Source organism: Cryptomeria japonica, chromosome 3 (assembly GCF_030272615.1).
Source record: "Cryptomeria japonica chromosome 3, Sugi_1.0, whole genome shotgun sequence".
Classification (NCBI taxonomy): domain Eukaryota; kingdom Viridiplantae; phylum Streptophyta; class Pinopsida; order Cupressales; family Cupressaceae; genus Cryptomeria; species Cryptomeria japonica.
In genome coordinates this window covers 526,385,348-526,529,526 of record NC_081407.1, presented here as the reverse complement: position 1 = coordinate 526,529,526, position 144,179 = coordinate 526,385,348, and positions in this window count along the sequence as shown.

The following is a 144,179-nucleotide window of genomic DNA, read 5'->3' as shown; positions in this document are numbered from 1 at the left end:
TTAAAACTTGCTTTGGTGTTATCCGGTCTGCCCACAATGCGCTCCTTAGATGGTGATGCCAATCCATTTTGTGTTCTGAGCCAGTCCGCTTGATAAGCCTGATGAGATTCTTATTGGTAGACTCTACAAGACCGTTTCCTTGTGGATAGTAGTTTGAGGAGGTCTTTAGGTAAATACCTTTGCTAAGGGAGAACTGAGTGAGTCGTGAGCCCATGAACGCACACACATTATTTGAAATTATGGTCTTCGGGGGACCATAACGACATACTAGATCTTCCAGGAAAGCCAAGATTTCAGACTTGAACGAATTTTTCAAAGGGACGACTTCAAACCATCGGGTGAAATAATCCGTAGTGGTCAAGATCCATTTGTGCCTAGCTAAGCTTGGGGGATTGATCATCCCTATGAAGTCGAGCCCCCATTGTGCAAAAGGTTCCTCCACCACTATGGGCTGAAGTGGCATTGCTGCTTTCCTGCACCTGCCAGTATAATACTGACATTCCTTGCATGTTCTCACCATGGTGTGCGCCTCCTTAAACATGGATGGCCAAAAATATCCGGCATGTGTGATTTTGATAATGGTGGTTGGCACCGAGAAGTGACCTCCGGATGAATCGTGATGAAATTCATGAAGAATCTTGTCAGCTTGGGTTCGATTCACACAGTGGAGCAGGACTCCATCAAAATTTCTTTTGAAAAGGACATCAGCTATTAGTCGGAAACCACTATTTTGTAACCTATAGAACCTCCTCATTCTCAGGGGAAGACCCTCAAGAAAAATTCTTGTCTTCATAAAATGTTTGCGCTCTTCCACCCAGCATGCTTTCGCTGGCTCTGAAATGGCCCAAACAGATTCGTTTGCGGCTACCTCGATGTTTCGGGGTGCGAGATATTGTGCTAAGTATTCACACAAACCTCTGCCATGGACTGTCTTGGTGGGTCTGACATCAATGTCATATTCCAATATTTTGGTGATCCAATTATCTCTCTTCTCAGTGATGTCGCGCTCCATGATATATTCTCCGACTGAAGGGTGAGCGACATGCACTATGATCTTGTTGCAGGCGATGAAATGCCTAAACTTATTGAGGCCCTTGACAATTTCCAGAGCTTGTTTTTCGATGAAGTTGTACTTTGCCTCATATTACTTAAGAGTCTTGGAGTGGAAAGCTATGGGGTGCACTCAATTTGTTTCTGCCTCCTTCTGGGTTAAGAACATGACAATTCTATAAGGGCCAAAGAAAACATACATAATGAAATCCTTGTCCATATCGGGATTGGACAGCACATGAGCTAAACAAATAGCTTCTTTGATTTTCTCGAAGGCATCCTTCTCATTAGAAATCCATTTAAAATGCATTTCTTTTTTAAGCATTAGGGTGATGGGCCTCACCATCCCTGCAAAATCTGCAATAAAGCAGCTAACAAAGTTAACCTTGCCTAGGAAGGATTGCACTCCTTTGTTATTTATAGGAAGGGGGAGCTATTTTATCGCTTTGACCCGATCAGGGTTGATGGAGACTCCTTCCTTAATACAATGTGCCCAAGCAATTTGCCTTATGGGATGCTAAAAATGCACTTCTTTCAGTTCGAAGAGATTTCAAATTCTAGACATTTTTGGAAAACCAGCTCGAAATGATCCTACTTGTTTTTTGAAAACACAGTGAGATAATCCAGATAAATTAGGATGATTTTGTTAATAATCTCTTTGAAAGCTAGATCCATGGCCCTCTGGAAATTTGCGTCGACATTTGACAACCCGAATGGCATTTTTTGATAGGCGAATGTTCCCCATTTAGTTGTGAAGGTCATCTTATTGTGGTCTTGTCCTTTCACTAGAACTTGGTTGTAACCTGAGAAGCCATCCAACATTGAGAACATTTCTAACCCTACCAATGTGCTTAACAACTATTCCATTGATGGCAGAGGGTAGTGGTCTTTTAGGGATGCTTGGTTTAAGTCCCAAAAATCTACACATAGTCAGATATCTCCATTCTTTTTCCTCACAGGCACCAAATTGGACACCCATGTGCTATGTTTGATGGGATAGATGATTTTTGACTCTATCATCTTTCTTAGCTCCTAGGCCATGAGTAACTCAACCTTAGATTAACAGGTCTCTTCTTCTGCCAGATTGATTTGGCTCCATCGGTAAGTTTGATAGTATGCTGAATGATATTGGGGTTGTATCCTTTCAAATCTTCATAGGACCATGCTAGCACACCCACGTATTGAATGCAATATCAGGCCAATTTCTCTCGGTCTTGGAGTAAAATCTCCTTCCCGACTTTGAGGATTTTACCATAACCTTCCAACACTCCGGTATAGTCTCCTTTATTAGTCGTGAGCTTCCGCTTATCACTTTTGGCGTCGTCCTTGTCGAAAAGGTTCTCTAATGTGATTAGCCCATTACAAATCTTATTTGACCAACTGTATGATTTGATCCCCGTACACGTCCTTAACCTTGGGTTGTAACTGATTTGTAAACTCTCCCAAATTTTGATTGAACAGAGCGATTTGGAGACGTATTTCCTATTATTTCTTCATCCTCAATGAATTCTACCATCCTTATTTCTTTGCCACAGATTGAGGTGTGGGTTGGCTCGAAATTGAGCATAGCTTTATCTGCAACATGCTCAGCATGAAGAGGTTCTGAGAGGATTTTGAGCTTGGCACCTCACTTGGTATGGAGGATAAGGTGGGACCAGTCCAAGGATAGGTAACCTCCTATTTTGGCAGTAAAATCTCTAGAGAGGCAAAGACCAAAAATAGGGGGAGTATCAATAACCACTACTTCTTGAGACACTGTGACACTAGGACATGCAAACAATGTTAGTGAGAGGCTTTTAATGAGGCCCATGGTTTGTACCTTCTTCCCGTCTAACTGCATGACGCCATGATTTAATGGCTCATACTTAATATTCAAAACCTTAGCAATTTGCTTAGGCATGACGGTAGTGCTGGTGCCGGAGTCTATCATAGAGTTATGTAGCAGCTTATCCCCTACTATGAGGGTCAAATAAAAAGGTTTGGGCTTAGGCTTACATTCTGATTGAGAGTTTGGCGGGACGTCTTGATTTGTCAATGCCGCTGCTAAATATGATTTGTCTGCGGGACGCTGAAAAGCTTGCCCGCTAGTTGGCAGAGGAGTATCAGCCTTCCTACTGGGGGGGAACCCCCTCTGATAAGGCTTCCTTGAAATGACTCCTTTTCTCTGGGATGACGAGAAGATCCCATAAAGATATGTTAGCTAGGGCTTTCCTTAACTACTCCACTACGTCCAATTCTGATGGCAGCAATGCCTTTGTTTCTCTGGGCTTGTAAGGAATGAAATCTTTCCTTGGATAAGTAACAGTGGCCATGGGTTGTTCAGGAGTGATGTTGATAGAGGACTTCCCTAGAACGTTTACATTTTCTCCCGTTAAACGCCTCTTCGACCTGAGATTATAATCTGATTGCACTTGAGGAGCCCTTATGCTCGACGATGCTGCATCATTTGTCATCACAATATCTTCTCCTTCCATCCAAGAGAAAAGTGCATGATCTAGAGCTATTTCTACTTCCTGCTCCATCGACATGATCTGCATTTGTGCAATGAAGGAAGCATTATCCATACCGGGGGCCGCGTAGGCCGAGTCGTCAGTCGTCGTGCCTTGGCAACGTTGTTCTGCAAGCTTTTGTTGTAGATTGTCTCTCAGAAAATTTCTCGGAGTGTGTGCATTGTTACATGGAAAACACCAAGAGTTGGTATCATTTGCCAGATTATTTTGTCTTGTTGTTAACTCTTTACCAGTGCTAGGGTAGACCGTTTGCAATGGATTGGGCATGGGAACTCTCTGACTAGTTGATTGATTCGGAGCAACTCGACTATTCAAGTACCGGTTTTGTTGATAAGCAGACCTATTAGATTGTTAGTTTTGCTGGAAAGGGGGTTTGGTTTGTGGTATTTGAGATCTCTTTAGATTGACTATTTCGTTAGAAAAATACCTTAGTAAATTTTTCATATCACTAACCTTTGCAGCTAAAGACGAGGGAGGAGGCAGATTCACTTGTTGGGGTCTGGGATAAGCATACATAGATTGGGGAGCAAATGAACTGGCAACAACCATTTCTAGGATATTTAGGCCATTTGGCTGATTGGGTAGATCTAGAAAGACAAGCGTAAGCAACCGCGATGATAGTTTCCCTGCATCAATTAGGTTATTTTCTGCAGAGATGACTAAGTCTAAAGCTTGAGGGAGAGTGTTACCACCTAAAGATTAAATCATTACTGATATGTCAGAGTTGAAAGCTTTTAGATAGAAAACAAATGCCATATCGGTGGGAGGACGAGCAGATAAAGGTATTCTCTCCCAAGTCCTCTGAAAGCGCAGATTGAACTTTGTTAAAGCTTCTTGTGGGGCTCTCTTTATTGTAATCAACTGATGCATCAAAGATGACCTATCTACTTTGTTAGAGAATCTTTGTAAAAAACGGCCACCTAGCTGGTCCCAGCTGCTAAAAGAATTTGGAGCAAGAGATTTGTACCAGTCCAAATCTCTTCCTTTGAATGACGCCACTAGCAGTCTCAAAGCTACGTTCTGCTCGGTTATACTATGGACCGTGTAGATGTTGGCTATGTCTTGCAAGTTTTCTCTAGGAGTCTTAGAACATTCTTCGGTAAACTTAGGAACCGCTTTCAGTGCAATAGAGGGTATTTGGGCCCATATGGTGGGTAAAACCGGAGGAATGAGAAGACTTCCATTATCTCATGTTACAAAATTTCTAGGCGGTATTTGAGCCATTACTATGATAGGAGTAACTGCAGAAGCACTAGGGAGGCTTTGGGATGAAGAGGTAGCAAATTGATAAACACTAACAAGGGGTGGAAGGAGCAAACTAGGATTCAAAGCTGTCTGGCTACTAGTAACAGGTTTGCGGCTTATATATTGGCCTAAAACTTGAGAAGTAAGGTCCCACTAGGCGTGCCAGAAAAAGAACTACTGACTCTGAATTTTACTTTGAAAATGAACAACCTTATGGAAAATTTAGTGATGGGGGACCGATTGCGCAAGGTTCACTGAATGACCTCTGGGATTGAGAAGCCGACTCTTCCTTGGTGTTTCGAGGAAAGGGGAAGAAAGAAACATTTTAAAACAGTAAAAACTAAGTCACTGAGGCGATGCACCAGAGCATATTTTAAGAAGACATGAGTACATAAAACCCAATTACATATGATTTTTTTGAGCCCATTCAACAATCTACAAGTTCAGATCAGAAACACAACCAAGATTCAATCAAATCTTTTTGAAACATAAAGAAATACCTATCATGTATTTACCAGATAACAAGTGCAACACATAGTTTAATCGAAAAAATGTTAGATATATATATTCCTGAAGTCTTTTAAAATTCTAACAGAAGAGCACATAAAAGACCATTAATGCATACTGAGAGAAAAGTCTCACAAAGGCCATAGGCACAGTTTGATTGAACTTCTCCAAAAAATAATAAAAATAGTTTTTAAGGCTGAAAATACTACTTCGAAAACTCAATTGTCCTTTTCCAAAAAGTCCTCCCTTAACAGGGAAAAAACTAAACTAAATAGAGCGTCCGGCTCCTGACAAACTCGGACTCCACCTCCCTTTCTTTTCACATGTCATGGTCCACCTGTCTGATTTACCATACAAATCGCCCTTGAAGTTATTAGCCCCTGAAGTTGTTAGCCCCACGATGCTTTGCTCGGCAGGTGCATGACAAAAGGTTGCGATAAAAAATTGGCGGGCGAAGGGACCCAAAAAGATGCCGCCATGTGAACAACCCACGCCACGTGGAAGCTCGGTGCTACTGTAAATACAAAAAGGGAAAAAAAGTGCACAAAACCCCCGCCGAGCTGACAACTGTCATGCCTGATGCATGCGAGCAGGAGGAACAAAAAAGAGGAGGGGTCACCAAAAATAGCAAAAGGCTGCCTGCGGACCAATCCCAAAATAATGTTAACATTACTGATGAAGACTATAGAATAGCTAGATTGCAAGAACCCAAATTGCTAGATGAACGTCAACAAATGGTGTTTGATCATCTAAGAGCATATCAAAAGAGAATGTCTAGAGGTTATAACAAAAATATTCGACAATGAGAATTTTAGGTTGGTGACCTTGTTCTGAGAGAAAATCCTAAGAATCAACAGTTTCGAGACAACAAAGGAAAGTTTGAAGCCAATTGGCTGGGTCCCTACATCGTTACTGCAACCTTTGGCTCTGGTGCCTATCAACTCTCAACATCAGAAGGAGAATAGCTCCAAGAACCGATCAACACCATCCACTTGAAGAAATTCTTCACCTAAATATTCTTTGCTCCAATAGCCGATATAGCTAAAAAGTCTTGAAGAAATCCTAAAAAATAAAAAAAGGCCTGAAATAAAAAAAAAGAAAAAAAAAAGGAAAAAGAGAGAAAAGGCCTTGGTGAAAACCTGGTAAATAGGCACCCTGGTAAAAAAAATGAATCTCTGCCAAGCAGGTGAAAACCTGGCAAATAGGCGCCTCTTGTACTTAAGCGCTCCATCTATCAACACAACATTGGCATTCCTGCTTTCATGCATCTTTGCTTTCACTTGTACATATTTCAGTCACTTTTGTGACATCCTGGTTCGTTGGAACCCTCATGGCCTAAAACTGATCAATGTTCTAGTCTTAGGATAATCGACAGAGCAACTTACATGTCCTAAGAAGTATCAACCAAGCCATCTTTATGTCAGTGAAACCTTATTGTCCACTCCGAGTCAGTCACCTGTCTCCTGTCTATTGAAGAGTTTTATCACTAAGTACACAAGCAAACAACATTATTGAAAACAATCACTAAATAGTTTGAGATATGCATGAAATTTTCTTTGTGTGTTGTCTTTTATATTGGTTTTCAATTATTATCCCTCTGAGTAACTCGAGGAAGTCTATCTTGACTAAGAGGAGCAATGATTGGGCGCATGATATTTTCTTTGTTTTTTGCTTGTAGGAATGATTCCGATGATCTGGAAACATCTAAATTAGCTGGGTGTCTATGATAAGAGCCTTCACATCATGGTGAAATCACCACACATACCTTGACTCCGCTTATTTGAATGCTACAAGGAGGTTCTTGTCATTTCTTTGTCTATTTTGAGGGAATTTCTTTATCATGCAATCCAGGTCCCTATGAAATCTATCCAAGGATATGAACAAAAAAAAGGGTCATTGCGGATGAGATAATTAATATTGCACATGAAAAACAAGGAACTCTAATCTTCTTGCTATGGTAGTAAAACGCTTAGTGATAAAAATTAAGCATTTTAAATCCAGTGTCTAGGTTTAGGTTGCATTTCATTTTACATCTCATTTTGCATTTCATGCTGCACTTTGTGAATTAAGAGTGATTTCGGTATGGTAACAATGATCTCTTTATCTTCTGAATGAGAATTTGAAGCTTCATCATTTCTTAGCTAAGTGGTCTCTTCTTCATCGTTTCTTCGATCGAGTACTTGTGTATTTAGATGTTTAGCTCCATACATAAGGATTTTTTATCGATTTGTACATTCATTATCACTCATTTACATTTATCTTATTGCATTGAAAAATAAACAAAATTCGCACTACTCATTACTCATTTTCATCCATTTTATTTATTTATGAAAAGAAAAACAAACAAACATCCATATTCATTTGCATTACATACATCCATACTGAATAGATATTCATACATATAGAATAAAACATATAGAACAACATCTCATAATCATTCAACACAAGTACGATGAAATAAAATCAAGAGCTTGTAAATCGGCTGTCTTAAGTCCATTTTTGGGATCGAAATCAAAATCTGACGTCAATTCTCTCATCAAAATTTTACGACATTGACCACTTAGCACTTTCATCCTCAATTCAATTTTTTGAATCAATTTCGCGCTCAATTTCTCATCAATCAACACCAAATTTTTAAAAATTCCTCTAAATCATTTTTTGTGCTCAAATCATTATCATCACCAAAAATTGCCTACAATCACTGCACAACCCTCGGTATCTTTTGATTTTGCTCCCGAGGGGGCATACTCACCTCAAAGTCGAGAATTTCTTTTAAAAATATTCATTACAAGTCGAGCAACTAAGCTTCATCAAATCAATCTCTAGGGGCATATCAGTTTCATCGCTTCAAATCAAGCTGATATTGTCTTTGTCTGAATCGGTCTCTTAACGTTAATCAATTTTATTGCTTTTTCATCAAGCTAATTATTTGTTTAAACTCAATCAAGGGTTTAAAGAGTATCTTTTATCATACACCCAATCTAAGTAGGTGTTCAGTTTCATCACATCAAATTAAGCTGGACAGTTTATCTTCACTCATCGTGTCTTGATCCATCAAGTTCAAGATTGATTTTATCTTCGCTCATTGTGTCTAGTTCAATCAAGTTCTAGATCAATAATATCCGCTTCTTGATCAATCAAGTTCAAGTTCGGTATCTTTGCTCTTCATCGGTCCTAGTTCAATCAAGTTTGGGATTGGTTTTGCTTTAATCAACTCTGTTCAGCTTCATCGCTTCAAAACAAGCTGAGTACCTCGCTCTTCATCTGGTTCGTGATCAATCAAGTTCATAACTAGTATCTCCTAGACATCAACTATTCTTTGAACCAACACACTTCTCGCACATTAATTCAAAGAGGGGCAAATGTAATACCCTAAAAATGGTCATCTAAACCATGAGCCTCTAATCTTGGCAACGTCACCAAGGTCCTAACCAAAGACAATTAAATAAATCTTGAGCACACAATTAATTTCTAAAATCATCAATGTCACATGGAAAATTAATCAACCAATATTAATTAAATATTTATTTAATTAATTGATCATTGCAAGTAAATCATTTTTAAACAATTATCCTATTTATTTTATTGAATATCCTAGCATATTTAATTAAATAAATCAATTTTCCATTAAATCATAAAAAAGAGGAATTAATTTGAAAAAAAGAATTTAAAATTGAGAAAAGAAATCAATCAGAGATAATCTTGAAAAACAAATTAAAAATTCATAAATAATCTCAAAGAAAGCAATTAAATCAATTAAATATTAAAATTGAATGAAATAGAGAATAAATCAGTTTTTTTTTCTGATTTTATCTTAATTTTTTTAGTTCAATTTCCTTTAAAGCTGAGAAAAGCATCCAATCACATCAATTCACCTAGATTGTGATTCCTCTTGGAAAATATTGACCGCTTATCATCATTCGATCTCGGCCTTTGGTTTCTTTCTAAATTTTCTAGAAATTCAGGCCTTCATCTCTCATTCAAAGATGCTAGAAAATATATTGTTATTATGCTGTTTTTGCTCTAGGTTCATTGAGAATTTGCATTGAGATATTGAATATTAGTTATTTCATATTGTTTAAATCATTTAGCTTAAATATTCATATATTGCTTAAATCATGTTAGATTAATCTTACATATCTAGCATAAATCTTGCATCCATTTAGCTCATATTCATGCTCATATAGATTTAAAAATCCTTCGTTTAGGTGTTGTCTAGTCACTGGATAACTTATCAATCTGAGAGCAATCTAAACTCACATCTACTAGAAAGCGATGGGTCACTTTGTAATGGTTCATTATTCATTGATTATTGATTTACTAACCATGCATCTAATGACTTAATTGAAGTGTTGTGTATTTCAGATACAGATACAGGTTCACTTTTCACACACACGCCTATGATATGGTACAAGATTATTCTGATCAAACGATGTAGTTTCGTGATAAAGGATGATATATCTTGATGAGAAACTATGTTTTGAGTGATCATTTATCAAAGAAGGTGATGATGCACTTTGAGATTTTAGATATTGAGCTTGTTGAAGATGAATACTTGAAAATATTGGGGTGTCTAGTTCTAGAATTCATTTTGATAGAAGATTACTTAATCAACCAGACCAAGAAGACAACCTATGCACATGATGACAGATATCAGATGCATACACTCACTATAAATTGACCAAGTAAACATGACAGATCTGGAAAAGACATGCAAGAAGATAGATCTAGATTGATAGAGACATAACCTCATACGATAGTTTAATAAGCTCCACACGACAATTTAGACAGTCCTATATGATAAAGATAGAACCTCGTACGACAATTTAGAAGAAACCATACGACAAACCAATAACAAAGAACCTCTACTGATCTGACTTGTAGGACAATTTAGATAGAACAAAATGATGAACTAGCTTTCTCGTACGAAAAACTAGGAAACTCGTACGATTTATGATAGAGCAGAGACAAATTTTTGACCAATGATGTTTAATGTTTTGATTATGTTTTCCAGTTTTAGATGTTTCAGTTTTAGTGCCAAGGATGAAAACACAACAAACACACAATATGATAAGTGACCTCAAGCACAACATGCTAAATCCTAAGGAAGTTGGCTGAGAGAGAAAAACTTTGCTTGAAAAACTAGGTACTCACCCAATAGCTAATCAGAATACGACCGTGGAGTCTCACACAATGGATTCTCAACACTGTATTATCCGACTTTGAATGCTAATGGTGGCACGATATGACAAGTGTCTTGGGAGAGTTACTATCTCTCTTGCACAAAGATTATCCCCCTTTCAAAGGTGAACCAGGTAGCTTCTATCTTAGGGTTTGTAGTAAGGTTTTCCATTTGGAATTGCCCCTTGCACTCATGAAACAAGGTACCAAAACAAGAAGTAGTCACGCAAGAGGGATTGAGACCGCGAGGCCCTACAAAATGTTCAATATGAGAGATCTCAAAAGAGAAAACTCAAATAATCCTATCCTTTGAGACTTTAATCTAGAGAGGCCTATTTTTTAGAGTGAGTCAGAAAGCTTAGGTTTAGCTATACTCACTTGGGTCGTTCTCACAGGGTGATTAATTTTTCCCACTGTGACAGGCCCGCTAAAGGTATTCAAATCTGAAACATAGAAGCACTTCAAGGGTCAGGATTTCTGATTGTCCATATGGAAAAGAGCACACTCTCCTACCTTTTAGACAACTTCTCAAGCATAGAAAACAAGATTGTTCATTTACCAATAGAAAACTAAGTGTGCCTAGAAAACTTTAAGAAGACATAAAGTTTGGTTGATTTTCCTTAGGCAACCTGCAAAACCAATACATTAGTAATCACCTTTGTTTTGAGTAATTGATTCTTTGGCCTGCGTAATCTTGGACAAACATTATGAAGAAAACCAGTTAGGCTACTAGAAAACTCAAACAAACCAGGGTTAGCATTAGTAATAACCAACTTTAAGCATAAAAACCCTAAAATGAACTCTATTTATGAAAATACAGAAACAAAAACTCATACTAGTTTTATCACCTAGCAGTACGAGTATTCCCACATACCCATATGAGTGCACAAAGAAACTCATACAATACTACAAAGGTACTCATACATGATTATGAAGATAGTACAGACAAAGATCCGTGAGATTGAAGATTTGAAGATGTAAGAGGCCAAGAAATGAGATTTCCTGCCCCACGGTGGGCGCCAAAATGTTGTGAGTGTGAAGTAGGGTACCTGCAACTACAACAAAAACACTCAATAGATCATTACAAGCATTATTAGCAAATAGAAATCAAATGAAAGATAAACCATGACAAAGAGACCTATCACCTCCTAAGAGACGCAAGTGTGGATTTTCTCTCAGATCTGGATGAGCAATCCGAGTGACTTGACTACACCAAGATGGAGGATTTAAAATGATATGATGTGCAAAGTAGATGAATGCATGATTAAGCTAGATTGATCCAAAAAGCTAATTATGCTAATGATATGCATTGATTATGCTATACGATTAAGCAATTATACTAGAAGATGATCAAATTAAGCTAGATCTAAGATGCAATTTCCTATAAAAACAATGCTTAAATGACATGCAAGAAGGGATATGCCTATAATAACAATGATTGAGATGGGATCCTTTGTGGTTCATTGTTACCCTCTTCATTTTCCTAAGGCATTTTTGTTCTCATGTTATTTAAGATAAGGAGTGTTTATTTAGTCTTGGTTTGTGTAATTCTTGGTTTTGGTCTTATTAAATTTTGCCTTGAAATGAACCTCTCAGTTGAAGCTTTTCAAAAGTTCAAGGTTCAAGTTCAAGCAAAGCATGTGTATCATGACTTTGTTCTAATTAAAAAAGTTAATGGTCTTAGTGTCAATTGTCATTGAACTTGAACTACTGAACCTTTTCAAAAGTTCAAGGTTCAAGTTCAAAGTTGAGAAAGTCGAGTCTTGTCTAAGTCCTGTGTTTGTAACACGTAAGCCGTGGCCTTGTGGTGTCTTTTTCTTGGTTTATCCTTGTTCTATTATTTTGAACTTGAACTTTTGAACTACTTCACGGAGGGTTCAAAGTTTAAAGTTAAAGGATTGATTTGCCTTGGACATAAAAGTGGTAGACATGAAAATGACAAAGCATCAACATGGAGGGAATATTCCAGATTTAAAGCTGAACTTTGAGGGAATGATTCATGATGAAGAGCCATCCTTGAGAATAATTATTTCAGGAAAGGATTGGTGGGAAAAGACTTGTAATTAATGAATTGTCAGAATTAAGTCTTTTCAGAATGATTTGACATGGATAAGCATGCAGTTATGATTATATCAAATCATGTGACTAATTTTTAAGCCTGTTCTCAAGATTTGCTTTATTTAAAAAACAAAAAACAAAATAATTGCCTTCATTTTCCTAATTTGGTAAGGGATTTGCACAGGCGATAGTTTCTGTTCTTGTCTCTTTGGATTCCAAGCTCTGCATGAAAGTTGAGTTCAAAATCTTCTTCTCATCCCTATGATTTCTTAAATTGGAAGCTTTGCTTGGTTGTTCAGTTGGTTCATTTTGTCTCCCTTGCTATGTTTTATTTTTGTTGATAAATTTAAAATGAGACCTAAATCTCCCAAGATAGACCAAAAGTCTTGGTTAGTTTGTACCTTGCCAGAGTTAGGGGACACTTTTTTGCCATCAGTAGACCTAGATGAATTCCATGAAAGGGTACAAAATCCTACTGGCTCTCCCTTAATGCAGAGGATTCTAGATAGTGGGTTAGTGGAAGCGACAAATTTCCCTCCAGCGGTGTCATGTCCTGAGCTGGTTCTAGAATGCATGAATATATATGACCCTATTGAGAGATGTGTAAGAAGTGTAGATGGTGAGGTTCTGCTTAGGGTTAGTGAGGAGGTTATTGCTACCATTATGAAAATACCCAAGAAGGAGCAATATGAGGATTGGATGGTGTTGTTAGGTCCAACAATGAAAGCTAATGTACTGAGAGGGGAGGGGTGAATTAGTACTTCAAAACTTTTCTTTAAAAATAATCTTACTAATAAACATAAACTGTATATAGTTGATCTCATAAAATATAAAGCCAAAACACAATTATAGAAATTACATCCATACACATTTTACTCCATAACACAAAGATATTGGTTACGCAGAAACTCTTGGTTAGAGAGAAAAACTGCGGTGGGGATCGCACCCACAACTTCACTAATGCAATAATAAAGGTTGCTCAGTTAGAGCTACATGTTTAGCTATTTCTGATAGCTTACCCTATTAGGAGTATCAAGATCTTTAGATCTACCTTGCTAAAGAATTTTACAAACACTTTTACAAAATGCTGTACCTGGTTAAAGGATTTACACTTTATAGACCTTGTTAGAGTCTTTTACCCTGTTAAAGGTTTCTAATACAAGTCAAAATAATTCAATCAAAATATTTTACAAAATATTTGCAACTTTACATCTGAAATCTTATAGCAGACTCTATGTGCTCAATATGAAATTACCATGCTCATAGCATACCTCGATAATTGATAGATCAACTCGGTGACCTCTTCTGTATTCTCTGTCCCTTAAACTGTTTTATGAAAATCTTCTCGGTGACCTCTGAATACCTCTGTTCAATCAACACATCTTATCTTTTCACAAGATTTTTATCTTTAAATCACCATCCTTTTTTTTCCTCTCTAGTTAGATACTCAAATCACTCTTTATATAGATATCTAAGGTGGTGATCTTGTTCATGCATCGATTATACAAACATTTTTTATCGAATGAATAAACATAGAAATTATTTCATTGGATAAACTTCCTCAAAATCATACAAAATCTTTAAGTGCAATTCCCTATGAAATAACGGTTCCCTGTTCTCGAATCTTGTAACATGTTTCCACATATGTGTCCAGGTTTATTGAATCTGGTAACACATTTCCACTTAGTTTAGATTAACTCAGTGTACCTTGTTTGCTACTCGATGGACATAGGAAATTTACTCGGTGGATAGCTCAGTATATATCATCTTGGTGACTAGCCTTTCTTCTGTAACCGACACCCTTAGAGCTTATCGACTGAATATTTCTGTAGTATTAATTGACTAGGGTATATAGGATGACTTTGAACATAAAACTAATGACAACTTAGTAAATAGTAACAGGTGTGTAAGTCACAAGGTATTTTATCAAAAAATAAATCATTCTATAGGAATGTCATTGCAAAGAACTGGCTGTTAAAGTTTCAAAGGGGAGGTTCCCGAATGCCAAGTCCATTGACCTGGGAACATCTAATCAAAGAAGTCAGGGATATAGTCATTCTATTACAGAGTAAGAGGGAACCAAATTTCTTTTTATTGGGAAGATTGGATGTGCTTCTTCATACAAGTTATTTTTGGTGAGAAAAGATATATTGACTGGGCAGAATTAATTGCAGACAGGTTGCATGAAGGTATGAGTTGCTTCTGTAGCAATTTTTTTTATATGTCATCATATCTTCTGTATTGCCTGGCATGTGTTAGACCATGGCCTGGTTTGTACCATGGAGTGTGGGTGGATAATCTGAGAATATTTAAATATCACCCACATCTTCAACAACAAAGATCTTGTGAAAATTATCGTAAACTACATGACATATTCCTAGGCAAGATGTTGTATGAACTGAAGGGAAACATTCATTAAAGATTGTCAGATGAAGCTATGCAATTGATTGGTACTTATGGCAGCTTCTTCATACAGTTTCCCAAGTTTACTTACCTAAGGGTAGGGGGTTTTGAAGGAGAACCGTACAAGTTGCCCAGATATGTAATTGACAGACATATTTTAATGGAGATATGCATGCAACTGGCCTTTATTGATACAAAGTACAGAGCTAGACATCAGTCAGGTGTCTCATTTCTAATTGAATTAAATTATTTTATTTGTAGTAGTGTCTCTGATGACTTGAATTCAGAACTAGAATTTAAGAAATTGAATTTTCAATGATATGGTCCGCGTGCAAATTTTGATGCCAAAGGGTTTGCCACCACCCATCTGACATTGAGAAAGGATTTTATCCATGTGCCAAATATAGAGGATTTTTGGGCTGATTGTTGCGATGAGTTTGAAGTTAGGAAGAGGACACATTAGAGGTTCACCCTATAGTAGGTCATGACCTTTGAGTTCAAAATGAATATTGCTAATGTCAAGGATGATGAGAGTGAATTAATGGATCCTCAGTTTGTGGATGATAGGAAGAAGGGAGTCATTCCAGAAGTGGACTGGGAAAAAGATGAGGAGGACTAGATCCAAACAAAGACATTCCTAGTTATCAAAAGAACTAAAATATTGCTAAGAGAGAGAAGAATGGGAAAGGGCTCTAAGAAAGGTTCAACCTCATCCTTTGAAGTCCCATTGGCTAACTCCCATGTTACATCTTGTGTTGCAGGATCATCCATGACATAGACTAAAGTTAGTTAGAGTGCTAGACCGGTGGAAATAAAAAGGGAATCCGCTCCTACTAGGATCACCAGGGCCAGAGCCAGAAGCAGAGCTAAGAAATCTCATGTGTATTCCGTGGTAGTTGATTTAGAAGCCTCTCCTGATATGGAAGATCCTTCAACTCATCCAAACTTGGAGGTGTTAAATATTGATGATACAAATTACACTCAACAAGTGGATATTTTGGCAAACACTACTACCACACTGATGGTAAGGAATGAAAAAGAGACTTCAGATGGCTTTGATGAAACTTTTGTGCGCACCAAGCCCCTATGGTTAGAAAATACCTTGAATAGCAAGAAAAGGAATGCGGTTTCAGTTTTGGTCCCTTTGGAAGATATGGCGAACAAGTGCTTGGGGAAGACTCCTAAAGTGAAGAAACTAAAAAACCATTTCAAGACTTGATTTTGATGCCGACAGTGGAAATTGGATTGCAGAGATAGCACATCCATTGACATATGTGAAAATAGAGGACCCTACAGTCTAGGATTTTACTGTTGAAAAGGTGAATATTGGTATTGCTTCTCGGGCCACAAATGTTCTTCATCTTGAAGCTTCCACCTAAAAGATCATAACCTGGACTTGGAAGGATGCAAAACATAAAAAGGAACTAGAAGGAAAACTTAAGACAAATGGCAGAATACATTGATGTAATCCATGGGACAAATCCTCAACCATTGTCTACACAACCAACACTCTGTGATCCTAAATCCCCTAGCAATCAAAAGTTGCTCATAGAAGTACAAAGGAATAAAATGGTGCATGGGGTGTTCCTTGAATGGTTAGATATGATCGGGAAAGAGGGAAAATAATACATTGACCATTTGAGCAAGGTGTATGTTGATGCTGCTAAAGTTATCCAAGAGTTAGGAAAGGAAAACATAGTTTGGAAGAACAAAGAAGCCAAATGGGCTTGAGCAATAGCTCACATGGAAGAGTTCAAAAGCATGGCATAATGAAGTTCCTTGCAAAAAAGTGTTTACAGGGATTCGATGACAATGTTTTGTATATTTGCAAAAAGAACATTGAATGGAGAAATTCAGTAATAAAACATGGCTATGAGGAATTTGTTAAACTTGGGTGAGAATTGTCTGAATTGGTACAAAACATTCTTAATGATCTGAAGTGTATTGGAGTGAAATATTTGAAGGAGGATGGAAAAACCATTGACACCACTGATGCCATAGGCAAATCTTTTGAAGTGCAAATTGATATGGTCAGGAGTGCAATGATGGTCACCAAGAAAGATTTCTTCACCATTGCTAAAATCAAATTCTTACTATTTTTATGCATAGATCATTTGAACAACCATGTGGATAAAGTAAAAGAGGTGCGTAGTGATAAAGAGGTTTGGCAACAACAAATTTTACATGTAGGCATTCCAAATAAACCTATTATCCAACAGTTCATGGAGGCATTCACATAGTGGAAGAAGGATCAAATTGGTCACTCATTGTCATGAATTGGATAATTGTTCCTGTGTTTTCTTTACTTTTTGCTATTTTTAGTCAAAAAATGGTTTTATAAATTAGTTTTAAAAACAAACTGTTTAACTTACCCTCAGATAGAGCAGTGTAACTCTGTGGTTACCGAGTGGTTACGGTAGAAAGTTTAGCTATATATTTCTGGAAAAAGACTTAAAAAAGGTCTGATAAATTTTGTAAAGATTGGCAGAATTAGTTTTAGATACTTGTGGATTTTAAATGAAGGCATTTTATCAGTGAATAAAATTAGAATGTGATCCAATATTGTAATATGATTCATTTGATATTTATAATAGTAGGATAGGAAATTAGATATCATTAGAAAGTTGTGTTTGAACATTGTGAACTATGTATCTTGATGTAAGATGATCCAATGAAGGACATCCTTGCCTTGCAACCTATAATAAAAAACACCATGCACTATACCAGCAACAGATAACACAACACAAGATATAATCAGTAAACAGATAAAGAGCAACCTAACCAGTAGAAGGAACACACGATATAACCATTAACCTGATAGATCAATCATTATAAGCATTTAGTGAATTACATATGTCTTCAGTGGCTACACAAGCTGGACTGCAACCTAGGATTATAAAAAAATACATAAAACACAAAAATAAGATCCACAGATCTTCTACTCGACCAATAAGCCTCCAGTAACAGTCTACACTATTTTGTACTGATCCGGATTTTAGTCCCCTGAGACCAAAATCTCTTTGAAAATTACATCTTTGCTCGATCTCTTCTCCTCTGATCTCTGTCCTGCAAAATGAATCTCTAAACTTTCCCTTTATACCATCCACAAGCAATAACAACTCGATCAAGTCAGCCAAAGACCAATTGGTTCATGATGAAATGTGTAAATGATAACATGTCGGCCCAAATATTTGACAACATCTTAAAATGCATAAAACTTCACGCGGTCCTCTGGAAACATCAAACAAGGCCTGAAACAACATCGCTCAATGATCTGCAAGTTACATAAACCACTTGCAACCCGATTCATCTTTGATCCATACACTACAAAACAAACCAGTAAGAACATACCAATATTGGGCCAATACCAAGATCATTGTCTCACCGGGATCAAATGCAAATGTCGGTTTGAACTACTCTGGTGCTCCTACATCAGACTCTTGAGGTTAAGTGAAAAGTGAGTCCCATCACTTGATCTAGATCAACAATCTGTCAGTAGGTACTTTCAATTGCCTCACGGGTTCGACGGTCTAACTACAGGTTTTGGTTGCCTCTCCTCGGCAATCTATCAGTCCACCCTATAGTCTGCCTCAGTTCGGCAATCTTTTCAAGTCTCCACCCACTAACTACGTCAAGCTCAAGCTCTAGGTTTGGCGGTCTTCTTGCAAGCCTTGCACTGCCTCACGTTCGACGATTTGAACAAGTCTACAAGCTACCTCAACTTCCTTTCCAACCAACTAGTACATAACCGTCTCTTCTTTGATCAACAGGTTCATAAACCATCTTTGATACCAATTGACGCAACCAAGGTAGGGAGATCTAATGAAGAACATCCCCACCTTGTAGTCTATAACACAAAACACCATGCATAATACCAACAACCGATAACACAACACAAGATATAACTGGTAAATAGATAAAGGGCAACCTAACCAGTAGAAGGAACACACAATATAAATAGTAACCTGATAGATCAATCATTATAAGAATTTAGTGAATTACATATGCCTTCAGTGGTTACACCTGCTGGACCGCAGCCTAGGATTACAAAATAATCCATACAACACAAAATAAGATCTGCAAATCTTCTGCTCGGCAAATAAGCCTTCGGTAATAGTCTGCACTATTATGCACTGATCCAAACTTCAGCTCCCCTGGACAAGTTTTTTCTAGAAACTACATCTTTGCTTGATTTCTTCTTCCTCTGATCTCTATCCTACAAAATTAATCTCTAAAATTTCCCTTTATACCATCCACAAGAAATAACAACTCAATCAAGTCGGCCAAAGACCAACTGGTTCATGATGAAACGTGTAAACGATAACATGTTGGCCCAAATCATCAAGAACATCTTCAAATGCATAAAAGTTCACACGGCCCTCCAAAAACATCAGACAAGGCCCAAAACAACATCGCTCAATGATCTACAAGTTACTGAAACCACTTGCAATCCGATTCATCTTCACTCCAAACACTGCAAAACCAACCGGTAAGAACATACCAATACCAAGCCAATGCTAGGATCGATGTCTCACTGGGATCAAATCCAAATGCCGATTTGAACTACTCCAGTACTCCTACATCATATCCAATAGCTTGGACCTTATGTCCATCTACTTGGTCCTAAGGATGTAAACTATTGTTGAACCAGGTGATTAGAAGATGAAATCCATTTAGTTTCTAGATGAGTAGAGGATAAATATCCTATTCTATAGAGGTGATTCCATTTGGAGAACACATTGTTTTTGAATGTTTCAAGTTCCTTTAGTGTTTAAAATTTAGTGTGATGATTCTATATTTTATTGTGGATTTTGATTGTTGAACAAAGTTTCAATTTAGGAGTTTGTATTATTATTCTAGATTTTTGTGGGTTACGAATTTTATAAGGTAACATTTTATTAGTTCAATATTATATTGAAGTCCTCAAGAAGGGTTTCTTGTTGTTGCCAAACTGTTGTGCAAGTTATGAAATTTGATTATTATTATTTATAGCCATATATAATAATTATACTACTAATTTCAAGCCAAATATCTTTTTTGTACAACAATAGTAGGGGAAAATTCTTTAAAGAGAATTAAAGAAAAATTATCTTTATGGTGTCGAAAGAAAATTAACAAGATTTTTTAAGAGGAGAAAAGTTATTGTAGTGCTGGATTCCAACAAATCAATCTTATAAACATTATAAACTTATGCCATACTTTAGGTATGATCATAAATTCATTCTTTAATAATAATAATCACAAATTTAAAGTGATTTTACTATAATGCCCCTCCCTAATTCATCCTTCGTGAAAGGATGTGATAAGTACTTTTGTATTTGTTTGTGTTCTTGATGTCTATTATTATATTCTCTATATCAATATCTCCTTTGACATTAGTATGCTTACTATAAAGATGTTGATTCTATACTCTGGTTTGATTACTGAAATTAGGACTATGAAGAGCCTTGCGATTCATGTTTATCTCTTATGATGAATTATCTTAGAAATTTCATAATCACATTTGATATATTACAATTTATGTAGATGTCATTATATCCTGGACTAATACGATGATCAGATTCATATTTGATGATATATATGTACTCATTTTATATGTGAGGTTCATATTTTCTTGTGATGATTTGATGGTATCTTACTATGTGCTAACCTCACTTCATGGTTGTAATTGATATAATGATTATTATAGCGTTTGGTTGTTGTTTTTCTCAAAATCTGATTCACTTTAAAATCCTTATAGTGATATGATAACTCTGTATGTAGAAGAGAGATTAAAGAGAAGGAAACTTTCAGGACAACATATGACAAGGTTTGATTAACCTTCTACACTTCAAACTTATCCAAAGTTCAGGCGAGTATACCTTTGTGAACTAAATTCACACTTTTAAAAGATAAATCCACAACAAACTAGTCCAAAAACTAGTGGATCTTATCACTTTAAAACTAACTGAAACAAAGGAATGAAACTTATACTCATGTTTAGTATTGATCTACAAGATGTATAGAAGATAACCTTAATAGATATCATTGCCTTATCCAAGGTCACAAAGTCATCTAAGTTCAAACAATACTTCCACAATCAAACATCTCTACATATTCCATCAGTTTGGCTTCTGCAGATCCCTATATATGCCTAACACACATAAGAATTTATTCATACTGAACTAAACTGTGTTCATCAAAATTCAAAATATCCCACAAAGAATTTACTAGTAGAAATGATTCCTGCGTATTTAATTCCCCTCCTGAAGAGAAAAGCTAAGAAGCATATCTACTGAAAGTTGCCTTACAACCCATATTCAAACGGAATAACCCTAGATTACTCAGAATGAAATAGTAAACATTTGCAAACATATTTGAAGACAACACAAAGTTTAAACTCAAAACCAATGGTCTATGTATTAATATTTCTTTTGAAAGTATTACAAAAACATTCGAATATTCTCCATCAAAACTTGAAAAAAACCTCAGATAAATTTCTGCAGCGTTTTCTTACAATTCCTTGCAATCTGTTTTTTACTAGTCCTGGTATCCATTTATAACAATATGGATGCACACATAGCTTCAGAATTTCCTGGGAGAGTTTGTTACAATCATTACTTCTTAATAAGAAGTTACAAAACCTTTTACAAATGCGGTTACAAGTCTCTTTCAATATCCGCGGCTTCTTCCTCTTGTTGTTCTGTTGCAACATTTTCTAACTGCTCCACATCAAGCACTGCATATTTTCTTGTCCTTTCCTGATACACCTCATCAACAGGGCATGAGAAGTTAATTACTTTTGCTTTTGTCTTGGCTAATCTTTTCCAAGAATTCCTCATTTTATTGACCTCTGAATTCAGGAAACCATAATGAGATCTGATTTTCTCAATCTCCTCAATTGTTTTGACAAATAAGGAGGCATCCTCTGATTTAACAATTCCTTTTATTCTCAGTGACAATTTGGCTTCCAATTCCTTAAGCCATATTTGTTTGTCCTTTAATTGGGTTCAGTTGACAAAACCTCCTGGGAGTAATTCAAAAACTTGATCAGTGTACTCTTTCTTGTACAAGTTGATCTTTCTATCTACATTATCTACTCCTTCTGCCAACTTTACTAAATCCTTTGTCATATCATTGGTGGATTTAATAATGGGGTCATCCACTGCCTCATCATAGGATACACAAATCAGTTCTATATCCTGCTCTCTAGGTCTCCATTTATCAAAAATAGGCATTAATACAGTCTTGTCCCCATTTGACTCATTCCACATTTCCAAAATCTTTCTCATGTTTTTATACATTAGTGAAGACCCTATAGTGTCAACAAAACTTAAAATTGTAGCCTTTACTCTCTCTTCATATTTCTTTGCATATAGGGCCTGAGCCTGTTTTAAATTCTCCAACTCATGGGGAGTGATCTCAATCAACTGAGAACTAGAAGGTGCTAGAGATGGTGTGAACTCAATAATGGGGCTGGTAGGTGGAGGTCTTGCAAGAGAAGAGGAGATCATCAATGTTGAGGACTCACCTTGATGGTATTGTCCTGCCAACTGGCTTTGTAGCTTGGTGATGATGCTATCTTTACCCCTTACCTCTTCCTTGGCACTGTTGTAAGCTTTCAGAATTGTCTCCAACTTAACTTGGAGATCTGCCTTTTCCTTAGCCTCTCTTTCTGCTACTGCAACACTAAACTTTGCAGTCTCTAGCACAATGCTAGTAGCTTCCACTACCCCAGTTCTCTGCACTCTTTTCACTATCATTCCTCCAAGGTAACTTGACCCTGGGGTGTCCTTATTCCTCTTATTTTCATCTCTTTTAAGAGACCACATGACCAGTGCAACATTATCTTTGTTGAAAGTGACTCCCTCCATAGGTTTGGTCTCTTTTCTTACTGCCTCTAAAACCAAGGAATCTGCCATGTCCCATTCAGGGAGAATGAGTACCCCGGCCTGTGCTACCATGTCTCTTCCCTACTTAGGGGTGATAGTCTTAAACTCATCAACCATTTCTTGCTTTATGTCTTCCTCCACCACAATTGGATCCTTGTGGGGCTGCTCACCTTTCCTCTTTTCGCACCTAGCATTAAATTTATCAATGTTCTGCTTCCACACAAATTGCATGAAAGCTCCTGATGTGACAAAGTTATTATCAGCCAAGAAATCTTCACTGGCTTGTTTGATCTTAGGATCCCACTCCTAGCCTTTGAACTCATTAGTAGTGATGTTCATCTCAACAGTAAGGGGCTCTTCTGGCATTCCCTCTTCCACTTCATCATATGTGTATGCTATCTCTCCAAGACTGCCTAACTATAACAGTTGCTCAGCTGCTTCCTATTCATCTCCTATATGAATAGGGGATTGAGATGGGGAATACAAGGGTTCATTAGATTGTACTTCCTTTCCCACTCTTTGTTTCTTTGGGCTATCTTGAATGTCAATGACATCCTATATATTCCTCTTCCCTTTTGAGGTATAAGGCTCCCCTGTTGTTGGCATCAACACACTATAGTTGGACTTCTTATGCAACATGTAATCACCAGGAGGGATTTCTCTAGTAGATGCAAACCTATTTAGAACTAGTCTTGCTTTCTCAGGGTTGTTCTTAATTACAATCTCCCTCTTTTCTTTCAATGTTTGCATCACATCCTCAAAACAAAGAATTAAAATTTTTATCTTCTCTTCAAAGGGGTGAAATCTAGACAAAGGGTCATAGCTAGTGTCAAATTAGTGCACGAAGTCTAAAGCCTTCTTGTAAGCCACCCACTTTTCCTTCCTTAGCTCTTGCTCATCTAAATCAAACTCATTCCTAATGAGGTCTTCAGGAAACTGGAATTGGTGGGGTCTACCTCTGCATATTGCCCTCTTTATGAACATGCTGTTGAAGAAATCTTCAGGGTCAGCACACCGGGATACTGCAGTTGATAAGTGGTACGGTTGAAGGAAATCTTCAAAATACTTCCACCCTCCTTTAATTATCACAAATTGATGTGTTATGGTGACTGTGGGGAAAATGGTCCCTTTACCTCTGCCTATTAGCTCTGCCTCTTGCACACTACCAATCTGCCTGAGGATCTTTGCAATTCCCACTTTAAGAGGGACCTGATAGGGTAACAAAAATGGAGTGCCTTTGAAACCATATACTCTGAAAACTATGGAGACAGGGTATAAGTAGATATCACCCCAATTATGGACAATTTTAATATTCTCAGCAAACTTTTTTGGCCTAATGAATTCCAAAAGAACCTTAGGGACTCTTGGATTCTCTAAACAGATAAGAGTCCTAATCTTAGATGCAAAACATTTATCAAACTTTAAGAAGCTTGCATCTTCTCTGTCCCATGACAACACTGTACTCCATAATTGCACTGGCATCTTCTCTCCATCTTTCTCTTTCACAATATCCATTCCACTTGCAAAATAGTCTCCACCCTTGAACAAAAATAAATGCATGAGGAGGGAGTACCATCCAAAAGGCCTATCCACTTTCCCATCTTTATTCCTATCAATCCTTCATGGATAGCATCAGTGATAAAGGAAGCATAATCAAAGGTCACTGCCAAAGAAGGATTCAAAATTTGAGCAATCATTAACATGTAATGAGTTGGCATATTTGCCTCTGCATCTCCTAAAATTTGGCAGAGTGACCAGTATAATCCTTTGGCCCTAAGGGTAAACAGATTTAAAGAAAAAGGCTCCTCAGTGTTAGGTCCTACAACTGTTAACCTTCCTATCTTCACAAAGAATTCTTTAAGAGGCCCATTTCTAAGGTGATTCCTCTGCACACTGTAAACTTGAGGTAGTGATTTAAAGTTAGTAGGCTCTAAAAAATTGGTAAACTCACTAAGCTCAAAAGCATTTTTGAACTCCTCATTATTTATTTCAATGAGGGTTTTCCCACTTATATCCTTAACACTTCTTGTGATTGGGTCATAGTTGTGTGCAATCTGAGTTAGGAGATCCACATCCATGAATACTCCAGGGACCACCAATTTTCCTACGTCTAACTCCCAGATACTGTTCATTGGGGCTGGGGAGTTTCTCATACCAAATCCAACTTTAAATAATCCCAACCCAGACAACCCAATTTGAGGGTCTCTTAGCCAGTTTCCCTTATCATACAATCCTTCTCCTATTTTAGGCGAGGAGTTCTTGGCACTAATTCCTTTACCTTTGCAGCCACATTAGTTAACATTGTCAATTGTTCTAGGAAATCGTCACAGATAGCCCTCTCTTGGTAATTAACCTTTCCTAAGAATTCTCTTTTAGGTGCCATCTTAAACAACTATGCAAGCAATTTAATTACTACCCCCAACTATTCTGTAATAAATCAAAACCTCAATTAAAACACATTGTCAAGCAATTGCCAAGCAGGAGTACAAGAGAACCTATTTTTGGCTTGAAGAAATCCGCTCTGCAACTGAAGAAATTTGCTCTGCAACTGCTTCTCTGCAACAACTTTTCAAAATGATGCCTTCATTCAATTGATCTGAGATCATATACGGTAGTCGGGCTCTTAACTGTTACATTGATACCGCATGCTTCGGCCCTCCTTTTAGATTTGAATTCATAGAATAATTCAAATTTTTTGCTCCAACGGGTCATAACATGCCTGTATATTTTCTTTTCACTCTTTCGCCATTTCAGAGAGCATAACATCCTAGCAATTTCGCCAAATGAAATCATGCTAGCAGTCTGATCAGATGAGACTTGATCGGTCTTTACACTATTTTAACCTCTTTGCCTTTGCATCGGGCCCTACCTCTTTTTCACTATTTCGCAAGCTTTATCCCGCGAGCACTTTCCTTTCGCGAAGCTACGCCTAGCGTTAGATGGAACTCTAACTGCCCGGCCTTTAACTCCTACATGGACCGTCAACTCTTTCACTATCTACGCCTCATCTTGATGGCTAATGGTTTTTTGCTATTTCGCAGAGGTTAATTTGCTTACATCTTTGGGCCATGAAACAACGAGAAGTGTTGGATCAATCTTGAGATGACCATCTTTTAAGTGAGACCTTTATCCAGACATTGCTTACCCCACTTATTCACCGGTTAACAAATGCCACATGGCACTTGGCCATTAGCCCTGGAAAACTCTTTGGGTTTAGTTCAGAGTCAACCACGTGTCTAGCTTCCTGCATAACCACCGGTTACACCTTGGTGGGCCCTTAATCACCTTTTAAAACTACGTGTCAATCGACACATCACTATCAAGCTTTACAAGAAGTAACAATTGTCATTCCACGTCATGCTGGGAAGAACCTCTCTTTCTCTTTTGCCATTTTGCATGCCTTAATCCTCGGTTGATTTGCAGCCATGAAGTGACGAGAACCCTTGGATCAAAACAGAGTTGATCCTCTTTTACCTCTATGCTTTATCTGTTCTTCGGGCCCACTAGCTCTTTCGCCATTTCACAGACCTTAAAACACTAGCATCTTACCTTTATGAACACACGCGAACCGTTAGATTATATCAAACTTGCTTGATGCTTAAAAACCTACTTGAATCTGACAGATGTGGGTTGTCTGACTTAGCTTTATCCACCTAGTGTCTAGTCATTCCTGAACTGACATGTCAACTTTTTATTCGTTGAGAGAAAACATCGGGATCCACCTCATCCTTACCACCTGTATCTGCCAGGTCACTTCTTATCCCATAGCATGACTCATCTTCTTGGACCCACCCTTTAGTCCTTAGATCCAATTCACTGACCACTTTGATTTTCGACTATGTGTCATTATCTTACTTGCCATCTCAACCAGCTGGACTGCTTGCTTGGAACACCATGTCATTTCGTTGTTTCACAAAAGCTATCTTTTGAGCATTTTTCTCTTGTGAAACTACGCTAGCTGTTAAATCTTTAAGGACCTATGCATTTGTTATGCTTATTATGAACCTCTTTTGCCCGGGCCAAAAACCTTTCACTGTTTCACAGAGCATAACATGTGAGCATCTATCAGCCACGAAACAATGTGAGTCATCGATTTCTTTTGAAATTGATCACCTTTTAGCTGTGGAAAAGTCTTCACCGCTGGGTCTCGCCAAACCTTTTCGCCATTTGACGAAAGGTAATTTACTTGCTCGTTTCGGCTGCGAATCAACGCCAACCGTTAGATCTTGAGTGAGATGGAGTCTCGTTAAACCAGATCCAATGCACATAGTCGAACATGATTTTTCCTTTTGCTATTTCATGTAGCTTAATACACCCGCAACTTCACCTAACGAAATAGAGAAAGTTGTAGATTCATCTGAAAGTTGCGCGACACTTACTGGACCCGACAACATTAGAAGGAAAAAGACATAAGGCATAGATTTTTACAATTATTTAATGATTGCCTAGGCAAATAACAAGGGGGGACACTTCACACGACCCCAAGACCCATTACTTAAGTGAATAAAGTAACACAGGAATAGAAACCAGAGGGTTTTGATCAGACATTTGAGTGATTAAAACTAAAAACGGTTAACCCTTAAAGACCTAACACAGATTTGAAGCAGTTAATAGCATACCTGACTCAAAATTTCAAAAACCTAGCCAATCATGGGAAAAGAAAACCCATTTCTTAAACATTGATAATAGTTGTCATGACTGTCTTCTTGTGGTTGTGTAGGGACGATGCCATACCACTCATTCATGAGCATGATATGACGTTGCAATTTACTTTCACTTCTCTGAGTATTTATGATATATGTATTGTATATGTTGTCTTGTGGTTATTGGTGGTTGCAGTGTTGTAGGTACTGGACATTGACTCCACCTGGTCTCACAATTCTGAGTGTGTCTTAATCCCAATGGAAAGTTGATCGACATGAGTTCCTTCTACACACTCTAGGCTTAAGTTGATACCCTTGTCAGTTAGTGTCTAGGCTCGAGTCATTGGTTTAGTGTCATGTGGTATGTTGTTCAACCCTATGTCGGGTTGCCTTGTGAGTTGTGATTATTTATTAAAATTAGTAATTAATTGATTCACATAGTTTATTAAGCATTGAAATAAATTGATGGATGACATTAATATTTTATATTAATGTGTGATTATTATTATTTATTAATGTTATTTTATGGATTCATATTTTATTGGTGCCTTTTATTATTATTATTCAAGGGTTTAATGTTTATTTGAATATTTAGTATTTGAGCCTTTGATTTATTGGATTTAATATTTATTTATTTATTATTTATTTATTTGCTTTATTGTTTATTTATTTATTGATGGTTTATTTATTTGTTATTATTTACCCCTTGTTATGAATGGCTCTCCTAGGAGTTGTGATTGTGAGGATATTATTATTTAATTGTTTCTTTCTTTATTTATACTATTTTGTAGTTTAACATTTATTGGACATCTGATCTATTTATTTTATTTATTAGCCCTTTCTATTTTATTTATTGATTAATGGGCTTATTTATTATTGTTTATATTTTTTACCCATTTGTTTTTTTATTATTTACCTTACTTACCCTCTTTTATTATTGGTTGTGAGATTTGGGTAAGCTAAATAATATTATTTTATATTTTTCTTACCTCATTTTAGGGTATGGTAGGTAGGAAATATTATATTTTAGATTAATTTTGATTGGCTGGAGTATTTTATAGTTTTAAATGGAATTATATTTATAGGGCTTTTTGAGTATTGTTGGGGGTTGGCTTGCTGGAGATTATTTTCATTATTGTGAAATTCTTGATTTTGGCTTGGATTTGAATTTGGAATTGGAGCTTGGATTTAGGATTGCGCTTCATCAAATTTCATTGTCTATTTTCTAATGTTACCAGGTTGGAGGTTTTATCCTTCTTTGTATTTATTTTCGAAAAAGTTTGTTTGGAAAAGATTGTTTGCGGGAAATTTTGGGTTGGTGAGAAATTTAAATAAATCAATTATAAATGTGTTGATTGGGATTATTGTATTCTTTGGTTTAAATTTTTAGAAATGTTGGCTATGAATTTTTGGGCGTTTGGAGTTGCCAGTGTCGCTTTGGTTTTGCAATTTTTGTTGTATGCATGGTAGAACTAAGTGTAAGTGTTGCAGTGTTGCGAATGCGATGTTTTGTCTATTATTTGTTCTGCAGTAACTCTTGTATGCATGACAGAATTCCATGTAAGTGTCACATTATTGCGAACACGTTATTTAGTCTATTATTTGTTTTGCAGTAATTGTTGTATGCACAATAGAATTCTGTGTAAGTGTCATAATGACATGGATGCACTGTTTAGTTTGTTGTTTATTCTACAGTAATTGTAGTGTGCATGAGAGTACCTTGTGTGAGTGTCGTAGTGTCGTGATTGCGCTCTTTAACTGGCTAGATTATTTTTTAGTAACTGTTATATGCATGACAAAACCTTGTGAATGCATTGCAGAGTGTTGTAAATGTACTGTTGATTCTATACTGTTGTTTTGACCTTTTGAGTCATATTTTTGTGTTTGTGTTTTGTACAAGAGGCTATTTCTGTTATTATTGTGATTTCCAACATTGCATATTGATTAGTCATGGTTATTTTATTATGTTTCTTTCTCCAACGAGAGGTTTTTTTGCCTCGCTGTTGAGGATGTTTGGTTTGAGTCCAGCAAGAAGGTTCATTCCTTGTTGTAGAGGATTATTTTATGGTTAGCTCCAGCAAGAGGAATGTGCCTCGTTGTCAAGGATATTATTATTGCAGCAAGATTTTAATACCTTTCTCTTGTTTATTGATTTGATCTAGCTTATTGTTGAGGCTCTTGTTTTTATATGTTGGCTTTATGGCATCTTGGCTATCATTTATTGCTTATGTGAATGTGGATATTTTATGGTTATTATTTGTTGAGGTTCCTTGTTGATATTATCATTTGTGTTACCCTAAGGTCTTGGTCCTTGGATAGGGAGAGTGATCTCTTTCATGTGTAGGACCGAGGTCATGAGCAATAGACTCTAAGAGGTTCCTAGAGAGGATGCTTAGGGTCTAGACCTTCCATGGGACCACATGGAGGGTTTATATTTAAATTTCAAGTGGTAACCATAATAATTTGATTAGTGGGTTGGGTAATTAGGATTCACTTAATCAAGATAATGAATAATTGTTGTGGCACCACCTCATAGCCCTTGAGGAGAGACACGAGATGAGCTTGGGAAGACCGTTGCAACAATGCACCAAAATCTCTTGATTTCTCATAGGTTGAGAAGGATCCACATGTCTATCATGGTGTGGCTTGGCCCCTTCTTTGTGAGGATAGCATGTGATGACACTCTTTCCTTACATGTGTCCTTTCTCCTTATGCCTTGATTGTTCATTAGCCTCTAAGAGTTTTATGTTTTCGATTTAGCCTTGTGTGGTGACTTGGATTGTTGTATATGTGGTTGTTATTATGTGTATGTCCTTTGGTTGTTAGGTGTTATCCTAGATCTAGAGTGTGTGTGGGACCTTGTATTATCTCATAGCATGAGGGGTGGTTCCTTAATGGTTCCACATGGTCAGGTGGTTTGATGCCTTCTTCCATTGGGATGTTCTTCATGGATTCTCTCGTGCGTGGATGTGGATTATTTATCTCTTCATTATATGGATGGATTCATGGAGCATATTGCTGTATACGTTAATAGAATGTAATCCAATGTTGTAATATGATTCATGTGATATTTATAATAGTAGGATAGGAAATTAGATATCATTAGAAAGTTGTGTTTGAAGATTGGTAACTATGTATCTTGATGTAAGAGGATCTTGTACTTTTATGTAATGAAAATGATGTAGTAGGTTGTGATCATGATTCTTGTAATAGAATATATTGTTGTAATCCTTGCTAAACCTAAGTGGTGTATTTATTATCTATGTATATGAGGATTAAGGTTCATGGATGAATAACGATGCTATTTGGATTAGAAATATGTGTACCTTATGTGATTGAATTGGAAATTATTCCTTAGACTTGAGTGGGATCTTATATTAGGAAATGGAAAATGACTATACGTTAGATTTCATGTTTAGATATGTATGAATAATTGATTACATTGCAACCTTGTAAGAATTGGTGAATAATTAAAAAGGTAATTTGTATGTTTAATGATTATAGTCTGTGATGGTAAATGAAGTTATTTATGATCTTGTCTTAATGGATGTAATCATGTAAGTGTTTATGTGGGATTGTAAGGTTAATTTTATTGGAAATGGTGTAGACATATTGTAAGTGTAGTTTGTAATGGATTAACAATGAGATGATAATGGTGTGAATGTTTTTGATTAAGTAAAAATAGGTTTTAAGGGACCCGAAACCCGATTACATTATGAAAGATGAGCAAGAAAGAGACAAAAAAAAATAGCTGCAAAAGACCAACACAAAAACTAGTAGCTAAGAAAAAGACAACAAGAAGCCAACAAGAAGTTGGCCCCAAACCTAACATTACAAATCAATTGAAAACTTTAATAGACTCCTCAGCATTCTGAACCAAGAGCATCATCACCTTGGCCACTTCCCTCAGATCATTGCTATCCTATCTCAGCTGGCTATCTTTCATTTTGGTCTCCATCCCAATAGTGTTCTGCCTTGTTCTACGCCTGGGAATCTGGTGGGTGGAGCTAGAAGTTGGTACATATTCAATGATTACCAGATTCTTCTCCTGATTTTTCTTTTCCAAATGATCCACCAAAGCATTTATGTTCTGGGATGAAACTTTTAGGACCTGGAGACTATGGTTCATGAAGCTTTTCAGAGCCTTCTTGGTGCGAGCGACCTGGGTGTTGATGTTGTCTTTATCCTCCTTAGTCTGTTCTTTCAGAATTCTGATAACATCCTCTAGGTGTTTCAAATCCCCTTTAATCAGGTCTTTTTCCTGCCAATCCTCCATCTCGATTTCCTCCTTAGCTTCATTGGTTTTCATCTCATCATTCTTTTTCCCAGAGTTTGTATCCCTAACCAGCTTATTTATCTTGTTTTCCAGATCCCTCTGTTTTCTTTGCATACTAGTGATGTTGTCGACAACCCATTTCTAGAAGTTGAAGGACTCCAGAGTACAGTTACGGGGGGTATTCAAGATAGTGTTCGCAGAATCCCTACCCTGTTCAGTGCCTACAGAGTTAGGATTGTCATCCTCCTTAGAATTTAGAGCAATATTCCTACTGTCCGAGCCATAGGGTTAGAGTAAGGGTTTTCAAAGTTACCCCCTTCATCCTCTTCATCAACATTCTCATCCTTTTCATACTCCATTTCTGTTTCAATATCCTTTTCCTTTTCCTCCTCCACATCACAGTGCACCTCCGCTTCCACATTATCTGTATCAGCTCTCCTTTTTTTGTGGGTAGGGGCATTAGGCTGATCCTCTTCCGAATCAGAATCTTTGCAACTCTCAGAGATATGAGCATTAGTGATCAGGGGATCATCTTTGGTTGCCCTAGCCTTGTCCTTCAGATGTTCATAAATAAGCAATATGAGCCCTTGATGGGCTATAGGGTAAGAGTTAGGCTTTTTAGTGTGATCAACAAGACTCTCATTTAGAGAGGATGCTAAATAAAAAGGCAGGAATATTTTAGCCCCATGATGGAAGTGGTTCAAAATTGCAAAGTGATAGTTATAGATTTTAGTGAATCTACCGTCAACAATGAGATAATCCATTAAAACCCTTAAATTTTTTTTTTCCAAAAGGTCTTTACCTGCTGGGGAATGTAGTAGGAGATGTTGTCTTTCTTCACAAGCTTGCCCTTCTCATCCTCTAGTTTTGAGAAGTTTTTGAATGCTTTAGCTGCATACTTCTGGTCTCTATAGAATTTAGTACCCTCCTTCTGAAGGCCCATGACCTCTGCAACCAGGTTCTCATCAATTTGCCATATCTCCCTGAACAAGGTGACTCTGTTATTACTCCAGCCTCTGGCAAAACCATGTGACACAAAATTTCTGCTTCCATGAAGCTTTTCCATATAGTCAGTAAAGCCATATCTGTGAAGCCTTCTCCAGAATTTTCGTTCACTCTTCCAGTTTTCGCATCCTGGGGGCTCGTTCTTGTTTAAGTTACCACCCATTTTTAATTCCAAGTAGAAATACCCACACCTATAATTCTCAGTCCGTAGATGAAACCCCAAATGCTTGTAATTTCTAGAGTTACACAACAGAGACTCTTTCATTGTTTTGAAACTTATGTTTATGGCCGCACAAACCCAACATTTATTTTTATAATCTTCCTCATGCATATGATGATGGAAATGATGCCAAAAGTCACTCATTAACTGATAGTTAATCCGCCCCCAAAATCTATCTTTGGAATTCATTCCCCAAAATATAATCATGACTTTAACTTGCCCCATTGATACGATCAAAATATAATTGCTCTTTAACCTCCCTTTTACAATGAGTTTCTCCAATATATTTAACATCATTCTCTAAATTGACTCCTTCATTTCCTAAGAGATCTGCTACCTTATTGCCTTCTCTTTGAGTATGAGTTATGCTAATACAAACATAGTTATTTAACAAATTTTTAGCACTTTTAACTAAGTTAGTAATATTCCAAGACACAAAGCTTGTACCTTTGAGGGCTTGGATGATATTTAAGGAGTCCCCTTCGAGCCAGATTTTTTTAAATTTGAATCCCTGAACTAGCTGGAGGCTTTTTAACATGGCCATAGCTTTGGCCATGTGATTATTTTGGACCCCAAAAGGAGAAGCAAAAGCTGCAATGCAGACTCCTTGAGCATTTCTAATAACTCCTCCACCACCTGACTTCCCAGGGTTGCCCTTAGCCACCCCATAGAAATTCACCTTTATCCAATCATGATCAGGAAAGCACCAAACAATATTATCTCTCCTATTCTTATTGTCAGATCTACAGAATTTATGTATTAGGTTCCATTCAATGAGGATATCTTGTTCCATTCAATGAGGATATCTTTTTCCATATCATTCATATCAGTAACAAACCATTGCTTATTATTCTTGTGAGGAATATTGATGTTCTCTTTTATAGCCCTGCATAATTTTTCAAACACCACCTGAGAGTTACACTTAGCTTCCCTAAATATTCTATTATTTCTTTCTTTCCAAATGCCCTAGCAAATCATGGGGAGGGTCAAAGACCAAAGGTTCTTGATAAGCTGACATTTGGTGGGGAAATTCCATTGTCTGATAATATCCTTGATTCTCTTGTTCATAACCCAATTAATTTTCCATTTCTCCCACATCTTACACCAAATTTCCCAAGTAAAGGAGCAGTGAAAAAAGAGATGATCAACTGATTCTTCCTCTTTCTTGCATAGCTCGCATCTATTAGGGAATTTGAAACCTCTTCGGATCAAATTATCAAGAGTAAGGGTACTATTATGAGAAGCAAGCCAAAAAAAAATATTGACTTTAGGGATCATAATCTTGTTCCAAACTTTACTCCAAATGGGATTACTGGTCTGAGAAAAAGTGTTTTTATAGGCTGAAGCAACTGTAAATTCACCTCTAGGATTACTTTTCCAGAGAAAAACATCATCATAGTCTTTGTTAGGGGAAAAGGACAGTAGCTCCTTCTGGAGTAAGGAAAATCCAGAATGTATAACATCAAGCCTCACCCATTTGTCCTTCTTCCAGTAGTCACACACCATAAGCCCAAACCTCCTTTTACATTCCTCAATAACTTGATTATTTCCTTGATCATAAAGAGCTTCATTCTTCATCCAAGGGTCCTCCCAAAACCTTATTTTGTCCCCATTTCCTAGGACCCATCCAACTCCAACTTTGGCCACTTTTATAGATTTGATAATACTATTCCAAATGAAGGATCCAACAGGAATGTCTTCAGAATTAAGGACCCCCTGGATTGGCTGATTCTGAATATATTTATCAAACCATATTTGATTCCAATCTTTCTTGGTACCATAAGCTCTCCATAATTGTTTTGCTAGAAGAGCTTTGTTAAAGGTTTTTAGAGTTTTAATCCCCAACCCTCCTTTGTTCTTTGGTCTACAAACTTTGTCCCAAGCAACCAAGGATATCCTCTTTTTTTCTTCCACTCCTGGCCATAGAAATCTCTTCTGGATTCTTTCCAATGCTTCAACAAAATTAGCCGGGATAACAAATAAGCTGAGGGCATAAATAGGGAGGTTCTGGAGTGTAGCTTGAAGGAGTTGCAATTTCCCAGCCTGAGATAAAATGAAACCTTTCCACCTAGCTAGTTTTTTGTTGAGTTTATCAATAAGCATGTTCCAAAAGGAATTTGGGGGAGTTAAACCAAAGGGAAGACCTAGATAGGTGGAAGGGAGAATGTCCACCTTGCACCCAATAATTTTAGCAATTTTTTGTTGTCTTATGACCGGAGTATTCATGAAATATATAGCCGATTTGTCCCAATTGACTTGCTAACCGGTAGCCAAAGCATAGGAATTAAGAGTAGTTTTGAAGGCCTCAGCCTCCCTAACAGAAGAATATCCCATGAGGATAGTATCATCAACAAATTGTTGATGAGAACAAAAAACATTAGTAGAGGAAGGTTGAAGACCTTTGATGGTTTTACTCAATTTCAGATTGTGAATCAATCTGCTCATGCTCTCAGCCAAAATGGTGAAAAGAATAGGAGATATTGGATCTCCTTGTCTGAGCCCCTTGATGATTTAAAGAATTTTGTAGGAGATCCATTAATCAGAATAGAAAACATAGGAGTGGTGATTAGCTCTCTTATAATTTTGGTTATCTTTTCATCAAATCCAAAAGCCTCCATGATTCTGAAAAGAACATGCCAATCCACTCTATCATAAGCCTTCGCCAGATCCAACTTTATCAAGAAGCCTTCTTTTTTAGTAGAATTGAGGGAATGAATGTTCTCATGCACAAGAATGATAGAGTCCAATATCTACCTGCCAGGCACAAAACCTTTTTGCTCCTCAGAGATGATGAAGGGGAGAACAACCAAAATTCTAGTGGGGAAAACTTTGGATATGATCTTATAGATTGAGTTACATAGACTTATTGGCCTAAATTTTCCCATAGAATCCACCCCAACAAATTTAGGGATAAGGGCAATAAACATGGAGTTGAGTTCCTTAAGGATTCTTCTAGATCCAAAAAATTCTTTGACCGCATTAACCGTGTCTTCTCCCACAATATGCGAGAAGTCCTGGAAGAAAAACATAGGGAAGCCATCAGGACCCGAAGCTTTATCCCCTTGAAACAAAAATACATCTTTTTTAATTTCTCCAGCAGATGAGATAGCAGATAGGGCCTTATTCTGAGTTGGATTAATGATCTTAGGAATAATATTAACCAAGTTGTGTTGATGGGTATGATCAATGTCCTTGTTACTAGTAAGGAGCTGATTGAAGAAACTGACAGCTTCATCCCTGATTTCATCCTTATTAAGAAGAGTTTTGTCCTCTACAATAAGTCTTGAAATTCTATTCATAGCTTTGTGTTTTAAATAGGTCATGTGGAAAAATTTAGTGTTTCTGTCCCCAGCCTCCAGCCATATCGCCCTGGATCTCTGCCTCCAATAGATTTCTTCCCTACAAATGATGTTGTGGAGTTTGACTAGAACATCATCTTCCATGGCTTTGGAATACTTTTTATAGCCATCTTTCTGTATTGAATTTTGGATCTAATCAAGATCCTCCTTTATCTTTTTCTTTGCTTCAAAAGTATCACTGAAGACGTTCTTGTTCCATGTCTTAATGTTGAATTTGATATTTTTAAGTTTTTTGGCAACTTTATACATGGCAGTTCCATTCACATCAATATTCCACCAGTTGGCAATAGATTTTTCAATATTAGGGTGGGAAATCCACATCTTTTCAAACCAAAAAGGGAAGCTCTGATTATTCTTAAAATTATCAGCAACAAAAGAAATGGGATAATGGTCCAACCCAATTCTATTAATAACAGAAAGGGAGCATCTATGAGAAAGAATCCAATCATTAGTGACAAGGGACCTATCAAGTCTCACCTGAATGCGATCTTCACCATCCCTTCAGTTAGACCATGTGTAGGATGCCCCATTGAGATCCATACCAATGAGAGCATTGAGATTGATAAGGTCCATCAAGTCAGATCTGCTGTCCAGTTGGGCTTGAGTACCCCCGTATTTATCAATGTCTTGTAGAGGAGTATTGAAATCTCCCATCACAACCCAGCTGTTCGAAAGGAAAGAATTTATTTTTTGCTAAATTTTATCCCATAATTTGCTTCTAGTAGATTTGGAGTTAGGGGCATAGGTATTAGTAATAACACATTCCTTTCCATCATAGATGTTTTTAACTTTCAGGGATAAAATATTTCCATCTTCATCAATCATTTCTCCTGAGATGGTTTTCTTGTTCCAGAAAATTGCTACCCCTCCAGATGCTCCATTTGAGCTGCTGCCACAAACTCCTCCATTTTTAAAGAAGTTTAATTTCTCCACTTTCTCTTTACTCATTTTGGTTTCCTGAACCAGGATAATGTCTGAATTTTGATCTCGAGTGAGGTTCTGTAATATATCCTATCTATTGAGACCATTTAGGCCTCTGATATTCCAAGATATTACCTTCATTTGGAATCCTGAGGGTAGGATTCCTTTATAGTTCACTGCCTTCCATCAGCTATGTTTTGCTTTCTCTCCTGGTCCCTGTGCCATTTCATAGTTTTACGTCCCAGTGGGGATTTTGAAGCACCAAAATCAGCCTTGGACTTGGTTCTGGTTTTCACCCCATTAACGCCTCCTACCTTCTTAGTTTTTATTTTCTTTCCATTTCCTATTATGTTTTCTTCGTGTTCCTCTTTAGGCTCAACTTGCATATTACTCCATAGTTCTCCTCTTTTTTGGGATGATGTGGGCATATCAACTCCAATATTTTGGAATAACGCATTTAAATTTACCTGAGGCGATCCAAACTTGTTGTTCCTTCCAAGTTTAATTTCATGTTCTTCAAATTCATCTAGGCACTATTCATCTATTTTTGATATAGAATCTTGAAAGATCTCATGATGAGAATCAGTGATATTCTCAATCTCACCATCTTCAAGTGTCTTTGCACTGATTTCATTCCCCTTCTCCTATGTCTGTAGAGCCTCAAAGGTATTGACTGTTTTGATCTCAAACTCCCTGATTTCATTCTTTTTGTTCTCCTTCAAAGGGGGATTCCTAGGAAGGTCATTTCTATCTTCTTCTGATGGTTTTGATATATTGGTAGAGCTTCCACTTTTTCCTTCCAACTTGTTACCTTCTTTGTTATTATTCTTTTCTTTCCAAACCTGTTTGTGGATGTTTATCATCATAGGTTTTTTAGGGTTGCTAGGGCAAGCCTTAGCCCAGTGACCAACTTTTTTGCAAGAGAAGCACACAAAAGGAAGTGATTCAAACTCTATTGATTGTTCCCATAATTCAAGTTTGGAGCTTATATCAATAGTGCTAGGAAGGTCCATATTCTGCGAAATGTTGACACAGATACGCGCATAAATGAATCTCTTGTGAGCTGCTGTCATTGGATCTATCGCAATAAGCTCCCAAAGGAGTTTGCAATTCTTGAGAAAACATCCTCCACCCAGTATTCCAACAACAACCTTGGCAACCTTACCCAAACCGGAGTAGATTCAAAGAAAGTGTCATTGAGTTCCATGTTAGGAGACCATTTTCTAATAGATAAAGAAGATTTACCAAACATCTAGGGGCCACCACTTAATGCAGCTTCCATATCTTCCTCACAAGAGAATGAGAATACAAAAAAGCCTCTGGACAGGGTAGAGACATCAACCTAACCTTTCATTCTCCATTTTCTCTTAACAAAAGACCTAACATCCTCAATATTAGGTTGAGGTCCAACAAACTTCCCCACCAGAGAAAAAGCCATTAAAGAGATACTGTGGTCGATAATGAAATCAGGAATCTCAATAGCAAGTTTACCCATTTTATTATCTGATATATCTTTCACAAAGGGGAAAGATGATTTACCAGTCGGTTTTCCAGATGCTTTCCTTGCAAAAAGACTACTCCAGGGTTTGGAAACTTGCCCCTCCTTGATATTTTCTGAGTTAACTTTCACCACCTCGGGGCTCGATTCTTGAGAATCTTTAATCTTTTTGTGGTTAGGAGGAGGCACCCGTAGCCGTGGGTCCCCATCCTGTCTCCCATCCTCATCATCCATTGCTTGTCCTTGAGCTGCAGTGGATTCAGAACTAAAATTGTATGGTTTTAAAAATTGTATGGTTTGAACCAAGGATGTAGGCTCTACAAGCAAGAAGCCCCACCATTTCTCCAAGGTTCTCCCCATGGACAAACATGCTCCATTTTCAACATGGTAGAGACAAACCCACGGGCATAATGAGATTAGGAAAATTTGGAATTGGTTCTTTTAAAATGAATCTTAAAGGATAAATGGTAGTTGAATTATAATGTAATATGTTCATGTCAACTTATTTAAGTAAATGAATCCTTATGTTATAGGAAAGGGTAAATGCCAGGAATGAATGTTAGAGTTAATTAAGATATTAGGATGTGATGGTATTCTATGATGATATTTATGTGCATGTGCTTAGAGTTGTTAACTAATGACATTGAGATACCCTAGGGATTGTTAGATGATGAGATTCTATTTATTTCTACTTGCGTGATATATTCTTATGTTCATGCTTTAAGTATGTTATGTGCATGGTTGGTGGATGTTAAGTAAATGTATATGATTATTGAGTTATGCATGTTGTATTGGTTAATATTCAATAAAGTTGGAACAAATGTTTATGTTTATTTGAGATGCATATGTGATGTAATTGAGTATTTTAATTTTTTTTTTCTCTAGTTGTTAGTTAGCTAGTTAATTTATCTAGGGTATTTTGGCAGGCATTACATTTACAACATAATATTATTAGGATTTTAGTAAATAGCTTTTGCTATATGTTGCATGAATATTTGTTGATTTTAGACATTTGCAAAACAATCTTTCATATAAATTGTATACAATTTCAGGTTGTTCTTTATGGTTTATTATTTATTGAATGGTTGAATAGACCAAAATACTGAGGGGGGGGGGGGGGGGTGAATCAGTATTCCCCTACTTATAAAACTTTTACCGATATATTAACCTTATCAATTAATCTCATCAACATGAATCAACAAATACAAAATAAAAGAGAAACACAACCACAAAAATGAACACCGAATTTTATACGTGGAAAACCCAAATGGGAAAAACCACGGAGAGGGTTATCTCTCAAGATAATATAACTAGTTATATGGTGTTTACAAAAGGGGTGGCTTACTGCCAAATGGCTCACTACCAAAATATAAAAATAGCTCACTGCCAGAATGCTCACTGTAATACAAATAAATGAACTAAGGAAAGTTTCATCTCCAAATGCATGAAGTTAGTTCCAATATAAGCTCAAGAAAAACTCACAACAACTCACAATAGATCCAATAAGGGGTCTCTCCAAACTATCCACAAGTACTTGCAGTAGATTCGGTAAGGGATTGTTGCAACACTGTGACTAAATTCTGCTAATCTAAGTACTTGCAACTGATCAGGTAAGGGATTACTGCAACATTGTATTCACTCTGAATTTCCTACATACACCTTCGATCATACATCATATTCCACTGCTCACACTATATACTGCTTGCACACTACTATTGCTATTTTGTCCACAACTTTGTTACTCACACACTTCTTACTTTGATATTTGTCATACACAACATTGCATTTCCACATATCTTCTATATATACATACTGGTAAGCACATACACTGAGATAATATGTTGGCCAAGCACAACTGATTTATACAATAATACATTTGTTAGATCAACATGTTACCAAAATATGTTTTAATCAAAACAGGTAACCAAGTTGTCCTTCATAGATCTTCTACATGCTTCATTTACCAAAACACATGCCTCAATTAACAGAATGAAACAAGGGTCTACCGGATCCATAGATACAAATCCTTAAGCACAAATTCCAAGCACAAATCCTATCTTCAAGATACAGATGTCACAGATTTCAGAGCATAAATCATAATGTAATACAAACATTTAGTCAATACAATAGACACAACTGATATAAGGAACTTGACATAAACCAACACAATATTCAGAAACAAAGAATCTTCTGGAAAATATTCCTATAAACCATTTATGCCTTAATATCACATACACACCTATCTTACATTGTTGCTCAAGATCACATATATAACTATCTTCCACTGTTTCTCAACATGCCACATCCTATCCTAACCGATACCATATCCGGTCCTAACCAGATCACTGTGTTTGACATCAATGACAAAATTCACACAAATATAACAATGTACCCCTTTGTCATTGATGGAAAAACATCTCAAAAAGAAAAATCTCAAAAACATTTTGGCATGCATACAACTCCCCCTTACTCATTTCTCTCCGTAAAGTGAAAAATTTGGAGCTTAGCAAATTCACCACTTCGAAAGGCGAATTTACTAAGCCACTTTTCACTTGGGGGAATTTACATTCAAAAGAGGGGGATGAATCTATTAGATCAAATCCTAAATAATATAAGGACTGAATACTAAGTAGATTGATTGTGTTTTAAATGTGTTTGACCCTCTTTTGTAAGTTGAATAAGTAAAGTGTTGAGATTGAATACAAAGTAAGTAGAAACAATGAGCTATAGATTCGAGATTCCATTGTACACTTAGACTTAAGAAGTTTGAGATGATTTAGAGCTGCTCTACAAAATGTGCCAAAATTAGTAGGGGCTGTGTGTCTGGACCAACTCGCCCTCTTATCAGTCCTTCAAATTTTCTGTGCGTTGAAAAGGGTTTTTCTGTCTCTACTAATAAAGCTTAATTCTAGAAGTACAGTTGTGCACCTACTTCGTGCGCACAGAAAGAAGAAGAAAGGGATTGGGAATAGGGGTTTGCCTAAGTCAAACCCGGTTTGGAATCAACCTTGAATGAAATACTGTAAATGCTTGAAATAAATGATGGAAAGGTATACCTTCAGATCTGCAATAGATGATGATGATGCCTTTACTTCTTGAATGTAATCACATATGTTGTATGAAATGGCATGAACATGAAAAAAACCTAACACACACATGCTTGCAAATGAATGATGTAAAGTTTCTCCATAATGGATATATGAAGAAATGCTTGAATTCTTGATGTAGTCCTGAGATTACTTTAGTGGTGAATATTCACCAATGGCAAATTTTTCATGTTAGCGACCTGGGAAATGGTGAATATTTTGTACCAACTGGGGGTAGCCATGTCGCCAAAACATTATCAATTTCCATCAAATTCATGGCCCAATCGCCATATGTTCTATGTAATTAAATGTTTCTATGCAAGGATTTCACCAATACAATATATAGTGGACACACGGTAAATTTAATTTTTTCGTCTACACTCTCCTAGGTTGCCTTAATAGATGACCATAATTCGCCTATAGGAATGTGAAGATTTGTTAGCCAGGAGGACCCAATTTGCCTGACATTTTACCGACGCATGTCTCCATTCACCCCAACTTTCGCCAACTATATTGTATTTGCCAATTATTTGGACGATCCATAATTGCCTCAAAAATTACATAAGTCATGTTATAGTTACGTGAGATTCACCAAATATTTGTATACCATATACCATTCCCATGGAATTTGACATATAAGGATTGGTATAAATACATGCAAAGATCAGATCTATCTCAACACAATCTGGTGGGTTCTAGGCTCTGAATTCTGATCAATAGTGAAGTTTCAGACCAAGGAAAATCATTGTTGTTGACTGAATTGGCGACTGCTAGTGACCTAAAGGTGATCGATCATATTTTTGAAGTGTTATAATATTATTCTAAATTTATCTATATTTGTTTGCACTGTTGAGTTAATTTTTATTTAGTGGTGACCTGTCAGTGCCAAGTGGTCAGCCGAGACATTCAAACCTCAGACATCTAGATTGTAGGTCGTAGAGCCAATGAAACATATATTATACTTTATAGTCTATTATTGTTTCTTCAACAAATTAATATTTTTTGACAACCTTTATTTAATTGGAGATGTCAAATAGGAAGAAGGGTATGAAACCTGAATGTGGGGAAGGCCATGAGAGGCCAACAATAAGCATAACGTTGTCTTCGTACTTTGGCTTTGGAAAAGATTATTTTGAAAATTAGGAAGGTACATCATCACAAGTACAAGTATAAAATTTGCAACCTACATTGCATGTTGAAGACGACGACGAACTTGATATCTCAGATCAGGATGATCTTGAAGAATATTATCTGGTAGATACCCAAGTTAGTTGGAATGATATAATCGACTTGGATGATAATGCCATTGATGATAATGCATGGAAGGGGAAAAGAAAAGCCAGATCAAAAAAGGATGAACCACAATAAAAAGGATCGGGAGTGGGATATGTCAGTGAGGAATTTTCAAATTAATTGGGCATCAAAGTATCCATTCATTGAACCAATGGAGAATCCAATTGAAGCAGAGCCTCAAATAGAATGCAGGTGTAAGATTTGCACTTGGAAACATAACAAGGAAATTAGGTTGCAGCTAAAATTTGACACCATAGAAAAGCATATGGGTAAAGTTTATGAAAAAACAAATGATAGACAGAGTTGAAAAATTGGTGATAAGATGGAAAACAAAGGAGGAATGTAAGCATGTGAGGAATACCAAAGAGTATTATTTTCATGAGAAAATACAGATGAAGTTAAAGGTTTTGTTGAAGCTAGTTTTGGAAAAGCAATGCAAATAGAACAATTGGGAAAAGCTGTTCAGTTAAGCGTTGTTTTTTATATTTTGAGCAGAGGGCGTGCTATGATAGATTTCCCATCAATTAGTGGTTTATTACACTTTTTGAAAGTTCCTAACTATCCTAATAGACACTGGTTAGTAAACAATGGATGGGAATGGGCAAGTTGTCTTGCTGAGGTTGAAAAAGAAGATGTAAAAGGAAAAATAAGAGAGTCAAAATTTATTGTTTTTTATTTAGATGAAGTTACGACAGTAGACAATACTTCATGGGTATGCATGCATGTTTATACTGTACAGAATCATGCCCACCAACCTCATCTACTATCTATAGCTAGAATGAAGGAGAGTGCGATAGTGGAAAATTTATTTCAACTAGTAAAGAGAAGTTTAATTGAATATGGAGGTATGGATGACATGACGGTTGCCAAAAAAATGGTGTGTGTTGGAGCAGATGGAGCTTCAGTAATTAAAGGTCACAAGAACGATGTTTGTACAAATATTAAAACTTCATTTGCACCATACATTACTGCAATTCATTGTATGGCTCACATAATGAATCTAGCTTTGGAATTGTGAGAAAGTATGCTTTGGTAAAAAAAATTGAAATTTTAATCAGAGAGCTCTACTCACACTTCTGTCGAAGTCCCAAGCGATTTATGGAATTTCAACACTTTGTTGATGGAATAACTGACAGGAAAGATCTTCTCAAGGATAATGATACTAGATGGATCTCTTTGGATGGTCTAGTGCATCAAGTTTTTTCAGAATATCCATCCTTGATTGGACTATTTCACACGCATCATGATGAATCAGAGCAACCAAAATTTCTTGACCTTCTTCGGAGGTTAAGTAATCTAGAGACACTCTTAACTTTAGTAGCTCTTCTTCCCATGCTAGAGGAAATGAGGAATATTATAAAGGCTGCCCAAAAATGAACTTTGTATATTGCAGAATATGCTACGCTGCGTAAGATGACATGCATGACCCTCAACAATCTCTATCAAAATCAACCAACACTATCTGATGAAAAATTTGTTAAGTGGCGGACACTCACAGATTTGAAAAATCTTGATAAATTTTTATAAATCGGCGCAAACAGGGAGGTATGTGCCAATGTATAGGGAGTTGAGATACCAATGCACTTCTATACCACAATCGAACCCGAGGAACCAGAAAAGCACCCCAGGAAATAACTAGCAAGAGTTACAATGGAAGATTTCAACAAGATTGTTGAGATTGTAACTACTTTTATGAAGAAAATTGCTTATGATCTTTTCTCACAAATTAGAAGCAGATTACCTGCTAACAACCTACTCGAAGCCATGTATATTGTGTTTCCTCAATATTGGAGCCTCAACAGTGCAACTGATTTTCAAAGCAAGCTACTGACTTTGACAAAACAATTTTGCATATCCAGAGAATTGAATGGAGTAACTATAAATGGAATATTAGATGAAACTCATCTTTGAGAGAAATCATCTTGTTTTGCATACACTATCAGAGAAAAATATGGCACAATAGAGAATCCCCGTGAAGAGGGATCAATAACAAGGCTTTAGAAATATATAGCTGAGAACGTAGCGTTGCATGATTCAATGCCAAAATATTTGAAGCTTGCTGATTTATGTCTTACCATGATATTGGGTTTGGTGGAAGATGAGAGAGTTTTTAGTGCTTTGGGGTTCCTAAAATCAAATCTAAGAAACAAACTATACAAAAATTTGGAAAATTGCTTGAGGCTCTATACATCTACTTATGATGTCCACACTTTTCCTTACGATAGGGAACTACAAATCCGGAGGTCCAAATGTGAAAGAAGAGGTTTGGGAAACACTTCAAACCAAAGTGCCAGTGAGACTATTGACTCATGTACTGGACCTACTAGTAGCATTGAGATGCAATTTAATGAAGGTATGCAGACTCAGAGTGAAGAAACCACAGACAATAATCAAGAAAGCTCTAAATTTGATGAGGATGAATGACAACTGTAAGACATTGGTATTTATTAATCTTATTACTATATCTCATCATTCATATTACAAAAGCATATTATTATGGTTGATATCTTGATGATATTTTATGAGTCTGTTAACTTTTTGCAATTAGAATTTAATATTGATTTGTAATTATATTTTTCAACTTTCTATTTCCAGATTGAAAATAACATAATAAAAGACCATAATGTGTTTATTGATACAGAGATGTTTATTTATACATGTTTGAGAATTTATATTTTCATTAATTCTTTCAAAATATAGCCATATGATACAATTCATTCAATAGTAATACACCAATCTATGTGATTATCCATGCAAAAGTCAATAGAAAGTTTTAGAACCCTTTGCAAATGACCCTGAATTCCCTTTTATAGAAACAAGGGAGAAACAACAACTTTAGGTCGAATTGCAACATGTGAAGACTCAACATAAAAATCACAAACTAAGCACAAATTTACATGGCCATCACAAGCCGAATTAGCAATTTAACAACTGCTACATGTCTGATGTCTCTTGTTCAAATAACAAAGTTCAAAATTAAATATTAATTCAAGCCATGACAAATTAAATATAGATAATAGCAGTGCCCAAAACCTAGTAATCAGAAATAGAGAAATGCATAAATTTTAAAGCTTGGGAGAATTTGAGAATACAAATTTACAGGCTGAACTTTTGCACTCTACATCATAGATTCATAGGCTGGATTAGCAATTTAGCAATAGCGAGTGCTAGTTTTTTCCTATTCATAAAACAAAGTTATTTCAAGCAATGCCAAATTCCAAATAGAAAAAACATAAAACCTTGAAATTAAGAGTAAAAGAAGAAAACTGTGCAATACATACTATAATTCTTAAGATTTCTATGCTAGTTTTTGTAGGGTGCTCCACTGTTCCTCTGATGGAAGGTCAATATTTTGTAAACTATGGAAAGTCAACTGCAACTTCGTCAACAATCCATATTTAAAAGAGCGATTTGACATCACTGTTTCACCCAATACCGCATTCAGAGTTGTAAATGGTTGGATGAATTCCAGAAAGATTTGGGGAGTTGTGTTCTTAGGAAGCAAGTCTAAATCAGACTTCATTTTTATCTCCATGCTTTTTTTGTAGGCTTCTTTTCCAATGAATTTATTTGATGGGTCAATGGTCTTAGGCAAACCAAGTTTAATCAAAGTAGTTTTCTTTTCTTGTAGCTTCAATATCTTTTTTCCACATTTAGCCATAACTTCTGATGTTTCCCTTAGTTTCTAAAATTTTTGAAGGATAGATGATGTCTTAATTGTGGCATCAATGTGGCTCTTAATTCCCTTGGATGCAAAGTAGCTATCATTGGTACTGTAGACTACTTGCAGAATCTATTTTGCCATATCCTCTTTTGAATAAACATGTATGCTCTTCTCAAAGTGCCCTTTGATTTTCATATAAATTAATCTTAGACTTTCATTCAATTCAAACCATTCACACAACTTGTCACTCCTCTACATTATTTTCCACCAAGTGTTTTCTTGTATATACTTCGTTGTATTTTTCATATTATCTTTCAATCTATCCTCCAAAGTTTAAATTTTATCATTTACATTGTGCAGGTCTTCTTTCATTTGTGCACATTTTTTTCTTTCTTCCTCCACTTCCTCTTGCAAATGTTTTTCTTTTTCCTTCTCATGATCCAGTAGGTCCTATATTTTTCTTATTTCGGCAACATCAAACTCATAATTTTATATAATTTTTGAAAAATGGCTCTTTCCTCATCAATTTTTTTACTACTTTTAGCCAGTTTTTCTCTTAGGTCCTTCAATTCTGCATCCATCTTTTCCTACTCTGCAATTTCTACTACAGAGCCCAAATTTTTTATCCTTTTCTGTAAATCATTGCACTTGTTATCTGCTTCTTTCCTCTTTGATTTTTTGTTTTCCAGGTCTGCCTGTAACTTTTCTATTTGTTTCTCTAGTTTGTTTTCTCTCTCTCCACCTTTAGCCATAGTGAAGTGTAGACTACTTCATTAGTCCTTTTTGACACACTAATTTTGTCCACATTATGTACTTTGGAAAAATCCATTTGGAAGGTGCTAGCTTGAAATTCAGAGGGATCTATCTGATTGTGTGGTGGATTTTTATCTTTAGTTGGGGGCATAACAACCATGAACTCCATCATATCTTTGTGTGGGCCATATGTTGGAAATACCCTATTCCTTGCAGGTTGTTCGTCTAAAACTTCAGTCAGGGCAACCCTATGAAATGCTCTCTTTTTTTCTTTATTTACATTTGTTGTGTGTTCAAATTTTTCATAGTAATCACAAAATTGAAAATCTGGGCTTGCTGAAGCAAATGAATGTTTGAAAGGTGACATAGGAATAACAAAGGCTCCAGTTCCACTTATGCCTATGGTTTTAACTAATGCATTACTAGGATTACCAACAACCATTCCTGATCCTATCCTACTAACACTTTCATGTGTAGTTTTTATAATCTTTTGAGGTGTGTGATCTTAAGCTGCAAATGATTGATTTGTAGTGTTAGTGGCACTTGATATAGGATTATGAATAGTATGAGTGTCTACCACTAGTGGCCTCTTGCGAGAGATATTTTGTTGTTGCCCTTGTCCAACACCAAGAAAACAAGTATCAGTAGTAGTACCCATGCCAGCCCCACCAATCATAGTGACACTTGACTGAACACTAATAGGAATACTATCCCCAGATTCAACACCAGTGGAAATGGCACTTGATTCACCACCAATGGGAATACCATGATATGGTGGTGGTTGTGGATTTGTACTTGAAACAAATGTAGGTGGATCCTGAGGGTAATGAGTAGTACCTTTTTGTGATGAATATGAAGAATCAAGTCCAATGAATGGTTTAACAAGAGATTTTGATTTTGAATCTGATGGAAGTTGTACCTCAAGTGGATACCAAATACCTTCTCCTCTAGGACCTAGACCACCACCTACAAAACCCATTTTTTCCATAATGTTTGCCCCTTTGCTATATTTTTCTTTCATGGACTCATTGACTCCACCTCATATTTTAGGGACTGTAGTAGTTGTTGAAGTGTCATCAACCTCATACTCATCATCATCTTCACTCTTGTCATATGCTGTTGTGAGATGCTCCATATTCCACAATTTTCTAAACTCTTCATCCTCGTTGATGGTCTCAAATTCTGCACTGGTCTTTGGTTCACTGAGATTATTCCTCATAGTCCAAAAATCATTTATTTTGGTTTGAGTCCAATAACTCTCTTTACATTCTTGCAGAATTGATTTGGGAATAGATTTGTTAGATGGATTAGCAAATTTTTGGTAGAAATTGTAGGACCTCCTATTTTGGATGCCCTGACCCTCCTCTATTGTCCTCTGTGTGTGCAATGCCATAATTTATGATGACATTTATTCTATTGAAATATTATTGTCAACGACAATTTTCTCTCTCTCTTTTTTTGCCTCATCCCAGGAGTCCATGTTTCTAATATTTTCTAGCAATGGTTTACTTTCATGTTGACATAAAGCTAAAGAGTTCCCATTTTTCTTAAGCCTTGCTTGAACTACACGAATTGGATCATACTGCCAGAGACCCTCATCACCAAAGCTAAAAACTGTCAAAAAATCATGTGCCACATTGAATGCTTTTCTCTCAAATGTGAACCCTCCACATGAGAAAGGAAAGGAAGGAAATATTCTCTTCTTTTGCTGACCATGGAAGTGCCTATCTGTGCTCTTCAACTGTCGTACATATTCCAATGCAAATACCCTCTCTGTCACATCTATTAGAAGTCTGTATGGTTTTACTGCTGATCCGTAAAACCTTAACACAGTGTATTCTTCCATGAAGAACCAGTCAGCCAATTCTATTTGACTTCCAAGTTGAATGCAATCTCTACAAGACACAGACAATCTAGGCATTGGAGTGCTTATAATTTCATTATACATTGGTGCCAAAAAGAACTCTACAAAATGGTTGTAGCTCTTTCTATTATCATGCATCCTTATCTTTGGTGTCCATTCATATATTGGACACTCTGTTCTATTCTGAGTCTTCTCATCAATCTTATAGTTGACCATTTGAAGATTGTTGGTCTCGAATATTGCACGATACTTAGGTAGAAAGAGATAGCACAAGTAGGACGAGAACCTAAATGTCTCACAGGAACCTTTTTTGATCATTAGTAATTGTTTTTGCATGGATTGAACAACGTGCTCAACAAAATTATATCTTACTAGTTGAGCTACACAATGGATATTATAAATCATTTCAAGAAGGCTTGTACCCACTTCCCTATCATTTTTCAATCCCAAGCAAAATGACAGCAAGGAAATAGTATCCCCAACCCATGAAACAAAAATGTTAAGAGTCATAAGGAGGCTTATGATCCTGATCCAATAGAATACCATGCTTTATTAGAGCTTTGATAAATGAATCTCTGCGACTTGGACTGAGACTCTCATAATTCTCTGCCAACTTTCCTAGGTCAATTTGGACGTTTGAGTTTTGTGCTTCAAACCTTAGGTTCAACAAATGAGCAAATTCTCCTACATTTATGGATAGAATTTCCTATTTTGTATTTTTATTGACAATTACTTTTTTATCTTCATCATAATTTTCAGTGCAGACCATGAGAAAATCAGGGCAAGGGAATACTTCAGGTAACACCATGCTTCCCAATCCAACATCCCACGATGTGATTTTATTTTTTCTTTGTTTTAACATTGTGTTGAAAACAACAAATTTTGCCCTGGTTGGATTTGCCGCCTTACTAGACAATGCATATCGAATATCTATGATACACTTTTCACCATGGATAGAAGGGTCATAAATATCATGGTATTCATCAGTGAAACCTGGTGTTTTAACTAGTTCAGTTAGGTACATTTTTTTTTCACTTGGCTTCTTGTTGAACTACTGCTTCCCGTTTTCCTCATCGCTGTTATTGTTAATAATTCAAAATAATGCTAGATACAAACCTAAAAATTATAGCCCTCAAATTGGACTATGAGATTAAAAAAAGTTAAAAAGGCGGGATGTAGGTGTTCTATATTTTACCCAAAATTTCTATTTCATTAGATTGGCTCAGACAGTCTCTGTTGCAACTTGCATTCCTCAATCTAGTAGTTGTTTCTGAATCTCCCTCGACTTACTGGTTTTTCCATGAAATGAAATACGATTATGATTTATGAGTCACTTATTTTGAAAACTTTGAAAAGTACAAAAGTAATACCTAAAGGGCAAAATAGCTAGAATCATGTTGTAATTTTATTAATTATTATTAATATCTATTCGCTGCCGAAGGACAAAACATTCATTTCTTCAATCTAAATTCTGAGGACATCAAATGTAAAACGTTCAATTCTGGGCGAAGTTCTCACAAGTGTGTTCACTTCCCACATTCGGGTAGAAATACATCTATGCTCATCCAATGAACGATGGTATCTATTGTTAGTTGTCATGGGTCCCATGACTTTTGCCATTTTTCGGGCACGTCACCACACTTGAGTCACTTTTTTGGGCTATTTTTTAAGTCTTTTTAATCCTTCAACTTCCGCCCCAAATAGAGCTTTATTGACTTAATTATATTTAATTAAATGTAAAATGTTCAATTCTGGGTGAAGTTCTCAGAAATGTGTTCACTTCCCACATTCGGGGTGAAATCCACCCTAAGCCGTTGATCTGTGCTCATCCAACAGACGATGGTATCTGTTGTAAGTTGTCATGGGTCCCATGACTTTTTCCATATTTTGGGCATGTCACCACACTAGAGTTACTTTTCCGAACTATTTTTTAAGTCTCTTTAATCCGTCAACTTCAGCCCAAAATAGAGCTTTATAGACTTAATTATATTTGATTTAATGTAAAACATTCAATTCCAGGCGAAGTTCTCACAAATGTGTTCACTTCCCACATTCGGGCCAAAATCCGCCCTAAGTCGTTGATCTGTACTCATCCAATAGATGATGGTATCTGTTGTCAGTTGTCATGGGTCCCATGAATTTTACCATTTTTCGGGCACGTCACCACACTCGAGTCACTTTTCGGGACTGTTTTTTAAGTCTGTTTAATCATTTTAAACTTCCACCCGAAAAAGAGATTTATAGACTTAATTATATTTAATTAAATGTAAAACGTTCAATTCTAGGTGAAGTTCTCACAAGTGTGTTCACTTCCCACATTCAGGCCGAAATCCACCCTAAGCCATTGATCTTTGCTCATCCAACGAACGATGGTACTTGTTGTCAGATGTCGTGGGTCTCATAATAAGAGACAATTAAAGATGTGCAATAGTTTGAGATAACTATTAAATATAATGTTAATATTATTTGTAAAAATATGAAATTAAAAAATAGTATAGAACATGAAACTTAGATTCTAGAATTAAAAAAATAACTAAACAAAAATCTAAATTTTGATATACAATTTGAAAGGTAAAAGTTTAATATAAAAAGAAAACATTCAATATTAAATCTAAAATATTAATTTAAAGTTTAACAAAATTCTTTAAAAATATGTTTACGATATATAATTTGAAAAAAGAGTTTAAAAAAAATATAAAAGTGTAACAAAATTCTTTAAAAATATTAATTTATAATTTAGTGTAATATAAATTTTAATTTAATTTAATTTAATAAATAAATAAAGACTAAAAATATATATAAAAGTTCAACATAAATTTAGTTCAATATAAATTTTAAATTAATATAATTTTAATTTAATTTATTTCAAATTAATTTAATAAACAAATAAAGACTATAAAAAAATTATATGATTGTATTTACAACAAAGTTTATAGCCTATGAAAAATCCACCGTAAGTCGTTGATCTAATTGAGTCTAATCTTATTCTCTAATTGAGTCTAGAATCTTGAATTTTCTTCTAATGACCTTGGCCTTGAGTCTAATAATGTGGTGAATCTTATTGATAAACCTGCACCTCCTAAGGACCTATGCAATATGCATTACCTTTGATCCTAGCGAGACTATTGAAACATCTGATGGCCCACTATAAGTCTATATATCACTGCAAAGATCAAAGACATACTCTCACGAGGGGTTCTCATGATTATTAGGTTATACATGTATGGTGAATGTAATAACTTAAGAATATCTGTATACTTTACAATTGCATGAAGTAACATATTGATATGATAAATTTGATTTAGTGGTTAAGATCTTTGATGGTTTCTCTTGTCCTACTATAGGTTCTATTACTCTTCCCGTTAAGGTTGGTACTAAGTGCTTAGATGCCATTTTTGCTATCATTCCTAAATCCTACATTAGATCAATTTTGTGTGAATTTGGGACATCCATGCCCTTGGTTCTCTTCCATGAAAGCAATCCCATCTACCCTTCATAAATGTCTCAAATTTCTTCATTATGACAAAATCTTAACTATAAATCATAGCATGTAACCAATACCAACCCACACATGCACTAGTTCAAAACTTCAACAATAAGTAAGTTGGACTTTTAGTTTTAATTCACCTTTTTTTCATGAGATAAACATCTTTTTTTTATTTTTTTTTATTTTATATATTTATAAAATTATAATCAACCATAATCAATGTACAAAGAATTAATGGAACAAACTGATTTTTTTTATATATATCAAATATAGAGGAAGAAGCATTACATAAAAAAGATCATTGTATTAAATTTATTTCCATTGTTTAACAAAATATTGAAATAATGTAGTTCATAGACAAAAAACATTTGAAAAACTTTCATTAATAAAAATGAAATAGAAAGCATTTTTATATCCATAAGAGGCAAACTGAAACAAATTGGAGTTTGAAAAATTATCATTAATATTTATGCTTTGGAAATTTACAATTTTTACATGTCTGAGACTTGAGTCCCTCAAAAACTTTAAAGCCAAAATGAGTGAGCCACTAAGCCTGTGAGGTTTTGAGGACATAGGCAAAAAAAAAACTACTAGGGGGTCGGGGCTAGGGCATAGGTAGTGGATGGTTTACCCTAAGAATCTGGCCCTCCTTCCATGTAGAATTCTTCGGACAATATAAGATGAGATAATTCTTCAAGCCACCTGTAGTTTGGAAAGTCATCTAGGAGCAACCATTTCCAGAGAAAGTCCCTACCAATTCATGCCCATTTCCTGTGACACATCAATTGCTCCGCATTCAGGTTTAGAAGAAATGGTTGCCTAGCCACTGACACTATTTGGTCAGGGAGGAGAAGCTTGGTTAATTCAATCGCCCAAGGGATCCCCACCCCTACTTCTACAAGGATGACAATAGTAACATCGTCTCCAAGGAAGTCTTCCTTAAACACATTCCTCAACATCATCAACATATCCACCTTGTCTCTGTTAGGTTCCAAAGACAACCGAGAGGGGGGGGGGGTTAATCAGTTGTCAAATAAATTCAAACCAAAAACAACTTAACCAACTTAATTTTGAATACCGATAAACCAGTCTTTTATACTGGTTGATAGTTTTATCAGTTAATTGCAATACCGGTAAAGATTAAAGCATGAAACAAAAAGACAAAGTCATCCACAACACATAACACCAATATTTGTATGTGGAAACCCTGTAAGGGGAAAAACCACGGTGAGAAACCTTACCCACAATCAAATGATACTACTACAGATAGTAAGTGTATACAAATGGGGTCTGCACATGCAGAAAGGCCAAGCACCTAGAGCTCACTGCTCAAACACAAAATAGGAGTCACACTGACTACAATTGGATGGTTAAATCCAATAAGGATGTACTACTCAAAATAACATCTTCATATGCTGGATTCAGTACCGGTGTAGTTCTGATATGCTTTCACAAAAACCTTGCTTCACCTTCAAATGATGTCTACATGTATAGCTTTGCTTATTCTCGCATATACCTTCACACAATTCTTCTTTGCATTCCACATCCGATCTTATAAATAAGATCTTACATTTATATCATAACCGAGGACAAATTTTAGTAGGTCGGCTCTAAAGGATATTACAATAAAATTAATTTACAATTAAAACAATATCTGATGTAATAACTGATACAACATGTCAGCTTGATGCATTTACAACAACAATAAATCATCTCCATAGCATGCCATGCTGATCTGGAAAAGATAATCCTGCCCGTGTATAACCTGGACCTATTTTCCGGTAACAACAAATATGAAAATATGAATATGCCAATAAACAAATATTAAAGACAAAGTGTCCAAATGATGTCTTCGACATAACCAGGTGTTTTCCATGCCATTCCAAGTACCAGTGATCATTATATCCTACTGATGTACCAGATATTGGTGATTGTACATAAGTCATTTGTTTGCCAGTGAATGTTGTTGATTCTCCAAAGTGCCAGAGTTGATAAGTGTTAGTAGGTGTTGACATCAATGACAAAACCATACCAAAATACCAACAATCTCCCCCTTTGGCATTGATGGCAACATAAGATGGAAAAACCATCAAAGTGCCAAAACAAAAATGCCAAATACCAAAAGCCACAAAAGCCAACAATCTCCCAAAAGAGATCATAACTAGAAATAAAAAATTCAGATATAAATAATCTCTCCCAAAGTAAAAATCTCTTCCCCTGAGAGTGACATGTGTTTCCTTGTGTTTTTCCATACCAATCTCTCCCCCTTTGACATCAATTTCCAAAGTAAAAATATTTTTCAGATACAAAATACCAACCAATTCAGTATACCAACTACTCCTCCTAAGAAGTAGCTTCCTCATCAAAGTTGGAGTAAAAGATCTCTGTTAATTCTTCTGGTTGATGACAAAAATCAACTTCCTAAGTATCTACCGATGGGGGTATGACCCCAAGATGATCTCTAAGATATTCAAAAGTCTCCTTAGGCAGAGGTTTAATGAAAATATCTGCAATCTGCTCTTTAGTATTCACATAAACTAGTTTTATTTCTTTTGCTTCAACATTCTCCCTTAGAAAATTCAATTTGATAGAAACATGTTTGGTTTTAGAATGTAGTACCAGATTCTTAGATATATCAATTGCTGTAGTGTTATCACAATAGATAGTTATAGGTTCCTTGCATTTTACCTTTATGTCTTTCAACATTTGTTTAAGCCATAGTACCTGTGTACAATTAGTTGTTGCTGCAACATATTCTGATTCTACTGTTGATAAGGATGTACAACTTTGTTTCTTACCCAACCAAGAAACTAGTCTGTTTCCAAGAAAAAATGCTCTGCCGGTGGTGCTTTTTCTATCATCCACATCTCCTGCCCAATTTGCATCTGTGTATGCACATAATTCAAAGTTTTCATCTCTAGGATACCATAATCAAAGATTTGTTGTGCCTTGCAAGTACCAAAAAATCCTTTTTACTGCTGATTCATGATTTTCTCTAGGATTACTCTGAAATCTTGAAACAATACATACTGCATTCATGATATCAGGTCTTGTTTGTGTCAAATACAGTAAACCTCCTATCATATATATGTATCTAGTCGGATTAACAGGTGTAGATTCATCTCTTTGTGATAATTTATCATTTGTAGTCATAGGTGTGCTTACCGGTTTAGAGTTCTCCATCCCAAATTTCTTTAATAACTCCTTCAAGTACTTGGATTGACTCAAGAATATACCTTTACCAATCTGTGAAATCTGCAATCCTAAAAAGAATTTTATTTGTCCAATCATAGACATTTCAAATTCTTGCTGCATTTCAATAGAAAATTCTTTACATAATCCATCTTCTCCTCCAAAGATTATATCATCAAAAAAAACTTCTATAACCAAGATGTCATCGTTAGTCAGTTTATAATATAGTTTGCTGTTAGCATTACCTTTAGAAAAATCAATCTTCAAAAGATACTTATCCAATCTTTCATACCAAGCTCTTGGAGCTTGCTTCAACCCATACAAAGCTTTCCTTAACCTGCAAACCATATCTTTGTTATCTGTCAAAGAAAATCCACCAAGTTGTTCAATGTAAACTTCTTCTTCAAGATCTCCATTTAGAAATGCACATTTAATACCCATTTGATGTACTTTGTAGTTCTTATGTGCTGTAAAAGCCAAAAATAATCTGACTGCCTCAATTCTAGCTACTGGTGCAAAGGTCTCATTATAATCAATTCCCTCTTTCTGAGAATATCTCTTACACACTAGTCTTTCTTTATTTATGATAATCTTACCATCTTCATTAAGTTTGTTTATGAATACCCATTTGGTTCCAATTACATTTTTATCTTTAGGCTGGGGAACTAATGTCCAAGTGTTATTCTTCTCAATTTGCTCTAATTCTTCTTCCATAGCTTTAATCCAGTATTTATCTTCACATGCCTCATTAATTGATGATGGTTCAATTTGAGAAATAAGACATACCTCTTCATTTGCGAATCTTCCTCTTATCATAAGTCCTTTATATTTGTTTCCAATTATCTAATCTTTAGAATGATTTAGTCTTACATACTGAGGTATCTTTGTTTGTTGTTGTTCCTTAGTTACAGTGGAATTTTCAGATGATACCAGTGTAACTGGATCTTCATTCTATACCGGTGTGTTCAATGTAGGTTCATTTGTTAGAATTTCTGTTGCCGGTTCAGAATCTATATACCTTGAAGTTCCTCTGAATTGTTCATCAATCTTCACATTTGTACTCTCAACAATTTTCTGCAATCTTTTGTTAAAACATCTATATGCCTTACTCTTAGATGAATAACCAAGAAATATTCCTTCATCACTTCTAGGATCAAATTTCCCAATATACTCATCTCTTCTAATATAGCATTTACTTCCAAATATTCTGAAATATTTAAGAGTAGGTGTAATACCAAACCATAGTTCATGAGGGGTCTTATCAGTTTCACCTTTGATGTAAACTTTGTTGAATGTATAGACCGATGTACTTACTACCCCTCTCCAATACACATGTGGTAGATTTTCTTCTGATAACATACTTCTTGCTGCATCCAAGATAGTTCTATTTTTCCTTTCAACAACTACATTTTGTTGTGGTGTCTGAGGTGCTGATAGCTGTCTTCTGATTCCATTCACTTCACAAGATGCATTAAATTCCTTAGATGTAAATTCTCCTCCTTGATCTGATCTCAGACATTTGATTTTCTTACCAGTTTCATTTTCTACCATTGCTTTGAACAGTTTGAACTTTCCAAGCTCTTCTGATTTTTCTCTGAGAAAAGTAACCCAACACATTCTAGAGTAGTCATCAATGATTAGTATGAAATATCTACCACCTTGCAAACTTTTAGTTCTAGTTGGACCACATAAATTAGTATGGATTAAGTCAAGAGCATTATTTGATTTTTCTAGAATACTTTGAAAAGTATCTCTAACTTGTTTTCCAAATTGACATTCCTTACATACTGTATTGTGAGGTTTGACAATTTCAGGTAAATCTCTATCTGTCTTAATAGTACTGATTTTTACCATGCAATCAAAGTTTACATGACAGAGTCTCTTATGACATAGCCAACTTTCATCAATATGTGCAATCAAGCATGTCTTTTCATTGTTATTCAAATGAAAGATATTACCTCTAGTTTGATTATCGGTTGCAATTTCCAAACCAGTTCTATTCATGATTTTGCGTTTTCCATTTTTGAATTGTAACCGAAATCCTTTTTCAACTAATTGACCAACACTTAAAAGATTATTCTTTAAACCTTCAACATAGTAAACATTGTCAGTATTATGCTTACCATCAAGAGATATTGTACCTTTATCTTTGATCAGACAAGCTTTATCATCTCCAAATCTCACTAAGCCTCCATTATATTCTTGAAAGTACAAGAATTTACTTTTATCTCTAGACATATGATGTGAGCATCCTGAATCAATGATCCATTCATCCTTTACTTCAACTTTAGCTGCCAGGGCCTACTCTACCGGTTGAATGGTAGGTGTCGGTTGGTCTTCTATTATAGCAACAAAAACCCATCCATTGTCTGCCGGATCCACATCAGAATCATTAGTCACTCCTTCATCAGCAAGATAACAAGATTTGTCTTTATTCTTCTTAAATCTGTATCTCTGATATTCAGGGTTAGGTTTGTATGTTCTTTTAGCTTCTTCTCTTAGTCTAGCATGTCTATCAGAGCATCTAGAAGCTATATGAACGATCTTATTACAATTAAAGCATTTAAAGGATGCTTTACCTTCATACTTACTTCCAACTAGACCTTTAGGCATTTTTCTTGCAAATAGTGCTTCAAGTTTTTCATTTTCTTTCTTGCTTTCTGTGAGGCCTCACCTCGACTCAGTCTGACATTTCAGTGATTTTTATATTGAGACTATTATGGATACTTTATTTTGATGCATTTTGGAATTTAGAATTTATATGATTTCAGGATTTGGATAACATTGCTATATATTGATGATTTATTTATATGCTTTATGAGATAGAACACTACATGATTGTTAGATAAGATAAAATTGCGGTGATAAATGTCGTTATTGAATTTGTAGGACTTTACTATGATAATAGAATTATGATGTATGTTTGAGTTATGAGAATTATGATGAATTGCTTATGTGAAATTGCTTGGATAAAAGATGTATTTAATTTGTTTAGATGTAAAATTGTATGCAAGTGATGATGTGTATTATTATTCCTTTGAATTATATTATATGTGGATATTTGAAAGTACTAATGTGTAAATTGAGATGCGCAGGAAGTTATCCATGTGACCATGGAAATATTACGGAGAACCAAACCTAGACCTATGTATGTTCGTAAGCCAGGGGTTGTCTATTTGGAGAGACAACACCCTATTTATGTTGTATTTTATTCGTAACAGTATATGATGCATGTGTGTTAAGTGTTATTTAATTGATTTGTGTAAAATCCACAAGAGACGATTTCATGTATTAAATTGTAAAAGTGTTTTCTTTGTGTCACTTGACACATGTGTGGATTTAAGTTTAAATTTTTATTTTTGTCTCTTGGTGGGAAAGTGTTCAACTATAGCTTTTTCAATTAATGTAATGTGATGTCATAAATACCTTGGGTAAAGAATCTTTGGGGTGGTCAACTTAGGTTTGACCCGAAAATAAACTTCAGAGGGGTTTAAAATGGGTTAAACGAACACCTAGGGGTAGTTTAATAGGGTTTCCTAAAGCCCATAAGGTATACCTAAGGGTTAGGGGTAATTTTAGGCAAGTTTCTACTCCTAAGTGACCTTTTAGACACCCTAAAATTTGACTTTTTTGAGTTGTGCGAAAATTGAAATTAGAAGATTGAACCTAGTTGTAAACTTTCCTTTTCGAATGAGAGTTCCCTTTTCCATTCTATCTTACCTTCCTCTTTAGTTTTTAGAAACTTGTGAGAACTCTCACAATGAGCTTCTTAAGCAAGAATTTGAAAATTTGAGGGTAATCACCCACTCTCCATTTTTGGAGACAAGAGAAATTCTGAAAAGAATAGAATAGATTTGGAATAGGGAAATTTGGCTAAGGGTAGAAGGAGAAGATCTGTGGAATTGGGCAACTCTTCCTCAACAATACTATCCTACCTTTGGGCAGATTAAGGTTGGTTACATTCTTCTTAAAATGACTTCTTTTTGCATGTGTTTGAAAGTATGTTGGTGTAAGAAATCTGTTTCCTTGTATGTTCCTTTTTGGGAATTTCATTTGGTATTTTGTATTATGTTTTGTATGTGTTTTTGGGAGTCTTCAAGACCTCTTAGTCTTGGGAGAGAGGAGGATCTTGTGGGTGGTAGCAGTGACAACCCTCGAGTGAGAGACTCTCATTATGAGAGCGGTCACAAGGGATTTTTGTGTGACTCTTGTTGCATGGCCTGTTTGTGCAATGGGGGTCATAAGGAGGGATATAAGGCTAGAATGCCTTGGGGGCATAAGGAATAAGGGGTTGAAAATTCTTCTATGTGTGCATTCTTTCTTCTATGTGTTTGCATGTTTGTTTCCCGTCTAGGGCTTGGTTCTTCGAGCTCGGGGGTGGCTACCAGTTAGCCTAGGCTGGGAGGTGAGCACTCCATGCTCATAGTTGAGATTTAATATGCAAGATTTTCGGGAGAAAAAAATAGGACAAGTGGAAGGTTGCAGGAGTCATTGTTGCAGAAATTATTTGCAGATGTAAATATTAGTTTTAAAAGGAGAAATATATCCTCCTTCATTGAAATGAGAGTCTAATTGTAAAATAGAAATAAAGACATGGGATTTCGTTATTTGTTATTTAGATAAGGAAATTATCTTGTAAATTTTGCACAATACTTTTTGGATTGTAAAAAGCTAGATATATTCATCTTTCTATTTGAAAAGAAATGCTTTTGAATTGCATGCAATAGTCACTGAAATATAAAAATCATTTTATCTAAATCTCTGATTTCCTTTTTAACTGCGATTTTGTTTTCATTTTTTTTAATTGCAGAAAATATGAGTTTTAGTTGTTGATAGATTTTAATAAAAAGTTATTATCTATTTAGTTGCTGTAGTAATTGCAGATTCAGTAAATTCATTTATTGCAGAAAAGAAATGAGTATTCCTAAATTAGTATTTCCAAAGTCAAAAAAAAATCGTATATCTGATGTGTTTATGATAAATTGATTTGCAGGAAATTTATTCCATTCTTAAGCACTTAAAATAGAATAAAACAGGAAAGACATAAATTAGATTTGCATGCATATTGTAGATTGAAAATAAATTGTATATTTCTATTTTCTGTAAAAGCAATATAGTACAATAAAGTTCTGGAAATTAATCTTTCATCTATTTCAGAAAGTTAGTATCTAAATAGATATTTCATCTAGTAAATGTAAAATTTTAACTTGTTAAATTTGCTGTATAAAGTTAATTTAATTCAGTCAGTTACTGTATGTAGAAGATAAATTTAAGGTTAATATAGTTCATCTATGTTTTAGTAATAAAGTATTTTGGTTTTAAAAGCAAAAAAAAAAAGTACCCTTGCTGTGAAGGATCTAGGAAGGTATTAAACCATTTATATTTTTCTATCTAAAATCAGAATAATGGTCACCAAATTTCAAATAAGGTATTTATGTCTACATGTAAATAAAAAATGCTATGAATATATTTATATATATACATATATATACATACATATATATATATATATATATAAATACATATATATATATATTTACACACACATATATATATACATAAATACATAAATATATAACGAAATATATGTATGTGTATGTATATATATAAATATATATATATATATATATATAAATATATATACATATTTATATATATATACATATATATATATAATTATATTTAAAAAAAAAACATTTAACAAATTTTATTTTGTTTTAATAAAACAAAAAAAAATATACATTTAAATCAAAGGGGAATGGTGAAGGCCGCAAAAGGCTCGCAGGCCTTGTGCGGGCCACGACCAGCACAGAGGTCACAACCTCTGTGCGGGCCGCGGTACCCACAGGGGCCTGCGGCTCCCTGTGTGGGCCGCGCTCTGTGCCAGTGGTCGTAGCCACTGTGCGAGCCGCGACACACACAGCGGCCAAGGCCACTATGTGGGCCGCGACCCCCACAGTGGGTCGTCCCACTGGTGGCGCTGCCCTCCGCCTCTACCATTTTGGCTGCCTCTCTCACTTTCGGCCGCCTACTGTTAAAATCGCCACCGACCCTGCACAAAAACCCCTGCAACACAAAAAAAGAATAAGATGAAACCCTAGGTTTGCATGGGTAAACCCTTTTAGGGTGTATTAATTACTATTATTATATATATATAAAATCTTATATATATATATATATATATAGGGCTGAATTATTTAATTTCATATTTTGAAAGGTTGAGATGTAAAACAAATAATAATGAAATAATATTTGATTTTAAATTTTAATTAAGATGGGATGTTTAAATATTAGTGAAGTCAATATTTATTTTAAATTTAAATTGATTGAGAAGTCCATGAACTGAATATTAATGAAATTAATATTTATTTTAATTTAAATAGGTTTAGGTATTCATGAAATGAATATTAATAAAGTTAATATTGATTTTAAATTTGAAGAGCTTAAATGTTTATGAACTAAATATTATGAAGATGATATTTAATTATAAATTAAATAGATTGAGCGACATTAAACTAGTCCCTTTTTAATCCGTAGTTAATCTTAAATTATTTTCTGTTATTTAAGTTAGTAGATAAAAGTTCATTTTAAACATAGTTAAAACCAAAACTACTTAGTACGTTTCATGTTAGCGAACTTATTGTTATTTAGTTAGTAGTTAAAAAAAAAAATTATTCTGTTCTGGCCCTAAATTTTGGGCATGACACTTTCTTCAAGTTCTCTTGCATAAAAGGATTTCCAATCAGATTTGTCAAATGATGGTGTAGATTATGTTGATGCTTTGAAGGCTAAATCTGTCTTTATAGTAGCAACAGGACCAAATTCCTCAATTTCAAAAACTGAGAGTTTTCCAATCAATGTATCCCTAGTTACTGATGTATTAGGCATTGTTCTTAACTCATTTATAGCAGTAACCTTCATTTTATATGCCGGTGGAAATCCTCTTAAAACTTTTGAAACAATTTCATCTTCACTTAAGGTTCCTCCACAACATTTAATACCCAAAACAATTTCATTAACTCTTTCCATAAAAGCAGAAATCCTTTCATCTTCTTCCATTTTCAGATTTTCATACCTGACCCGGAAGCTTTCAAGTTTTGCAATTTTGACTGTGGAATATCCTTCATTCAGTGTTTCCAAATGATCCCAAATAGCTTTAGCAGTGGATCTATATGACAATCCCATGATTTTTTGATCTGTTAATGCGCTAAAAAATGCTTCTCTTGCTTTGCACTCATTTTCTTCATCTTTTCCCAAGGTAGGTGGATTAGGCTAACCAGGAGTAGGAGCAATATAGCCATTCTTTGTAACTTCCCAGACGTCCTTTCCAATACAATTCAAATGTGTCTCCATTATGATCTTCCATATGCCATAGTTGGTTCCATCAAGTTTAGGACTGTCCTTCCTGAAATAGTTAGTAGACATTGGATCTCCTCAAGCTGTTAAACTTCTATAAAAGAGGACTAGGCTCTGATACCAATTGTTAGGTCTCAGAGACAACTAAGAGGGGGGGGGGGTGGGGGGGTGAATCAGTTGTCATATAAATTCAAACCAAAAACAACTTAACTAACTTAATTTTGAATACCGGTAAACTAGTCTTTTATACTGGTTGATAGTTTTATCAGTTAATTGCAATACTAGTAAAGATTAATGCATGAAACAAAAAGACAAAGTCATCCACAACACATAACACCTATATTTGTATGTGGAAACCCTATAAGGGGAAAAACCATGGTGGGTAAGCTTACCCACAATCAGATGATACTACTGCAGATACTAAGTGTATACAAATGGGATCTGCACATGCAGAAAGGCCAAGCACCTAGAGCTCATTGCTCAAACACAAAATAGGAGTCACACTAACTACAATTGGATGGTTAAATCCAATAAGGATGTACTGCTCAAAATAGCATCTTCATATGCTAGATTCAGTACTAGTGTAGTTCTGATATGCTTTCACAAAAACCTTGCTTCACCTTCAAATGATGTTTGCATGTATAGCTCTGCTTATTCTCACATATACCTTCACACAATTCTTCTTCACATTCCACATCTGATCTTACAAATAAGATCTTACATTTAGATCATAACCTAGGACCAATTTTAGTAGGTCGGCTCTAAATGATATTACAATAAAATCAATTTACAATTAAAATAATATTCAATGTAATAACTGATACAACATGTTGGCTTGATGCATTTACAACAATAATAAATCATCTCCATAGCGTGCCATGCTGATCTGGAAAAGATAATCCTACCAGTGTATAACCTGGACCTATTTGTCGGTAACAACAAATATGCAAATACGAATATGCCAATAAACAAATCTTAAAGACAAAGTGTCCAAATGATGTCTTCGACATAACCAGGTGTTTTCCATGCCATTCCGAGTACCGATGATCATTATATCCTGCCGGTGTACCAGATACCGGTGACTGTACATGTCATTTGTTTGCTAGTGAATGTTGCTGATTCTCCAAAGTGCTAGAGTAGGTGTTGACATCAATGACAAAACCATACCAAAATACCAGCAGTCTCCTCTAAGGTTCAGAAGAGACGTGAAGAACCGGGATGTAATGTTCATGTTAACATGGTATCTATTTTCATTTTGCAGAAAGTCTCTACCTAACACCATCCACACAACCTCATTGGTGAACGACCCAACCTCCTTGCAGACTGATTGGAGGGTTGGGTCTCTAATGGAGCTCAAAAAGGCCCTCTGGTCCTCTACAGAAATGCTTCTCAAGCGGATGGGAGTGTCCATCTTGAGAAATCAGATTACCAAATTAAACAACCTGAGCCTATAGACCTAAACCAGAGGCAAAATTTAAATACCGTGAGCTCTGACAATTTATCTACCAAATTGCAAAGGCTAATTGAAGATGAAAGAAGAAGAGATCGTATATAAATAGTTGAAGCTCTTGATTGTAATAATTACTTCTCTAACCCTATTAATTGCTTTAAATTTTTTTAAATCTTTCGTATCTTTGCAAATCTTTGCCATAAATTCACTAGTGTGAGAAATTGGAAATAACTATAAACTGGTACCAAGTTGGTAAGTACCACATTGGAAGTTGCGGGGACAAAGTGGATTGCAGTTAGTGACTAGATATATATTAAATGACCGAAATTATTGATCCTGACATTTGATATGTGTCTATTGAATCCAATTCCATTTTGGGCAATTTCTGGTGAGCTATGTTCTCTTTAGAAAATTGGGCCGAAATAAAACTTCAGCCATTGATCTATGATCATCGAATGGTTTAAAATTATTGATGGATTTTAGGTATGTGTCACCCTTCACATGTCAAAGAGGCCACACTTATTGATACATCATGCAAAGTTTGGACTCAATGTGATATACTGATGTGATGTGATGTGCCTTGTTTATTAATGACAATGAATTCATGAAATTGCCAATGAATTATATATTTTTCCATAAATAACAAAATATTCACAAAAAAAAATTAAATAATTTTCAAGCGTTGGATAAAAATCGCCAATACATTTATATAATTTTTCCTTTGGAGTAAAATTTTTTGGCCCATGCAATTATATATTTGTTTCATTTAACAAAAAATATTCGCCTCCTGCAATATATATTTTCCCCATAGAACAAGGTATTATTTGCCAGACATTTATGGAATTTTTCATACCCTAGAAAAAAATCGGCAATACAAAATAATTTTTTTCCCTATTTTGAAAAAAAATTTCGCCATCAATATGAAAATTTCCCCAAAAAAATAATGTTTGATTCGCCAGGATTTTACACTTTTGCCCAGGGGGTGGTTTCTTAAAGTTATCCCTGATATAGTCCCCTTGCCTTATGATCGCTATCGTGTTCTCGTGTTATCGTGTTATGCCAAGTGAGAGGGGAAGATCTCCTTATATACTTTATTATCGTCAATTGTTTAATTTTCTAACATAGGCCGACATGGGGAAGTAATTTCTCGCTCAAATTTGAGATAGGGCCTAGGGGCCAAAATAGGTCCCAATTAGGGAGGACCAAGGCATGGTGCCCTGGTCCTACCCCAAATTGGGACATGGAGAAGGGGATGTGCAAGTTGTTATATATAATTATGAAGTTTATTTGCATAGTAGAGGCATAAACGGTTCCTGATCAAGCATGGGGACGAGACCGGTAAGGTGAGGGCCCAAAAAGAAGTCAAAATTGCAAGGGGTACAATTTTAGGATGCTACACTCTCCATTTACCTATCTCCCCATTTATCCATTAACATTTTTCCCCTTTGACATCAAGGAAAAAGGGTGCTTTTGATGAAAAAGGAAAAATAATGCATTCAATCAACAAAAAAAGTGGCAAAATTGTATGTCAAACAAAAAAGGATTCTAAACTGCTCTTCTTCTTAAAAATCTACTTGTATTTCTCCTTGAGCTACGGAAGGAGAACCTTCTAGGAATGTACAATCAGTTTGATGATAACAGATAAACTTCAACATTCAACCAACACATCAATAACATGAGATGAACTGTCTAGAATTGGTGGATTTTTCTCATACTCAACTACATGTTTTAAAAAATGTTCCAACTTAGCCTCAACAATCTCCTTAATTCTCCAGAAAATGCTCACATAATCTTCCTTTTGCCTTTGCAAAGATAATAGCTTAGAATGCAGGGAATTTACCTTCTTCCTTTTCTCACCATCTTTGTCGCTTAGAAAATAAAATGACTTACCAATAGAATTCAATTCCTCTTCAACAGATTCAACTTTTTCTTTAAAATTCACCATAACAGTCGACCATTGAAAACAATACCTATAAAATCTGCTGGCACTGTTGATACAATCTCTTATTTCATTTATGCATTTTGTTAAAGTCCTCTATGAATCATTGCATTTCTCCAATATATTTTTCATATTATTTGGTTCTTCCTCTTAATCATCTTTCTCTTATTCTACAATCTCCAATTCTTCTTTAGCCACATGGGATTTTAGATCATCTAACTCAATTATATCTTCTTGTTTTGGTTCTTTCTTCTTCTTCTTCTTCTTCTTCTTCTTCTTAGATTTTGAAGTACCAAAAAACATAGTCTCCTTTAGCTTCCTCTTTTCGAAGGCTGAACCCTCCATAGCAGAACTGGTAGCAGGGGATACACGACCTATGCACCACATGTCCTTAAATGATAAAGTAAAATTCACACGCTTCTTCTCTCTTTTCCAAACCATTTAGATATTGATAGATCTCTCTAGCAATTAGGATGAGACTCCCACAACATATTTTCCTTTGTGGATAAAGATCCCAGAAAATATAATGCCAAACATACAAGCAAAATCCAAATTGGAAGGGATAACCTTGATCTTTTGTCATTCTGACATTCTCTAACATCTGATTTTTCAATAATTCACACAAATTGAATATTGCATTATCCATAGCAATCAGGTGTGCAACATATACAACAATAGCTGAGGTAGAACCTTCCCTATTCCTAAAATAAATTTTGTAAGATATACTATACACAACATACCTCGCCATGGGGATTAACAATTTTGTCGATCAATAACGCTCTCTAATCTCCCATCACATCAGTTAGGGTTTCAACTTCCTTGTTCTTTACTATCTTCTTAATCAGTGCATTTCCTTTGTCACATAAACTAGTAAAAATTGAAATGATGTCCTTCGTAATCTGATAGGGTTTATCCAACATGATACAGTCATCCTGCACTCAACTTAGGATTAATATTATCACATCCCCATTGTCAAACCAAGGAAATTCACTCTACAAATCCAATCCTTTATGCCTTAAATCCTTAACCTTTTGTAATTTTTCTTCATTTAAACTGCATTCCATCTTTCTGATCTTTTCAGTGTGAAATTCATCTAACTATACTTTTTCCAAATATTGAAATCCTCTGCTGTTTGATTCTTCGACTATCATATTTGATTCCATGATTACTTGCTCTGCTTCTCTGCTCTTCAACTGCTGCTATGCTCCTTAAAATCTTTTCTTCGCATAATGTAGAAAAATGATTTCAAATTCCCATATTTTTCTTGTCAATTTCTTTTAGGGGTTGGCCACCAAAAAGTGTCTTGTCGATGACATCAGCATACTCACTAAATAACCGAATTACATATCCAACAGTCATGCTGGATTCCCAACATGAAATACTTCGGAGGGGGGGAATGAAAGATTTTACTTGATAGATTCCTTTGAGCCAAAACAATAAGCTTAGTTACCAAAGGAAGAGTTGCCTACGCCAAATTTCTATACACCAGGCTTGCTCTCATTTTTTGTCTCTTTCTTTCTCCATACCACAACTTCCTTTTTCTTTGATTCACTAGTCTTCACTACATTCTTCTCCATAGACTTCTCCATACCAACTTCATTTCTACACTAATTAGCATAATGTCCGAATTATTAGCTCTTGTAACAATTGATGTTCCTCTACACTAAATTTGCTTAATGTATTCTAGATCTCGACTGCTTATCTTTGTGACCATAACCATTGCATAGATGTCAATATCCATGAAAGTTAATATTCATCCTACTTATTCTAAATGGATTATGATTCTGACTCACAATATGATTTCTACAGTAATTTGCTTTATGACCAAATTTCTTGTAATTGTAACATTGAATGCTTCTACAATCTATAGCCTTATGACCAAGTTTATTGCATTGAAACTAATAACCATTACATGATGGGTACCTTTGTGCATTTGATTGATGAACCAAAAGTCTTCTTGTAGTAGATCTCTGATTCCAGATTTTTCTTGCATCTTTAGGTTTCTTTTCCACTTCTACCTTAACTTCCTTTCCTTTTTCTTTGTCATTTTGATTTGAACATTCAACAGTTTGAAATCCTAGTCTATTCTTTTCTAAATAAGCTTTCTGCATGTTAATAAAATCTTCCAAATTTTTGCTAGTTTCAAGAACTTTATTTTCTACCTTCAACTTCTTCACTTCTTGTTCCAACTTCTCACATTCTTCAGTTTTTAGCTTAATTGAATCTTTTAGGGTTTCTTCCGCTTTGTTCTCCTCAACTTTTAGCATTAGATCTTTAACGATTTCATTTGCCAGCTTTAACTGATTGCTAACTTCCTTATGTCTCAATTTGAATTTATAAATTTGTTCTCTCAGCTTCTGTACACATTCATTCACTACCTTCACATTTTATTTTAATTCTTCATTTTTAGACTCCACACGTTCCAGATCTTGAAGAGCTATCTTCAATTCTTCATCTAGATGATAATATTTAGTCATACTCATCGGTACCATGATTCAACCCACAAGGAGCTCCCTCAAGTGGTTAAGCTAGCTGACAAGGGACTAGGCTTTGATACCAATTGTTGAATGGTTGAATAGATCAAAATATTGAGAGGGGGGGTGAATTAGTATTCCCAGACTTATTAAAAGTTTACTGATATATTAACCTTATCAATTAATGTTATCAACATGAATCACCAAAGACAAAATAAAAGAGAAACACAACCACAAAAATGAACACCAAATTTTACATGTGGAAAAACCAAATGGGAAAAACCATTGAGAGGGTTATCTCTTAAGATAATATAACTACTTATATGGTGTTTACAAAAGGGGTGGCTCACTGTCGGATGGCTCACTATCATAATACAAAAATGGCTCATTGTTGGAATGGTCATTACAATACAAATAAATGAATTGAGTAAAGTTGCATCTCCAAATGCATGAAGTTAGTTCCAAGATAAGCTTAGATAAGAACTCACAACAACTCACAATAAATACAATAAGGGTGTTGGCAACAAAAATGTAGAAAAACTAAGAGAGTGGGGGGGGGGGGTGAATCAATTTTCACCAAACTTAAAACAATTGACCTCAACTTTAGATTTGATCAATAAAAATAATAAGAAATATAAACACCACATCAACAACACAAATAACATAGATTTTTGATGTGGAAAACCTGGTTAAGGGAAAACTACGGTGGGAACCTACCCACAATATGATGATACTTTGTAGTAGTATGTGAAATATTACAATGGGAAATGCACATGCATTCAAGAACACTACCTATAGCTCACTGCTAAAAAAAACAAAGGGATACAACCCTGGGAAGGCTCATTGCATTACAAAGATCATACACCAATCTAGATTACATGAATTGAAAGAATGACATCTCCAAATTCCCGATCACAGTTTTGATTAAGCATATTGTCTGCTTTGCAACACTTCTCTACTCTCCTTCACACTTTCAAAAGATCAATTCACTTATTATCACATACAACACTCTCAAAGAATTCAACCACACATATTACATGATTATATTACACTTATTTATACAAATCATCAACCTTAATTTCAAGGTCGGCTCAACTCATAAGACCTAATTACAAAATTACATCACACGATACATAAATCAATATGTAGACCAATACAATGTCAATAAGGACATATCATGGACCTAAATCAAAACCTCAAACACACAACACCATCAAATATATCGCCAAGATCATCCACGACACACAAGAATCATTAGGTTGGGCAGAAGGTTGTATAACATGAAGAATACCACTAGACCAATAAAATCTTCAATAACATGCACAATGATCAATGTGGACTAGCAACATAGATAGAACATGATAAAAAAACATCAACAAGCAACGTGAATTGCACCACAAAAACCACAACTTGGATTACTAGAATCATCATCATCTCCCTCCCGGAGCTCAAGAATACCAACATAACTTACTGACAAACTGAAAGATACGCTTCTGAAGTTTTAAATCATGAACCACTCAAACTAAGGACACACATGAACATCCCAAACACTCCAAAATACGCTCAACAAAATGAATCAATTCTAGAGCAATACAAACCAGAAATCACAACTCTACAATACAAAACCAATAGAAAAATCAATCATCTCACCGAACCTCATAACCTGATCAAATCACCTTCCGGAACACTGAAACTCATGTGAATCAACTGAAGATACTAATCCTTGAATCCTTAAATCCGCATCAGCATATCTGCATTATACTAACCAAACTAACTCTCTACAATACTGAAGCATAAGAACACAAGAATATGTCAACATTAATGACAAGAACACATTCCAACAACTCTAATGTCCAACAATATCCCCATTTGGCATTGATGGAAACATATGAATGTGAAAAAAAATCAATGTAAAGAAATAAATCAACTCCAACAATCTCCTCCCGAGATCATGCACACATAGCTCTCTACCTTAAATAGATAAGAATATTTTTCATATGCTTCTCTCCCCCTTTTACATCAATGTAAAAGGCTCTGAAAACAAAATGACTCTTCCTCACATAGTCACAAATTGAACCACATAATAACTACTCCCTCTGAGTAGCAACACCCACTCATCAATTTGGATATCAGGATAAGACTATGAAGTCCACCAGATTGATGCATCTCAATGCATCTAGCTCCTATCAGGAAGGGCAATCACCCCTAACTTCTCTCTCAGATATACAAATGTATATGCAGACAAAGGCTTCATAAAGATATCTACAATCCATTCCTTTGTAGATACATACTCCAATCCGACTTCTTTCTCATTCACCTTCTCTCTCAAGAAATGAAACTTGATTGATATATGTTTTGTCTTGGAATGCAACACCATATTCTTAGAAATATTGATAGCACTTGAATTGTCACAATATATATTAGTAGGCTCATTATAAACAACTCTAATATCCTTCAGCATCTACTTCATCCAAATTACCTAAGTACAGTTGATAGCAACAACAATGTATTCAACTTCTGTAGTAGATAAAGAAATAACATCTTGCTTCTTACTTGCCCAAGAAATCAACTTCTTTCCTAAAAATAATGCACCACCTGTAGTACTCTTCTAGTCATCAACATCACCTTCCCAATCAGCATCTTTATAAGAACTTAAAATGAAATCATCATTCTTCGGATACCACACACCATAATCAACTCTTCCCTTAAAATATCTGAATATCCTTTTCACAACATTAACATGACTTTCCTTAGGACCAACGTAAAATCTTGCAAAGACATACAATGTTCATAATGTCTGGTCTATTCTAAGTCAATATAGAAGTCCACCAATCATAGATCTATACAAATCCTGATTAACCTTAAGAGATTCATCACTATTTTCATCTTACATCTGGTTACCATAAGAGTTCTAACAGGTTTGGAATCACCTAACCTAAACATACTTTGATTGAGATATGAAAATGCCTTTATCAGTCTGTGTAATTTGCAATCCCAGAAAGAATTTAATCTCACCTATCATAGACATCCCAAAATCTTTTTTCATATCATCAACAAAAATCTTACTCAAATCATCATCTCCTCCAAAAATGACGTCATCAGCAAAAACTTCAACAATTAAAATATTATCATTATTAATCTTGAAGTATAAATTACTATCAACAATACCTTTACATAATCCCAACTTTATCAAATACCTGTCCAATCTGGCATACCAAGCTCTAGAGGATTGTTTAAGTCCATACAATGATTTCTTTAATCTACATACCATGTCTCCTTCATCTGTCAATAAAAATCTATCCGGTTGTTCAATGCAGACTTCTTCTTCCAACTCACCATTCAAAAAGGCTGACTTCACATCCATCTGATATACCTTGAAATTCTTGTAAGAAACATATGAAAGAAATAATCTAATAGCTTCAATTCTAGCTACTAGAGAAAAAGTCTCCTCAAAATCAATACCTTCCATTTGTGAATATCATTTACATACTAGTCTTGCTTTGTTTCTAACATGATGCAGCCATAACCGGTGAAACCCTCAAAAGAGAATTGAGCGGCTTATACAACAAAAGCAACAAGAAAACATAGCAAGATTACAAAAACATATCATATTATTGCTTTATAACTTCTGACAACCATCCGATTATCATCATATAATCATTAGAACATCCAACAATTAACTGATTACATGTAGGCTACAAGCCAGATACAATCCAACCAAGACTCTGAGAATCACCCCGATCACTAAATGTGAATCTTAATCCTTATTCTTATTTCTACTTCCTCTACCCTCACAAATGATTACAAGTGTCATATAAATACCCTCCGGAACATATCTGGGTCGGCCTCATAAGATTACATTTATCAATGTAGGAAAATGAAATGTGTAACTAGGTCGGCCCTAAGAATAAAATAAATCCTTTTGGAAAATAACAACCAAGAAGTGCGGTTCAGCAGAAAGGTCCACCACATGCTAAAGAACATCGGACAAGACCCAAAATAGATCTACACGCCAAGAACCACTCCGATAATGAAGGAAAACCAATCGATAAGCACAAGAACTATCCAAGAACCTAGAAACAGTCAACCAGAAGCGATAAATGACTAAAAAAGAATACAAATGGACTGAAAATTTGAATTACACACAAGAAACAACCTAGACACCGAAAATAGGATCTACAATGAAAAGCAAGCAACTACCGATACCAACCAGTAAGAACACATAAAACTACATACTGAACTAAACAAGAACTGAACTGAAAGGAAATATTTTTGGTTGATGCAAGATTACTCTTCGATTAGAGATGCTCTTGCATTAGACACCCCAGGTAGAAAGATATGTTCAATGAGAGGCAACTCATGAACATCTAAAAATATTCAGGATAAAGACCCCATGCTAATTTCCGATCCAAACATCTTCCTTATCTGCCAACCTCTTCTTTAGCTCCTCTAGAATCTCAATCGGCTTCTCTAATCCTTGACTCTCTTTGTTTCTCTTCCTTTGCTTCATATCTACACATTATTTTTGTTTACTATTCTCTTTCTTCTGCAACTCTGATTTGATTCTGCCACAAGACTTCATCCGATTTGTCACCATAAGATTTCTGTCATCTAGTTCCATCTGTCCATCAGGCTTATTTACCTGATCCTTTTGCAAAATCATGTCATCCTTCGGTATAACCTCTACAACTGGTTCTATCAGATCTTTCTGCAAAATCAAGTCACCTTCTAGTATAACCTTAGCAACCGATTCTATCAGATCTTTCTGCAAACTCAAGTCACCTTCCTCTATAACCTCTGCAACTGGTTTCTCAGTAGTACAACTCTTCTCAAGGTTCAGATTCTTCACCTCCTTCTCTTTCTCCTTCAAAGAAGTCAATGTGAACTTCTTCCCATCTTTCTCAATAGTGATTAGGTTTCTTCTATAGTCATAAATATCCCCTCTATAAAACTTCCAAGGTCTTCCTAGCAAGACATGACAAGCACTCATACATACAACATCACACAAGACCTCATCCCTGAAAAGGCCCAATATTAAAATTCACCAAACATTGCTCCTTTACTTCTATCTTTTGATCATCGTGTAACCAAATTACCTCATAAGGACAAGGATGCTTAAGACTCTTTAACCCAAGCTTCACAACCATCTCCCCAGATACCAAATTGTCACTACTTCCATTATCCACAATAACCTTGCAAATGTTGCCACCTGATTTACACACAGTCCATAAAGGACTCTTTCTCTGAGTAGATTCAATATCTTCACTGCTATGCTCCATCATGATTCTTCTGAACATAATGGATTCTCCTTGCTCTGGTAACTACACCTTCCGGTTCCTCATTTTCTACACAACTTCTTGCCATCCCCTGCTTACATTCATAAAATCTATGCCCAGTTTCCCCACACTTGAAACATTTACAGAGAAATTCTCTACCGATACTACCATTGCCTTTCCTCTATGTTTTTTGTTCTGATTCTTTACTCCACTTAGGTTTTGATTCTTCCTCAACATTGTACTTCTCTGTACTCATCTACCCCTTGAATCTCTCCTTCCCTCTAGGGTTATTTAGTTGTCTTCTTCTCACATTCTCCTCAGCCTTCAAAGCATATTGGTAAGCTTCTTCAATTGTGGAAACCCTCAACATACTCATATCATCCTGAATGTTAAGTGCAAGTCCATTTATGTACCTCAGCACCTTTTCTCTATCCATCTCTCTATGTCCAGATCCAATCATCACCTTGTATAATTCCTTAGTATATTCTTTCACAGTCATGTTTCTCTGTTTCAGGTTTAACAACTTCTTAAACAATTCCAACTCATAGTCTCGCGATATGAACTTGGCCTTCAATCTTGCAACCATCTGTCTCCACTGGGTGATCTTTATTTCACCATTCTCCACTCTATGTTTATGCGATTATTTCCACCATAAGGCAACATGCCCTTTCAACTTAGTATGTGCCAACTAGACCCTCTACGGGTCCTTAACATCATCAAACTCAAAGTAATCCTCCAACTCTTTGATCTAATCAATCAGGTTCTCCGGGTTCAGCATTCCAGAAAAGTTTGAAACTTCCACTTTATGAACTTTACTCCCTTGCACCACTGCTCTTAGGAATATTTCCTCTCTTTCATCTTCCGGTCCTTTAGTCTCTTCTACTTCAAGTGCTTCACCGACTTCTTCATACTCATCCTCAGATTCGGGGTTCCTTCACAAACTAGCCAAAGCATTCTGGATTTCATTCCTCACTTCATTCTTGAAGTCCTCCATCATCTACTCTACCCTTCAAGGGTTTGTCCTTCTAGGTGACATCTCCTTTTCTGCTCTAGTGAACTACCTCAACTCTGTGATCAAACTACTAGTTTCAATTGCCTCTCCTCAGTGATCTATTGAACACACACACAACCTACCTCCAATCAATGATTTGTCCACCCAAAGGAATGCCTCAAGGTTAGCAAACAACTCTTCCACCAACTAGTTCATAACCAGCTCTGATACCACTTGATGTAGCCATAACCGGTGAAACCCTCAAAAGAGAATTAACCGGCTTATGCAGTGAAAGAAACAAGAAAATATAGCAAGATTACAAAAACATATCATATTATTGCTTTATAACTTCTGGCAACCATTCAGTTATTAGCATATAATCATCATAGAAAATCCGATAGTTAACCAGTTACATGTAGGCTTCAAGCCAGATACAATCCAACCAGGACTCTGAGAATCAACCAGATCACTAAATGAAAATCTCAATCCTTATTCTTATTTCTACTTCCTCTGCCCTCACAAATGATTACAAGTGTCATATAAATACCCTCCAGAAGATATTGTTACTACTTATCAAATTGCCATTAGTTTTATATTCAAAGTCATACTATATATTCTAGTTGGTTAGCATTACCAAATCATGCAGTCGATACACACAGAGAAGTCGGTATGAACAGTCTAGTCGGTTACATAAGGAAAACAGTCACAAAGCCCAATATACACTGAGCTATCTACCGAGTTTTATTTCATGTCTACCAAGCAGTAAAGATAATACACCGAGTGAAACGTGTTACTAGATTCATTGAACCTGGACACACACATGAAAATGTGTTACAAGATCGAGACACATAGAATCGTTATCGCATTGGAAATTGCACATATAGATTTTGTATAATTTTGAGGTCATCTAACCAATGAAATATTTTGCATGGTTATTCATTCAAGAAATCATGTTTGTAAGATCAAAGCAATGAATCAGATCACCGGCATAAGAAATCTATTTATACAACATGAATTTAGGGTTAGAGATATATGTGAATGAGAGAAATGTATGTGCATGTGTATGAAGCAAGACTTATGTGATACATGATAAATCATAGAGTATTATGACTATTATAGAGACATAGAGGTCACCGAGAAGGTTTTTAGAGAACTGTCAAAGAACAGAATAAACAAAAGGGTTTACCGAGTTACTTTATGAGTTACCGAGGTATGCTATAGGCAAGGTTTTCTTATTTTGAGCACATAGATTATGCTACATCATTTTAGAGTAAAGTTGCAGATATTTGTAAAGTCTTATTGTAATATTTTGAAGTTGTAAGAGAAACCTTTAATAGGGTAAAAGACTCTAATCAAGTCTATAAATTGTAAAGCCTCTAACCAGGTGCAACATTTATATAAAGTGTTGTAAAATCCTTTAGCAAGGTAGATCTAACAGATCTTGTTACTCCTAACAAGGTAAGCTATCAGAAATAGCTAAATATGTAGCTCTAACCGAGCACTCTTTATTATTGCAATAGTGAAGTTGTGGGTGCCATCCCCACTGTAGTTTTTCTCTCTAACCAAGAGTTTTTGCATAACCAAAATATATGTGTTATGGAGTGAATCATGTATGATTGTTACTTATTTGTTTTAGCTTTATGTTATATTACAACAGTTTTTGGCTTATGCATAATAGTAAAGATATTTTTGATAAAAGGATTTGAAGTACTGATTCACCCCTCCCCTCTCAATACATTAGCTTTCCATATTGGGCCTAACAATTGGTATCAGAGCTTGAATCTTGGAAAAGGGTTTAACTACCTAAAGAGAAAGATCTTATCAATGGAAGACTACAAACAATCTCGGAGGATTGTGTATCTGCAAGAAGAATTGGATCATGCTAATCAAGTGATTGCAAACATGCAAAGGAAAATGCAAAAATCTTTGAAAGTGAGAAGAAGATTATTTGATGATTTGCAGGACTCTCAAGAGTTAGTGGAACAAATTGAGACATCATCTGAGAACAGTATGTTTGAAGAGACTGAAGAAATGATTGGACAATTGAAAGAAAAGAACAAAGCACTGGCTGATCAACTAAAAGCAATGAAAAGAGAACATGAACATTTCAGCACACAGATGATTGAAAATCTTGATGCATTGAGGACAATCGAGGACAAAGTAAGAGATCTAGAAAGAGAGAAACAACAACTTGAAGCTTTAGTATCTGATAAGGATGATGAAATCATAAGGTTGACTGGGATTCAACAAAATCTGTCAAATCAACTAGGTTATGCACATCATGAAGCAAATCTGAAAGATGATGAGAATCAAGCATTGAAACTTGAAGTATCAAGGTTGAGCAATGAACTTGAAACAGAGAAGAAATCCAAGGAAACACTGAAGAAAAGTTATGATGCATCAAAGATGTTGGATGAACAATTGAATACAAGACGACCCTACAAAGAAGGAGGACTCAGTTACAAAAGAAAAGACTCTACCGAGAAGGGAATCTGCACTATCGAGAGAGGAGAATCATCAAAGCAAGCTGTAATCAAGAAGAACATCAAAAGAAAGAAGCCTATTTGAACTATTGTGGAAATCAAGGTCATACTGCCAACATGTGTCAAATCAGAAAAGGTAAGCAACCGAATGCCACTAAGACCAATGGTTGTTGTTACAATTGCAATAAATATGGTCACACATCTAATCAATGTAGGACAAAGTCTGTTAACAATTATCAGAAGGAAAAATTCAAAGGGTTTTGTAAAAACTGCAATAGATATGGACATAGTATCGAGAAGTGTTGGTTTAAGTAAAAGAACCACATGTGGTCTGCACACCGAGCAAATACTAGAGGTTACCGAACTCACACAGATCCTTATCAATAGTATTCTACAGTACCATGGGATTACAATACAAGGATATGGTGTGAATGTTGTGGAAGATATGGACATATAAGTGCCAATTGCTTTATAAGGTTTGGAATGAACAACCAAAGATCATGGAGAAATCCTGGTATGGCATGTTTTCATTATCACAAAGTTGGACACTTGGCTGGAGATTGTAGAGATCAACCTAGAGAAGACACTGAGGAAATAAAAGAGAAATTAAAGATGATTTGGAGAAAGAAGGAAATTGTGTCAAATAAAGAAATCACCTTAGCTACCGAGTTAGGTGCTCCCACTCCAAATTAATCAGTAAAGGTATGAAGGGATTGCATTCTCACAAGGTTAAATCTTAAACAGTTCCTATTTTAGTATGTACTGAATTCAAAATCTGCATAGTAAGATGTAGTAGTAAGTTTGAAATTCTATCAAAGTCTTTTGGAGCACTTTACAGGAAATATGTCTAGTCGGTGAATTCAGGAAGCCTGTCAAGTCGGTATATGAAGGAAATTTGGTCACTCGGCTAAAGTGCCAAAAGGGAAAGAAAGTTAAGTAGAACATAGTGCATTTAATGTCTTTGACCTAACTTGCACGGAGCCTGATAAGGTTTATTATGTACTTAAAGCATTCTTCGTGGTCATTTTCATTCACCAAGTTTTTGAGAAGCAGGGCAGAGCAAATCAAGGTGATCAAACCATCTTCAAAGCGAAATCTAAGGTATTTACATCAAATCTCATCGCATTGCTAAGCTGGTTTATCGAACTCATTAAGTTGTTATTATCTGCTGAGTGTGAAGCATCTGCCATTTGTTAAGTTCTCAAACCCTAAGGTTCCTGTGTCAATTTTTATCTAAAATCAAAATGGCGCCTAGGATCCAAGACCCCATTGTTGTCAAGAATGTAGAGAAGCCCTCACTAAAATACTCTTTGACTCCCAAAATTGCATCTGAACCGGATGACAAAACTACCTTTTTACTCATCCCGGATCGAGTCTTGTTAGTCGAGGATGTGAGATTCTTCACCAAATGCCGTGTTGAAGAACTCGGTCATGTTGAGATCAAAGATGCATATGATGAATTTTGCACAGATGGTAAAATGGATATCAAGTATGAGCACATCAAAATCAAGGGATTGACTGAAGCCCTAACCTATCCCCGTGTGTTAAAACCCTAGTGGGTCAAGTTTGTACTAAGCCGAGTGCATGATGATTTCATGTGGCTACAAGAGCAACCGTTTAAGGTCACTAAAGAAATCATTCATCTGATCATCGGTTATCCTATCTATGATCATGCCCGAGCACATAAAATGATATCATAGAAGGAATTGATCAGTTTGACTGGAGTAGAATCTGATTGTAGAGGTCTGAAGTTGAACAATGTCACTGATCCTGAACTCAAATTTGCCATTAGAGTAATTGGTTACTGTTTCTTCCAATCGGCAAGGGAAAACAGTGTACCCTGTGCAGTAGTGGACTTAGCATACAAAATTGTTAAGAAAGGCATGAAAATTGACTTGTGTGAAGTATTGTTGAAGAACTTGTTTGAAAATCTGAACACAATCAGGAAGCCGAAGAAGAACAACTCAGCAAATACTCTAAAATTTGGATCACTACTTGTATGTATGTTTTTCTACTTTGAGAATTTTTTTCCAACAGTCGGTAAAGTTGTTTGGGAACTACACCGACCAATCACCCATCAGATCAATGACTTCATCAAGAAGTTAGGTGATAACTTTAATGATATAATGGATGATTACTTCAGCAAGTTCCAAGAGAAAATGCATAACAGGTACTGGATTCCACCCCATCTAGTAGAAAAATACAAAGATTAAATATGTTTTGAAGTCGACACCGATTACTATTATTCGAATGTTGTGGAACCGAGGACTCAATCTTTGTCACCTATGGGTTACGAGATTGATTTTGATATCACACAACAACAAATCGATGCATTTCTAACACTACCAAGGCATACTATCGAACTGAGGTATGGAACCTATGAAGAGGTGAAAGAAAAAGTAAAGATGAGCATTGTAGTACCCAAAGCTACAAGGAAGGCATCAAAGATGATTAAGGCATTAACTTAGAAATTCAGAGAAGAGTCTTCCTCCACACTTGTCAAAGGCATTCTAGCCATCATCGAAGAGGAGATAGAAGCCCAAGAAGCAACCATAACACTTAGCACCAAATTTCCTAAGGGAAAAGTGTTGAAGAGAAAGAAACAGGACACTTCAATGGCCCTACCAACTCCTCCAACAAAGAGACCTAACACAAGGGCATCTGCTGCATCAGTGAGTAAGAAACAAAAGATTGTTGTCGTTTCTAAGGTAACTAGAACTTACAAGAAATCTACTCGGAGACTCATTTTGCCAAAAGAGTCAAGTGATACCGAATCTGAAGATGCAAGTAAATTTCAGATTGTGAAAAGCAAGAAGGTAGATGTACATAGTGTAGAATTTTTTTGTAATAATCTGAAGGAATATGGTGGATTTGGTGGATTCAGATTTGTCAAATATGAATCCAAATCTGCTGATGAAAAGAGGCAAATTTAAGAAGCTGTCATTTGCACACTTCTAAAATTCCGAGTGGTCCCATTAGAAGTATGTAATTCTATTCCTAAGGAATTATATGCACATATTGAAACTAGATGGCAATATGCCCTAGACTCAGAGAAACAAATCAGAGAAAGAAGTCTGGTGCATTTCTTTCCTGATATGTCAGTTGATGAAATAAAAGAACATCTGACAAACAGCCAAACACAATTTACAGTAAAACAAAAGGCCTTGAAATTGATGAATGGCTTGTATATAGAAGTGGAGAAGGAAACAAAAGAGCAATGGCAGGACATCTTTCGAAGAAGGAATGCTGGTGAACAATCTACAGTGGAAATAGTCGATGTCACTGACCAAGAGCCTGATGTCACCAAGCAAGACCCTACTGACACCATTCAAATAGATGAAGATATCATGGATGCAGAGGCACCTGAATAAGAAATGATAGAAGGCAATGCTTATGCAAAACTTGTCTCCAGTGAATCTGTTTTGGAACAAGTTCAGCCTTACCCACCGATCAATCAACCTGCTACAACCGAAGCTCCTCAAGATACAGATGAAGGACCCGAAGGTAAAAAGTCTACAACAAAAGGTACTTCACAAGAACAAACCTCTCAAGCACCTTCTAGCATGGAAAATGTTACAACTGAGACACCAAGCACTGAGACACCGAAGGACACTACCGAGGCTAAAGAAAATGACAAAAGTGTTGTCTCTACTAAGCAACCTACCGAGAGTCCTCAAGCCTCTCAAGCTATTGTAGTGGTTCACTCGGTGAAAGGAAAGAAATTGAAAAAGCATAGTTTCAAAATAGATTTATCGAAACTGATAGTGTTGCCCAATGTAGACATCTCCAAATTGAAAGGGAAAGCACTCACTGAATTCGGTGAACTATGCAAAGCAAAGGCCGAACAGGAGAAGCAACTAGCCATACAAAAGAAGAATAAAGTACTTTAGAAGGTAAAGACATTACTATCAGATATGCTACCTTCAGCTATAGTATCAACTGATGTAGCCATCCATATTCAATTGGATGAACTCCTAAATCAGATTGAGACATCTGGAGTAGATGCATCCGAATACTTGAGCAAACTAAAAGACAAGGAGCTAACTACTAAAATGATAGAGGAAGTACAGAAATCCATTGTTGTTGGCAAGGTAAAACTTGTCAAATTTATTGCTGAGTTGTCCCCTCAACTCAAGCACATTCTTTCATTATTTCAGAAACTCTACACATTTTCTTTATTCATTAAGTACATTAAGAATAAAATAGAAGTAATTGAGAAAGAGATCACCGATCTCTCAAATAAGTTGACCCCTGAGCCCAATTCAATTTAGAATTTTTATACTAAGCTACAATAGCTCATGGCTCAACAATTGGAACTGAGGAATGAAGAACACAAGATCAGGATGGACATAATGACACTTCAAACATTATTCTTTCCTCATCTTTCATCCATTCAAGAACAACTCAACCAAGCCACTTACCTCTCTACTACACAAGAGGGAAGAACTTTAGATGGTTTAATTTCATTATTGGCTGATATTAATGCACATAATTCTTTAATGGATAGTGTAAAGGATGCACTCTCTGTCGCTCTCACCGAAGACAAGACAAATTACAAATCCATTTTTGATTAGTTGCCACCTCCAAATGGTAACTAAATTTTGATGTTTGTCAAAAAGGGGGAGTATATCATCAAAGTATATATTGCATCAAAGTACATAGGGGGAGTGTATAGTATTCAAAGTATCAAACAACCAGAGTGTAGTATACAGGGGGAGTATACTGAGCAGAATGAGCAGAATACGCAGAGTATCCAAGAGCAGTGAATTGAGCAGTGAACAAAGGAAAGAATAGTGATTATAGAGTATTGATCACCGAGCACACATAATCAGAGTTTTGTACAGTATATTGATAAGGGGAGTATATTTGATTATACTATTTCATTGACTAATGTATATATTGTATGTTTAGTCAAATTTTGTAAAGTATACAGATTTTTGAGTAATGACTTTGAAAGTAGTTTTTGTCAAACATCTCAACTAATGTCAAAAGGGGAGATTGTTACTACTTATCAAATTGCCATTATTTTTATCTTCAAGGTCAAATTATATATTCTAGTCGGTTAGCATTACCGAATCATGCAGTTGGTACACACAAAGAAGTTGGTATGAACAGTCTAGTTGGTTACAGAAGGAAAATAGTCACAAAGCCCAGTATACACTGAGCTATCTACCGAGTGTTATTTCATGTCTACCGAGCAATAAAGATAATACACCGGTTTTGATATACACCGAGTGAAACGTGTTACTAGATTCATTGAACATGGACACACACACATGAAAACGTGTTACAAGATTGAGGCACATAGAACCGTTATCGCAGTGGAAATTGCACATATAGATTTTGTATAATTTTGAGGTCATCTAACCAATGAAATATTTTGCATGGTTATTTATTCGAGAAATCATGTTTGTAAGATCGAAGCAATTAATCAAATCACCGACATAAGAAATCTATTTATACAACATGAATTTAGGGTTAGAGATATATGTGAATGAGAGAAATGTGTGTGCATATGTGTATGAAGCAAGACTTATGTGATACATGAGAAATCACAAAGTATTATGACTGTTACAGAGACACAGAGGTCACCGAGAAGGTTTTTAGAGAACAGTCAAAGAACAGAGTAAACAGAAGGGTTTACCGAGTTACTTTATGAGTTACCGAGGTATGCTATAGGCAAGGTAATCTTATTTTGAGCACATAGAATCTGCTACAACATTTCAGATGTAAAGTTATAGATATTTGTAAAGTCTTATTGTAATATTTTGAAGTTGTAAGAGAAACCTTTAACAGGGTAAAAGACTCTAATCAAGTCTATAAATTGTAAAGCCTCTAAACAGGTGCAACATTTATATAAAGTGTTGTAAAATCCTTTAGCAAGGTAGATCTAACAGATCTTGTTACTCCTAACAAGGTAAGCTGTTAGAAATAGCTAAATATGTAGCTCTAACCGAGCACTCTTTATTATTGCAGTAGTGAAGTTGTGGGTGCCATCCCCACCACAGTTTTTCTCTCTAACCAAGAGTTTCTGCGTAACCAAAATATATGTGTTATGGAGTGAATCATGTATGATTGTTACTTATTTGTTTTAGCTTTATGTTATATTACAACAGTTTTTGGTTTATGCATAATAGTAAAGATATTGTTGATAAAAGGTTTTGAAGTACTGATTCACCCCTCCCCTCTCAGTACATTAGCTTTCCATATTGGGCCTAATAGATATTGGGGGCGACCTCATAAGATTACATTTATCAATGCAAGAAAATGAAATGTATAACTAGGTCGGCCCTAAGAATAAAAGAAATCCTTCCAGAAAATAACAACCAAGAAGTGCGGTTCAGCAGGAAGGTTGGCCACATGCCAAAGAACATTGGACAAGACCCAAAATAGATCCACACACCAAGAACCACTTTGATAATAAAGAAAAACCAACCGCTAAGCACAAGACCTATCCCAGAACCTATAAATAGTCAACCAGAAGCGATAACTGATCGAAAAAGAATCCAAATGGACTGAAAATATGGAATTATGCACAAGAACCAGCCTAGAAACCAAAAATAGTATTTGCAATGAAAAGAAAGAAACTACCGGTACCAATTAGTAAGAACACAAAAAACTAGATACCGAACTAAATAAGAACTAAACTGAAAGGAAATATTTTTGGTTGATGCAAGATTTCTCTTAGACCGGAGATGCTCTTGCATACCAAACTAAACAAGAACTAAACTGAAAGGAAATATTTTTGGTTGATGCAAGATTTCTCGTAGACCGGAGATGCTCCTGCATCATAACAATTTCTCCATCTTCATTTAGTTTATTCCTAAATACCCATTTAGGACCAATTACATTCTTGTCTTTAGGTCTTGGAACAAGTTCCCATGTATTCTTCTTCTGAATCTAATTTAACTATTCTTCCATATCTTTTACCCAATTTTCATCTTTACAAGATTCAACAACATCTTTAAGCTCAATCTGGGAAATCAGACATGTCTCTTCAGCAACAATTCTTCTCCTAGTCATTACTCCTTTATTTTTATCACGAATAATATGATTCTCTGAATGACTTAATCTTACATACTTGAGTGTCTTTTGATTGTTTTGATTTTCAATCTCGTGAACTTCTTCACCACCAACAACATATAGATTTATTGACTCTTCCAAATCGCTTTGTTTTATGCTCTGAGTCTGCACTTGCTTTTAAATAACATCTTGATCATCAGATTCATATCCACATGCTCTGATTTGTTTCCCATGACACTCATCAACCTTCACATTTGCACTTTCCACTATTTTTCTCAGTCTTTTATTGTAACACTAATAGGCCTTGCTCTTAGTAGAATATCCTAAAAAGATTCCTTCATCACATCTTGCATCAAATTTTCCTATATCCCCATCTCTTTCGATATAACATTTACTTCCAAAGATTCTAAAATATCTAACTATAGGAACATGACCAAACCATAACTCATAAGGGGTGTTATCAGAATCACCTTTTATATGCACCCGATTGAATGTGTAAACAACAATGCTAACAACTTCTCTCCAATAGATATGAGGAACATTTCCTTTAATCATTATAGTCCTAGCAACATCCAAAATAGTTCTGTTTTTTCTTTCAACAACTCCACTCTACTGAAGGGTTCATGGAGCTGATAACCATCTCCTAATTCTATGCTCTTCACACTCACCGAAAGTGAATTCTCCTCCTCTGTCAGATCTTAGAGACTTCAAATTAAATTGTGTCTTTGTATCCACCTTAGTTTGAATATTTTGAACTTCTCCATTGCTTCAGATTTCTCTAGTAGAAAAGTAATCCACATAATTCTATAATAGTCATCAATCAACAACATAAAGTATCTGTCACCCTGCTAACCTCTTACCCTAGAAGGACCACATAAATCAGTATGCATAAGATCTAATATCCCATTAGATGTATACTATTTTCTATTGAATGAAATTCTTGTTTTCTTTCCCAATTGACATTATTTACATATCAGACTAGTAGGCTTCACTATCTCAGGCAGATCTCTGACAACTTGGATATAACTTATCTTAATCATGAAGTCAAAATTAACATGAAACATCCTCCTATGCTACAACAAAATTTCATCAATTTGAGCAATCAAACAAATTTTATCACCATTTAGATGAAAGATATTACCTTTAGTTTTAGTTCTTGATACAATTTCTATATCAGAGCTATTCAATATTTTACATTTCCCATTATTGAATTGTAGATCATATCCCTTATCAACCATCTTTCCAACACTCAAAATATTATACTTCAAACCCTCAGTTTATCCTTACCATCAAGAGAGATAGAACCTCTACCATGGCTTACACAAGATTTGTTGTCTCCAAATCTTACTACACCGCCATCATAATTCTCTATATTCACAAATTTACTTTTATCACCTGTCATGTGATGTGAGCAACCACTGTCAATCACCCATTCATCTTTATCTTCAATCTTAGAAGCCAAGGATTTCTCTTCAATAGTGCATCTTGTAGAATCAACAGGTACCAAATCATCTTCCTTGATAGTAATGAACACAAATTCATCTTCTGAATTCCCTTTTTTAGACTCATCATCTGTCACACCTTCATCAGTAGAATAATCTTCTGATATCTATACTTGTGATTAGGCTTGTAAGGCTTATCACAGTTTGACACTCTTTCTGGACACCTAGAAGAAAAATGTCCTATCTTATTGCATGAATTTTTTTTCAAAGGTAACTTCCCTTCATACTTACCAGCTCCCTTAGGCAATCTTCTGACAATAAGTGCTTCGATCTCTTCCAATTCTCTTTCATGTTCTTCCATCTCTCTCATTTACCTTTCATGTTTGGAAACCCTAGTTGAACTCTCTCCCAGATCATACTTCTGATTCTCAGATACAACATCTTTAAATGCAATCTCAGTTTTGCCATGTGATTCTCCAAGTTTGCTTAATTCAAAAGCTACAAGCTTACCAACCAGCATGTCTCTTGTCACAATTATCACAGTCCGGATCTCATCAATAGCAACAAATTTGTGTTTATAAGCAAGAGGCAAGGATGTCAACACTTTATCCACAATCTCATTTTCTTCAATGATTCCACCGACGCATCTGATGTTCAGTATGTTGATGTTGAAAGATCATTCACTTTAACCATAAAGGATAAAATATTCTCTTCTCTCATTCTCAACAACTCATACTTTCCTTTCAAGCTCTGCAATTTAGCAACTTTCACTTGTTTGTCTCCTTCATACAAGGTTTCTAACTTCTCCCAAATATCATGAGCAGTCCACAATCCCATCACATTAGTCATCTCTAAATTAGTTAGGGCACTCAACAATGCTTCTTTGGCTCTTATGTTATGTTCAACATCCTTGATCTCATTTGCAATAACAAGATCATTCTGAGGAACATTGTAGACATTCTTAGTGATCTTTCAATAATCTTCTCCAAGGCATTTCAAGTGACACTTCATCTGGTTCTTCCATATGATGTAATTTGTTCCATCAAATCTTAGACTCTCATTCTTGAAAACAACAATTTCCATCTTGGATCTCCTCAAGCGGTCAAGCTTCATCACCAAACTATGAGGGAGGGTGAATCAATTTTAACCAAACTTAAATAAATTAACCTCAAATTCAGATCTGATAAAGAACAACAATAACAAAGATAAAAACCAAATAAAAAACACACATAATACATAGTTTTTGATGTGGAAAACCTAGTTAAGGGGAAAAGCACAATGGGAACCTACCCACTATATGATGATACTCTGCAGTAGTATGTGAAATATTGCAATGGGGAATGCACATGCATTCAGACACACTGCCTAGAGATCACTACTCAAAAACAATAAAGGGATACAACCCTAGGAAGGCTCACTTCCTTACAGAGATCAAACACCAATCTGGATTACATGAACTAAAAGAATAACATCTCCAAATGCCTGATCACAGTTCCAGTTAAGCACATGTCTACTCTGTAACACTTGTCTACTCTCCTTCACACTTCCGAAAGATCAATTCTCTTTTTCACACATACAACACTCTCAAAGAATGTAGACACACATATTACATGATTATTACACTTATTTATACAAATCATCAACCTTAATTTCAAGATCGACTCAACTCATAAGACCTAATTACAAAATTACATCACACGATACATAAATAAATATGTGGACCAATACAATGTTGGAAAGGACATAGAATGGACCTAAATAAAAACCTTGAACATGTAACACCACCAAATATCTTGCCAATATCATCTGCAACATGCAAGAATCATCAGGTCGGCCAGAAGGTCATATAACATGAAGAATACCACCAGACCAATAAAATCTTCAGTAACACACACAACAATCAATGTGGACCAGCAACATGGATATAAAATGATTGAAAAACATCAACAAACAATGTGAATTACACCTCAACATTCACGACAACTAGGATTACTAGAATCATCATCATCTCCCTCCCAGAGCTCAAGAATTAAAAACATAACTTACTGACAAACTGAAAGATATACTTGTGAAGTTTCAAATCATGAATCACTTGGATTAAGGATACACATGAATGTCCCAAACACTTTCCAAAATCCACTCAATAAAATGAATCAATTCCAAAGTAATACAAACCAAAAACCATAAATCTGCAATACAAAACCAACAGAAAAACCAATCATCTCATCGGACCTCATAACTTGATCAAATCACCTTCTGGAACATTGAAACTCATGTTTAATCAACTGAAGATACTAATCTCTGAATCCTTAAATCCACATCAACATATCTGCAATATACCAACCAAACCAACTCTCTGCAACACCAACACACAAGAACACATGAATATGTTGACATTAATGACAACAACACATTCCAACAACTCTAATATCCAACAAAGGGATCTCTCCAAACTGTCCACAACTTCTTGCAACAGATCTGGTAAGGGATTACTGCAACACTGTGACTGTGCTTTGCTAATCCAACTACTTGAATTTGATCCGATAATGGATTATTGCAACACTGTCAGCATTCTGACTTTCCTACATACACCATCACTCATGCATCATAATCCAATGCTCACACTATATACTACTTTCACACTACTATTTCTCTTCTGTCCACAAATTTTTCACTCGCACACTTCTTGCTCTTCTATCCATCATGCACTACACTACATTTCTACATATCTTCTATATATATATATATACACATACCGGTAAGCACATACACCAAGATAATATGTTGGCCAAGCATAAATGATTTATACAATAATACATTTCTCGAATCCACACATTACCAAAATATGTTATGATCAAAATATGTAACCAAGTTGGCCTTCATATATCTTCTACATTCTTCATTTACCAAAACACATGCCACAATTACCATAATGAAAAAGGGTCTACCGGACCCATAAGCACAAATTCAAAGCACACCTACTCCTATCTTCAAGATACAAATGTCACAGATTCCAAAGCATAAATCATAATGCAATATAAAAAATCGATCAATACAACAGACACAAATGATATTGGGCACTCGACACAAACCAACACAAGATTCTGAAACAAGGGATCTTCTAGAAAATATTCTTGTAAACCATATATGCCTTAAATCATATCCATACTTATTTTCCACTATTTCTCAACATCACATGCATATCTATCTTCCATTGTTGCTCAACATTCCACATCCGGTCCTAACCGATAGCATACCCAATACCATATTTGGTCCTAACCGGATCACTGGGTTTGACATTAATCACAACATTCATGCAAATCTAACATTATTGAATAATCTTTATTTTGACATTCTAATTACTTTAGTATTTCCTTAATAGTTATATCATGATTTGGTCATTATTTCTAGTAGGTAAATAAATGAGGGTTTTTGTATTTCATTTATGTGCTTATAAAATAAATATATATGTTTTCAAGTTATAGATGTATTGCTTCATTGTAATTTTATATGAAGTTCACTATCATAAGGGATATTTATTTAATAGTTTCTTTTAGTGTTGAAAGTTTGGAAGGATTTGTTGCTATAAATTTAAGATATCTATTTTATTTCAGGCTATTGCATGGACAATGTGGATTTACACCAATAATTTGGTGTCCCAATCATTGTATTCTCTCACATTTTCCATTTTGAGATCTTAGTGATTAAAAAATGTTGGGATTTGTGCTTTGTTATTAAAAAAATATCAAGTTTTCAAAAAACTAGTTTGTGGACATTACATCTTTATTGGTGTGTGGCTTGTTCTTGGATCTCTTATGAGGATGACTTAACCTTTTTAATCTGTTAGGTTGTCTAATCAACAAAGCTTCAGAATAAGATGGACTTAAGAGACCCATGAAAAGACGCTTCAATTATTTACACATTGTTTTTTATTAAGGAAAACCAGGTTTTAAGGGACCCGAAACCCACTTACATATCGAAAAGAAAAGAATTAGAGAAACAAGAGAGGACAAAACAAAGAGAAAAAGGCTGCAAAAGAACAACACAAAAGACAACAGTTAGAGAAAAGAACGACAAAAAACCAAGGAGAAACTAGCCCACCTAAAACAAAAGTAGAGCATTTAGGTGAAAATCTTTATGGTCTCTTCAGCATCCTTGACAAGCATCATCATCACATTTGCTGCCTCTTTAAGGTCTTTACTTTCCTACACCTATTGATTACCTTTGGTCTTCAACTCCAACTTTTTAGCATTTTTCCTAGTTCCACATCTGGAAGAATGTTGGATAGAGCTAGAACTCGGCTCATCATCAACAATCATAGTGTCTTTATTCTGCTTATCCTTCTCTAGATAAGCAACCAACACATTCATATTTTGGGAACACACCTTCAACACAACCAAGCTATGCTCCATGAATTTCCTCAGAGCACTCTTGGTTTTTTGAATCCTGTTGTTTATAAGTTCATTATCAGACTCACCCTTTTCTTTGAGAGTCCTCACCACATCCTCCAGGTGCTTCAATCTCCCTTTATGATCTCACCTTTCGACCAGTCCAAAATTTCTTTTTCATCCTCTGCTTCACTATTATCCTCAAAATTTTCCTCTTTTCCTTTATTATTAATATCCTTAACCACATTATCAATTTTGAGCTCCAACTCTCTCTGTTTTTCTTGAATGTTGGTAATATTATCAATCACCCAATTCTGGAAATTAAACATTTCCAGAGAGCTATTTCTAGTAGCATTCAGAATAGTATCCGCATCCTCCATGTCCTGGATAGAATCCTCAGACCTAGGGTTTCCCTCCTCCATGTTATTCTGAACCTCATCCCTATTGTCCATATCATCGGGACTCTCCTTCTCCTCTGACTCATCAAAATCCTCTTTACCCTTCTCATTATCCTTTTCTCCTTCCGCACCCTCCACCTCCTTCTCCTGCTCATGCTTCACCTCCTTTTCCACCTCCCTCTCCTTCTCCAATTCAGGATCAACCGTCTCTTCAACATCTTCTTCAACTTTCTTAATAACCCTCAATTTCTTTTTAGGGGGAGGATTGGTAGAATCCTCATCAGACTTAGAGCTATCATAATCCTCAGAGATATGGGCATTCTCCACAAAGGGATCATCCTTATTAGCCTTAACTTTATCCTTAAGATACTCATAAATTAACAAAATAAGACCTTGGTAGGAAATGGGGTAAAAGATTTTATTTAATCAATTAATTTAATCATATTGATTAATTAATTCACTTTTTTCTTTTTTCACTTAAGCTAAATTTATGATCTTTTATTTTTAGGCATTTAATACGCATGCATCCCTTAGGTATATTAATAATTGATTTATTATTAATTATTAATTGCTTTTTAGGGTTTCTATCTTTAGAATTATATTTATTTATAAGGATGACATATCCTTCATTGTAAATCAAGCAATAAGCAATATTCAATCAAGCATTCAGTTCTTGTTATTGTCTTCAATATTCTCATTTGTTGTGCAATTTCTCCTTAGGATCTTCTTCTTTGAGATATGTTGTACACGCACTATCATAAAGTGCCACACTTCTTTGTCCTTCGTGTTTTGATGACACATATGATTCAATCCTACTATATTGTAGATTAGGAATTTGATATCAGACCTTTGACCCGTCTCCTCTATTGAGCATGCCAGTATGTTTGTATAACCGATGGTTCCCATACATGGTCTACGTGCTTGATCTTTATCATCTACAGTGAGTGATTCATCGTCATCGACATTGGTACCTGGTTTTGTCACACTTTGACATTTTTTGGTGTAACATTAGTTCTCATTCTTCCTATGGAGGAACATTTACAAGAGATTCTATATTTTTTGGAGGGCTTCATGGTCTTCCTTCATCTCTTTTTGGAGAGGATTTTTGTTCCCACTGGGTTTTCTCCTTTTCTCCACTTTACAGAGATTTGCATGTTGTGATTGGGTACCTCATCAGTCCTTGTTTCTAGGACCCAAATTTGCATGTAGTTGCCTTTGTTGCATGTAGCTGCATTCATGCACTTAGATTTTTAGCTACTCCCTAAATTCATCTTAAGGGGGGGGTGTCAGAGTAAAACGTTTTATTTAATTAATTAATTTAATCATATTGATCAATTAATTAAGTCACCTTTTTCTTTTTTTCACTTAAGCTAAATTTAGGAGCTTTTATTTTTAGGCATTTAATATGCATGCATCCTTTAGGTATATTAATAATTAATTTATTATTAATTATTAATTTCTTTTTAGGGTTTCTATTTTTAGAATTAGATTTCTTTATAAGGATGACATATCCTTCATTGTAAATCAAGCAATAAGCAATATCCAATCAGGCATTCAGTTCTTGTTATCATCTTCAATATTCTCGTTTGTTGTGCAATTTCTCCTTTGTATGTAACATGTATTCTTGTAGACAATTATCTAGGCTGGTGGGAATTCAACAATCATGAATTCTAATAGTTAGGACTACAAAATATTGCTTCTAGTTCTGTACCTTAAGTGGTTTGCGTTTTTGGACATTAAATTTTATCTACGCTTGAGCTCAACAAAGGGACTTTATTTTTCTATACTTTTGTTTTTTTTCATTAGGATCCCCTTTATTTATTTCCTAATAGAAATGAACCCATGACCCATGTTTTAAGTTGCACGTGATCATTTCTCACCTTAAGCTTTGACATTGTTCCCCCACAAGTTACCTTTAATGTCTTACCTTTTGTCATGTGGACTTGTGGGCAGTGTTTTGCTTACCTAGGTAGTTAGTTACACCTTCCCGCAATGTATTATATTTTGGCTAAAGTTATGTGTGTGGGCCTATGGAAGTATTTTCTGAATGCGCGCGTCCCTGTGGGATGGTATGTGTTCATAAGGTCTCTTGTTGCGGGTTTGCAAAAAAATGCTAAGCGACCAAGAAGTAGGGCCCCGCTTCTCCACATGGTAGGGATGACTGAGAGTGCAAAGACTAGTGGGCGCACGGGGGAAGGATTTTGTGTTGAACGTGTAAAAGACGTAGCTCGCGGCTCCACAAGGAAATTTCAGAAAGCCTTAAATCCTTTGCGGGGATGCAAAAGGAGGAGTAGTAGAGCTTGTGATCCCGCATGGTTATTTCATGGAGTAAGAGAGAAATTTGTGGGTGAATGGAATGGAAAATAACCATTAAGTAAAGGCCCACAATGCCGTGAAGGTGAAACTAAAGAAGACAAAGATCCTTGCGAGCATGTAGAGTAAAATAAAGTAGGCAGTATGAATCCCACAACCCCGCAAGAATGAAATTGAAGGAAATAGAAGGTTCATGGGCGTGTGAAATTCTTTCGGTTAGCTTTTCAGGCTCAACAAGAAATATCAAGCATTGGTCAAATCAATGAATGGATCAATAAGGGATATTGGCATGAGCGAAATAGAATACACAACACCCCAAAATGTGGAATATGTGACATGAAGATCACAAAAAAATTGCCTGTCCATGATGAATTCCAGAAGAATAAGTAATACTTGCCTGCATGTGGATAGGACCAGGAATTCAAAATGAAGACGATTAAGGCTGCATGTAGTGGAAAATTTGAAAAGGACAACTGAGTTGGCGATGGAAAAAAAATAGGAGAAGTTTTGAAAGCATAAAGAATAAAATAGAACACATGTGAGAATTACATAAGAATAATCTATTTTTAGATATCCCAGTTTCTTATAAAGAGAAAAAATCTGAATCTTGGCTAAGCAGTTATCAAAATGATTCTTCGTGATTGTGTGAGGATGGTTTTGATAATGGGAGTTTCACTTGAAGGGAAAATTTTTGTATTTTTAATGCTTTAATTTCTGTGACACAGGATGGAGAATTTTCAGATGAGTTGTTTTATAGCCAAAGGGGCCTTGAGAATACGTTGGATAACCAAAGGGATCTTGAGAGGCCTTTTCAATTGCAAGGAACCTTTCAAGGCTTTATCTACATTTTCCCCTGCACCACCAAATGACATAGAGGCAACATAAGAGGATTGGTAAAGGGAAAATGAGGAAGGTAGATGGTTAAGATGTAGCTTTGGTATGATGCTGCAAGGTCATGAAAATTGTGACCCCACCCTTTGTTCACAAGATTTGCTTATGATCTCTTCTTTCCACTTTCATTTCTACCAGTATAAGAATGTGAGATTCTCTTATAGTTTTGGTATGCTCCATTCCTTTTTTGTCAAATGATGCCAAGCATACTTTTGAGAAGGCAACTACAATGCGATGGTGGCATGACTCAAAATAGTTAGGCGACAACGGAAAATCATTCTCCATCAAGGAGGTTATGATGCGCATATGTTTGTGTTTTCTCTCATCTCTTTCTAAACTGACAATGAGGTTTTTCTCTTGTTTATAGGGTTGACGTGTCAATTTGAAAGGATGCCACTTGTAAAACAACCTATAGCTTGTTGCATTCCTTTTTGTTAGAAAAGGAATACCAAGGTTGTAGTAGGGGATTCTAGTTCTGGGATTTTATAGCTAGTATATACTTGAAAGAAAACGCTCTGAGCCCAGAGTCTTGTGCTATTTTGAATTGTGCATCCACAATTATGAATTAATGAATCAACCATATTTTGCCTCTCTTTCCTATTTTGTTATCTTTCATGAATCCTATTTATCAAGGATAAATGGGTATTGTCTTTGCAATTGTGTAAATGTGTAATTGCATAGTCAGGGTTCTTTTCAATGAAAAGACTAAATGCTTGCTATGAATTGTAGGGGATGATGAAATGGTAGAGATATCAAAAGTATAATTCATGGTAGGAAATATAAAATGCTGGTGTGAGGCATCAATATCTATGAATAAATTGTGGAGTTGCTAAATTCAGGAAATGCTGACTATATTACCTTAGAATAGGCACTGATCTATATGTTGCTATAATATTTCAGACAGTCTTTAGTTGATAATCATTTCAACCTTTCTTTTTATTTTCAAATTTGTGTTGTTTGTTCTTATTTTCTTAGAAACCAATCAAATTTTCATGTACTAGGTGTGAAATGAGATTTTTCTCAGATGTGTACATGCATTGGTATGAATTTATCAGAATTATCTGCTCATGAGGAATGTTCTATGTCAATTGTGTTATATTTGTGAATGTCCTGTAGCTTTACCCGCTTGGGTTTTGTAGAGCCCAAAGTGAAAAAGAATTCCTTATCCTTAGAATTCATGTGAGTTGGCCATCTAGTTCAAAATGGTAAATGCAGTGAAGCCCTAAATATTTTCTGTTTTGACTACTAGATAGAAAAATAGCCAACAAAATGGCAACTCTATCGGGTAGTCCTTGCTAAATCCATTGAAAAGAAAGAGTCAAGAAAAATTGAAGAATTTGGAATTTATTTCAAATGTAGAGTTTTTCAGCCTTGAGAAAGTGATTTATTGTAGCTCATTTGAATATTATATGTGTGACTCTTTTGTTGGAAGAAACCCAGAATGTATATGTGTTTGAAATGGCTTCCAACTATTTTAAAAAACATTCCTCTGCAAGGAGGTGGAGACTTTGAAGATAGAACCTGATATTTGAAGAAGATCTTCAGTCACAAAAGAACCAGTAAGTTGCTGCAAATCTCTAGGTATTATCAAAATTTTAAGAGATGGATGTTATGTTTGAGAATGTAAGATAGTAACTGTTCCCTTCAAGTGATTTAAGCACTAAGTTATGGAAAAAATAGAAGTAGTTCTATCATACTTCTTAGTTATCATTTGAATTTTCTTTTATGATGAAGTATGCATTTTCTTTAGTTCACGCTCAGTGAAAGGGATCTTAGCATTTGTTGTTATAAGTTTTGTATTGTGTCACATACAATCTCTTGATGTAAAAGAGAGTTTGTAAGAGCATAAGTCTTAGGAAGTTCTAGTTGATGTATCCACATATGGTTCCAAATGCAACCATGGTTTGGAATCAACCTCCATTGTGTAATCTAAAGAGAGATTTCAAAATCGAAAGATACAAGGCCTTAGACTTTAAGGGAATCCGCGGTTTTCCAAATCCCATACCAACTAAAATCAGAAATGAGTTAACTAAATTTAGTGGGTAGAAGTCTAAGTCCGCAGAGGTGCATCTTAAGTAGTTTAGTGACTTAATGGATGATTATGAAATATATTGTGAGGATGTGATTATGAGATTATTTGTGTAGTCTCTGAAGGACGAGGCTAGAGAGTGGTTTTCATATTTGTTACTAGGATCAATTCGCACATGGGATGAGTTTCAATCAGCTTTCAATGAACAATTTGGTGAAAGAATATGTGAGTTTTCAGTCATTAATGAGTTTGTGGACATTCATATCAATAACGGTGAATTAGTTTTTGAGTTTAACTTGAGATTCACAAAGACATTGAAGAATATTCCTAAAATTTATAGGCCAAATGATGCTCTAGCATTGTGTATCTACTTAGGAGATTTTGATCCTGATATGAGCTACATGTTAAGGATGGAAGAATTAGAGAACTTACATCAAGCATTGGAGATTACTATGAATATAGAGAAAGTTTCGAAGTTCAGGATGATAAGAATATTTAAGCCTAAGCCTATGAGATATCATAAGGAATCCCATACAAATAAGCAACACAGTTTAGAGACTATGAAGGTTTTTTCAAATGGTTATCAGTTTTTTGTTCCAGCTAAGAACCTTGATAGTGTGTTTCTTTCTAATGATGGTTATGTTTTTCATGAGGTAAAAGGTGAGCCAAGAAGTTGCATAGTGTATTCTAATGAAGCAAGTATGTTTCAGCCTATTTCAATACCTCCTATACCGGTCTGAGATGATGTGTATGGAGAGCCTCTTATAGTATGTACTCCTAAAATAACACCATTTCACATAGTGGATCAGGTTGCTTCTTAGTATTCTTTTTAGAAAAGTGATCCTTATATGACATGCATAGTTGAGAATGTCGAAGTTCAACATGCCTTGAATAGTCACATTAATTCTAGTAAAATTAATAGTGTCTGTGCCTGTATGGAGTATAATCAGATTTGTTTATCTCATGGAGCTAATATGGATGGTAGTTGCTCTGATTTTATAGATGGTGATGCTAATTTTGATTGTTATTTTCTTGAAGATGACATTGAGGACAACGTTGAGAATGGTTTTAGTGAAGTCTCTAATCCTCTATTTAATGAAGAGGTAGACTTGGATCAAATGGTGCTCAGTCTTAATGTATTTAAAGGTGGATTCATTGAGTTTTCTAATCCATTGTATGAAGAGATAATTAAGTTTTTAGGTGGTTTGAATGCTAAACCAGTTTGTAAGATGGATGAGTATGATGATCAGGATATTATATCTAATGTAATGTCATTCTATGGTACTGAATATTCTTGTAGTGTTGATTGTGGTGAGGTTGTTGAGCATAGTTCTAATGTTTGTGAGCACGTTGTGCTTGATGAAGAAAGAGTTCATGAAATTGAACATGAGAAGTTGTGTGTCCCTACTGATAATGACATTTATAGATTAGAATCAGAGACTTTACTTTCATGTGAAATGCAATCAAATGGTGGAGTCGATGACACATGCTAGTTTAGTGATTATTTGATTATATATGACAACCACTACATATTGTACATGGATGCATTACCTGATAAATGTAGCATATATCCATTTGTGGATGATGGAGTAGAAATCAAGACAAACTTTTTAGTACCTAATATTGAACATCAATATGGTACATTTGATAGTGATGGTGGAATGTTCAAAGATATGATTGAAGCGCCAATGATTATGAATGTGGTTAATTTGTCCTCAAAGGTATTTCTAGATTAGTGATCACATATTTAAATGAGAATCAAATTTTTGACATAGGTAAACTTTGGTTCTAAATTTTTGGTGGCCCGGGGCCACTAAAGAAAGTTTGGATTTGATTCTTGAGAGAAATTTAGTATTCACATGGTCTACTTCTATTAGAGACCTATATTCTTGCTATGCCCATAGGGGGCATGCATCCCCAATTAGAGACACTATTAGGAAAAATATTGCTTCTAGTTCTATAGCTTAAGTGGTTTGCATTTTTGGCTGTTAAATTTTATTTGCGCCCGAGCTTAACAAAAGGGAATTTATTTTTCTATAATCTTGTTTGTTTTCATTAGGATCCCCTTTTATTTATTTCCTAATAGAAACGACCCCATGATCCATGTTTTAAGTTGCACATGGTCATTTCTCGCCTTAAGCTTTGACCCCGTTCCATCACAGGTTACCTTTATTGTCTTACCTTTTGTTTTGCAGACCCGTGGGCGGTGTTTTGATTACCTAGGTAGTTAGTTCCACCTTCCTATAGTGTATTACATTTTGGATAAAGTTATGTGTGCGGGTTTGTGGAAGTATTGTCTGCATGCCCACATCCCTCCTAGATAGTATGTGTTCATAAGGTCTCTTGATGTGGGTTTGCGAAAATATGGTAAGCGACCAAGAAGTAGGGTTCTGCTTCCCTGCGTGGTAGGGATGGATGAGAGGGCAAAGACTGGCGAGCGTGCGGGGGAAGGATTTTGTGATGAACATGCAAAAGACGTAGCCCACGTATCTAAAAGGAAATTTCATAAAGCCTTAAATCCTCAGTGGGGATGCAAAAGGACGAGTAGTAGAGCCCATGCTCCCACATGATTATTTCATAGAGTAAGAGAGAAATTTGTAGGTGAGTGGAATGGAAAATCACCATTAAGTAAAGGCCCGCAACCCCGTGAAGGTGAAGCTAAAGAAGACAAAGATCCTTGTGGGCGTGCAGAGTAAGGAAGTATGCAGTGTGAATTCCGCACCCCTGGAAGGATGAAACTGGAGGAAATAGAAGGTTTGTAGGCGCACAAAATTCTTTTGTTTAGCTTTTCAGGCTCAACAAACAATTGTAGGCATCAGTCAAAACAATGATTGGATCAATAAGGGAGATTGACATGAACACAATGGAATACATAACACCCAAAAAATTGAAATGTGTGACATGAAGCTCATAGAAGAATCACTTGTCCATGATGAGTTCCAGAAGGATAATTAATATTTGCCTGCATGTGGATAGGACAAGGAATTCAAATTGATGATGATTAAGAATGCATGTAGTGGAAACTTTGAAAAGGATTACTGAGTTGGCAATAGACAAAGAATAGGATAAGTTTTGAAAGCATAAAGCAAAAAATAACATGCATGTGAGAATTACATAAGAATAATCTATTTTTAGAAATCCCAGTTTCTTATAAAGATCAACAATCTGAATACTGGCTAAGCAGTTGTCAAAATAATTCTTTGTGATTGTCTGAGGATGGTTCTGATAATGGGAGTTTCACTTGCAGGGCAAGATTGTGCATTTTTGCGCTATAAGTTTTGTGACACGTGATGAATAATTTTTTTGATGAGCTATTTTATTACCCAAGGGGTCTTGAGAATATGTTGGATAGATAAAGGGGTCTTGAGAGGCCTTTTCAGTCACAAGGAACCTTTCAAGGGTTATCCACATTTTCCCCTGCACCACCAAATGGCACAGAGGGAGCGAAAGAGGAGTGGAAAAGGGCAATTGAGGAAGGTGGATGGTATAGATACAACTTTGGTATGATGTTTCAAGGTCATGGAAGCTGTGACCCCCCTCTGTTCACAAGATTCACTTATGAGCTCTTCTTTCCACTTTCATTGCTTCTAGTCTACGACTGTGAGCTACTCCTCTAGTTTTGGGATGCTCCATTCCTTTTGTTTCGAATGATGCCAAGCATGATTTTGAGAAGGCAACTGCAATGCAATAGTGGCATGACTCAAAATAGTTAGGTGACAACAAAAAAATATTCTCTATCAAGGCGGTTATGATGCACATATGTTTGTGTTTTCTCTCTTATCTCTTTTTAAACCCGACAATGAGGATTTTCTCTTGTTTATAGGGTTGATGTATCAATTTGCAATCAGGCCAATTGTAAAACAACCTATAGCTTGTTACATTCCTTGTTGTTATAAAAGGAATACCAAGGCTGTAGTAGGGAATTCTGCATCTGGGATTTTGTAGCTAGAATATACTTGAAAGAGAATGCTCTGAGCTTAGAGTATTGTGTTATTTTGAATTGTGCATCCATAGTTTTGAATTAATGAATCCACCATGTTTTGTCTCTCTTTCCTATTTTGTTATCTTTCACGATTCTTGTTTATCAAGGATAAATGCGTATTGTATTTTCAATTGAGCGAATGTGTAATTGCATAGTCAAGGTTCTTTTCAATGAAAAAATTAAATGCTTGCTATGAATTGCAGGGGATGATGAAATGGTAGAGATCTCATAAGTATAATTCATGGTAGAAAATATTAAATATTGGTGCGAGGCATCAATATCTGTGAGTGAATTATGGAGTTGCTAAATTCAAGAAATGTTGACCATGTTACCTTAGGATAGGCATTGATCTATATGTTGCTATGATATTTCAGACAGTCCTTAGTTGATAATCATTTCAATATTTCTTTTTTATTTTCAACTTTGTGTTGTTTATTCTTATTTTCTCATAAACAAATCTAATTTTCATGTACTGGGTGTGAAAAGGTATTTTACTCAGATGTGTACATGCATTGGTACAAATTTCTCAAACTTATTTTCTCGTGAGGGATGTTTTGTGTCAATTGTGTTATATTTGTGAATGTCTTTTAGCTTTACCCGCCTGGGTTTTGGAGAGGCTGAAGTGCAAAAGAATTCCTTATCCTTGGAATTCTTGTGAGTAGGCCATCTAGTTCAAAACGGTAAATGTAGTGAAGCCCTAGATATTTTCTGCTTTGACTACTAGATAGAAAAATAGCCAACAAAATGGCGACTCTGCTAGGGATTCCTTTCTATATCCATTGAAAAGAAAGAGTCAAGAAAAAATGAAGAATCTAGAATTTATTTTAGATCTAGAGTTTTCAGCCCAGAGAAAGTGATTTATTGTAGCTCACTTGAAAGTTATATGTGTGACTTTGCTGTTGGAAGAAACCCATAATGAATATGTGTTTCAGATGGCTTCCAACTATTTAAAAAAATTTCCCATGCAAGGAGGTAGTGACTCTGAAGATAGAACTTGATATTTGAAGAAGATCTTCAAGATTTTCAGTCACAAAAGAACCAGTAAGCTGCTGCAAATATCTAGGTTTTCTCAAAATTTTAAGAGATGGATGCTATTTTTGAGAATGTAAGATATTAACTGTTCCCTTCAAGTGATTTAAGAACTAAGTTAGGGAAAACATAGAAGTAGTTTTGGTATACTTCTCTAGTTGTCATTTGAATTTTCTTGTATGATGAAGTATGTATTTTCTTTAGTTCATGCTCAGTGAAAGGGATCTTAGCATTTATTCTTATAACATGTGTATTATGTGTCACATAAGATCTCTCAATGTGAAAGAGAGTTTGTAAGAGCATAAGTATTAGGAAGTTCCAATTGATGTATCCACATATGGTTTAAAATGCAACCATGGTTTGTAATCAGCCTCCATTGTGTAATTTGAAGAGAAATTGAAAGATACAAGGCCTTAGACTTTAAGGGCATCCATGGTTTTCCAAATCCCATACCAACTAAAATCAGAAATAAGCTACCCAAATTTAGTGGGAAGAAGTCTGAATCTGTAGAGGTGCATCTTAAGTGGTTTAGTGACTTAATGGATGATTATGAAAGATTGTGAGGATGTGATTATGAGATTATTTGTGCAGTCTCTGAAGGACGAGGCTAGAGAGTGGTCTTAATATTTGTTACTAGGATAAATTCGCACGTGGGATGAGTTTCAATCAACTTTCAATGAATTATTTGGTGAAAGAATATGTGTTTTGAGTCATTAATGAGTTTGTTGACATTCATATCAGGAATGGTGAATTAGTTTATGAGTTTAACTTGAGATTCATGAAGACATTGGAGAAGATTCTTGAAATTTGTATGCCAAATGATTCTCTAGAATTTTGTATCTACTTAGGAGCTTTTGATCCTGATTACACCAATTACACACATGTAAATTGTGTTGGAATCCAAGAACACTGAGAGGGGGGGGGGGGGGGTGAATCAGTGTTCTACCAATATGATCAATTTTAACCTTATTAAAACATGCATACACCAACTGGTATACCGGTACATAAAGAATTGAAAGAAGTAAAGCAACCAATAAGCCAATCACATAAATGAGAACCATAACACACGACGGGATTTATGACCCACAATATCAATCCACTAGCCATATGAAGAGATATTACAAAATATAGGGGCTTGCACTTGTAGGAAGCTTATAGCCTAGAGCACACTGCTCAATCACAAAAGGAGCCTCACTGACTACATATAAGTCTAGACTACAATCCAGAGAAGTGTTGAATTGCAAAATATAGCATCTCCTATGCCTGAATACAGTTTCGGTTAAGCTCTGTCCATTCCGGTCTGAAACCCTAAACCCTTTACCAGAATAACCCTTACATACATATACTTCACATCTCCTTCATAATACATATTCACATGATATCGCATCCACTTCTATACAATTACAACATCAAAATGATCTAATCCAACTGACCTATATACCCTATACAATTTATCATGCCATATGCCAGCTTACAAAGATAGTTACAATATCAATATACATGTCAGCCAGATAACATAAATAGATGAATATAAAAAACAATCACCGATGTTGGATCCAAAAGATGTTGGCCTCCAATACCGATAACCTTAATCTAAACCATGTCGGCCTACATTGCGGTAACCTGAGAATTCCTTCTATCCTGCTGCTGCCGGTGCCGGTGTAGTGTCTGTGAAGTGCCTGCCAGTACACAAGTGAACCAAAACATGAAACCAAAACAAGATACCATGTTTCCATAAATGAAAACATAGTGAAATCAACCAATTGAGTGTCAATTTCCAACAATCTCCCCCTTTGGCATTGATGGCAACACTCATGTGAAAAATGGTCATGGTTTCATCTGTCGGTTTCATCCTACCTGCTCCCCCTGAGCTGAATATCCATCTATACAAAATACTCCATATCTCCATGTCTCCCCCTAATGTATACAACTTCCTCTTTTATTTTTCACATTTATATCACTCCCCCTTTGACATCAATGCCATCAAAATTTCTAAAAAAAATACCAAAAATCTGAAACTGTACAATGAGTATCCCAAAAATATCTTACTGGAGCTTAACAAATTTGAAATTTTTTGGATATGCCTTCTCCAATAGCTCAAGATAAGTATCCCAACCAGATTTGAAAGTGCTAGAAATAGATACAAGTCCATTTAGCATATGGGCAAAGGACTCTTTCTCTTTTAGCTCTGTTGGTGTGAGCTTTCTAACCAGATCTATACACTCCTTCTTATGTATACCGAGTGAATCCAACCGAGGACTCACCAAACCTCTTAGAATTCTGTCTCTTCTTATGATTTTGTCTTTTTTTTCTCAAGAGAAGAAATTTGAGCTTCCAAAAGCAAAATTTGACCATCAATGGATGTAGTCAATGAAGTCAATCCATCAAAAGAATTAGCTATACTTGCAATTTTCTCTTTAAATTCCTTAATCTTCTTATCCACATTAACTCTAAGTACATTTGTGTTACAATATACCTTGTAAATATTTGCGCATTGTTTTAAAGAATTGTCTATCAATTTCAACTTTTCATTAATTTTCTTCCTCTCAGACTCAATCATCTAATCAAATGCAGCTCTTTTAGCCTGAGTGAACCTCTCTAGTGCTTGTCAGTTTGGAATTTGTTGCAAGGACTGAAAATCCTTAGAAATGTGCTCAGTAATTGTCTTTAGATTGCCGAATGGGCTCGCTTCCCTATGAATCTTTCAATCTAGGACTAGTATGAGCAAAAAAGTGATAGAGTGATCAATAATCCCTTTATCCATAGATCCCTCCTTCATCAATTTCTGTGCATCCATCATCATGAGTTGGGTGGGACTCATCTCAGTTATATTTTTCTCTACAACTTGTGAGGTGTCAATTGAAAACAATGATGGACCTACTACCAGTTCCCTACCGGATTCCCCTTTCTTCTCCTCTGATGTTTTATCCTTCATAGCTTCCTCACTTGCACTGGTGGCTTTGCCACTTGGTACAGTCTCTGTAACTGTCAGTTCCTCTATAGGAACTGTAACCTCATCCTATATATTTGTATTCGAAGGATTGTTGTGCTCAACATTAGTATCCTGTATAATATCAACCTTTTCACTCTCTGTATTTTTCGGTATCTCAACATTTTCTAGTACATTTCTATCTACCATGGGCTTAATTTCCACTATCTTAATGTTTTTCAAAATTGAGGGTGAAGTACCCATAATTCCCTTTCCTTTTCCTTCAATCAGGATGTCTGCAGTGTCTATCTTTGATTCTGCCGAAGTAAAGAAACCTTGGTTCTCTTCAAAGAACTTAACCCATGCCTTGTGGGTCTCCTTGATTATCTCATTTACCCTTCCTAACATAATATTGGTTATTCTATGTTTGCTGTTAAAGATTTTTCTATCTGCCACCTCAAGTGTCCTATCCATTTCCTCATTCCAGATCTTTCAAGGCTTGACCGCTTCCATGAGTGTTTCATATTTCTTCACCATGAAGCATATGTCAATTGAGTATTTCTCAACAATATGCTTAGGAACCCTTTCTCTATATTTCATAGATTTCTGGAATGCTTTAAGATGTCCCCATACTTTGTCATCCCTCTGACTTCCTAATGTAGCAATTGACTATTTTAATTGCCTCCCTACCAGGATGTCAAATGCCCATTGCCTCTTCCCAAAACTGGGAGTCTCTTTCATGAAAAATAGCATTAAACAAACAATTAAGTTGCCTTTCTTTTCACCTTTAATCTTTCCTACGTTTATCAGTAATTCATTTAACATCCAACCACATAGATCCAATTTCTCATTTTCTCTCATCATCTTGTAAGCTGTGAGAATGCAGGAAGTAGAAATAGAATTCAGTCAGTTTGACTGAGCTACCTTATAACCGATGATCATGCTACCAAATCTAATGTCCGTGTCAGTAATAGTGCTTATTCTCATAGATCACCTATTTGATGTTGCATTGGTGATTTTATTGACATTATAATTAGAAACCTTCTTATTTGGATGTTGCCAAATCTATGATAAATCGGTGAGTGCCCTGATGGCTTCCTTGGTGACCTTGTATGGTCTATCCAACCAGATAAACTCTTCATGTACTCTTCTCAAAACATACCTAACTATTTCATCTTTGAATTCTAGAATGTCGAGAATGCCGGTAAACCCTAAGTCTTCAATGTACTTGTATTTAGGTTTGATCTTTCCAGAATCCCCCATTAGCTCACTCATGTACATTCCCTTTATATCAGATGTCCCCAGATCATCAATGTGATAGTGTATGTATGCCCTAACATCTTTGACATACACAACTCCTTCCGAAACATGGGAAAATGCTCCAACCAAATCTTCTAGGGTAGCCACATGCGGATACCGCTTGAAAATTGGCCTGGGATGGTCCTTGACCTCAACAATGGTCGGGTTTGCAACAAAGATAGGAATAGATGATTATCCCACTTCCATGATTAAAGATAAATACATGTTAATCACTTTCGGTGAAAAACCCTAACAAACTCTTCCAGTCGCTGGTGAAATCGCTCAAGAAATTATCTTATCGCACTGAATCACCTTTAATCTCTCTAAATCCCTCTTAATGCAAGGTGATAAAAATGGAGTAGATTCAACCTTATATCCTCCAAGCAAAACCCTAATCTTTCATTGACATCAATGAATTCTGGTGAAAGATACTTGATCTTGAACAAAACATATCCATGTTGGATAAGCATCTCCAATGTCTAGAACATCTTGTAGAATCTCTTCTCGGGGCATATGCAACATCTTCATGAATTTTGCCTACCCATAAGGCATCTGCCTCAATTATCAGATGAGCTCCCTACCAGTGCAAGAGCAACCTCTTCTACCAAATAAGTAACTGGCGCATTCCCATCTACAGATTGTTCTTTAGTCTTTCTGACCCATCTCTGGGTATGATCTTGCCAGATTTCATTAACCTTTTCTTTCCCTTTCTCATTTAATCCTCCATTACCAACCATTGGATTTATGCTTCTACAAAATTTAGCAATATGTCCAACGTCATTACATGCATAACATGTAACATTATTCTTTTGAATTGCTTTTCTAAAACCGGTATAATTGCTTGACCTGCACTGATTAGCCATATGTCCAAATTTTCCACATGCGTAGCATTTTACATTCATTTTGCAATATTTTGTCTTATGACCATACTTATTACATTTAGAACATTGACTGAGAGTAGAATAAGGGTTCTGATTTGCTTTGTTTCTACATTACCTAGCCATGTGACCAAATCTATTGCAAACAAAACATCTACCATTAAATTTATAAACATTATACTGCCTTACCAATGCCTTATGGTTTTGATCTTCATTAGCAATACCGGAACTTTGTCCTTGCTCAAATCCAAGTCCACTGGAATCTCCATTCCACCTTTGTCTCTTCAATAAATCATCTAGTTGTGCTGAACTAATCTTGAATTTCTCTTTATGCTCACTTGTAGTAGCTAGATCATCTCTTAGAATTATCATTTGTCTCTCAAGCTCTTGTTCATTACTCTGGGATTGTACTAAATTAGTTCTCAACATATCATTCTCATGAACAAACCTATCACATTCTTCAAATGTGTTCTTCAAAGATACAACAAGATTTTATTCCTTTTTCTTCTAGCCTGCAATCTCCTTAGACATTCTCATGGTTATATCTTGCATTTCATTTTTCATGACCATATTCTCCTTACTCAGTTTCTGACACTGTTCCTTAAGTGTATCATTCTCTTCATCATCCTAATTTTGTAAAGGTTCCTTCCTCCCAACTTTGAATAGATAATAGCCTCTCCTATAGGACAAGAATGAATTCCTAAGCAAAATTCAATTTATTTTGTAGCTTTAAGTTCTTCAACCTTTTAGCATCATAATATTCAAGTGCCATCTCAAGTTTCTTTTCCAAACCCATATCCATGGATTCCAGATTCAGGATCTTCCTCAAGCTATTAAACTTCCTCTGAGGCACAAGGCTCTAATACCAATTATTGGAATCCAAGAACACTGAGAGGGGGGGCATAAATCAGTGTTCTATAGGTATGATCAATATTAACCTTATTAAAATAGGCATACACCAGCGGGTATACCGGTACATAGAGAACTGAAAGAAGTAAAGAAACCAATAATCCAATCACATAAATGAGAACCTTAACACACAAAACTATACATGGAAAAACTCAAAGAGGAAAAACCATGGTGGGATTTGTGACTCACAATATCAATCCACTAGCCATATGAAGAGATATTACAAAATATAGGGTCGTGCACTTGCAAGAAGGCTTACAGCCTAGAGCACACTACTCAATCACAAAAGGAGCCTCACTAACTACATATAAGTCCATACTACAATCCGGAGAAGTATTGAACTACAAAAGATCATATCTCCTATGCCTGAATACAATTTCAGTTAAGCTCTATCTATTCTGGTTTGAAACCCTAAACCCTTTATCGAAATAACCCTTACATAGATATATTTCACATCTCCTTCCTAGTACATATTCACATGATATCACATCCACTTCTATACAATTACAACATAAAAATGATCTAATCCAACTGACCTATATACCCTATACAATTTATTATGCCTTATGTCGGCTTAAAAAGATAGTTACTATATCAATATACATGTTGGCCAGATAACATAAATACATGAATATCAAAAACAATTGTCGATGTCGGATCCAAGAGATGTTGGCCTCCAATACTGATAACCTTATTCTAAACCATGTCAGCTTGCATTGCCGGTAACTTGAGAATTCCTTCTATCCTACCAGTGTTGGTGCTAGTGCCGGTGCTAGTGTAGTGTCTATGAAGTGCCTACCGGTACACAAGTGAACCAAAACATGAAGCTGGAACAAGATACCATGTTTCAATCAATGACAACATAGTGAAACAAACCAATTGAGTGTCAATTGCTAACAAATTGGGTCCGTTGACCCGATTTACACTTGTTCTACCATGATACAATAGGGGTTTTGGAAATAGTAATGATATCAAATTTGGTGTATGTAATGCATTATCTAGCTTAGTACAAATCATCGAGATAGTTGGTGATTGTTCCTTACAATTATTGATGTTTTCCCAATGCTACAATGCTATTCAAATGTCAGAGCTATCTCTAGAGAAAAGACAATGAAGTTCAAGAAGAAAGACTCCTATCCGCTCTTCCTATCAACCTTAGTGATGTCAAACATTGTAAACTCTAGATAATTCTAAAATACAAGCTACCTAACAACAATACAAATATTTTCTAAAGAAGGATTATCATAATAAAGATGTGTCTTTAGACACTTAGTCATTTTTATGCATCTGTAGTGCAGTGGCATTTTATAATTTCAATCAAAACTTCAAGTGTCATTTTGTAATAATCTATCAACACCTTAGGCGTCATTCTATGCATGCATTAGTGCACCTATTGAGTGCACAAGTCCTAAGTCAATTCAAACTCTTCTTTTGACTTAGTCTTAGAATTAGTTATAATTTCCTATTTTAATCTTGCACCCCTCTTCTATATATATGAGGGTTATTATTGTAATACGGGTTTTTTTTATCATTCAAACTTTGTTTTGAGTTCAATCTTTTATATGGTATAAATGTTCTTATGTCATTGGTATCATATGTTCTTGAATGATTAAAGTTGGATTTAGTTATTGGTGTTAAATATTGAAGAGTTTTTGAGTCTTTACAAGTAATATTTGAGTTACTTTGACAATTCAAGAATTGGAGATTAGTTGAGAGAGAATTCCTTTAAGTCTTTGAGCTTTTACAGGTTTATCTCTATAATTTGCATTGAAAAGATAGAAACTAGAGTCTTTGTGCTATATGGACTATCTAGTTAAAGTAGAATATATTTCAATACATATATTTGTGAGTCTTTGAGATGACAATATATTTGGGTTGCAGTGGTTGATAGGAATCTTAGTACATAAAAAGAACATTTGAGTTCTTAAGTGTGCAAATTCCCATCCCTAGGTCATTTTTCAGAAAAGGGAAGTAACAAAAGACTTTGTTCTTTCACAAACATTTTACTTCCTAGATAGATTATTTTAATATTACTGCAAATTTTTCAAGTTACTTAAGTTAAGGGAAAATCAATTCTTAAAAGAGAATTAGATATAAATGGTTTTGAAAGAGTTGTTTTTGATTAAGTAAAAATAGGTTTTAAGGGGCCCGAAACCCAAATACATTCAAAAGATATTCAAGAAGGAAACAAAACAAGACAACTACAAAAGACCAGCAGAAAAACTAGCAGCAGAGAAAAGGACAGTAAGAGGCCAGCAAGAAATTGACCCCAAGCCCAGCATTACAAGAAAATTAAAAACTCTTCATAGTTTCCTTAGCATTCTGCACCAAGAGCATCATTGCCTTGGCCGCTTCCCTCAAGTCGGTGTTTTCCTGTACAATCTGACTCTCTTTCATTTTCGTGTCCTTCTCAGTAGTAGTCTGCCTAGTTCTGCGCCTAGGGTTCTGGTGGGTTAGGTTGGAAGTTGGAGCATCTTCTATAATTACTAGGTTCTTCTCCCGGTTTTTCTTTTCTAGATGATCCACCAATGCATTCATATTCTGGGAAGAAAATTTAAGGACCTGGAGGCTGTGGTTCTTAAGGCTTTTCAATGCTTTCTCATTACGGGCCATCCAGGTGTTGATGTTGTCTTTGTCCTCCTCCACCTATTCTTTCATGGTTTTAATAACGTCCTCCAAATGTTTCAGGTCACCTTTTATCAGATCTTTCTCCAGCCAGTCCTCCATCTCCATTTCCTCCTCTGCTTCATTATTTTCCATTTCCTCATTCTGTTTCCCAGAGTCAGACATCTTAATCAGCTTATTGATCTTATCTTCCAGCTCCCTTTGCTTACCCTGCATGCTGGTGATGTTTTCAACAACCCACTTTTGAAAATTGAAGAATTCAAGGGTGCAGTTGTGGGTGGTGTCCAGGATGGTATCCGCAGAGTCCTTTCTCTGTTCAGTCTCCTCAGCATTAGGGTTGTCACCCTCCTTAGGATTCAGAGCCTCATTCTCACTTTTTGAGCCCTTAGGGTTGGAGTGAAGATTCTCAAAATTTCCCCCTTCCTCCCCTTTACCATAGTTCTCATCCTTGTTAGGCTCCATTTCAGTATCAGTGTCCTTATCCTTTCCCTCTTCTTTATCACAATGCACATCCTTTTCTTCATTCTTTGTTTCAACCTTCCTTTTTTTATGGGTAGGGGTGCTAGGCTGATCCCCATTCGAATCAGAGTCTTTGCATTTCTCAGATATCTTAGCATTGATGATCAAAGGATCATCCTTGGTTGCCCTAGCCTTATCCTTAATATGTTCATAAATAAGCAGAATGAGTCCCTGGTGTGCTAAAGGATAGGAACTAGGCTTTTTAGCATGGTCGGCAAGGCTCTCGTTTAGAGAGGAGGCTAAATAGAAGGGCAAGGATATTTTAGCCCCATGGCGGAAATGGTTCAGGATAGCAAAATGATAGTTATAAATTTTTGTAAATCTGCCATCCAGAGTCAAATATTCCATTAAAGGCCTAAGAACATTTTGCCAGAAAGGCTTTACCTATTGGGGGGTGTAGTAGGATATGTTGTCCTTCTTCGCAAGGTTGCCCTTCTCGTCCTCCGTCTTTGGGAAATTTTTGAAAGCGTCAGTGGCATATTTCCGATCCTTGTAGAATTTAGTCCCCTCCATCATGAGTCCCGTGACCTCCACAATCAAATTTTCATCGATTTTCCAAATCTCCCCAAACAGGGTAGCCCTGTTGTTGCTCCAGCTTTTAGTGAAACCTTAAGACACAGAGTTTCTACTACCATGGAGCTTCTCCATATAATCAGTGAAGCCATGTCTGTGGAGCCTTCTCCAAACCTTTCTTTTGCTCTTCCAATTCTCACAACCTGGAGGCTCATTCCTATTTAGGTTACCGCCCATGCTGATTTCCAGGTAAAGATACCCTCTGCTGCAATTCTCAATCCATGGATAAAACTCTGAAAACTTGTTATTTCTGGATTCCCCGTGTAAAGACTCTTTCACAGTTTTGAAATTGCTACTCATGTCCACATAAACCTAGCTATTATTACTATTATCTTTTGCACACATATGATCTTGGTTATGATGCCGAGAAACACTCATCATCTGACAGTTGATCCGCCCCCAAAATCTGTCATTGGTACTCGTTCCCCAGAAATAAATCATGAGATTAACTTGATCCATTGAGGTGATCAAAGTATAATGGCTCCTTAATCTCCTGTTTGATGTGAGTTTCTCCAATGTATTTGATATCTTTCTCCAAATTGACCCCTTCATTGGCAAGGATATCCGTAAACTTATTGCCCTCTCTAAAGGTATGAGTTATACTAATGCTAACATAGTTATTTAGAATATCTTTAGCATTTTTAATTAAATTGGCAATATTCCAGGAAACAGAACTAGTACCTTTAAGAGCTTGTATGATGTTTAAAGAGTCCCCTTCGAGCCAATTTTTTTTTAATTTGAATTCTTGAGCTAGCTGGAGGCTCTTTAGCATTGCCAAAGCTTCAGCCACATGGTTATTTTGGGTTCCAAAAGGAGAAGCAAAAGCAGCAATACAAATTCCTTGAGCATTTCTAATAACTCCCCCTCCACCAGCCTTTCTAGGGTTCCCTTTAGCCGCCCCATCAAAATTAACCTTTATCCAGTCATAATCAGGAAACCTCCATACAATGTTATCTCTCTTCTTCTTATTTTCCAATCTGTAGACCTTATGTATTAGGTTCCATTCAGTAAGGATGTCTTTTTCCATATCATTCATATCTGTAGTAGACCATTGCTGATTATTCTTGTGAGGAATGTTGATGCTCTCCTTTATAGCCCTGCATATTTTTTCAAAGACCACCTGAGTATTACACTTAACTTCCCTAAATATCCTATTATTCCTTTCTTTCCAAATGCCCCAGCATATCATGGGGAGGGTCAAATACCACAGGTTCTTGATGATTTGGCATTTGGTTGGAAAATTCCACTTCTAGATGATATCCTTGATGCTCTTGTTCATGACCCAGTTAATTTTCCATTTTTCCCACATTTTGCACCAAATATCCCAGGTGAAGGAGCAGTGGAAAAATAGGTGATCAACTGATTCCCCCTCCTTCTGGAAAATCTCACATCTATTAGGGAATTTGAAACCCCTTCGGATTAAATTGTCAAGAGTAAGGGTGCTATTATGAGAAGCAAGCCAAAAGAAAATGTTGACTTTAGGGATCAAAATGCTGTTCTAAACTTTACTCCAAATGGGATTGCTGGTTTGAGAGAAAGTGTTTTTATAGGCAGAAGCAAGCATAAATTCACCTTTAGGATCACTTTTCCAGAGGAAAACATCATCATAGCCTTTGTTAGTGGAAAAGGATAGCAACTCCTTCTGGAGAGAGGAAAATCCAGAATGGAGGTCATCAAGTCTAACCCACGTATTCTCCTTCCAATAGTCACATACCATAAGCCCAAACCTCCTTTTACACTCTTCAATAATTTGACTGCTATTTTGATCATAAAGGGCTTCATTCTTCATCCAGGGGTCTTCCCAAAACCTTATTCTGTCACCTTTTCCAAGGACCCATCCAGCCCCAGCTTTTGCCACTTTTATGGATTTGGTAATACTATTCCAAATGAAGGATCCAGCAAGGATATCTTCAGAGTTAAGGATCCCTGGGATAGTCTGATTCTGAATGTATTTGTCAAACCGAATTTGATTCCAATCTTTCTAAGTGTCATAGGCTCTCCATAACTGTTTAGCAAGAAGAGCTTTGTTTAAGGTTTTTATAACTTTAATCCCCAACCCTCCTTTGTTCTTTGGTCTACACACTTTGTCCCAGGAAACCAAAGGTATTCTCTTTTTTTCTTCCACTCCTGACCATAAAAATCTCTTTTGGATTCTTTCCATAGCTTCAACAAATTTAGCCGGAATACCAAACAGGCTGAGGGCATAAACAGGGAGATTTTGAAGAGTAGCTTGAAGGAGCTACATTTTCCCAGCCTGACATAACATTGAGCCTTTCCATCCAGCAAGTCTTTTATTAATTTTATCAATGAGAATATTCTAGAAGGAATTTGGGGGAGCTAACCCTAAAGGAAGGCCCAGATAGGTGGAAGGGAGCATTTCCACTTTGCACCCAATAATGTTAGCAATTTTCTGTTGTCTTGTGACCGAAGTATTGAGGAAGTACATAGCCGATTTGTCCCAATTAACTTGCTGACCAGTTGCCAAGGAATAGGAGTTAAGAGCTATTTTGAAGGCATCAACCTCCTTGACCAAAGAATATCCCATGAGGATAGTGTCATCAACAAACTGTTGATGAGTGCATAAAACATTAGCAGAGGAAGGTTGAAGACCTTTGATAGTTTTTCTTTGTTTCAACTTATGATTCAATCTGCTCATACTTTCAGCCAATATGGTAAAAAGGATAGGAGATATGGGATCTCCTTGTCTTAGCCCTCTTGAAGTTTTAAAAAAAATTGTTGGAGATACATTAATCAGAATAGAGTACATAGAAGTAGTGATCAGTTCTCTGATTATTTTGATAATCTTATCATCAAAACCAAAAGCCCCCATGATTTTAAAGAGAACATCCCACTCAACTCTATCGTAAGCCTTTGCCAGATCCAGGTTTATCAAGAAACCTTCTTTTTTAGCAGAATTGAGGGAATGAATGTTCTCATGAACAAGAATGATTGAGTCCAGGATCTGCCTACCAGGAACAAAACCTTTCTGCTCCTCAGATATGATGAAAGGAAGCACCGCCAAAATTCTAGTGGTCAAAACTTTGGATATAATTTTGTAGAAAGAGTTGCATAGGCTAATTGGCCTAAATTTTCCCATAGATTCTGCCCTAGCAACTTTGGGGATTAAGGCTATAAAAGTGGAATTAAGTTCCTTAAGGATTCTTCTAGATCCAAAAAATTCTTTGACTGCATTAACCATGTCCTCCCCCACAATATGCCAGAATTCTTGGAAGAAGAACATAGGGAAGCCATCAAGGCCCAGAGCTTTATCCCCTTGAAACAAGAAGACAACTTTTTTTATTTCTCCAGCAGACAGGATGGCAGTAAGGGCCTTATTCTGAATAGGGTTAATGATCTTAGGAATAATATTAACCAAATTGAGTTGATGGGTCTGATCAATGTCCTTGTTACTAGAAAGGAGTTGCTTGAAGAATCTGACAGCTTCATCCATGATTTCATACTTATTAAGCAGAGTGCTATTTTCAACAGTCAGTCTTGTGATTCTATTTGCAGCCTTATGTTTTAGAGAAGTCATGTGGAAAAATTTAGTGTTTCTGTCCCCTACCTTCAGCCATATAGCCCTAGATCTCTGCCTCCAATAGATTTCTTCCCTAGAAATAATGTTGTGGATGTTGACTAGGACCTCATCTTCCATGGCTTTGGAATACTTTTTGGAGCCTTCTTTCTGGATTGAATTTTGTATCTGGTCCAATTCCTCCTTTAATTTTTTCTTTGAATCAAAGATATCACCAAAGACCTTCTTGTTCCAGTTCTTAATGTTGGTTTTGATGTTTTTAAGTTTTTTGGCAACTTTATACATGGCAGTTCCATTAACATCAAGATTCCACCAGTTAGCAATAGATTTTTCAAGATTAGGGTGGGAGGTCCACATCTTTTTGAAATGAAAAGGGAATCTCTGATTATTCTTAGAGTTCTCAGCAACAAAAGAAATGGGATAATGATCTGACCCAATTCTATTAATAACAGAAAGGGAGCATCTATGTGAAAGAATCCAATCATTAGAGAGAAGGGATCTATCAAGTCTTACCTGGATGAGATCTTCACCATCTCTTTGGTTAGACCAAGTGTAGGAAGCCCCGTTGAGATCCAAATCAATGAGAACATTGCCATTAATAAAGTCCATCAGGTCAGATCTGCTATCTGGTTGAGCCTGACTACCTCCAAATTATTCAATGTCTTGCAGAGGAGTATTGAAATCTCCCATCACAACCCAGCTGTATAGAGGGAATTTTTTCCTTTTATGCTGAACTTTATTCCAGAATTTACTTCTAGCAGATTTGGAGTTAGGGGCATAGATATTAGTGATAACAAATTCCTTACCTTCAAAGATGCTTTTAGCTTTTAGGGGTAAAATATTGCCATCCACATCAATCATATCTCCAGAGGTAGTGCTTTTATTCCAGAATATAGCAACCCCTCCTGAGGCTCCATTCGAGCTACTGCCACAAACCCCTCCATTTTTGAAAAACTTTAATTTCTCCACTTTCTCTTTACTCATTTTGGTTTCCTGAACCAGGATAATATCCGGATTTTGATCTCGAATAAGGTTCCTTAATATATCCTGTTTATTGAGACCATTTAGGCCTCTGATGTTCCAAGATATTACTTTCATTTGGAAGCCTGAGGGCAGGACTCCTTGATAGTTCACTGCCTTCCATCAGCTATGTTTTGCTTACTCTCCTGGTCCCTATGCCATTTCATAGTTTTGCGTCCTGATGGGGATCTTGAGGCCCCAAAATCAGCCTTAGATCTAGTTCTGATTTTTACTCCATTAGGACCTCCTGCCTTCTTGGTTTTAATTTTCTTTCCATTTCCTGTTGTGTTTTCTTCTTGTTGTTCTGCTCTAGATTCATCTTGCATGTTGCTCCATAGATCTTCTCTTTTCTGGGATGAAGTGGTCGTATCGACTTCTATATTCTGGAATAAGGCATTTAAGTTTACTTGCGGTGACCCAAACTTGTTACTCCTTCCCATTTTTATTTCCTGTTCTTGAAACTCTTCCTCTAAACAGGGTTCATCTTTCTTTGAAATGGGTTCATGAAGATCTTCAGGATGAAAGTCAGTGATATCCTCAATCTCACCATCTTCAAGTGTCTCTTCATTGATTTCATTCTCCTTCGCTTGTGACTATAGAGACTCAAAGGTATTGCCTATTTTGATCTCAAATTCCTTGGTTTCATTCTTTTTATTCCCCTTCAGGGGGGGTCTTTAGGAGGGTCAGTGGTATCTTCTTTCAGGTGTTCTGGTATATTTACCAAGTTTCCACTTTTTTCTTCTAACTTGTTGCAGTCTTTGTTATTATTTTTTTCTTTCCAAACTGGTTTGTGAATGTTTTTTTCTTTCATCACAGGTCTTTTAGGGTTGTTGGGGCAAGCCTTACCCCAGTGACCTACTTTTTTGCAAGAGAAGCACACAAAAGGGAGAGATTCAAATTCAATGGCTTGTTCCCATAACCCAAGTTTGGAGTTTATGTCAATAGTACTTGGGAGATCCATATTCTATGATATGTTGATGCAGATGCACGCATACACCAATCTCTTGCGAGTTGTTGTCATTGGGTCTATCGCAACAAGCTCCCCAAAGGAGTTAGCGATTCCTGAGAAAACATCCTCCACCTAGTATTCCAATGGCAGCCCAGGCAACCTAACCCACACCGGAGTAGATTCAAAGAAAGAGTCATTGAGTTCCATATTAGGGGACCATTTTCTAACAGAAAGAGAGGATTTACCAAACATCCAGGGGCCACCACTTAACACCGCTTTCAAATCTTCCCCACATGAGAAGGAGAACACAAAAAAGCCTCTAGGCAGGATAGAGACTTCAACCTATCCTTTCATTCTCCATTTTCTCTTAACAAAGGACCTAACATCCTCAATATTAGGTCAAGGTCCAAAAAATTTCCCCACCAGAGAAAGAATCATTAAAGAGATACTATGATCAATAACTAAATCAGGAATCTCAATCGCAAGTTTACTTGTTCTATTATCTGATATATCCTTCACAAAGGGGAAAGATGATTTACCAGTCGGTTTACCGGATGCTCGTCTTGCGAAGAGACTATTCCAGGGTTTAGGTATTTGCCCCTCCTTGATATTTTCTGAGTCGATCTTCACCGCCTCAAGGCTTGAATCTTGAGAATCTTTTAAGTTTTCAGGATCAGGAGGAGGGTCCTGTGTTTGTGGGTCCCCATCCTGCCTTCCATCCTCATCATCAGATGCTTGTCCTTGAGCTATAGTGGAGTTAGAACCAGAGCAACCAACATCGTTGTTCCCTCCATTTCTCGATTTCAAATTTCCCACTGCAAATGTTGTTCCCTCCGCTGTTCCCTCCATTTGATTCAACTGGTTTTGAAAGAGTTGTTATTGTACCTTAGATTAGTGTAAAGTTAGTAGGTAGGTGAAATAGAAAGTAATTGTAGTAGAAAGGGGAGCCTTCCCTTATAATTAAGAGGGATTATATCTTTCATTCTGAGAGATATCATCCTATGTGTTTTCGTGAAACACACATTTTGTGAACCTTCATCAATTTACAAAATTTCCACCCAACATACCTAAAGAGGCCATATAATACATAGCTTTGCCATACCATTTTAGGAGAGAATCGTACCATCTCCAGGGATTATTTCCAATTAATATGATTTTTATTTAACATTTGAAATCTTACAGTTCAACAAATAATATTTAAGTATTTAATAATATTTTTAAGCAATAGTTTATATATGATGGTAAATCTATATCTAGCCTCAATATTTTTGAAAATTGTCAATCAATAATTGATCTAATTAATTTATATAATATAATTAAAACAAGAAAGTTATTACCATCCGAATGTAAGAAAATAAGCTTGTGGTGATTATTAATGCTTACGTAGCAAAATATTACTTCTTGCAAACTATATGATGAAATGGTTGCATACTCAATTGTGGCAATTATTAAAAAAAAATTGATTTAAATTTATGTGATGGTTCTTATAATGTCTTAGGCTTGGTGAGTTTGGTAACAAAAAAAAAAATTATTCAAACCCAAAATTAACTTATTGATATGATTCTCTTCTTATCTAAAGTAATAAACATTTGGAAATATATTCATATATGGAAGAAATGCCATACTATGTACAATCCATGAAAATATATAAGTTTCTTGCCTCTATCCTACTTTTCTCCAAGATATTGTCCACATCATACTTATGCATTATCTTAAGATGGCTGCATCATGAAGCCGCATTCTCCAAATAGTAAATAAAAAATCTAGAATGAGATTAGTAGTCATATCCATCATGGTGAAGTAATTTCTCATATCAATAAGCCATGTCTACCACATCTCCTCAACCCAAGATATTGTACTTTGGAAACATCTTCTTGATCTCATTGATAAAAATATATACTCTCCTCTTTTAAGGATGCTCCCCCAAAAAATCCAAATGTATTAAATGCATTGAAATAGATAAATATCTACTAGGTCCATTCTCATAAGTACTCTACCTTATGATCAAAATTATATCCAAAATCATGTTTAAAATTCCTCACACTGTCTCTAAGATTCTACAACTCCTCAATATGTCTCTCTCATATATCTAAGTGATATTTTAGAGTATCAAGCTCTAGACTCAAGAGTTTTGGAGTAGTACAATTAACTTCCATGTGTTTTAGTGCTATTGCCTTGCTAGGCTCAATGATTTTATTTTTTGTGAGAACTCCCAGTTCTATCTATCTAACAAAAAAAGACAAAATACATAAGAGTATACTCAAGAAAAAGGTATCAAACCTTTTTTTCCGACACATTCTTAATTACATTATAGTTTTATAATGGAAATTTGTCTCCTAGATTAGTAACTGCACTTTGATACCAATGCAACTTCCCTAAAAAATAGCTAGATTTTTTTAAAATAATACAATAATAAAAAATACATAGCCCATACTATGCTTGTCATAATCCATGACAGTCAATAAAAATATTATATATATGTATGAAAGGTTGAAAAATATATAATAGATACTATCAATGAAGATAACTTTATTTTAAAATCAAGATCTATAAAAAGGGATTACATACTACAACCCTAAATAATAATAAAGTAAGCCACAAATATCATACCATGTACAAAGTGTCCATGCAATATGTACTTATTAAAAGACATATGAAGGAAATCCAATGCCAACTTAAAAGGATAAATCCTTGAAGTTGTTGCTATTGATGGGGAAGGTTTGAAGTCATGATTAAAATGTCCCTTTCTTCCCTATCCATCAATATGATAATGAATCATTGAACCAATGATCGACAATTACTGCACTGGAGTTAGTTCTAGACAAATGGTGAATTGTCTTAGACTTCTTTGTTTTATTTGGCTCCTCTGTAATGGTCTGGTGCAATGTGAGTTTAGGCAGCACTACTTTCTATTTCTTATCAAAAGTGAAGGTTAGCCATTGTGGTGTTCCCCTATCTATGTTCTCTTCTTCAGTTGTTATTTGCACAATCATCCTTCCAGCTTCATGTAACGACTCTTTCTCATTTTTCTCTTCTTCTTCAACCTATGTATCAAGAGGATCTTGGACCTCTTCTTGAGTGGGAAGAACTGGTATAGAAAGTTGTTGTTTCTTTTGAAGCACTTGTTGAGCCAAGTTTTCATGTAGAGCACCATCAGTATCCAGTTGTTGCTGATAATCTTCTAACTTCTCGCTCACTTGCTCATTAAATCCCTTAGTTGGCTCTTGACTTTGTTGTTCCTTATCTCTACTTGATATATCTTTCAACAAAGTTTCTACATCTTGTGGAGTAAGAACCATCCTTTCATCATGCTCGTTAACTTGTTTTTTCTCAATTTCCTTCTCTTCATCCTATTGTTGTCCCTACAGACCTTGATCATCTACATGCATAGGAGCTACTTGTAAAAGTTCTGATATTTTTTATATGACAGGCTCCTTTGATTTCTTCATACTAGAAGGAGTCATTCTCTTTCTCTTCTTTGGTTCTACCTTCTTTGGCATTGGCTCAGCCTCCTCTTGGTTTGAGTCAGACTCCATGTTATGAATAGTTACTATTTCAGATGTAGGATTCATTGTAGGTGCAGGTATCTATGAAATAAAAGAAGATGGAGCAATAGTTTCTATAGCCAATGGTGGAGGTGGTTCTCAAGTAGTTGCAACAAAAGACGTAGTTGATGTGGTTGCTAGTGGTGTTGTGGTAGTAGTAGTAGCAGTAGTAGTAGGAGTATTAGTTGTTGTAGTAGTAGTGGAGGCACTAGAGGGTTGAGCCTCTTGAGAAGGCTATCCTATTTTTGTGGTAACACCCTCAATATCAGGCCTAATAGGATGAATCTCTACTTGTGGTTTGGACCCTAGGCCCGTTGTAATCCCCAAGATTGCCTATTTCACTAAATATTATACTTCTTTCATTTTATCATCTAATTTTTTCTTCAATTCTTATGTAGTCAAAGGAATTTTGGCTTCCTCATCAGGATTTGTAGAGGTATTCTTCCTTGACTCTCATATATTTCTTCTTTTATACTCCTTATGTACCCTAGATTAAGGATTATCAATAGGGATATTCTTTTGTTTACCTTTGGAAGTAGCTAGGTTAATCCTCAAACTTAACCAGTTTCTTGTTCTATCTATTATTGCTTGAGAAATTGTATCAATTGTTGGAAATTGACACTCTATTGGTTGGTTTCACTATGTTTTCATTGATGGTAACATGATTTTTGGTTCCAACTTCATATGGTGTACCGACAGGCACTTCACAGACTCTACATCGGCACTGACACCGACACCAGAAGGATATAAGATTTCTTTGGTCACTGACAATGCAGGCTGACATGATATAACAAAGCTCATCGGTATTGGAGGTTGACACATCTTGGATCTGGCATTGACAACTTGTCTTAATGCTTATTCATTTTTATGGCCGACTTGTAAATATGATATTGTATATATCTTTGTAAGCCGACATAAGGCATAAATTTGTATAGGATATATAGGGGAGATTGATTAGATCATTTTTAATAAGGATAAGAACGATAAGATGAATATATAGATGTGATGTAATGAGAAATATATCAGAGAGACTATGTATGTGAGGAATTCATTGTAAGGGTTATTCTGGTATTGAGGTTCAGGGTTTTAACTGGAACAAATAGAGCTTAAATTAGAACTGTATTCTGACATAGGAGATGCTATATTAAGTAGTTCATACTTCTTTGAATTGTTGTCTGGATTGTTATGTAGTTAGTGAGGATCCTATTGTGATGAGCAGTGTGCTCTAGGTTGTAAGCCTTCCTGCAGGTGCAGGCCCATCATATATTGTAATATCTCTTCATATGGATAGTGAATTGATATTGTGGGTCACAAATCCCACCATGGTTTTTCCTCTTTGAGGTTTTCCACATATAAATATGTGTGTTATGGTTCTCATTTATGTGCTTGGCTTACTGGTTGCATTACTTCTTTTAATTCTGTTTATATCGGTATACTAGTTGGTGTATGAATGTTTTGTTAAGGCTAAAATTTACCATTCCAATATAACACTGATTCACCCCCCCTCTCAGTGTTATTGGTTTCCAATAATTGGTATTAGACCCTTGTGGCTCGGAGGAAGTTTAACAACTTTTGGAAGATCCTGAAACCGGAATCATTGAATATGGTTTTGGCGAAGCAACTTGAGATGACACTTGAAGATTATGATGCCAAAAGATTGAATAACTTAAAGCTACAAGATGAGTTGAATTCTGCTAAAGAATTTATTCTTGTCCTACAAGAGAGACTATCATCTATTCAAGCTAGGAGAAAGGAACTTTTGCAAAATTAGGATGATGAAGAGAAAAATGCACTTAAGGAACAATGTCAGAAATTGAGTCAAGAGAACATGGTTATGAAGAATGAAATGCAAGCTATGAATATGATGATGTCTAAGGAGAATGAGGATAGAAAGAAAAAGGAAGAAAATATTGATGTATCCTTGAAGAACACATTTGAAGAATGTGGTAGGTTGGTTCATGAAAATGAGATGTTGAGGTCTGATTTGGTACAATCCCAGAGAAATGAGCAAGAGATTGAGAGACAAATGCCAATACTAAGAGATGACTTAACTGCTGCAAGTGAGTACAAAGAAAAATTCAAGATCAGCTCAGTACAACTTGATGAGTTAGTGAAGAGACAAAGGTAGATTGGAGATTCCAGTGGACTTGTATTTGAGCAAGGACAAAGTTCTGGTATTGCTAATGAAGATAAAAACCATAAGGAACCTGTAAGACAATTCAATGCTTATAAATTCAATGGTAGATGTTTTGTTTACAATAGATTTGGTCACATGGCTAGGCGATGTAGAAACAGAGCAAATCAAAACCCTAATTTTGCTCCCGATAAATGTTCTAAATGCAATAAATTTGGTCAGAAGAAAGAAGATTGCAAAATGAAAGTAAAATACTATGTTTGTGGAAAATTTGGACATATGTCTAATCAGTGTAGGTCAAGTAATTTCACCTATTTTAGCATGGCAATTTAGAAGAACAATGTTACATGTTATGAATGTAATAAAATTGGACATATTGCTAAGTTCTGTAGAAACAAAAATCCATCGGTCGACAATGGAGGATCAAATGATAAAGGAAAAGAGAAGGTTAATGAAATCCAGCAAGATCACACTTAGAGATGGGTTAGAAAGACTGAAGAACAATCATCAGATGGGAATGTCCCAGTTACCTATTCAGCATAATAGGTTGATCCTACACTGGTAGTGAGCTCATCCCTTAACTAAGGCAGATACCTTAGGGGTAGAAAAATTTCATGGAAAATGATGCATATGCCCCTGGAGGAGATTCTGGAAGATGTTCTAGACATTGGAGGGGATTATCCAACATTGATATGTTCAGAGTGAGATACAATATCTTTCACCGACAGTCATTTATGTCAATGGAAGATTAGGGTTTTCTCAATGGATAAAAGGTCGATTACACTTCATTGTTATTCACCCAACATTCAGAGTGATTTTAGAGCGATTCAGAGCAACTTAGTGCAATAAGAAGCTATTCAGAGGCGATCAGATTTCTTCTTGAGTGATCACACCGCATGTGGAAGGATTTGTTGGAGGTTTTCACCGGAAGCGTTCTACAGGTATTTTTCTTGAATCATGGAATCAGGGTCATCTTCTGCTCTTATTTTCGTTACAAATCCAACTATAGTAGAAGTTAAGGACCATCCCATGCCAATTTTCAAATGTATCCACATGTGACTACCAAGGAAGATTCAGTTGGAGCATTTTATCACGTTCCAGAGGGAGTGGTATATGTGGAAGATGTTAGGGCCTATATTCATTGTCATATGGAGGACTTAGGCACTTCAGACATCAAAGGGATGTATATGAATGAAATCATGGGAGAATCTGGTAAGATCAAACCAACATATCAACACATTGAAGATCTAGGGTTCACTGATATTCTGAATATTTTGAAGTTTGAGGATGAGATAGTCAGATATGTACTGAGAAGAGTACATGGGGAATTCATATGGTTGGACTGACCCTACAAAATCACTAAGGAAGCCATTCGGGCAATTACTGGCTTGTCTTTGATAGGGCCACATCCGAGTAAGAAAGTATCAAATGAGTTCGTAAGGAAGATCACCGATGCCACATCAGACAAGAGATCGATGAAGGTGAGCACCATCACCCACACCGACATCAAATTTGGAAGCATGGTCATAGGATACAAGGTAACTCAGTCTAACCAACTAAATTCAGTTTCCAGTTCATGTATTTTGGCCACATATAGGATGATGAGAGAAAATATCAAGTCAGATCTTTGTGACTAGAAACTTGAGGAGTTATTGATCAATTTAGTGAAGATTAGAGGTGAGAAGAAGGGCACTTTCCGATATGGAAATCTGTTGGTCTTCTTAATGTTATACTTTTTGAATGATACTCTCAGTTCTGGAAGGAAGCAATGGGCTTTTGACATCCTGGTAGGAGACACCTAAAACAATCAATTGATGCATTGGAAAGTCTTAGAGATGATAATATATGGGGTTACTTCAAGGATTTTTCAGAAATCTATGAGGTCTAGAATAAGAGTACCTGGGCATATAGCAGAGAAATACTCTACTGACATATGTTTCATGGTCAAGAAAGATGATACCCTCATGGACGGAGTCAAGCCCTGAAAGACTTGGATTGCTGAAATGTGCTATGAGGTGGATGCATTAATTCTTGATGTATATGCAAAAATTCTACTTGATACAGATATAGATGAAGCAAAAAAACCTTGTGGAACAACACAACAAAAGTCTCTTGAGGTTGAAACTGAGTTCAACCGAAAGAAGAGGGAGAAACAAGAAGGTAAGACAAGAAAGTTTTAGAGGAATTTTCAAAGGACGTTAAGGCACTCATTGATGCTATCTTGGAGAAAGGAAGAAAGAGGAAGGATCCGGTAGTTCACATTGAACCTGTGATTGCAAATTCTGAGATTAAAGATGACACACCATTAGCATTCTAAAGGGTTGTGAGGAAGAAACTGAAAGAACCTAAATTGGAAGAAAAGAAACAACCGGTTAGGAAGGTCACCATCAAATTATCGGCACAAAAGCAGGCACCCAAGGTTACACCATCAGCTACATCTGATACTACTAGAAGGAGGAAAGAAAGTGACATTAACTTGGCACTAGAGACTAGTAATGTAACAATTATTCCGCCTAAGACTTGTGCTGAAATTGTTGATGAAATAAATAAGGATGGGATGCTGAAAAATGTTAAGTCTTATTATGATACATTTGAAGATAATGAACAGAGAGAGGTAGAGGAAGAAATTCTTCTATATTTAGATATATATATATATATATATATATATATATATATATATATATATATATATATATATATATATATATATATATATATATATATATATATATATATATATATATATATATATATATATATATATATATAAGAAAGCATTAATAGAAATAGAAAATCAAATACCATCAGAGTTATACAACATGTTAGATTCTAGAAGGTTATCTGCAATGCAAGAATACAAACACATTAAGATGCAATAACTTTTAGTTATATGTGTTGCTATAACTCTAGATGAAATGGAAAAGACTATTGAGGCTACAGACATGAATGTTTTAAATAGTAAACATAGAATAACTAGCCTGATGTTAGGAAGGATGAATGAGATAATAAAGGAAACACATAAGGCTTGGCTAATTTTTTTGGGAGAGCATAGAGGATTCTTCACTTCACTAGAGACAAAGACTAATACTGTAGATACACTGGTTGAAGGGAAAGGTAAAGGGATTATGGGTACTCCACCCTCAGTTTTGAAGAATATCAAGATAGTGAAAATTGAGCCACCGATTAACACAAATGTACAGATAAATACTGAGACACTGGTTAATGCTGATAATATTGTACATGATACTAACATTGAGGATACTTGTCCTCCAGATACTAATGTATAGGTTGAGGATAGTGTTCCTAGAGAGGAACCGATAGTTGCATAGACTGCACCAAGTGGTGAAGCCATCGGTGCAAGTGAGGAGGCAATAAAAGTTAAATCACAAGAGAAAACATGGGAATCCAGTAGGGAACCAGTTGCTGGCACATCATTATTGACAATTGACAATTCTCTAGTGGAAAAGAAAAACATCATAGAAATGAGTCCCACAGAACTAATGATGATGGCTACTCAGAAACTAGTGAAGGAAGGAACCACAAACAAAATAATTATAGATCAATCTATAATTTTTTTTGCACATATTGGTCCTGGAATGTAAGATTGAGAATGAAGTGAGCCCTTTCGGCAAGCTTAAGGTAATAACAAAGCACATCTCTAAAGATTTTCAATCATTACAGGAAATCTTGAACCGACAAGCACTTGAAAAATTCACTTTGGCTAAGAAAGCCACTTTTGATCAGATCATTGAGAGAGAGAAGAAAAAGATTGAGGAGAAACTAATTTTGATAGAAAATTCTTTGAAACAAGGTACTAATATATATAGGGTATGTTGCAATATTGAGATTCTTACAACAAAAGTAGATGAAAAGATAAAAGAGATATAGGACAAAATTGCTAGTATTGCTAACTCTTTTGATGAACTAATTTTATTGACAACGTCTATTTATGGACAAATTTTAACTTTGGAGAACCAAATTTCTGCTCTTGAAAAGGAAAGAGATAAGACCTTTCAAAGAGCCAGAAGTCTTAGAGGTTTGGTGAGTCTAAGATTGGATTCACTTGGTGTACATAAGAAGGAATGCGTGGATATGCTTGGTAAGCCCACACAGACAAAACTCACTGAGAAGGAATCACTTGCATATTTACTGAGTGGACTTGTATCTTTCTCTAGCACATTCAAAACTGGCTGGGAAACTTATGTGGAGTTATTAGAGAAAGCTTTCTCATAAATCTTGAAATTGGTCAAGCTCTGGTAAGACATTTTTTGAGGTATTGAGTGTATAGTTTTTTTTCTTTGACATTCTTTTTACAATTTTTGGGCATTGATGTCAAAGGGGGAGTAGTATAGATGCGAAAAAGAATGATGGGTTGCATATATTAGGGGGAGTTACAGAGTTTTTGTAATTTTGAAGCATTTCAAATATTCAGCTCAGGCGGAGAAGGGCAGGATGAAACTGACAGTTGAAACCATGACCAGTTTTCACATGAGTGTTGCCATCAATGCCAAAGGGGGAGATTGTTGGCAATTGAAACTCTATTGGTTGGTTTAACTATGTTGTCATTGATGGCAACATGATTTTTGGTTATAGCTTCATATGGTTTATCGACAGGTGCTTCACAGACTCTACACTGGCAAGATAGAAGATTTCTTTGGTCATCGGCAATGCAGGCCGACATGGTATAGTGAAGTTCATAGGTATTGGAGGCTGACACATCTTAGATCTGGAATCATAAACTTGTCTTAATGCTTATTCATTTTTATGGATGACTTGTAAATATGATATTGTATATATCTTTGTAAGTCGACATAAGGCATAAATTTGTATAGGGTATATAGGGGAGATTGATTAGATCATCTTGAATAAGGATAAGAATGATAGGATGAATATATGGATCTGATGTAATGAAAAATATATCAGAGAGGCTATGTATGTGAGGAATTCATTGTAAGGGTTATTTTGATACTGAGGTTTAGGGTTTTAACCAGAATAGACAGAGCTTAAAACAAAACTGTATTCTGGCATAGGAGATGCTATATTAAGAATTTCATACTTCTTCAAATTGTTGTCTAGATTGTTATGTAGTCAGTGAGGCTCCTATTGTGATGAGTAGTGTGCTCTAGGCTCTAAACCTTCTTGCAGGTGCAGGCCCATCATATATTTTAATATCTTGTCATATGGCCAGTGAATTGATATTGTGGGTCACAAACCCCACCATGGTTTTTCCTCTTTGAGGTTTTTCACGTATAAATCTATGTTTTATGGTTCTCATTTATGTTATTGGCTATTGGTTGCATTACTTCTTTCAATTCTATTTATACCGATATACTGGTTGGTGTATGAATGTTTTGTCAAGGTTAAAATTTACTATTCCGGTATAACATTGCTTCACCCCCCCTCTCAGTGTTATTGGTTTCCAACATCAATATCTACTACCTTATGCTCTAACCATATGATTGGAGGGAGCGACCTCTTATCTATCCCTATCTTATTATACACTAGATCTAACAAAATACAATCATCATGTAATTGTTTAGGTATATTATTTTCAATACCAAAATCTCTTGTTTGTGGAACAATGAGGCAATGATAATATTTCTTCCTTGCCTCAAAGCTATCCTGAAGATTGGCCAAAAAATCCTCCAGGGTAGGATGATGTCCTTCATATACCTTTCGCATTAGTCCTTTTAATTTATTATATGGATCATAAATTTGTCTTGAATAATTAAAAGGCTTTAGTTGTAGATATTGCAATTCTTGCTCACCAGCCTTTTCCACATGAATTTTCTGGCATGAAAAGTATGATAAATTCAAAGGGAAGTATTCAGCTATAATAGCTGTTGTATGTCTTGATGCTAGTAATTTTTTTAGGTACACCATCTATCTTGTGTGATCCAACAAAATCACTCTATCTGTATAGTATCTAGGTAGCAAAAACGGTTCTCCAGTGAACCCACTTACTCTCAAATAAGTAGACCAGTAATTTTGTATAAACCAACACCCCCACTTCTTTACTAGCTCCATCACATCCTTGCTTATCCTAAATCTAGTATCACCTGTCTTTCTAATTACTTCATTCTCTATTTTACTGATTACAATCCTAGAGGAAATCAAATTCCAACGAGCTCAAACAAAATCATGGTGACTCAAGTAAACTAAAGTCACTGTTATCTAGCTATTTAGGCTCCAACTTTTTCTATTCTAGTAGTTGAACATTTAGTTACGATGAAAAATAATCTTTTGATATCCATGGATCTTTAATTGATCTGATTAGATAGATCGGTTCTAATCCTTGAAAACATTCTACATTATGTTTCACCATCTTGTATGGAATGGAAAATAGGGTTGTTTTATCATTAACCTTATAATAACAGGAAACAAGAATGTGTCATTGATTCTCTTATAATATAACCTGGATTCTTTCAATGGAAATTGTCTATAATACTCCCATACGCCATTCTATCCTTCTTCCCCCAATCTGCCCTCGGTCTGCAGCCATGGAAAATGACCTAATCTAGATGCAACCCAAATAATATAAGACATGAAGAAAAATTTATTTGTATTATGCACTTCTCTAAGCTGGTCTCTGATGTTATCTAACAAAATTTGAGCCCAATCATAATACTTTCGTCTATCCAAAATTGTTAGCATGAATGAGAACATCCATGGCTGAAAATGTCTGCATGCAAGTTTACCAAATGCCTTGCTAAGTATTATGATTAAATATGTTTGTGGTTCTTTGAAATCCCGCCTCAACATTTCATTTGCTTTTAAGCCTATCTTTCTCTCCTCCTCAAGCCATTCTTCATTCATACTTTTCTTGCAATAGTTCATGTTTTGGTTCCATTCTCTTTCATCATCTTGTTCCCCTTCAACCAATACTTCCCTCCTAGTGTGAGTCCAAAATACCAAGGCCAACATATTCAAGGTTAAGTCAATCACATGTCTCCCATTAGCAACTACACATCACCTAGTATCGGGGTTATATAATTGTGCAACCTTCATTATGAATTATGGCACCTGTATTGACTATGGGAAAATAGTCACCTCTACCATACCAGATCTCTTGATCCTTCTATACTCTGCATCTAGTCCTAATTTTTCCAATTGTTTTTCTATATCCTCGGGCTCTATGTGCCTGATCTCTATGTCTGTGACCCATTGGATAGTATCCTCCATCTTGGAGGCATATGTTCGCCCCTGATACTGATATTTCATTATGATAGGCAGCTTTTTGAGATCCTTTGTCTTTTCGGAAGATTCCATCAAACAAATCTAACCCTGCAAAACAAGCCAATCCAAAATCAAATACTACTCAAAGAAAAATAACTGCAAAACCAACTTACCTCAGGACTCTGAGACCTAGGGGTTCTGAGGCAAGAAAACACAAAACCACAAATAAAACTTGAGAGTCTAAAAGTCTAGGGTCCCAAGCTAAAACCCCTAAAAGAACTAACAAACTCGAAACCTTGGGGTTCTAGGATACCAAACTTGCCAAAAAACCCAAAAGAAGATCACTTCGGGAACTTGGGAACTCGAGTTTCCAAAGTTGTGAAACCCTCACAATGAAAACAAACTCGAGACTTTGGGGTCCCGAAGTTCCGGGGTGGGACTCTAAAACGCAATGCGTAATTTTGGAAAACTGAAGTCCCTGTAAACTACAAAAATGGAACAGAAAAAGGAGCTTGGTACCCCGGGACTACGGGGTTCCGAGTTGAAAAGACATGCAAAAAAATAAACTAACTCGAGAACTTGGGGCTTTGTGAAATAGTGAAACCTAAAACAAAAACCTAAGACTACCATTTCAAGAACTCAAGAACTCGAGTTTTCGAAGTGGTATGAAATAAATGACAAACCCAAAGACTGTCATTTTGGGAACTCGGGAACCCGAGTTTCCGAAATAACATGAAAGCACACAACCCCTAAACCAAAAATTTAGGATCCTGAGATCCCAAGGTTAGGGTACAAAACCAAAATCTAAGGAAAAAAAATAAAACAAGCAAACCTTAAGAAATAAAAACTAAAAATGCAAAATATAATCTAAATTACACGCAAATCTGAACAAGGAAGGCAAGAAATCCACCTACTTGGCACAGAAAATGAAGGCAATATTTGAAAGGGAACATGGGAATGTGAAGATGTGAGGTCAGAGCTCTAGATTTGAATGAGTGAGTGCACAAATGAGCTAAAAAATGATCTCCAACCCTATTTGTACCCCCAACCAAGAACCTCATTAAATACAACTTCGGGGACTCGAGAATCTGACTTTCTGAAGTGCAACACAGACAATAGGCTCAAAACCTCAGGGTTCCGGGCCATAGACAAACAAAACGGACAACCAACCCGAGAGTTTGGGAACCCAAACCTTCAGGGTGATAACTCCCAAAAGAAAACAATTAGTTTCGGATTCTGGGAACCTGGACTTCCGAAACAAAACAAAAACAAACTCAGGAGTTCGGGAACCCAAACTTCCGAACAAAACACTCAAAACTAACTGTAAAGGTCTGATACCAATAGTTAATAAGATGAGAGGGGGGGGTGAATCATACAAACTTAACTTGTTCAATATATTCAACAGATTCAACCTCGGTAGCTTATACTTCAGAATATATAACCAAAACTATAAAACATTCAAACTCATGAATAGATAACATCACAACACATATAACACAAGATTTAACGTGGAAACCCAAATAGGGAAAAACCATTGTGGGATTTCAGACCCACTAAGAAATATACCCTTTTAGAGTATGCTCGGTTAAAAGCTAATCTTGTTAAAGATTACAAACACATTGCTAGATGTGACCTAGTTAAGGGATTTCCCCCAGACTTGTTAGAGTCTTGCACTTTGTTAGAAGTGACCTTTTCAAAGGATTTCAAACACTCATTTAGAATGTTACCTTGCTAGAGGATTTACAAATAAGACTATTAGGTCCACTCGGTTAAGAGATTTTCTGTCACTTACAAAATAAATAACAGTAGTAAAATATATCTACAACTTCACATCTAAAATGCTAAAGCAGATTCTATATGCTCAAAACAATCTTGTCATAAGACTTATCTTGTCCCTTATTGGGCGTCTCAATCTGTTCTTCAATAAGATCTTCAAGCTTCTGAGCTCGGTAAACATTCCTGTAGCATCATTGTGCATACATTTGCTCGCATACATTGTTTATCAACAATTCATTATTTGTAAACAATTTCTAACCGCTTAATCTCCTTGATCACATTTCCCATGATCAATCTTAGCCATCAGATCATCAAACTTTGACTAGGTTCAATGTATCCTTTGATCTAAAAAATGTTTTACCTTGGCTTGGAACTTGCATTCCTTCCTAGGAACTTGTGCTAGGTTATTGCGGTTCAATCTATGCTGTAGATCTTCCTCTTGATTTTCCATTGCCATATATTCTTAACAAACTTCTTGTGTGACATACCAATCATTTATTCATCTCCATCTCATCGGCATCCTTCATTAAATAATGCTTTTATCCATCCAATGCGATCTATTATAACTTAGTTGTTACTCGGTTAATACTAAACTTCACTCGGCAGACATTTTGCCTTCTTTAACCAACATCGAAAACCTTAGGGTTTACCGACTAGGTTCTTTGCTTGGTGACATAGTACAGTATTAAACTTATAATCAACAACATATGTAGGATATCAAAACAATAAAAAACAACATGATCTCATCATTGTCTAACTCGGTAATAGTTTCCCATTGAATAACTTATTTCTCCCCTTCATTATCACATTCTTTTTGTGTCACTTACCGACCTCTTAATACTCATCAAAACATACTTCTCAAGATATGGCAACATCATACTGAATCAGAAAATCAATTTCTTGGCATCAATGACAAAATAATATTATTAAGACAGTAATCATCCTTCTTCAGTTATATCAATAATCTCCAACAACCTTCTCGATATCCTTATTGAAATACTAACAATCTCCTTTCTATTGTAATGCCAACAATCTCCCCCTTTGGCATTGATGGCAAAACCAACTTTAAATGGCAATACCAACTTGATTTATTCCAACTGATTTGGATTCAGATTGTTGTTAGACTTCTCCTATTATCCTTGAGCTATTTAAACCTTCTCTTGAAGTCTTCTCCCCCTATCATTAGTCTTCTGTTATTTTCTCCATTTAGTCTATCTTCTCCATTTAGTCTTCTCCCCCTTTGACAACAATGCCAAAAGGAAAAACTAATTCATGATTTCTGCCATTGTGAAGTAATTTCCTTGTAGTTTCATTCACGATTAGAGCATCTTGTCTCCAATCACTATTTCTTGCACACCTTTAGAAAACCTCCTAAAGTGCGTAAATCAGCATCAATCCACAAATAATATTCTATGGAGTCATCGAATTGATGCTTTCACCGAACTCTGTCAGTGAGTAGAAGATAGGCGTAGGATCCCTAACTTGCTTCTGAGATACTCAAAAGTGTCCCTTGGCAGTGGCTTTGTGAAGATGTCTGCTATTTTCTCCTTTGAACTGATATATTCCAGCACAACTTTCTTCTCTTGAACTTCTTCTCTGAGATAATGATACTTTATAGAGATATGCTTTGTCTTAGAGTGGATTACCAGATTCTTTGAAATGTTAATGGCACTAGTATTATCACAGAATATAGTTACTGGCTCAGTAAATTTTTCATTTATACCTTCCAATAGTTGCTTGATCCATGCTATGTTGGTACAGTTCAATGCTGCAGCGACATATTCAGCTTCAGTTGTTGACTGTGAAATGCATCCTTGTTTCTTGCTAAGCCAACTTACTAGTCTATCTCCCAAAAAGAAAGCTCCACCGCTTGTGCTTTTCCTATCATCATTGTTTCCTGCCTAATCAGCATCAGTATAAACTTTTAAATCAAAATCATTCATCTTTTCATATACTAAGCCATAGTCTTCAGTGCCTCTCAGGTATCTGAAAATTCTCTTGTTTGCTATCATATGGGTTTCTTTGGGATCTGCAGAAAATCTTGCAACTATTCCTACTGCATGTGCTATATCCGGCCTTCTGTGAACAACATATTGCAACTTTCCAATCATAGATCGGTAAAGTGTCTCATCAATAGATGCAGATTCATCATTCTTTGATAGTTTATAGTTAGTAGTCATAGGAGTACTTACAGGTTTAGAATCCTCCATTCCAAATTTCTTCAAGATTTCCTTTATGTACTTGGATTGAGTAATTAAAATCTCATCTTTCATTTGCAGTATTTGTATACCTATAAAATACTTTATTTCACCGATTAATGACATCTCAAATTCTTTGCACATTTCATTTCCAAAATTCTTGCATAGAGAATCATTTCCACAAAAAATAATATCATCAACAAATATGGCTGAGATCAATATTCCATTGTCCTCATCATTCTTCATATACATATTGTTGTTTTCACTTGTCCTTATAAATCCAATCTTGATCAAATAAGAGTGCAGTCTTTCATACCATGCTCTAGGTGCTTGTTTCAGATCATATAAAGCTTTGTTCAATTTACATACCTGATCTTTATTCTTGTCTTCAACAAATCCTTCAGGCTGTTCAATATAAACTTCTTCTTCTAGTATACCATTCAAAAATGCAGATTTAACATCCATTTGATATACCTTGAAATTTTTGAAAGCAACATCTGCCAACAATGTTCTTACTCCCTCAAGTCTAGCCACAGGTGCAAAAGTCTCACCATAATCTATTCCTTCTTCTTGAGCATAACCTTTGCAAACTAGTCTTGCTTTGTTTCGAATGACCTCACCTTTTTCATTTAGCTTGTTTCTGAAAATCCACTTTGTACCGATTACATTTTTGTCCTTCGGTCTTGGGACCAATGTCCATGTTTCATTCTTCTTGATTTGATCAATCTCTTTTGTCATAGCATTTAACCAATCTTCATTGTTAAATGCCTCTTTTACTATTCTCGGTTCAAATTTAGATATCAGACATGTGTTCTGTCTCAGTTTGTTCCTTGTCATCACTGGATTATCCTTATCTCCTATAATCTGACTTGATGCATGATTTCTTCTGACATATTTGGCTAATATAGGCTCGGTAGGCTCTGTATGATCTTCTTCATCACTCGGTAACTGGATGTTATCTTCATTTTCTTTAGCAAATTTCTCGATAGGATTTCTTGGTTGAACATAAACAAATTCTTCATAATTTTCTGGTTCTTTGGAATTTCCTTCATCATTTCTTTCTGCAAATTCATCAATTTTCACATTTGCACTTTCTACTATTTTGTTAGATGATTTGATCAGACATTTAAATGCTTTAATTCTAGAAGAATAACCAAGAAATGTTCCTTCCTCACTTTTCTGATCAAACTTTCCATTTCTGTCATCTTTGTGAACATAGCATCTACTTCCAAAGATTTTAAAATAACTTACATTAGGTTTCTTGTCATACCAGATTTCATATGGTGTCTTCAAAGTTCCTTTCTTTAGTTGTACTTGGTTTAGGGTGTAAATTGCAGTGCTGATTGCTTCTCTCCAAAATGTTTGAGGTACCCTCTTTTCTATCATCAGGGTTTTGGCACAGTCTACAATTGATCTGTTTCTTCTCTCAGCTATCCCATTTTGCTGTGGAGTTCTCGGTGTAGATACTTGCCTTTTTATACCATGATCATTGCATAATAAGTTAAATTCATCAGAAGTGAACTCTCCTCCTCTATCAGATCTAAGACATTTCAGCTGTCTTCCTATTTCATTTTCAACTCTTGCCTTGTACCATTTAAACATCTAAAAAACTTCTGATTTTTCTTTTAAAAATATAACTAACATCATCCTTGAGTAATCATCCATAAATAATATGAAATATTTATCACCATAATGACTTTGAACTTTCATAGGACCACAAAGATCAGTGTGTACAAGATCTAAAATTCCTTTAGAAGTGTAGGACTTACTTGTAAAGCTTGATCTTGTCATCTTACCCATCTGTCATCCTCGACACATAGCATTCTTAGGCTTTCCAAGCTCGATAGACCTCTTACTCGGTGCTTCTTACTTATTTTGATCATATTATAAAAATTTACATGACAAAACCTTTTATGCCATAACCAAATATCTTCTATTTTTGCATATAGACATTTGTTTCGAGTTGAGTCAAGATGAAATGTATTACTTTTTGTTTATGTCCCGGTAGTAGCCAACTTTCCATGTTTGTCATGAACTTTGACACATCCCTTCTGGAATTCTATTCAGTATCTTGTATTGTTTACCTGTGCTACAATCAACAAATTGTATTTCAAACCTTCAACCCAGTATACTTCATCACATTTAGCATTGTCAAGAAGTGTTATAGATCCTTTACCTTTCACTGGACATGGTGCATCATTACCAAATCTTACATATCCTCCATCATAGTCTTCTAATTTCACAAACTTGTGTTTATCACCTATCATGTGATGTGAGCATCCACTGTCTATGATCCAAGAATCATTTTTATTTATGTGAGATATTAGGGATTTTTCTTCATACCTTTCTTCATCTAATCCATCTTTAATAGCCACATAAACAACTTCCTCTGTATCAGTTACATTAGATTTATCATCGTTGGATTCCTCATCAGCTACTAGGCATGTCTTTCTATCTCTCCTCCTGAAGTCTCGGTGTCCTCTGTAGTGATTGTCTTTCTATCTTTCTTCTCAGTATTCTCTCTTTTCACTAGATTCTTTGTCAGGTCAGTTAGAAGCCATATGTCCTATTTTATCACAATTGAAACATTTCAAAGGTAGATTTCCTTTATACTTACCTTTGCCTCTTGGTAACCTTCTGGCCAATAGTGCTTCAAACTCTTCTTGCTTTCTGATTTCCTCATACAGTTTGTGTACTTCTTCCATGTTTTTATGAAATCTCTCACTTGCTCCACTATGATTTCCTTCAAAATACTTATTCATTCTATCATTATAGTCATCAGATTCACCAATATGAAAAGAACTGAATGCAGATTCAACTTTATTTATCGAAGACCCACTGTTATCAAAATTACTTAACTCAAATGCATGTAGCTTACCGATAGTGGCATCCAAAGAGACTGACATGTTTGGTACAAACCTTAATTCATTGATTGCAGAGACTCGAATGGCATAAGCAGGTAGAAGGGTTCTCAACAACTTACTTCTTACATCCTTTTCTTCAATAGTTCCTCCTGCTCCTCTAATTTGATTGACAATTTACTTTAACCTTGTACTGTATTGTGTTATGTTCTCACCTTCATTCATTCTCATGGATTCAAGTTGTCCTCTTAGACTATCTACTTTTTCTCTTTGAACATGTTCATCACAACCATTAACAGATATGAGCTTGGTCCACATTGCTTTTGTATCATTACAACTTTCTAGATCATTAAACTCTGAGTCGGTCAATGCAGATGTTATTTCAATCATAGCTTGAATATGTTCTTTCTTTTCCTTTATCTCTTTCATGGTCATTGGGTTGGTGCTAGGTGCTATGTAATCATTCTCTAGATAATATGCTGCATATTCTCCAATTCCTGATAAATGCAACTTCATCCTTTTCTGCCATGTGGAGAAACTTGACTTGTTCAACTTTGGTGCATCCCTTTTATACATCTTCGGATCTTTGCCTCAAGTACCTTTAAACTTTTCTTCTAGAGTCCAAAGCTCTGATACCAATTGTAAAGCTCTGATGCCAATAGTTAATAAGATGAGAGTGGGGGGGGTGAATCATACAAACTTAACTTGTTCAATATATTCAACAGATTCAACCTCGGTAGCTTATACTTCAGAATATATAACCAAAACTGTAAAACATTCAAACTCATGAATAGATAACATCACAACACATATAACACCAGATTTAACATGGAAACCCAAATAGGGAAAAACCACTATGGGATTTTGGACCCACTAAGAAATATACCCTTCTAGAGTATGCTCGATTAAAAGCTAATCCTGTTAAAGATTACAAACACATTGCTAGATGTGACCCAGTTAAGGGATTTCCCTCAGACTTGTTATAGTCTTGCACTTTGTTACAAGTGACCTTTTCAAAGGATTTCAAACACTCATTTAGAATGTTACCTTGCTAGAGGGTTTACAAATAAGACTGTTAGGTCCACTCGGTTAAGAGATTTTCTATCCCTTACAAAATAAATAACAGTAGTAAAATATATCTGCAACTTTACATCTGAAATGCTAAAGCAGATTCTATTTGCTCAAAACAATCTCATCATAAGACTTATCTTGTCCCTTGTTGGGCTTGCGTGGCTTCTTAATCTGTTCTTCAATAAGATCTTCAAGCTTTTGAGCTCGGTAAACATTCATGTAGCATCACTATGCATACATTTGCCCGCATACATTATTTATCAACAATTCCTTATTTATAAATAATTTCTAACCGCTTAATCTCCTTGATCACATTTCCCATGATCAATCTTAGCCATTAGATCATCAAAATTTGACTAAGTTCAATGTATCCTTTGATCTGAAATTTTTTTTACCTCACCTTAGAACTTGTATTCCTTCCTAGGAACTTGTGCTAGGTTATTGCGGTTCAATCTGTGTTGTAGATCTTCCTCTTGATTTTCCATTGCCATTGATTCTTAACAAACTTCTTGTGTGACATACCAATCATTTATTCATCTCCAGCTCATTAGCATCCTTCATTAAATAATGCTTTTATCCATCCAATGCGATCTATTATAACTCGGTTGTTACTTGGTTAATACTAAACTTCACTCGGTAGACATTCTGCCTTCTTTAACTGATATCGATAACCTTAGGGTTTATCGACTAGGTTCTTTGCTCGGTGACATAGTACAGTATTAAACTTATAATCAACAACATATGTACGATATCAAAACAATCAAAAACAACATGATCTCATCATTGTCTAACTCGGTAATAGTTGCCCATTGAATAACTTATTTCTCCCCTTCATTATCACATTCTTTCTGTGTCACTTACCAACCTCTTAATACTCATCAAAACATACTTCTCAAGATATGGCAACATCATACTGAATTAGAAAATTAATTTCTTGACATCAATGACAAAATAATATTATTAAGACAATAATCATCCTTCTTCAGTTATATCAATAATCTCCAACAACCTTCTCAATATCCTTATTGAAATACCAATAATCTTCTTTCTATTGTAATGCCAACACTAACAAAAGGTCACCTCGGGAGTTCGGGAACCCGAGTTCCCGAGGTGGCCAAAGAAAAAACTAAAAAAAAATGTAAAACTAATAGAAAAGGAGAAAAACCAAAAAAAGAGGGACTAATATTTTCATGGGAATGAAAATGATGGGACTAGATATGCAGGGCATAACAAATGGCAACTATCTGGGAAAAATGACTAGGCATTTCAAAACTTCAAGATCTCTGGTTTATCTGATGCCTAAGGCTACTATCATTCAAAACAATGTATATGAGAAAAAGATGAGTGAACTCATGAACAAGAAACTGATTTTAGAATTGAACAAGATCAACTCTTAAGTGTGTGTGCTTGATTCATTACTCCATCATTTTCAATAGTGAAGATAAACAAAGTAAATTGGGCCCAAGATACGTAGGTGAAGCTAGTCAATGTGTTTCATACAAAAAGTCTTGGGCATACCTCTGTTGCCATCTAGGCATCCATAGACCTAACAAAGATACCTCTGGTTCCCTTCAAACAGTGCTCCAGTACCAGCTAGAAGTCCATAGCCCTGGTGGAGATTACCTGAAACACCCAAATTTAGTTGCAGCAAGTTTATTATTTCTTTTCTCTTTTCCTTTTTCTTCTTTTTGTAGAACATATTTCATCTCATAGAGTATAGAGAAATTATTTCTTCACAACATTAAAGCAACTTTCAAACATTGAAGTTCGATTACTGGGTTGGTAACCACGGTGGACAACGTGAAACATCCTGACTTCTGATTTTTCACTTGGAAACAAGTTCTTCTGACATCTTACAAAATTTTCTGATGTAACTTAGTGTGATGATGGCACCGAGTAATCAGGTTATCCTTCACCAATTGAGAGTCAAGAACTCAAATCATAATTAAACCATTATATTCACCTTGGATGAATGTAGACAAAGATTTCAAGATTAACCAAGCAATAATGAAGTTATAAAGATCAAAGAGTCGAAGTCTCTCGATATTTTCCAATTTGTTATGCAAAGAACATCCATCCTACATAATCTTTAAAAATAAACACATGTCCCGACACAATAAAATGAAAATGATAAGAACTAAACAAACGAACCAAAGAGAACCAAAATGAAAACACACAAGCAACCAAACCAAAAATGAACAACCAACATGCAAACCCAAGAAGACAACAACAAAACAACTAACTAAAACAACATGAATAACCTAATATAGTACAAAATATCTAGCTCCACTGAGGATTAATCAAAATAATTCTTGAGAAATTGACCATTGACGGGCAATGGTACAAGTTCTCCAGTCAAAGAGCTCAATCGGAAGGTGTTCTTTCCTAAGATTTTAGCAATTGGATAAGGACCTAACCATAATATCTTGAACTTATGGTGATCACCCTTCTTTTCCTTATCTTTATCCCATAAAAGAACTAAGTCAGAGATCCAAAAGGCTTTCACCTTGGCTCTTTTATCAAAGAATCACTTAAGGATTACTTGATGCTTAGGAAAGTGTTGTAGGGTATTTATCCTTTTCTCATCAAGTTTTAACAAATTCAAGAGGCAAACTTCTACCTGGTCCTGAATTCTAAGTTCTTTCATCAGTTGGGGGACACACATTTGTAGATTGACCGGGAAAACAGGGTTCTGGCCATAGAGAAGATAGTATGGAGAAGTTCGCAAGGTGGCTTTAACTCTAGTGCAATGAGCCCATAGGGCTTATCTTAATTGATTGTGCCATTCTCTAGGGTTCTTCTCAAGTAGCTTCTTAATAACATCTAAAATGTTTTTATTCATGGATTCAACTACCCCATTTCCTTGTGGATAATAATTAGATGAGAATTTTAAAACTATCTTGTACTCATATGACCATTGCATCAATTGTGCTAAAGTAAAAGCAGGACCATTGTCACATACCAGAGAAAACAACATACCAAACTTGGTGATGATATAATCATCAAGGAGATTGAGAAAAAAATTGACATTATTGCATGCTATGGCCTCCATCCATCGGGTGCAGTAATCCATTACACTTAGAATGAACTTGGTCCTGCAGACGAGTTAGGATTAACAACACCGACAAAATATAATGCCCAATGGGTGAATGGTCTTACCTCGAATACTAGTTGGAGAGGCATGGTAGGGTTCCTCTCCCTGGAGGCAACCATTTGACATGTATGACAATGCCTGACATGTTCATGGGTATCTTTAAAAATGTTGAGCCAGTAGTATCCAGCCTTCAAAATATGGTGTGTTGTTGCATCCGCTGACCCATGGCTTGTACCATATTTTTCATGGAATTCCTCTATCATCTTATGAGCTTCCTGGTGATCAAGACATCGAAGGTAAATACCTTCATAGTTCTTTCTGTAAATTGTCAAATCCTTGATCATATAATTGGTACTCTTGAGCCTTAAGGCTCTCCTTTCTGTAGTTGTCAACCCCTTAGGACACTTGTTATTCAAGTTAGTGTACCATGGGTCCTGAGTGAATGACTATAATGTATACTGCTAGCACTGGATATGAGGGGTATCAGTTTCCATGGCTTTTGACAAACCCCAACCTCTAACTAACCTCATTGGATGCATCTGTAGATCAAACTCTTGTAGAATGACCATCCATTTTCCTCGGCATTCCCCCAACTCTGATTGCATAAGTAGTGACTTAACTGCTTGATCAATTACAATCACATACATCTTGCTCCTTAGATATAATGTCTAAACTTATTAACTACACTTACCAGGGTGAAAGCTTGGTTATCAAGAGAAGAATGTCGTACCTCAGCATTCTTGAAAGGTGAACTCATAAAAGCAATTTGTTTCTCGTCACCTCCCTGCCTTTGCGTTAGAACAACCACACCAAGATGTAAAGAAGAAAAAGAATAAATGTAGAATGGCAGGGTATAATCTGGGCTTGTCAGTACAACAGCCTCTGCAATAGACTTCCTTATTTGTGAAAATGACTCCTTAGCCTTAGAATTCCACTCTACCTTAGCATCTTTCTTCATCATCTCATTCATTGGTTTGACAATTTCCACAAACCTAGTGATGAACTTTCTTACAAAATTGATCTTTCCAAAGAAAGACTTCATCTATTTTTTACTCTCGAGCATCTGCAATTTTAACAATGCTTCCACTCAGTCTGGGTCGATGGATATTCCTCTTTTAAAGATCACGTGACCAAGGAACTTCCCTTCAACAACCCTGAATACACTCCTTTTGGGATTAAGGGATATCCCATACTTTTGACATCTTTTTAGAACTTTACATAGGTGGTCTGGATGATCTTTCCTAATTTTAGAGAATATGGTGAGGTCATCCATATATATGATGACACAATTATCAATAAATTCCTTGAAGTCTATGTCCATCGTCCTCTAAAATGTTGCCCCAACATGGATCAACCCAAATGGCATCCTATGGTACGTATAAGTACCCCACTTTGTAGTAATTTCCATCTTCATGGTTCACCAACACTGGGTTATATTCAGAATAACCATCAAGGAATGACATCATCTGTGAACCATTAACAATTTGTAACACCTCATCCAGGGAAGGTAGTAGATAATTATCTTTCTCTGATGCTTTATTGAGGTTACGAAAATTAACATAAAGTCTAATCTCTCCATTATTTTTATTGGCACTAGATTAGCAACCCAAGTGGAGTGGTGTATAGGGAAAATAATCCTAGCAGCGAGTAATTTTTGAACTTCCTTCAAAATCAAGGGTTCTATCAATAAATTGACACATCGTTGTTTCTTCCTGAATGGTTTCATATTGGGTCTCAAAGGTATAACATGTGTAATAATAGATGTGTCAAATGTTTTTCAGGTCTTCATATCCCAATTCTATAACATCAATGTATTCCTTTAGGATTTATATGATTTTCTTCCTCTCAAAGTGCAAATCTTCCCAATATAAACTATCTTCTCTTGATATTCTTGACCAATATTATGTGGTTCATATTTTCTAGCATCTAAATCAGTGGCCAGTCTTTCTTTTATCCTTGGATTAGAGTAAAAAATACACTCTAAAGTGACCATACCTTTAGGAATTATGTTCGTGGGGAGATTGACAATTTATTCATTATAGTCTCCATCAGTGGTGTTTGATATATCATCTTCATATATAATCTACTCCTCAAAAGCACCAGAATTTAGCAAGGAAAGCTTTGATGTTTCTATCATTTTCAAAGAATTAGAAATGCTTGATGTTGTCAGGTACAATAGGTGTGGAGACCAGATCTACATGAAATATTTTCAGAGGAGACTGACTTACTGGTTCCAATGTACTTGCTGCTACATCCAATGCATATGATATTCTATTTCTTTTTCTGGGTACTAACTAAATGTCGAAAGCATTAAAATCCTCATTCAGCCCCCATACCCGATTTCTATATGCTGCCAGCCTTTTATCATGACATGCATACTGACTTCTTATTTTCTTAACCAACAACTTGGAATCTCCTTGTACTTTTAAGTATTTGGCTTCCTTTTTATGGGCAAAGAGGATTCCTCTAACTAGGGCTTCGTATACAGTCATATTGTTGGTGCAAGAGAATTGGAGTCGATAGGAGGCTAAATTTTTTTTTCCTTTGGGACTAGGTAATTGAGCTCCAACTCCACTACCTTGTTTGGATCTGGATCCATCAAAATTTAGAAGCCAAATTTCATCCTTTAATTTCTTTATATTGTTTGGCTTGGGTTCAACAATCAATGAGGGAGGATTTCTTTTTAAAAATGGTTGTTACCCCTTTAGTTTGACATCTTCTAGTATTTGAGGTTATTCATTTGCATGTTCTGGGAGTACTTCAATCATAGTGGAGGTGAATTTATCCATTTGAAACTCCATGGGAGGCCGAGTCTCCTCGTTCTCCTTCTTTCCTACTTCAACTAGAAGGACTTCCTTTCTACACCACTCTAGCTGGGGAGATTCCATTTTGATTTCCTCTCTTTGAAGAATTGCTCTCTCATACTTCAACTTTTCACTTTCTTTAGGTATGGTATCATAATTAATATCTTCACAAGGGATTGGACTCATCAACTTTGTAACCTCATTTTGACAAGGGATGCAAGATATCTCTGAGTGTTCCTGATGATGTATCCTACATCATTGAGGAAGTAGTAAATCATGTACTCTCATGTTATCTCGTAACAAGCACATCCCATGTTTCATTCCTGGAATGAAATCCTTAATTCTCCCCATATGTTCTGCAACATCCACTTGATGGAGCTGGGGAACGGGGGGTGAAGAGAAAATGAGAATCTTATTTACTCTATAAACTCCCAATCTTACTTAAACATATGCTACTTTATTAGGATCCCCGTAATCTGTAACCAGTTTCTTCAACTTGGGCTCACTGCCAATTCATATTTGGTTACTTACACCTTTCCATGGAAGCCACAAGTATGTAAAGAAAGTTGAAAAGTAACCTCCTACAGTCTTTGACCAATCAACGTTGAGAAACATCCCATATACTTCTGAAATATCAACTACTTGAATGTCAGTGTAACGGGATATGCGTGGATCAACATCCAACTGAATATACACATCTTTTAGCTCCCTAATTACATTTACCTCAGTCTTGT